Source organism: Mauremys mutica, chromosome 4, assembly GCF_020497125.1.
Source record: "Mauremys mutica isolate MM-2020 ecotype Southern chromosome 4, ASM2049712v1, whole genome shotgun sequence".
Lineage (NCBI taxonomy): Eukaryota > Metazoa > Chordata > Testudines > Geoemydidae > Mauremys > Mauremys mutica.
The window spans coordinates 155,567,020-155,700,240 of record NC_059075.1 but is presented as its reverse complement, the minus strand read 5'-3'; the positions used below and the strand labels follow the sequence as shown (position 1 = coordinate 155,700,240).

Here is a 133,221-nt window from a genome sequence, read left to right as displayed (position 1 = left end):
CGGGACAGTTTCCTGGGGGAGGAGATGGGTCACGGGGAGGTGGGGCCGGGTGGCCCCCGTTGTGCCCAGGTTCATGTCAAGCCCGGCTGCCCCCCAGCTCTGCCCGCTGCCCCCATCCCTGCTGCCCCCCAGCTCTGCCCCCCAGCTCTGCCCCCAGCTCTGCCCGCTGCCCCCCAGCTCTGCCTGCTGCCCCCATCCCCGCTGCCCCCCAGCTCTGCCCGCTGCCCCCATCCCTGCTGCCCCCCAGCTCTGCCCGCTGCCCCCCAGCTCTGCCTGCTGCCCCCATCCCCGCTGCCCCCCAGCTCTGCCCGCTGCCCCCATCCCCGCTGCCCCCATCCCCGCCCCCGGCTGCCCCCCGGCGCGGGCTCACATGCGGCTGGCGCGGTCGCGGGCGCCCACGCGGCTCAGGCTCTGGATACACTGCGCCCGGTAGTTCTCGTAGTGAATCTCCTGGGTCACCTCCTTCAGGTCCTGCATGTGCGTCCGCACCAGCATCGTGCGCAGCTTCAGGAAGTCGCAGTGCGCCGGGTTCTCCACTGGGGGGCGACAGAGTCGTGGGGCTGCTGCTCCCCCCTCGGCGTCCCCCTGGCGCCCCCCACTGACCCCCTCTGCCCCTGGCGCCCCCCACTGACCCCCCTCTGCCCCAGTGCCCCCCGACCCCCCCATCTGAGCCAATGACCCCAGCACCCCCTACTTATCCCCCCACCCCCGGTGCCCCCGCTGACCCCCAGCGCTCCCTAGCCCCCCGCTACACTCCCCCTGCCCCTCCGAGCCCCCCGGCGCCCCCTACCTTCCACCGCCCCCCAGGGGTACGTGCGGCCCCGGAAGGCCTTTTCCTTGGTCTCCCGGACGATGTCATTGGAGCCGACCACGGCGAAGGGGATGCTGCGCTGGGAGGGGGAGGAGGCAGAGGAGGGGGGTTATGGGGTGTCCAGGGCCCCCCCTTTCCTGTAGCTCCCCCAGAACTCTCCCCTCCCCCACCCGCGCTGGGCCCTTCTCACCTTCAGCTCCGTGTCCTGGGCCTTGAATTCCTCGTCCTCGTCCGAGTCGCAGTCGGGGAACTGGTAGATGCTGATGGCGTTTTCCTCCAGCTCCTGCCGGATCTGGGGGTGTTGGGGGGGAAGCGTCACCCCAAAACCCTCATGAGCAACACAGACCCATCCCCCACCCCTGTGGGAGAAGCAGGGGGCCTGGGGGGGTTCAGCAGGGATGGGGGGGTCACCAGGGGAATCAGGGTACAGGAAGATGTGGTTGGGGATCGGGGGAATTTGGGGTACAGGGTGATGTGGGCTGCGATTGGGAGAAAAGTGGGGTACATGGAGGGAAATTTGGGGTGCAGAGGGATGTGGGGGGTTGAGCAGCAAATTTGGGGTGTGGCTTCGAATTGGGAGGGATTTGGGGGTGCAGGGGGAGGGGCTTTCTGTTGAGGAGGGATATGGGGGTGCAGGGAAGGGGGTTGGGATTGGGAGGGATTTGGGGTGCAAGGAGAGGAAGCTGGGGCACCGGGGCAGGCTGTGAGGACGGGGGGAGGAATTTGGGGTGCAGGGGGCTGTGGCAATCCTGGGGAATTTGGGGTGCAGGAGGAGGGTTGGGGTTATGGGTTGGGATGGGGCACTATTTGGGGTGCAGGGGCTGGGGGAGCCTGCCCCCCTCTAGAAGCCCCCCCCAACTCTCACCTTCTCCTTCATGGCCCCCACCTCCCGGGGGGTCAGCGCGTCGGCTCGGCCGATCACCGGCACGATGTTCACCTTGTGCTGCACGGCCCGCAGGAACGCCACGTCCAGGGGGCGCAGCCTGGGGGGGCAGGGAGTGAGGTGCCCCCAAATAGCCTCTGTGCCCCCCACAGCCCTCAGCTCACCAAGGGCCCCTATATGCCCCCAGCACCCCCACGTCCCCAAGTGACCCCCAAATAATCCAGTGCCCCCCCTCAGTGCCCCAATGCACCCCAAAGCTCCCCTGCCTTGTCCCAGCCCCCCACCCCCTCGTGAGACCCCCCCGTACCCGTGGCCGAAGGGCGAGAGGAAGTAGAGGCAGCAGTGCACCCGCCCGTCCGTGATGTTCTTCCGGTTCAGCCCGCTCTCGTCCCGGAAGAACTGCTCGAACTGCTGGTCGATATAGTCCACTATGGACCCCCAGCTGGGACCGGCCCGGGGGAGCAGAGGAGGGGGCGGTTAGTGTGAGTGTCCCACAATGCACTGCTCCACCAGCCCCCCCCAGGCCCAAATCTCCCCTCTCCCCCCGCCCAGTCCCTGCTGGTCCATATAGGCCAGTATGGACCCCTCAGCTGGGGCTGCCCATTGTGACGGGTTAGAGCCTGTGTCCTACAAGGCACTGCTCTGACAGCCCCCCCTCCCTCCCCTAACTCCCCCCAGGATCCCTGCTGGTCCATATGGTCCAGTATCAGCCCCCAGCAGGGACCAGGCCTGGGGAGGGGTTAGAGCCTGTGTCCCACAATGCACTGCACTGACACACCCCACCCCCACTCTCCCAATTTCGGCCCCCCCCACGAATTTCCTCTCCCCCCTCCCAGGATCCCTACTGGTCAGTATAGTTCAGTATGGGCCCTCAGCTGAGACCAGCCCAGGGGAAGGGGGAGGTTGGTGAGGGGTTCCCACAATGCACTGCTCTGCCACCCCCTCGAAAGCTCCCCATTCCTGCCAGTCCATATAGTCCTCTATGGGCTCCCAACTGGGACTGGCCCGGGGGAGAGGAAGGGAGGGGGCTTCGTGAGCGTATCCCACAATGCACTGCTCCGCCCTCCCCCATCCCCCACCCGGTCAATATAGTCCACTATGGACCGGCCTGGGCAAGGGTGTCCCCCGCCCCCCCTCACCAGTCAGCGTTGTCCACGGCGTCCCCGAAGCCCGGGGTGTCCACGACGGTGAGTTTCACCCGGACGCCGCCCTCCTCCAGCTCCACAGCGCGACGCTCGATGGCCAGGGTCTGCGGGATGCGCGCTGGGGGGGACGGGGTCAGTGCCGGGGGGGACAGGGTGCCCCCACCCCGATAGGCCCCTGGGTCCCGCCCACCCCTGCCCTGATACGCCCCTGGGTCCCGCCCCACCCCGGCCCTGATACGCCCCTGGGTCCCGCCCTACCCCTGCTGTGCCCCCAGACTCACCCCCCAATTCACCCCCAGATCAGCCCCCAACTCCCCACCCCAGACCCCTCGCTCACCCCACCACACCCCCAGATCAGCCCCCAACTCCCCACCCCCAGCCCCCTCACTCACCCCACTACACCCCCAGATCACCCCCCAACTCCCCACCCCCCAGCCCCCTCACTCACCCCACCACACCCCCAGATCACCCAACTCCCCACCCCCCAGCCCCCTCACTCACCCCACTACACCCCCAGATCACCCCCCAACTCCCCACCCCCCAGCCCCCTCACTCACCCCACCACACCCCCAGATCACCCCCCAACTCCCCACCCCCCTCACTCACCCTACACCCCCAGATCACCCCCCAACTCCCCACCCCCCAGCCCCCTCACTCACCCCACTACACCCCCAGACCACCCCACCCAACTCCACAGCCCCAACACACCCCGGCCGCATCCCAGTACACCCCTGGCTCCTGCCCTACCCCTGCCGTGCCCCCAGACTCACCCCCAGGTCACCCCCCAACTCCCCACCCCCCATACCCCTCACTCACCCCACTACACCCCCAACTCCCCACCCCCCTCACTCACCCCCCAATACCCCCTGGGGTTCTGCCTCCCCCTCACACCCCTCCCCCACCCTCCCCCACCCCTGGGTCGTCCCCCCACCCCACTCACCCTGGGCGTCCAGCAGGGTCCGATCCTTGTACAGATCCGTCAGGAACAGGCTGTCGATCAGCGTCGACTTCCCCAGCCCAGACTCCCCTGCAGGGAGGGGCGGGGGTGAGCCAGGACTCCTGGGTTCTCTCCCCAGCTCTGGGAGGGGAGTGGGGGCTGGGAGCCAGGACTCCTGGGTTCTCTCCCCAGCTCTGGGAGGGGAGTGGGGGCTGGGAGCCAGGATTCCTGGGTTCTCTCCCCAGCTCTGGGATGGGAGTGAGGTCTAGTGGGTTAGAGCAGGGGGGGCTGGGAGCCAGGACTCCTGGGTTCTCTCCCAGGCTCTGGGAGGGCAGTGGGGGCTGGTGGTTAGAGCAGGGGGGGCTGGGAGCCAGGACTCCTGGGTTCTCTCCCAGGCTCTGGGAGGGGAGCAGGGGCTGGTGGTTAGAGCAGGGGGGGCTGGGAGCCAGGACTCCTGGGTTCTCTCCCAGCTCTGGGAGGGGAGTGGGGGCTGGTGGGTCACAGCAGTGGGGCTGGGAGCCAGGACTCCTGGGTTCTCTCTCTGGCTCTGGGAGGGGAGTGGGGGCTGATGGGTCAGACTGTGGGGGCTGTAGGGGTGCATGGGGTTTAACCCTTTACCTGCCACCATCAGAGTAAAGTCGAATCCCTTCTTCACAGATTTCCGATGCAGCTGGTTGGGGAGGGTGGCGAACCCGACGTATTCCTTATCCTGAGACAGAGAGAGCCTGGGTCTGGGGCCCTCAGGCCAGCAACACCACCCAGGAGTCCTGGCTCCCAGCCCCCCGGCTCTAACCACTCAGCCCCACTCCCCTCCCAGAGCCGGGGAGGGAACCCAGGAGTCCTGGCTCACAGTCCCCCTCGCTCTAACCACTCAGCCCCACTCCCCTCCCAGAGCTGGGGAGGGAACCCAGGAGTCCTGGCTCCCAGCCCCCCTGCTCTGACCCACCGCCCCCACTCCCCTCCCAGAGCCGGGGAGAGAACCCAGGAGTCCTGGCTCCCAGCCCCCCCCTGCTCTAACCCACTTGACCCCACCCCCCTCCCTGATCTGGGGATAGAACCCAGGAGTCCGAGCTTCCAGCCCAGCCCAGGAGGGGGCAGTGTGGGGAGGGGGCAGGGCGCTGTGGGGGTGCAGGCTGTGGGGGAAGCTCCCGGCTACCCCAGCCCTGGCCTCGCCCAGCAGGGGGCGCTGTGGGGAGTGGGGCCGGGGGGCCGGGGATACGCCGTGGGGTGCTCACCATGGCGGCGTCTGCGCTGCTTTGAGCTCTCGCTGCACCTGGCCGCGTCTGCTCTGCCCACTTCCTCTCGCACCAAGCAGCGAAAGGAAACCGTGACGCGCCCGCCGCCGCCCTCCCATTGGCCACCCCCCCGCGCTCCCCTGGCGGCAGGGCTGGCCCCTGTGGGGCAGTAGGGGGCGCTGTGCTGCAGGGAGCGAGGTGGGGGGCCCAGCAGGGGGCGCTCCCCCTCGACAGTCCTGGCTGGGCCTGGTGGGGCGCCGTGGGGCAGACACACACCGGGAGCCCTTTTCTCTCATCCTGTATTTATTGGCTTCCTGCCCAGAGCCCGGGCGCGACCCACGCCGAGCGCCCCACTCAGCCGGCGACGAAGGAAAGTCCCCCAGAGCCTTGCAGCGGGGTGCTGGCCTCAGAGCCCCAGGCTCTGAGCTGTCCCGGAGGGGCCCGGGCTTTGGGGGAACCGAGCTAGAGAGAAGGATCTGACCAGCAGCCCTGGGCCAGACCCATGGGCCCATCTAGCCCGGTATCCCGCCTCCTCCCTCAGACCATCCCCCGCTCAGACCCGTGGGCCCATCTAGCCCGGTATCACGCCTCCTCCCTCAGACCATCCCCCGCTCAGACCCGTGGGCCCATCTAGCCCGGTATCCCGCCTCCTCCCTCAGACCGTCCCCCGGCTCAGACCCGTGGGCCCATCTAGCCCGGTATCCCGCCTCCTCCCTCAGACCATCCCCCGGCTCAGACCCGTGGGCCCATCTAGCCCGGTATCCCGCCTCCTCCCTCAGACCATCCCCCGCTCAGACCCATGGGCCCATCTAGCCCGGTATCCCGCCTCCTCCCTCAGACCATCCCCCGCTCAGACCCGTGGGCCCATCTAGCCCGGTATCCCGCCTCCTCCCTCAGACCATCCCCCGGCTCAGACCCGTGGGCCCATCTAGCCCGGTATCCCGCCTCCTCCCTCAGACCATCCCCCGGCTCAGACCCGTGGGCCCATCTAGCCCGGTATCCCGCCTCCTCCCTCAGACCATCCCCCGGCTCAGACCCTTGGGCCCATCTAGCCCGGTATCCCGCCTCCTCCCTCAGACCATCCCCCGCTCAGACCCATGGGCCCATCTAGCCCGGTATCCCGCCTCCTCCCTCAGACCGTCCCCCGGCTCAGACCCATGGGCCCATCTAGCCCGGTATCCCGCCTCCTCCCTCAGACCATCCCCCGGCTCAGACCCATAGGCCCATCTAGCCCGGTATCCCGCCTCCTCCCTCAGACCATCCCCCGCTCAGACCCATGGGCCCATCTAGCCCGGTATCCCGCCTCCTCCCTCAGACCGTCCCCCGGCTCAGACCCATGGGCCCATCTAGCCCGGTATCCCGCCTCCTCCCTCAGACCATCCCCCGGCTCAGACCCGTGGGCCCATCTAGCCCGGTATCCCGCCTCCTCCCTCAGACCATCCCCCGCTCAGACCCGTGGGCCCATCTAGCCCGGTATCCCGCCTCCTCCCTCAGACCATCCCCCGGCTCAGACCCATGGGCCCATCTAGCCCGGTATCCCGCCTCCTCCCTCAGACCATCCCCCGCTCAGACCCGTGGGCCCATCTAGCCCGGTATCCCGCCTCCTCCCTCAGACCATCCCCCGCTCAGACCCATGGGCCCATCTAGCCCGGTATCCCGCCTCCTCCCTCAGACCGTCCCCCCGCTCAGACCCATGGGCCCATCCAGCCCGGTATCCCGCCTCCTCCCTCAGACCGTCCCCCGCTCAGACCCATGGGCCCATCTAGCCCGGTATCCTGCCTCCTCCCTCAGACCATCCCCCGCTCAGACCCATGGGCCCATCTAGCCCGGTATCCCGCCTCCTCCCTCAGACCATCCCCCGGCTCAGACCCATGGGCCCATATAGCCCGGTATCCCGCCTCCTCCCTCAGACCATCCCCTGCTCAGATCCATGGGCCCATCTAGCCCGGTATCCCGCCTCCTCCCTCAGACCATCCCCCGGCTCAGACCCGTGGGCCCATCTAGCCCGGTATCCCTCCTCCTCCCTCAGACCATCCCCCGCTCAGATCCATGGGCCCATCCAGCCCGGTATCCCGCCTCCTCCCTCAGACCATCCCCCGGCTCAGACCCGTGGGCCCATCTAGCCCGGTATCCCACCTCCTCCCTCAGACCATCCCCCGCTCAGACCCATGGGCCCATCTAGCCCGGTATCCCGCCTCCTCCCTCAGACCATCCCCTGGCTCAGACCCGTGGGCCCATCTAGCCCGGTATCCCGCCTCCTCCCTCAGACCGTCCCCCGGCTCAGACCCGTGGGCCCATCTAGCCCGGTATCCCACCTCCTCCCTCAGACCATCCCCCGCTCAGATCCATGGGCCCATCCAGCCCGGTATCCCGCCTCCTCCCTCAGACCATCCCCCGGCTCAGACCCGTGGGCCCATCTAGCCCGGTATCCCACCTCCTCCCTCAGACCATCCCCCGCTCAGACCCATGGGCCCATCTAGCCCGGTATCCCGCCTCCTCCCTCAGACCATCCCCTGGCTCAGACCCGTGGGCCCATCTAGCCCGGTATCCCGCCTCCTCCCTCAGACCGTCCCCCGGCTCAGACCCGTGGGCCCATCTAGCCCGGTATCCCGCCTCCTCCCTCAGACCATCCCCCAGCTCAGACCCATGGGCCCATCTAGCCCGGTATCCCACCTCCTCCCTCAGACCATCCCCCGCTCAGACCCGTGGGCCCATCTAGCCCGGTATCCCGCCTCCTCCCTCAGACCATCCCCCGGCTCAGACCCGTGGGCCCATCTAGCCCGGTATCCCGCCTCCTCCCTCAGACCATCCCCCGGCTCAGACCCATGGGCCCATCTAGCCCGGTATCCCGCCTCCTCCCTCAGACCGTCCCCCGGCTCAGACCCGTGGGCCCATCTAGCCCGGTATTCCACCTCCTCCCTCAGACCATCCCCCGCTCAGATCCATGGGTCCATCTAGCCCGGTATCCCGCCTCCTCCCTCAGACCATCCCCCGGCTCAGACCCATGGGCCCATCTAGCCCGGTATCCCGCCTCCTCCCTCAGACCATCCCCCCGCTCAGACCCATGGGCCCATCTAGCCCGGTATCCCGCCTCCTCCCTCAGACCATCCCCCGGCTCAGACCCATGGGCCCATCTAGCCCGGTATCCCGCCTCCTCCCTCAGACCATCCCCCGGCTCAGACCCATGGGCCCATCTAGCCCGGTATCCCGCCTCCTCCCTCAGACCATCCCCCGCTCAGACCCGTGGGCCCATCTAGCCCGGTATCCCGCCTCCTCCCTCAGACCATCCCCCGCTCAGACCCGTAGGCCCATCTAGCCCGGTATCCCGCCTCCTCCCTCAGACCATCCCCCGCTCAGACCCGTGGGCCCATCTAGCCCGGTATCCCGCCTCCTCCCTCAGACCATCCCCCGGCTCAGACCCGTGGGCCCATCTAGCCCGGTATCCCGCCTCCTCCCTCAGACCATCCCCCGCTCAGACCCGTGGGCCCATCTAGCCCGGTATCCCGCCTCCTCCCTCAGACCATCCCCCGGCTCAGACCCGTGGGCCCATCTAGCCCGGTATCCTGCCTCCTCCCTCAGACCATCCCCCGCTCAGACCCATGGGCCCATCTAGCCCGGTATCCCGCCTCCTCCCTCAGACCATCCCCCGCTCAGACCCGTGGGTCCATCTAGCCCGGTATCCCGCCTCCTCCCTCAGACCATCCCCCGCTCAGACCCGTGGGCCCAGCCAGTTTTAGGGGGCAGGGGGAGTGACTGAGGGGTTTGGGGGCGATTTGGGGGGCGTGGCTATGGGGCAGGGAATGGATGAGGGGACAGGGTGCAGCTGAGGGGGCTGGGAGGGGATTTGGGGGTACAGTGGGCAGATGGGGGGCTGGGGCTTAGGGAGGGGATGGGGGGAATTTGGGAGCTTGCCTCCACCCACCCCCATGGCAGAGACCCCACTTGACATCCGCATCCCCTTCCCAGCGCCCCGCCGAGTGTCTCCGTCCTTGGCCGAGTCGCTGCCGAGCCCCGAGCTTCCCCCGACGCTGGGCATTGCCTCTGTCCGGCCGGCACCGAGAGCCCCCTGGCTGGCACGTCCGTCGGGGGGTCTGTGCCGCGGGGCGTCTCCCATGTCCTAGGCTCCTTGTGGCCAAAACAGCCCAGCCGGCTCCCGGTGATGCACCTCGGGCAGCCCGGTGAGCTGCCCCACGGCTCCTGTGTCCTGGGCTGCCCCGCGCCAGAGTCTCTCAGGGGTCAGGTGGCCGGAGCTGTGGTAGCTGTCCCCATAGGCCGTCTTCTCCCGATCTCACCTCCCTCTGGCTCCTCTGCCCCATCTCCCTTCCCCCGGCTCATCCACCCCCACCTCACCCCCCCCGATCGCCCCCTCAGGGCTTGCCCCGGCTGTGGACCCGGCGGTGTTTGACCACGTGGGAGCGCTGGCTGAAGCCGCGCCCGCACTCCCCGCAGGTGTAGGGCTTCTCCCCGGTGTGGACGCGCCGGTGTTTGAGCAGGTCGGAGCTCTGCAGGAAGCTCTTGCCGCAGTCGGCGCAGCCGAAGGGCCGCTGGCCGGCGTGGACCCGCTGGTGCTGGAGCAGGCTGGAGCTGTGGCCGAAGCGCTTGCCGCAGTCGGCGCAGCCGAAGGGCCGCTCGCCGGAGTGGGTGGCCTGGTGCTTGAGCAGGTGGGAGCTGCGGCCGAAGCGCTTGCCGCACTGGGCGCAGCAGAAGGGGCGGGTGCCGGAGCTGGCGCGCCGGTGCTGGAGCAGGTTGGAGCTCTGGCTGAAGGCCCGGCCGCAGTCGGGGCAGCGGTAGGGGCGCTCGCCCGTGTGGACGCGCTGGTGCCGCACCAGGTCGGAGCTCTGGCTGAAGGCCCGGCCGCAGTCGGGGCAGCGGTAGGGGCGCTCGCCCGTGTGCGTGGTCTGGTGCTGGAGGAGGTGCGAGCTCTGCCGGAAGGATTTCCCGCACTCCGGGCACTGGTAGGAGCGGCCGGCCGGCTTGCGGCTGGGGGTCGGGGACGCGGCTGCCCCGGCACCTGTTGGAGAGAGAGAAAGGAGATTGGGGGGTGAACAGGGCAAACTGATCCCCCGGGACAGGAAGCGGCGCTTATGTACCTGTAACTGGAGGTTCTTCGAGGCAGTGGTCCCGATCTGTATTCCACGGAGGGCCGTGCGTCCAGAGCCACAGAACTCGAAAGGAGTGTCCGTTGCGACCGCATCTCCAGTTCCTTCCCCACCGCGAACCGAACAGCTCCATGGCAGAGGGGAAGGAGGGCGGAGCTGGAATCCAAATAGGGGACAACACATCTCCAAGGACCTCCTCTCCTCCGAGCGACGGTCTCTATCGCCTTCCACTCAGGGCCAATTCAGAGGAGGGTGTGAGGAAGAGGATGGAGGCCCGCCGAGACCTCCGTCGCAGAGCCTCGCACCAAGGCATGTGCCGAACTCCGCGTGGCCACCCGACTGTGACACTCTGTACCCCAAAGCAACACCCTGGCACCCCCATACTGACCGGGGCGATGGGATTACGATAGGGTTTGTGCAGTGCATGCCTTCTGAGGTGTCCCTTTAAAAGTCTTGATCTGTTGAACATTAACACCCTGTTGCATCGTGTGGTGGGAAGTTATGACGTTTTGCTCCGTGTGTGTGTGACTGAAATACGTTGTGAGGTTGGGAACACCCACAACCAGCCTTTCAGGTACAACAGTGGAGGAGCCAGACACGCTGGTGGCCCATTAAAGGAATCCACACTCCCAAGGACTGTCCTAGGGGCTGTATGCAATGGAGACCTCTCAGAGAGAGCACACGGACAGCGGAGGCCTCTCGGAGAGAGCACACGGACAGCGGAGGCCTCTCGGAGAGAGCACACGGACAGTGGAGGCCTCTCGGAGAGAGCACACGGACAGTGGAGGCCTCTCAGAGAGCGCACACGGACAGTGGAGGCCTCTCAGAGAGCGCACACGGACAGCGGAGGCCTCTCAGAGAGAGCACACGGACAGCGGAGGCCTCTCAGAGAGAGCACACGGACAGCGGAGGCCTCTCAGAGAGAGCACACGGACAGCGGAGGCCTCTCAGAGAGCGCACACGGGCAGTGGAGACCTCTCAGAGAGAGCACACGGACAGCGGAGGCCTCTCAGAGAGCGCACACGGGCAGTGGAGGCCTCTCGGAGAGCGCACACGGGCAGTGGAGGCCTCTCGGAGAGCGCACACGGGCAGTGGAGGCCTCTCGGAGAGAGCACACGGACAGTGGAGGCCTCTCAGAGAGCACACGGACAGTGGAGGCCTCTCAGAGAGAGCACACGGACAATGGAGGCTGCTTGACTCCCGCCGTAGCAAAGGCTCTTTCCAGCGAGCTGGAAGAGGGGAAGTGAGATCACCATTTGGCCTCACTCTCCACCTCCAACTGAACACGTGGAAACACGTCTGGAGAACAAAGTCTGAACAGGGGAGGTGGCCCAGGCTGGACAGGAGAATCCCAGCCTGTGTAGTAAGGAACTAGACCATCAGGGTAAGACACGGCTTGATTCAAATCCTGTCTAGTTCATAGAACTCAGATTGCGATTTTACCCTTATTTCTTAGGAAACCAACTTTGATCTTTATGCTTATTACTTATAATCACTTCAAACCTGTCTTAATAAACCGGTTTTATACTGTACCTAAAGCAGGGGGCTCTGCTTGACGTGCCTGGGAGATCTGCTCAGGAACAGGAGCTGGGGCGTGTCCTCGCCGCACTGCGGGAGGGGTGGACGGGGTTATACACGTACCCGGGTCAGGCTCCTGACTAGGGCAAGATGGTTCAGCCCTGGGGTCGTAGGCTGGGGCGCTGGGGGGGGGGGGGATTGGCTGGATCCCCTCTATTGACAGTTCATGAGTGGCTGGGAGATCAAATCACGTAACTCAGCTGGGTGTGTCCCTGGCTGGGTGAGTGCGGGACCTGGAGGGGTCTGCAGCTTGTCCCAGCATCCCCGTGTGAGAGGGAGCCCAGGTTGGTGGGTCAGAGGCTCAGTGGTGCCCCGGTTCCAGGCTGCACCCCAGGGAACCCGTCGCACCGACCTCTGGCCGAAAGCAGCAGGTCACGCAGGGCGGCTGCGGTTGGCACTCGTGCGCTTGAGGAAAAGGGCCCTCACCCCACGGGGTGGAGACCGTCCTGACACCCGATCGAGCCGAACGCCCCCAAATCCACCCCTCTGCGTAGGAGGTCCTGGAACTGGCAAAAGCCTCCAAATCCACTTAGAAACCCTCCGTGTGGAGCCTGTTTAGCGCCAGAACGGAAAGGATGACGGGGCGGGCAGTCTAGGGGACGTCCGGAAAGGTCTCGTGCTCTGCAGGCAGGAGGCCCGGTGGACGTCGAGGGAGGGGCGCTGCCGCTCCTCCGCCGAGGTGGGAGGCTTCAGAAAGAAGTGGATGGGCTGGTTGAGCTGAAACCGGGGGACGACCTTTGGGAGAAACTTGGGGTGCAGGCACCAGCAGGCTTTGGGCCCCCCCAGCCCCCCATTCACCGACCCGTCTCGCGGAAGGAATAGCTCCGAGGAAGGGCGATTTCATTCACGTCGCGCGAACGAGGTTGCGGTCCCGCAGGGGCGGGAAGGTTCGTAGCAGACCTGGCCGTCAATGGCTGCGTACGGACGGACAGACTGCGTGTCCACGCACAGAGAGGGCGGAAGCCGCTGAGAGCCGCTAGGTGGACGTGATGGGATGGAGAGCGAGTCCTGACGCAGCCAAGCACAGGAGCCCAAGGGAAGGGATATGATCATGTCGTCAGGGGGCAAGACTCCTCTGTCGGGCCCAGGAGGTGAAATGCTTCCACTTGTCCGGACGGGAGCCTGGTGGGCGCCTGCCTGCCGCTCGAAGGTCGTCTTGTGCTGCCGACGAACATTCCCGCACAACGCGGCCTATGACGCGCCCGAAGCGCCGGCATGTTGATAGACATCCTGGATTCCCAAGAGGTGAAGGTCCCTTGTGCCAGGGGCTCGCCCATGCGGGCACCTTGGCCGGCGAGCAATGCGCCCGTGACGAGCGTGTCCAGAGAGGGCGGGAGGAAAGGCATCATGTGCCTGGGGACCATCCACCACGGGAGCGAGGAGAGGACGTAGTGCAGGGGGGGGGGAGACGACAGAAAGCCCGTGGTCTATCGCAGGGGTGAACCAGCTCTCCGGAGCCACAGCTGAAGACAGCGAAGGCGGTGACTGGCGTACGTGTGGCCAAGGAGGGATAGGCAGGTCCTGACCGGAACAGAAGGACCATTGATTACTCAGGTGACGAGTTCCTGCAGGATCTGGAATCTGTCCCTCAGCAGGTTGGCCAGCGCCAAGACCACATCGATGGAGGCCCCTGTGACATCCAGGGACCACGTGGGAACCGAAGCTGATTTTTCGACACTGCGTCCCCAGATTGTGCCGCTAGCAGCCAGTCGTCGAGGGAGGGGAATCTAAAGACCCCGTGATGCTGGCGGTGGGCGGCTACGACAGAGGAAACTTTGTGGAAGACCCGTGGAGCAGGGGTGAGTCCAAAGGGTAGGACCCTGGATTGGAAGTGCCAAGGCCCACCGTGAATCTCAAGAGCTTTCTGGGGGTTGTCTACGTGAAAACAGGCATCTCGCACACTGAGAACCATGAACCATCCAGAGACGGGATGATGGCTGTCACGGTGACCATCCAAACCTTGGGCTTGTGGATGAAGCGACTGAGGAGACGGAGATCCAGGATTGGTCTCCACCTTCTTCTGGGGTACCAGGAAATACGTGGAACAGAACCCTGTGCCCTGAGAGTCTGGAGGAACGTGCACTATCGCCTCCCCTTTGTGGTAGGGAGCCGACGGCTAGAGCGAGGATGCTGTCCTGAGTGTGGTCCCTGAGGAGGGATCAGGGCGCGGGAACATGGCTGAGGTAGCGCTGTGAACTCCACCGTATAGCCATGTCGAACGGCAGCCGGGACCCGCTCGTCCGTTGTTACCGCACTCCAAGCTGGTACGAAGAGCACTAGGCCAACTCCCCCCAAGGCGTGTGGGCCGGGTGTTTGCCCCGTTCTTCCTCCGGTGGAATACGGAAGTCCCCCGCCGCCCTGCGTAGGAGGTCCTGGAACCGGCGAAAGCCATCTGGAGCCGAGGACACAGGTGTATCTGGAACGGTTCCTGTGGTGGAACTGAGCTGAGCGACTCACCCTCCAAAACCGGTTCTGAGCGCCTACTCGAGGGTGCCCGAAGCCATAGAATCATAGAATCATAGAATTCAAGATCAGAAGGGACCATTATGATCATCTAGTCTGACCTCCTGCAAGATGCAGGCCACATTAGCCGATCTACCCACTCTTTTAGCAAGCGACCCCTGCCCCATGCTTCGGAGGAAGGCGAAAAACCTCCAGGGACACTGCCAATCTGCCCTGGAGGAAAATTCCTTCCCGACCCCAAATATGGCGGTCAGCTGAACCCCGAGCATGCGGGCAAGACTCTCCAGCCATACCCTCTGAAAGAGGTTAAGAATATCATATTATTGACCCAATTTGACCCAATTAAGTACCAGTTTGGCACTCAATTGACCTATTGACTAAGCCCGTTATCCTATTATACCATCTCCTCCATAAACTTATCTAGCTTAATCTTAAAGTCATGGAGGTCCTTCGCCCCTACTGTTTCCCTCGGTAGGCTGTTCCAGTATTGCACTCCCCTGATGGTTAGAAACCTTCGTCTAATTTCAAGCCTAAATTTCCTGACTGACAATTTATATCCGTTTGTCCTTGTGTCTACATTAGCACTGAGCTGAAATAATTCCTCTCCTTCCCTGGTATTTATCCCTCTGATATATTTAAAGAGTGCAATCATATCTCCCCTTATCCTTCTTTTGGTTAAGGAAAACAAACCGAGCTCCTCAAGTCTCCTTTCATACGACAGGCCTTCCATTCCTCGGATCATTCTAGTGGCCCTTCTTTGTACCCGTTCCAGTTTTAACTCATCCTTCTTAAACATGGGAGACCAAAACTGCACACAATACTCCAAATGAGGTCTCACCAACGCCTTATATAACGGGACTAGCACTTCCTTATCCCTACTAGAAATACCCCGCCTAATGCAACCCAAGACCGCATTAGCTTTTTTAACGGCCACATCACATTGCCTACTCATAGTCATCCTACGATCAACCAGGACTCCCAGGTCCTTCTCCTCCTCCGTTACTTCCAACTGGTGCGTCCCTAGCTTATAACTAAAATTCTTGTTAGTCATCCCTAAATGCATAACCTTACACTTCTCACTATTGAATTTCATCCTGTTACTAATACTCCAGTTTACAAGGTCATCCAAATCTCCCTGGAGGATATCCCGATCCTTCTCCGAATTGGCAATACCTCCCAACTTGGTGTCGTCCGCAAACTTTATCAGCCCACTCCTACTCTTGGTTCCCAGGTCAGCAATAAATAGATTGAATAAAATAGGACCCAAAACCGAACCTTGAGGAACTCCACTGGTAACCCCCCTCCAACCCGACAGTTCCCCTTTCAGTACTACCCTCTGCAGTCTCCCCTTTAACCAACTCCTTATCCACCTCTGGATTTTCATTTCGATCCCCATCTTTTCCAATTTAACCAATAATTCCTCATGCGGTACCGTATCAAACGCCTTACTGAAATCCAGATATATTAGATCCACCGCATTTCCCTTGTCTAAAAAATCTGTTACTTTCTCAAAGAAGGAGATCAGATTGGTTTGGCACGATCTACCTTTCGTAAATCCATGCTGTAATCTATCCCAGTTGTCATCGGCCTCCTGCTCCTTAACCACTCTCTCTTTCAAAATTTTTTCCATTACTTTGCATACTACAGATGTTAAACTAACAGGCCTGTAGTTACCCGGGTCACTTTTTTTCCCCTTCTTGAATATAGGAACTACATTAGATAATCTCCAGTCCAACGGTACTATCCCCGAATTTAGAGATTTATTAAAAATCATCGCTAACGGGCTAGCAATATCACTCGCCAATTCCCTTAATATTCTAGGATGAAGATTATCCGGGCCCCCCGATTTACTTCCGTTAAGCCGTTCAAGTTTGGCCTCCACCTCAGATACCGTAATGTCTACCCCCATATCTTCATTCCCATCGGTCCCTCTATCACTATTCCTTAGCCCTTCATTAGCCTCATTAAAGACCGTGGCAAAATATTCATTCAGATATTGTGCCATTCCAAGATTATCCCTAATCTCCACTCCGTTTAAAGTTTTAAGCGGTCCCACTTCTTCCTTCTTGGTTTTCTTCCTATTTATATGGCTAAAAAACCTTTTGCGACTCCTCCGAGGCTGAAAACGCGGATCCCGGTTCCAACCGGAGCCGTATACACCCTAGGGGAACGGGGAGTGAGAGCACGACTGGCCTGAGGTTCGCCCTGGCCTGGAGCGAGTAAGGCGGCAGAGGGAGACGTGGAGAACTTGGCTCCCCAAGGGCGAAGACTTCACGTGGCTCCGGCACCATCCCTAACCTCCCCGGTGTGACTCTTTCGAAACCAACGGTTCCCTGGACTGAACGGGGGCCGGTAGGGAAGGTGTGTGCGGCTCGGGGCTTGTCCCAGCGGATCCCCTGGCCTACCCGATTTCTCGTCCTGCTCGAGAGCCTGGGAACACGCCATTTCTCCGGGGCGGGAACTCACGGAAGACGCATTGTCTCCTTAGGCCTGGAGGAAGACTTACTACCATGCTTAGGCGCCTGCGTCCTTGAGTCCCGGTGGTGCGGCCGGAACCAGATCCGATCTCTGCAGTCGGAGACACGCTCCTGGGTTTCTCAGGGGCTGCCCGGCCTGGATCCCACGGCGGCCTCATGGAACCCCCCAGGAGACGCTTGCTGAGGCCAAGAGCCCGGCCTTCCCGGGTACGGCTGGCAGGAGAGGCGGCCATCGCACCTGGATGCAATGTAGGCCTCCCACAAGCAGGAGAGGCAGCTTTGGTGCGAGAACGAACACGGCCCGGCGGCACAGACCTCGAACCCCGGCGTCTTCGGCACAATCCAGGATGCAGGCGCGGGTGCGGGGCCGGGGGGGGCTGGTAAACAGAGTCCCCAAAGTCTCTCATCTCCTAAGAACTACTGCTCAAGGCTCAATGACATGAAGAACAGCAGAAACTAGAATAAAACGAACTCTGGACAACTCTCCCACGGCTGTTTTTTAAAGGGCATCAGAGACGCGAGGAGAGTAGCGGCTCCGGCTCGGACCATGCGGCGGAGAAGGAACGGGAGGTGCGGTCGGTCCGCCCCGCCCTTTACGGCCTCGGACGACACCATGAGGCAAAGGAAGGGCACATGCGTGAACCAACGGACACTGGGCCAGACACCTGGCGGACACGTCAACCCTTAATGGATAACAATAGGGACCATCGCTCGAAGAAGAACTGAAAGTGAAGGTAGAACCCAGGAGTCCTGCTTCCCAGCCCCCACTTTACCGCTCCCCTTCCAGAGCCAGGGAGAGAACCCGGGAGTCCTGGCTCCCAGCCCCCACTGCTCTAACCCATCAGACCCCACTCCCCTCCCAGAGCTAGTGGGAGAATCCAGGAGTCCTGGCTCCCAGCCCCCTTTGCTCTAATGCACCAGACCCCACTCCCCTCCCACAGTTTGGAAGGGCTCCACTTATGACCTTCCCATTAGGGGTCTCCCTCATTCCTCACCTGTGTGGGTCTCACCGGGGGTCCCCCCAGCCTCGGGGGAGGGGAGATCAGGGCCCCACGGCTCTTCCCCTCGCTCCATCCACCTCACGTCGGTCTTGGGGAAAGGGAAGCCTGGAGAGAAAGATGGGGAGATGGTGGAGTCAATGGGGCCAGATCCCCTGCTGGGGTCAATGGGTCCTTGCTCCTTTGGAATCCATGGGGCAGAGGAGGATGGTGGGAATCCATTGGAAGGTCCTAGCCAGGGACGTGATGGATTCTCCATCTCTCAGAGGCCTGTCACCGGAGTGGGGTGTCTCTCTGAAAACTCGGGTCTAGCTCAGCCATCAGATATGGGCTGGATGGAGGAATCACCCAGTGGGACGTCTGGCCTGGGTTAGGTGGGAGGCCAAAGCAGATGGTCCCCACGGTCCCTAACAGGCTGGAAGTGTCTGAATGTGGGGCCATCACAGGGTTAAAGACCTTCTCGGTTCTCCAAGGCCCAAACGAGCCCGTCCCAGCTCGGCAGGTGGCCAGGACCCTAGGCAAGGCCAGACCAGCTCTGTAATTCGGCGGCATGGACCGGCATCACGCGCCTTCCCTTCGCCTGGAATGGCAGGCAGCCGGCGTGATGGGGGCCCCGATCTCGGACGGGGGGGTCTGTGCAGCGCCCAGTGCAACAGGCCCCAATCTCGGTCAGGAGTCTGAGACACTTAAGTAATTATTCTGATACGGTCTAATGTGGTAGCTAGAGGGAGCTGAGAGCAGAACCCAGCCCTGCCCCCATTGCATTCAGGGGTGACTCTGGATTCACCCCAGCGGAGCTGAGAGCAGAACCCAGCCCTGCCCCCATTGCACTCAGGGGTGACTCCAGATTGATCCCGGGGAGCTGAGAGCAGAACCCAGCCCTGCCCCCATTGCATTCAGGGGTGACTCTGGATTCACCCCAGCGGAGCTGAGAGCAGAACCCAGCCCTGCCCCCATTGCATTCAGGGGTGACTCTGGATTCACCCCAGCGGAGCTGAGAGCAGAACTCAGCCCTGCCCCCATTGCACTCAGGGGTGACTCTGGATTTACCCCAGCGGGGCTGAGAGCAGAACCCAGCCCTGCCCCCATTGCACTCAGGGGTGACTCTGGATTCACCCCAGCGGAGCTGAGAGCAGAACCCAGCCCTGCCCCCACTGCATTCAGGGGTGACTCCGGATTGATGGGGGGGGGATAACATCTGCCAGGCCCCCCCCCCCTTAGCTCCCAGCCTGGACTCACCGCTCCGCGGGGCGGGGGTGGCGCTGGCCCTTTAAGAGCGGCCCCGCAAAGCAGCCGGGGGGGGTCGAGATTCCCCCGCTCCTGGGCTCGCCCCCGCTGGGGGAGGGGAAGGGCCCTTCATTGTGACGTCACAGCCCCCAAGGAAGGACGCTGCTGAGCTCGATGGTTTTAACCCCTTTGTGTCCGGGGGGAACTCGCCCAGCGAGCCCGGACTCCTGGGTTCTCTCCCCGGCTCTGGGAGGGGAGTGGGGGCTGGTGGGTTAGAGCAGGGGGGCTGGGAGCCAGGACTCCTGGGTTCTCTCCCCAGCTCTGGGAGGGGAGTGGGGGCTGGTGGGTTAGAGCAGCGGGGGCTGGGAGCCAGGACTCCTGGGTTCTCTCCCCGGCTCTGGGAGGGGAGTGGGGTCTAGTGGGTTAGAGCAGGGGGGGCTGGGAGCCAGGACTCCTGGGTTCTCTCCCGGCTCTGGGAAGGGAGTGGGGGCTGGTGGGTTAGAGCAGGGGGGGGCTGGGAGCCAGGTAAGGTGACCAGACAGCAAATGTGAAAAACCGGGATGGGGGGGTGGGGGGGTAATTGGAGCCTATAAAAGAAAAAGCCCCAAATATCGGGACTGACCCTATAAAAGTGGGACATCTGGTCACCCTAGCCAGGACTCCTGGGTTCTAACCCAGGCAAGGGGTGGGGGGCTGGAGGGGCACATGGGGTTTAACCTTTTACCTGCCACCGTGAGAGTAAAGTCAAATCCCTTCTTCACACATTTCTGATGCAGCTGATTGGGGAGGTGGCGAACCCCATGGATTCCTTATCCTGAGACAGTGCCTGGGGCCCGCAGACCAGCAACAGGACCCAGGAGTCCTGGCTTGCAGCAGCAGGCGCTGGCTGTGGGGGGAAGCTCCTGGCTGCCTGGGACACTCTCCCCTGGCAGTCAGGGCTGGGCCTGAGCGGTGACAGAAAGCAGAGATGCCAGGGGTTGGCTGTCCCTCAGCCCCATAGAGTGAGACTTTCCACCGGTCGTCGCTTAAGACAGGGAGTTTGGGTCTCGGCGACCCCCAACAGTCCAGGTTTTTACCCCAGACCGTTTAACCAGATTTCCACAAGCACCGATGTTTAATAATGTGAAGACAAATAGCGAATGGGTTTTTCCGGATGGCAAGTTTGTGTCTATGTAACACTCTCTTTTAAAGGCATCAGCTTCCTTCATTAATCCATATTTAACCCTCATCAGGACACACTGAAAACTGTAACAAAAGCAGAAAACATTTTGGCCTCAATTTTGGCAGCGTATTTCACTTTCCAGAGGACGAGTTATGTCTTTTGCTCCTTGATGGCCACAGGACAGCTCCCGGCCACAGCATCCAATGAAAAAAGAAGTCTTCCCTGCCATCGGGACAATGCAGGGCCATGAATTTGTCCAGGGTGGTTTAAATTTTGAACTGTCTCTTGCAGAACCCACAAACTTTCGATTAAGTCCTGCTCGGTTTGGGGGCAAACTTGTATTTTTTGGATCGCCAAGAATTCACGCGCGCACAGACACCCCCGCCGCGGAGTGGATATCTGCGCAAGATCTGCAACTGGTCTTCGATTCTAAGCAGCAAGCACCTTTCCACGCTGCTCGCTGGCAACGCAACTCCAACCCGGACCCCTCCATCGCCTCCAAAGATCAACACCTCATGCACGTCACAAAATACTTCCCCACTTCCCCCACAGCCAACATAGACTCAACCCCTGTCGGCATCGAAATCCCTGTGATTCTGTCACAACGAATCCCACGGTGGAATCGGGCCAAAGCCAACTGGGACGGCTTTAGGGAATCTGTTGAAAACGTTCTGACACCGGCACGTTATCACCGGCTGGCTTATTACCGCCAAGAGCCTCTCCGGGGGCTTCCAGGAAGAAAACACCCTGCTGGACAGAAGAGACCCAGATCTGCTCCAGCAGTACAACCAGTCAGGCAGCCCACAGGGTACAAAGCCCCTGCTGGGGTCTCTAGACTCAGCCAGCTCAAGGACTGGACTTACACACTCAAGTCACCATGCCTGGGTCCTACTGTGACATCTCGGAGCCGCTCATTGGGCGGAATATCAAACCGCAAAAGTCCAGCCCAACTTCACAGCCTCCAACTTGGTGGAGAGCACCAAAACACCAAGCGAGAGATCCATCGTCAGCTACACCAGCCAGTGACCTCAGTCCCTCCACACGAAGTGTTGTTCTGTGTTTGTTACTGAAATATGTTGTGAGGGGGGGAGATGCCCACTGCCGGCCTTTCAGTAGGGACGAAGGAGCAACTAACACTGGCCAGACAGGCACTGATGCCCCATCAAGGAGAATGCACCCTCCCAAGTGGCCTTCCCAGAGACTACTCGGAGAGGGCAGGTACCCAATGGGGCTGCCGGACCCCCACGTCACAGCAAGGATCTTTCTAGCACCCGGAGAGAAAGTACAAATGAAGGTCGATGACGTCACCACCTGGCTTCTCACCTCCCCCATCTCAACACCTGGAAGATCAGCGGGAAGACAAAGACTCTGAACTGGGGAGCTTGGTCCCAGGCTGGGAAGGGAATCCAGCCTGTGTACTGAGAACTGGGAGCTGCCTGGAACATCCAGTGGGTTGAGAAAAGTTGTTTGATTCAACTCTTGCTTAGTCTGTTAAAGTTAATATAGACGCAGAGGTCAAGAAATCGAATTCAGACTGCGATTCTAACACTTATAATCACTTAACCTGTCTTTCTGTAGTTAATAAATCTGGTTTATGTTTTATCTAAAACAGGGTGGCTTGGGTTGAAGTGTTGAGAGACTCCCAGCTCAGGTTACCAAGGGCTGTTGCGTGACCGCTCCCTTTCTCGGAGAGGCAAACTAATTCATGAGCTTGCACTGTCCATGGAGACTTGAGCAGTGCAAGATGGTGTATTTCTGGGGTGCAAGGCTGTGGAGCTGGGGGGATTTGGCTGGTGCCTCTCTCTGTGTGATGTGTGAGTGGCTCAGGAAGAATTATGCAACTCAGCTGGGAGTGGAGCTCCACCTGCTGACGGCTGAGTGATCACAGCTCCTGGACGGGGTTGCTGCATGTCACTGGTACTGCACTGGGTGTGAGAGTCCAGGCTGGAGAGTTAAGGGGGCACGGTGCCCCACAGTTCCAGGGTGTACCCTGGGGGTTCCATCACACACTGGAACCCTCAAAGTCAACCTCTGATGAATAGGGCCAGTGTTCGCCGGATATTGCCACAGTTCTTCCAAAATTACTTTTGATTTCCAGAATCACCGATTCCTTTCGATTTTCCACCTTGTGCTTTGGCCGTTCGAGCCATTCCCTGCCAATGCCTAGCCTGGTTACGCCTGAGGAGAGAGTTCAAGAATTCGGCACCGACGTGCTCCATGGGAGCGGAGGGAAGTCACTGTACACAATTCGCACCAAAATCCTTGACCATGTTAAAAAGGGCCACACAGGTGACCACCTGAAAGGTCGTCACGTTCCAGCGCCAGAAAAAGAAAACGAAGGGCAGAGAGTGGAGACGTAACAGCCGCAAAGCCACAGCTCCCAGTTACTGGCACGTGTACACGAGGAAAATCAGAAATCCTGGGGAACGACAGTACTAGACTAGATGGAGGCCGGTGGCAGCGTAGATATCCCACTAGACAAACCAGACAATCCCCAAATGCGAGAATATGGACGAGTCCATATTCCCCGCGTCTTTGAACTACACAAGCACCAATGGAGCGCCGAATGGAAGGGTTCGCTCGTCGCTGTAACTGTGGGTGACCATCCAGGCAGCCTGCTCTGGCATGTTGCAAATATTCCAATACAGCGGATGCAGGTTTCAGAAGATTGCCCAGTTGCTGCCAAGCTCATAGAAACAGTGGAGTTCAAACATGTTCATTACGCCACAGTTGCGCATGCTGTTCTAAAGACCCTTGTACAACACAAAACTGACTTTTCCAGTGCAGTGGCTTATGTGACGGGTAATGCAACCGACATGCGGAAGTCATTCAAAGACAGTTTAAGCAACTGCATTCATGTGACCTGTGGGGGATGCATTACAGCTTCACTAGACGAGCGCTGACGCTGTCTCTATACAGAAGTGGACCGTCTGTGTGCAGTAATGAAAACGGCTACCCCCCAGTCAAATACACTGATTTCGGAGACTGCCTTATCAACCAGGGGGTTGAAAGCCTGTGATTACTGCTGGAACCGGTTGTAACAAGATGAACAACTTGGTTTAAAGCCATAGACAATCATGGGGAGTACTACAAGGGGGAAATTGACGTACACAACTGCCATTTGAGAGGAGCCAAGTGTTTTATTGCAGAGTGAATCGCTTGCGGCAGATTGAATTTTTATCCAAGCAGAAGCAACTCCACTTTTTCAGACACTACTTGAGTTTGAATCCCGGTCGACGTTCCCAACAGAAGTGTACAACCTTGGATCTGATCTGCTGGCAACACTTCAGTCCAAAGACAGAATGCCCTGGACAATCACGTGTCAAGTTTTTCAAACCTGTGCAGCGAAAGTGTAGGGGCTACTTAAATACAAACAGTCAGCATAGAGATTTTTTCACGATGTGAGACTCCTTGATTCGAAGCAAGGTCGTGTGCTCTCCCACGACGTGAGCGACTATGAACACAGTACAGTAACGCCTCGCTTAACGTTGCAGCTATGTTCCTGAAAAATGCTACTTTAAGAGAAACAACGTTAAGTGAATCCAATTTCCCCCAAAAGAATTAATGTAAATGGGGGGGGTTAGGTTCCAGAGAATTTATATATATATATATATATAAAGCTTTGAACAAACAGTTGAATACTGTACACAGCAATGATGATTGTGAAGCTGGGTTGAGGTGGAGGAGTCAGAGGGTGGGATATTTCCCAGGGATGCCTTACTGCTAAATGATGAACTAGCACTCGGCTGAGCCCTCAAGGGTTAACACATTGTTGTTAATGTCGCTTCACACTCTACAAGGCAGCACGAATGGAGGGAGAGGAGACAGCAGGGCAGACAGAGACACACCCCGTGTGTGTGAGAGATGCATTACCCCTGTAAGTACGCCAACCCCACTCTAAGGACACTGCCTTTTCACGTCGATCAGCAAGTTGAGACAGCAGCTGCTGCCAGCAAGCTCCCTCCGTCCTAAGCCCTGTCGTGTCCCCCCCTGCTCTATGGAGATGGGGTAAGCAGGGAGCAGGGGGGGACACCCTGACATTAGCACCCCTCTAGCCTGCACAGCAAGCAGAAGGCTCCTGGGAGCAGCTCCAAGGCAAAGGGCAGCTGAACTGCCAGCAACTGGTAGCCTGCTGGGTGGCTACCGCACAGGGAACTTAGGGGAGCGGGGAGCTGATAGGGGGCTGCCGGTGCACCCTGGTTCCAAGCCCCCCAGCTCGCTGCAACGGGCTGCTCCTTCTGCAAGCAGTGGACAAAGCAGGCAGCTGCCAAACAACGTTAGAAGGGAGCATTGCGCAACTTTAAACGAGCATGTTCCCTAATCGATCAGCAACGTTAACAACATTAACCGGGACGACCTTAAGTGAGGAGTTCCTGTATTCCGCTGCTGGGATCTGTACTGGGGCTGAGTGGGCCGTTTACCTGAACACTGTGAATGAACCTCCTCGTGCTAATGACATTTCTCTCTCCACTTTTCGGACAAATATTTGCCAAGACTTAGACAGATTCCTCATGTTCTTTTGGCGAGCGGCCGATGCTGAACGCAGTTTGGCCAAACTTGGACAAGAGCTAACCCTGCAACGTTACCGGATGTCATTGGAAAACGTGACGATGGATCCCCAAATGAGTTCTAAAGTGTCCTACACGGGGGTTAATGACTATTTGTATGCTGATATAGGTGATCTACCACTCACGAAAGAGATCTTGGAGTCATTGTGGAGAGCTCTCTGAAAACATCCACTCACCGTGCAGCGGCCGTCAAAAAAGCCAACAGCATGTTGGGAATCATTAAGAAAGGGATAGAGAATAAGACAGAAAATGTCATATTGCCTCTGTATAAATCCATGGGACGTCCACATCTTGAGTACTGTGTGCAGATGTGGTCGCCCCATCTCAAAAAAGATACATTGGAATTGGAAAAGGTTCAAAAAAGAGCAACAAAAATGATTAGGAGTCTGGAACAGCTTCTGTATGAGAGAGATTAATAAGACTGGGACTTTTCAGCTTGGAAAAGAGACAGCTAAGAGGAGATATGATTGAGGTCTATAAAATCACAATTGGTGCAGAGAAAGTAGATAAGGACGTGTTATTTACTCCTTCTCATAACACAAGAACTAGAGGTCACCAAATGAAATTAATAGGCAGCAGGTTTAAAACAAACCAAAGGAAGTATTTCTTCACACAACACACAGTCAATCTGTGGAACTCCTTGCCAGAGGATGTTGTGAAGGCCAAGACCACAACAGGGTTCAAAAAAGAACTAGGTAGATTCACGGAGGACAGGTCCATCAATGGCTATTAGCCAGGCTGGGCAGGGATGGTGTCCCTAGCCTCTGTTTGCCAGAAGCTGGGAACAGGCAACAGAGGATGGGTCACTGGATGATTCCCTGTTCTGTTCATTCCCTCTGGGGCACCTGGCACTGGCCACTGTCGGCAGACAGGACACTGGGCTAGATGGACCTTTGGTCTGACCCAGTAGGGCCGTTCTTATGTTCTTATATACAGATATTTAAAGTTTCCTTTAAGCACAAATGTAATTATTCCAAATTTTCCTGAGCTGTTACATCGTGGCAGAAAACAATAATCCAACTTTTATTTTAATTGCACAGTCTTGCATAGCAAGAATTGTGTTTTGTATTTATAGCGATGATCACTTCATACATTTCTTATGTTCTAAAACTGACAATTTTGGTTATAAAAAAAAAATGTCCAAGTGTCTGTCAACATTGTAATGTAGGCTACCGGATTTTCGTGCTGTAAAAGGGTTACACGTTGCTCATGTTTGCCGGTAAGTGTATTTTTGGTATTAAAATAATGCATGACCAACATTTCCAAACTACAAAGCTTCGCAAGTCCAAAATTAGTCTGTTTTCGGTGGCGGAAGACACGGGCCCTACCGATGAAGGGTGGACAGCCGAATGGAGTTCACACGACGTCACAAACAAACACCTCGCGAAAGAGCCGCTGGCTTCAATCTCCCGCCAAGTTCATGGGCAACCCCAAACCGCAGCTGCACAACCCAGGGCAGATGCAGATCCTTGCTGCACACACGGAAAATTCAAAGCTCTGCAGTGCGTGACTGTGGTCATAGGAAGAAGATCTGTCCCCATTTCTCCCCTTCAGGGCTTGCCCCGGCTGTGGACCCGGCGGTGTTTGACCACGTGGGAGCGCTGGCTGAAGCCGCGCCCGCACTCCCCGCAGGTGTAGGGCTTCTCCCCGGTGTGGACGTGCTGGTGTTTGAGCAGGTCGGAGCTCTGGAGGAAGCGTTTGCCGCAGTCGCCGCAGCCAAAGGGCCGCTCGCCAGCGTGGATACGCCGGTGTTTGAGCAGGTCGGAGCTCCGGAGGAAGCGCTCGCCACAGTCGGCGCAGCCGAAGGGCCGCTGGGCAGTGTGGCCGCGCCGGTGTTTGTGCAAGCTGGAGCTGTGGCCGAAGCGCTTGCCGCAGTCGGCGCAGCCGAAGGGCCGCTCGCCGGAGTGGGTGGCCTGGTGGTTGAGCAGGTGGGAGCTGCGGCCGAAGCGCTTGCCGCACTGGGCGCAGCAGAAGGGGCGGGTGCCGGAGCTGGCGCGCCGGTGCTGGAGCAGGTTGGAGCTCTGGCTGAAGGCCCGGCCGCAGTCGGGGCAGCGGTAGGGGCGCTCGCCCGTGTGGACGCGCTGGTGCCGCACCAGGTCGGAGCTCTGGCTGAAGGCCCGGCCGCAGTCGGGGCAGCAGTACGGCCCCTCGCCCGTGTGCGTGGTCTGGTGCTGGAGGAGGCGCGAGCTCTGCCGGAAGGATTTCCCGCACTCCGGGCACTGGTAGGAGCGGCCGGCCGGCTTGCAGCGGGGAGTTGGGGGTGTGGCTGCCCCGGCAGCTGCTGGAGAGAGACAGGAGGGAGGTCCGGGGGGCAAATTTATCCAACCAGGACTGGAACTGAAAGTGAGGGTAGAACCCAGGAGTCCTGGCTCCCAGCCCCCCCACTCCCCTCCCAGAGTCAGAGATAGAACCCAGGAGTCCTGGCTCCCAGCCCCCCCACTCCCCTCCCAGAGTCAGGGATAGAACCCAGGAGTCCTGGCTCCCAGCCCCCCCACTCCCCTCCCAGAGTCAGAGATAGAACCCAGGAGTCCTGGCTCCCAGCCCCCCCACTCCCCTCCCAGAGTCAGAGATAGAACCCAGGAGTCCTGGCTCCCAGCCCCCCCACTCCCCTCCCAGAGTCAGAGATAGAACCCAGGAGTCCTGGCTCCCAGCCCCCCCACTCCCCTCCAAGAGTCAGGGATAGTACCCAGGAGTCCTGGCTCCCAGCCCCCCCACTCCCCTCCCAGAGTCAGAGATAGAACCCAGGAGTCCTGGCTCCCAGCCCCCCCACTCCCCTCCCAGAGTCAGGGATAGAACCCAGGAGTCCTGGCTCCCAGCCCCCTGCTCTAAAACACTGGGGCCCCAATCCGGGCCAGGAGGAGTGGGGAAGGGCCAGGAGCTCTGGTGCTAAAGGTTGTAACGGCGAGTGTCAGGGGACACGGTTTGGAAGGGCCCCAATTCTGACCTTCCCCTTAGGGGTCTCCCTCATTCCTCACCTGCGTGGGTCTCACCGGGGGTCCCCCCAGCCTCGGGGGAGGGGAGATCGGGGCCCCACGGCTCTTCCCCTCGCTCCATCCACCTCACGTCGGCCTTGGGGAGGGGGAAGCCTGGAGAGAAAGATGGGGGGATGGTGGAGTCAGTGGGGCCAGAACCCAGCTGGGGTCAATGGGCCCTCGCTCCATTGGAGTCAGTGGGGCAGAGGAGGATGGTGGGAATCCATTGGAAGGCCCTAGCCAGGGACGTGATGGATTCTCCATCTCTCAGAGGCCTGTCACCGGGGTGGGGTGACCCTGAAAACTCGGGTCTAGCTCTGCCATGAGATATGGGCTGGATGGAGGAATCACCCAGCGGGAACTTCTGGCCTGGGTTAGGTGGGAGGCCAAAGCAGATGGTCCCCAGGAGCAGGTCCCTAGGCAAGGCCAGACCAGCTCTGTAATTCGGCGGCACGGCGTCCCGCGTCCACCGGCAGCACGCGCCTCCCCTTCGCCTGGAATGATCAAAGGCCCCTCCTTGAGCAGCTGGGCTCAGCCAGCACCCGGGCCACGGGGCCCCAATCTCAGTCAGGTGGGGAGAAGTCTGTGGAGGCACTAAGTAGCATTCATTAACTAATTAGTCTGACGGTCTAAGGTGGTACTTAGAACAAACAGAGATCAGAATCCAGCCCTGCTGCCATTGTAATCAGGAGTGACTCTGGATTGACCCCAGGGGGCTGAGATCAGAATCTAGCTCTGCCCTCATAATCGAGAGTGACTCCAGACTGACCCCAGGGGAAACTCAAATCAGAACCTGGCTCTGCTCCCATTGCAGTCAGCGAGTGACTCTGGCTTGACCCTAGGGAGCAGAGATCAGAATCCAGCCCTGCCCCCTTGGTAATAAGGAGCGACTCCGGATTCACCCGGGGGAAGCTGAAATCAGAACCCAGCCCTGCTCCCATTGCAGCTAGGGGTGACTCCAGATTGATCCCAGGAGAGCTGAGAGCAGAACCCAGCCCTGCCCACACTGCTGTCAGGGGTGACTCCGGATTGATCCCAGTGGAGCTGAGAGCAGAACCCAGCCCAGGCCCCATTGCATTCAGGAGTGACTCCGGATTCACCCGGGGGAAGCTGAAATCAGAACCCAGCCCTGCTCCATTGCACTCAGGGGTGACTCCGGATTGATGGGGGGGGATAACATCTGCCAGGCCCCCCCCCTTAGCTCCCAGCCCGGACTCACCGCTCCGCGGGGCGGGGGTGGCGCTGGCCCTTTAAGAGCGGCCCCGCAAAGCAGCCGGGGGGGGGGGTCGAGATTCCCCCGCTCGTGGGCTCGCCCCCGCTGGGGGAGGGGAAGGGCCCTTCATTGTGACGTCACAGCCCCCAAGGAAGGACGCTGCTGAGCTCGATGGTTTTAACCCCTTTGTGTCCGGTGGGAAATCGCCCAGCGAGCCCGGACTCCTGGGTTCTCTCCCGGCTCTGGGAAGGGAGTGGGGGCTGGTGGGTTAAAGCAGGAGGGCGGGGGGGCTGGGAGCCAGGACTCCTGGGTTCTCTCCCCGGCTCAGGGAGGGGCTGGTGGGTTAGAGCAGGGGGGCTGGGAGCCAGGACTCCTGGGTTCTCTCCCTGGCTCAGGGAGGGGCTGATGGGTTAGAGCAGGGGGGCTGGGCTCCTGGGTTCTCTCCTTGGCTGGGGGGGAGTGGGGTCTAGGGGTTAGAGCCAGATGCCCGTGGTGCTCCCACTGATTTACACCAGCTGGGGCCCTTTGACTCCCATGGTCACACTGGGCCTGGCTGCCTGGCACAGGAGACTGATGTACGTGGGATTGTGACAGCGACATAGTTCTGGGAAACACAAGAACAGATTTATGTGGGTGTCTATTATTTATTATCTGTATGAAATTGACAGCTACAGACCAAAATCAGGGCCTGTCGGGCCGAGCATTCCTCCCCTTCCCCCACCGAGATCAATGCCCCCGTCGGGCCGGACACTGACAGACCCCCGCCCCAAGCCGAGATGAGGGCCCCATCACGCTGGAGGCTGCAAAGATCTCTCCCTCTGACCAAAATCAATGCCCTTGTTGCACCAAGTGCGGCACAGACCCCCCCCCCCCATGAGATCAGGGGCCCTGTCACACTGGGCACGGCCCAGACAGCTTCCTGTCGAAAGCAGGATCCATCTCCCCCTTTCCCAGCTGGGCAAACTGAGGCCCAGCAGGCTGCAGTGCCGTGAGCCATGCAGGGAGCCAAGGGCAGAGCCAGAGAACAAAGCCGGTGTCTCCCCAGCAGCATTGGGGCGGGAGCTAATGGACCGGAGACGAGCTCCGCGTACGCTGCTGGGGGGAGGAGGGCCAATGCGATGCTTGGACGTATCCCGCTGCGGATTCCCCTTCACGGCCAGGAGCGCTGCCAGGGGTTTTGGCGCCCTAGGCGGGGGTCCTTCTGCGCTCCCGGTCGTTGGCGGCAATTCTGCAGCGGGGGGGGGGGGGGGGGGGAGTCCTTCCGCGCTCCCGGTCTTCCGGGCACTTCGGCCGCGGGTCCCGGAGCAAGTGAAGGACCCGCCGCAGAATTGCCACTGAAGACCCGGAGCGCGGAAGGATCCCCTGCCGCCGAATTGCCGCCCCCCCAAATCCTGGTGCCCTAGGAGACCGCCTAGGTCGCCTAAATGGAAGCACCGGCCCTGTTCACGGCTCTGAAACAGCATCGGAAAAAGTGGCCTTTGCTAGACATTCCCGGTGGAGCTTTTAACCGCGGGGGAGCCGAACCGTGGGCGCTAACTCATGGCAGACTCCGAGCGGGAGCAGGTCCAGGGAAACCTGAGGCCTGGTGCCCAGGCCCTGGCTAGGCAGCGGTGCCATAGCAGCTGCCCCCAGGTTAAAGATACTTCTTTTCCTAGCGTGGAGGCAGCCCTATTTTTCCACGCTAGACCCCAGGGACACGCCCCGTGCTTAGAGACCACGCTGCTCAGTCCGGTGGGTTACTGTAGGGTCGGCGGCAAATATTCGGAGACTGGATGGAGTAGGAGCAGCGAGGTTATTTTCCCTCGGCATTTGGCCGCTGGTGGAATCCTGTGTCCAGTTCTGGTGCCCACTATTCACAAAGGACGTTGATAAACTGGAGAGAGGTCAGAGAAGAGCCAGAGAATGATTGAAGGGTTAGAAACCTGCCTTACAGTGAGAGACTCCAGGAGCTCGAGCTGTTTAGCTTAACTGAGAGAAGGTTCAGGGGTGACTTGAGCCTCTCTACAAGGAGAAAAGCAATTGGATCATCGAACGTTCGTCCGTCTAGCAGACTGCTGGCATCCAGCCAGGCTCGGAGAAGGCTGGGATCTTTATGAGGACAGCAAAGCACTACGCATTTTGGGAAGGGCTATTAAACCTTCACGGTCTGAGGCAAGCTCTAGCTATGAAAGGTGAGGAGGAGACCAAATGCAGGTGAATTTTCCCAGAGCTGCGGGGTTCTCACACCTTTGTCTGAAGCTGGTGGATTTGGCCTGTTTTGGAGAGTGGGCTTAGCTGGACCTTGGTTCTGATTCCAGCTGGGAAAGCCCGAACTCACACGCAGAGCGGGACAGAGGACGGATTCTTTTCATTTGTCGGCCATCTGAAAAACCGGAGGGTGCGGGGGGAAATGGTTTCAGGTTGAACTGAACATTATTTGGTGAATCGACAAGTCCACAACAATCATCCCTGGGACCCAAAACGTATCAGTTTTCAGCCCTTTTTTCCTACTTTTTAAAAAACAAAACAAAAAAAACAGAAACAGAACATTCAAAAAAGTTGTTTCCAGGTCAAAAAATGGAAATGCTTTGGCTTGGGAAAAATGTTTCGATTCAATTTGGAGCACGTCTTTCTGTTTCTGGAAGGAAGGAAGGAAACTTTGAAAGAAAAAAGATGGAATTGAAAACTGGAAACATTTTATTTTGCAAAGGTCAGAAGGAAAACGTTTGTTTCAATTCCGTTTGTTTCAGCCTCCCTGGTGGTTCCCTCCTCCGCCCGGCCCCCACCCTGATGAGCAGTAAGTGTCCCTCGCAGGCTGCGTTTTAGGCTAAACAAGCCAAGCTCCTGGCTCTCCAGTCCCCTGATCCTCACAGCCGAGTCCTTCTCTGCACCTGGCCCTTCATGCTTCAACGTGGGGAACCCGAACTGGACACAGGATTCCAGATGAGGTGGGATCAACATTTCCTGATCTCAGCCGGGAATATCTCACCTCACCCATCCTAGGATCGCTTCGGCCTCTTTCCCGGCCGCATCCCACTGGTGGCTCATTGTTGTCCTGCAATCGACAAACACACCCACATCTCTCTCCTCCCGTGTCATTTCCAACCGAGGACCCCTCGCCCCCAATTTAGAGCAGCCTTTCTCAGTATTAGTTCCTAAGGCTACGACCTGGCATTTTGTCCTATTAAATGTCATCCTGTTTCTATTACTCCTGTCTCTCCAACTCGTCCTCCACCGTATGGATGATGCGCACTCCCTATTCGTGTGTCATCCACAAATTTCATTAGCGTATTCCTATGTCTTGTGCCAGGGTAATTAAAGTTCTGATCCAGGTCGGCCAATCTGATCTCCCATTCTGGTGCTGGCCATTGTTGGAGAAGAGAGAATGTTGGATGGCCCTTGGCCCAGCCTGGCCAATCCTATGTCCTGTTCGGTTCTGGCCATTGTGAGTGAGAGGAGGCTAGGCTCAATGGTCCTTGGTTCTGATCCAGCCTAAAACTGGACCTCTAAGAGACGTGCTCTAGCTAAACCACCAGATATGGTCTGGATGTGGGAGTCATTGGGTGCGGAGTCATCCAGCTGACATGGCCCCTGAGGCCGAGCTAGACGGGCCGCTCTAGGTGGCCCTCCATAATGACCTCCTTCAGGCTGTGTGGGTCCTGCGGTGCCTCACCAAGTGGGAGCTCTGCCCAAAGTTCTTGCCACACTCTGGGCAGCCGTAGGGGCGCTCGCCAGTGTGGGTGATTTGATGGCGCACCAGGTCGGAGCGCCAACGGAACTTCTTCCCACACTGGCTGCACCCGTAGGGCCGGTCCTTGCTGTGGGAGGCCCGGTGCCTGGCCAGCTCGGAGCTGTGGTAGAAACTCCGACTGCATTGGTGGCAGCGGTGGGATCTCTCTGCCCCGTGGATTCGCAGATGACGAGTGAGCTGGGAGCCCCGGGAGAAGCTCTTCCCGCACTGCGGGCACTGGTGAGGTTTCTCACCAGTGTGGGTCCGCTGGTGAGCCAGGAGGGCAGAACTCTGGCGGAAGCTCCGTCCACATTGGGGGCAGAGGTGAGGCCCCTGGATTGGGTGGGAACCAGACACGGCATCAGGGTCACGGGCATGCAGGGCGAGTTCCCTCGGCGGCTGGGGGACATCAGCCCTAGCCTGACTCCCAGGGCCCCTGTCCCCATTGGATTTTTGGGGGCAGATACTGGGCACTTTGCCCTCCTTTGGACATTCCTGCTGCGGATTCGCCTCCTCCATTATGGCTCCTGCTGAGGGATGAGGAATAGAGACCAAGAATGAGGGGACACGAGACAATGAGACAGTACCTCCTTGCCATACCCACAATCCCCTGCCCCGCGACACCTGCCGTCCTTACCCACAATCCCCTGCCCCGAGACGCCTGCCGTCCTTACCCACAATCCCCTGCCCCGCGACGCCTGCCGTCCTTACCCACAATCCCCTGCCCCGCGACGCCTGCCGTCCTTACCCACAATCCCCTGCCCCAAGACGCCTGCCGTCCTTACCCACAATCCCCTGCGCCGAGACACCTGCTGTCCTTACCCCACAATCCCCTGCCCTCTCTACCCACAGTCCCCTGGGGCTGGTGCTAACCCCCTTCATGTGGCTCTGTCCCCCTCAGCCAGCCCTCCCAATGCCCCCCATGTCTCCCACCACCCTCTGCATACTCACAGTGCCCCGCTGGCCCCCCAGCCCCTGTGGGACCCCTCCGCTCCCAGTGGTACTTTGTCCTGGAGGTGTTACCCCCAGCACCCCCATCCCCTTCATACCCGGGGGCGGTTGGGGCTCCTCCTTGGGGATGCAGGGTAGCTCGGGGCCAGGCCGGCTTAGTATCGCTCCCTCCTGGGGACGGGGTAGTGGGGGTGCAGGAGTTTCCCATGATGCTCCTGCACATGGTGTCTCCTCCATGCTGGGTTTTTCAACCTTCACCCGCACAGTGACCTGGGAAGGAAGGGAAGGTGTCATGGTAGAAACAGGGGGTGGGGGTAGGGGTGTGAATAATGGGCAGGGAGTGGGGGTGACAAGCGGAGACCCCTGCGCTCCACAGAATTACACAGCCATGGGGAACATGGACCATCACTCATTGCCTGGTGGCGCTGCAAAGGGTCATGGGAGTCACAGAACAATACCCTGGCTCTGCCACTCCCCTACCCACAATGCCCTGGGGGAGGCACCAGGCCTGACCTCCTGCTCTCCCTACCCACAATGCCCTGCGGGAAGCACTTGGCCTGACCCTCCTCTCTCCCTACCCACAATGCCCTGTGGGAAGCACCTGGCCTCACCCTCCTCTCTCCCTACCCACAATGCCCTGTGGGAAGCACCTGGCCTCACCCTCCTCTCTCCCTACCCACAATGCCCTGTGGGAAGCACCTGGCCTGACCTCCCGTTTTCCCTACCCACAATGCCCTGGGGGAGGCACCAGGCCTGACCTCCCGCTCTCCCTACCCACAATGCCCTGGGGGAAGCACCTGGCCTGACCTCCCGCTCTCCCTACCCACAGTGCCCTGGGGGAGGCACCAGGCCTGACCTCCCGCTCTTTCTACCCACAAACCCCCAGGGAAGAGATCAGACTTCACCTTTGCTGTCCCTACCCACAATCCACACTTGGGGTGATAACGGCGCCTCTCCTGCTACCCTTTCAACTCACCTCCCACCCCTTCTGTTGTCCCACCTGCCCCAGGGGCCACCCCCACCCCACCCATCTCCACTGCCTGGCGGCACCGGGCTTGTTGCACCATGGAGATGTCAACCCAGTAAGACGAAGTGCCATGGCCAACCACCACGGGGGGGGAGGTGTTTCTGATGCCCAGGGGGTTGGTGCCCCCAGGGCCTGGCTGGGCACATCGGGGAGGACAGGAGGAGGCCGGGCTGTTGCCTGTGGCCGCCCCAGATGGCTCAGTGTGGTCAGACGGTGCCAAATCACAGCCTGAGAAGAACCAGGCCACAGGTTAGATGCCCTCCCGGCCCCTGCACCTGCTGCTCCCACATCCCTGCCTCCGGCCGAGCCCGCTGGAAGCCCTCGGCCAGGGCCACGGCCTCGGCGCAGGTCTCGGGGCCTCGTTCCCAGACCCAGCTCTGCATCTCCCCCGGCAGGATGCTCAGGAACTGCTCCAGGACCAGCAGCTCCAGGATCTGCTCCTTGGTGCGACGCTGGGGCTCCAGCCAGCGGCGGGAGAGCTCCCGGAGCCGGGCCCAGGCCTCCCGCGGCCCACCAGCCTCCTGGTAGCTGAATCCTCGGAAGCACTGGCGCCACCTCTCTGCCGCAGCCTTGCCCACTCCCAAGATGGCTGCCTTGCCAACACCCAAGATGGCTGCTTTGCCATAATCTTTGGTGTCTCCGGCCTCTAGGCTGCGGTAGGCCTCGCCACTGAGGGTTGGCATGAATTGTGTCTGTTGCTCTTCCAAGATGGCCGCTTTGTCCACTCCCAAGATGACTGCCTTGTCCATTCCCAAGATGGCTGCCTTGTCTGCCCCCAGAATGGCAGCTTTCCCATAATCCTTGGCATCTCCAGCCTCTAGGCTACGGTAGGCCTCGCTGCTGAGGGCTGGCATGAATTGTGTCAACTGCTCTCCCATGATGACTGCCTTCTCATAACCCTTGGCATCTCTGGCCTCCAGGCTCCGGTAGACTTCACCAGTGAGTGTTGGCGTGAGATGCGTCAACTGCTCTCCTAAAATGGCCGCCTTGTCCATTCCCAAGATGGCCTCCTTGTCCACTCCCAAGATAGCTGCCCTATCTGCCCCCAAAATGGAAGCTTTCCCATAATCCTTGGCATCTCCTGTCCCCGGGCTGCGGTAGGCCTCACCGCTGAGGGTTGGTGTGAATCGTGTCAACTGCTCTCCCAACATGGCCATCTTGTCCACTCCTAAAATGGCAGCCCTATCCACCCCCAAAATGGCAGCCTTCCCATAATCTTTCGCATCTCCGGCCTCTAGGCTGCGATAGGCCTCACTGCTAAGGGTTGGCGTGATTCGCATCAACTGCTCTCCCAAGATGCCTGCTTTGTCCATTCCCAAAATGGCCGCCCTATCCACGCCCAAAAGGGCTGCCTTCCCGTATTCCTTAGCATCTCCACCCTCTAGGCTGCGATAGGCCTCGCTGCTGAGGGTTGGTGTGAGTCGCGGTAATGGCTCTCCCAGGATGGCTGCCTTGTCCACTCCCAAAATGGCTGCCCTGTCCACTCCCAAAATGGCAGCCTTCCCATAATCCTTGGCATCTCCAGCCTCTAGGTTGCGATAGGCCTCGCTGCTGAGGGTTGGCGTGAGTCGCGTTAACTGCTCTCCCAAGATGGCTGCCCTCTCCGCTCCCAAGATGGCCGCCTTCACCTTCCCATAGTCCTTGGCATCCCCTGCCCGTGGGCTGTTGAAGGCCTCGCTGCCGAGGGTTGGCGTGAGTCGTGCCAAGCGCTCCCCTCGGGGCCATGGGCAGGCGTCGGTTGCTTGCCCAAAGAGGGCGCTGTTGTCTGGTAGGGTGGGGCTCTCCCAGGGGGGGAGAACTTCCAGGGGTGACCGTTGCCCCCACCAGCATTGGGGTGTCTCCTCAGGCCGGGCCTGCTGAGGAGCCGCCCACCTCAGCAGCTCCCCAATGGTCCCAGCCTGCACCAACCACGGCGCCTTGCTGGCCGCCTCCCACTCCCAGCCTGGCTCTGGGCCTAACGGTTCGGGCTCCTCCATTTTCACCCGTGGTGCCATCGTCTCCTCCAGCGGATACAGGAAATGGAGGCCCAAGGCTGGGGGAGGCACCTCTTGAGTGGCGGCCATTTTCTTAGCTCAGCGGGGAGACGGCAGCTGACTCTCCACTCCGACTCTTGATCCCCAATGGTGACTCCCTGGTAGGCCTGTTGGGAACCTCCAGGCCACTGGCTTTCTCCCCACCGGGCCTGTGCTGAGGTCACTTGCTGTACAGCTGATCCCACTGCTGACACCAGCTGGGCCAGATAAGATGATTTGGGGTTCTAGGAGGAACACGCCAGCTCGTTCCTGCATTGTAAAGGAGGAACAAATGGCAATGAGCATAGAAATGAGACAGACAGGAGAAAAGGGGGTGGGGTCTTGTGATCAGAGCAGGGAGGGACTGGCACTGGGAGCCAGGACTCCTGGGTTCTATCCCCACCTCCCGGATTCCTGGGACTGTGAGAGATTCCCAGTTTCATTCAAAATTAAAATAAAAAAGTTTCTTGTAAAAACAGAGAAAAGGTTGAAAACCAGGAGCCCCAAAGGCCAAGAAAAAGCCCCAATGGCTGTTAGTGAGTTAAATAATATCGTGGCTTCGGAGCCAGTTCTCCAGTTCAGTGGGGATTAAATCATGATTTGGGACAAGCCGGATGAGCCAATGGCGCAGGACTGTGCTTGGTGCTGTGGCAGGGCCTAGGGAGCATGTGCTGGGACCTGAGCCGTCGCGTCTCGGGTGCTGTACAGATAAAGAAGGCAGTGCCGGACTCCAGCCCCCCAACCCATCAGACCCCACTTCCTTCCCAGAGAACCCAGGAGTCCTGGCTCCCAGTCCCCCCTGCTCTGACCCACCAGATCCCACCCCCCTCCCAGAGGCAGGGAGAGAACCCAGGAGTCCTGACTCCCAGCCCCCCTGCTCTAACCCACCAGCCCCCGCTTCCGTCCCCGAACTGGCAAGAGAACCCAGGAGTCCTGGCTCCCAGCCCCGCCCCCCCACTCTAACCCACCAGACCCCACCCCCCTCCCAGAGCCGAGGAGAGAACCCAGGAGTCCTGGCTCCCAGCGCCCCCTGCTCTAACCCACCAGCCCCGCCTCCCGTCCCCGAACTGGCAAGAGAACCCAGGAGTCCTGGCTCCCAGCCCCGCCCCCCCACTCTAACCCACCAGCCCCCACTCCCCTCCCAGAGCCAGGGGGAGAACCCAGGAGTCCTGGCTCCCAGCCCCCCCTCCTCTGACCCACCAGCCCCCCCCCCCCTCCCGTCCCCGAACTGGCAAGAGAACCCAGGAGTCCCGGCTCCCAGCCCCGCCCCCCCCACTCTAACCCACCAGCCCCCACTCCCCTCCCAGAGCTGGGGAGAGAACCCAGGAGTCCTGGCTCCCAGCCCCCCCTGCTCTGACCCACCAGCCCCCATCCCCCCTCCCAGAGCCGGGGGGAGAACCCAGGCGTCCGGGCTCCCCCCTCCCCCCGGCCCGGGGGCCGCCGTACCTGCGCCGCGGGGATGGAGCCGCAGAGACCCGGCGCGGGGGGCAGGGGGGCTTCCCGGGCTGGGGGGGAAATCGGGTCCTTCCCCCTGGCTCTCTCCGCGGCGACTGGCTGGGCGGGCTGTCAGTCAGGGCGGAGGAACGGGAAAGGAGTCTGGGATACCTGGTATCCCCTCCCCATGGCGGGGGGGCTGGTCCCCTCGGCGGGGGAGGGACCTGGGCTGGCTCCCCCCGCCCCCCGGCCGGTCCCTCGGCGGCTCCCCCGGGCCTGGGCTGGGCGAAGGGGCCTGCAGGCGGCTGGCTCTGGGGGGCTGCAGGGGCAGGGGCAGGGGCAGGGGCAGACAGGGAGTTGGGGAAACAGGAGAGAGGCAGATGGACAGACGGACACGAGGGGCCAGAGCTGGCCGGGCAGACCCAGGGACAGACAGACAAGGCAGAATTCACCCAGACGGACGGGGGGACGCGAGACGGACAGACCGACCCAGGGACAGACAGACAAGGCACAATTCACCCAGACGGACGGGGGGACGCGAGACGGACAGACCGACCCAGGGACAGACAGACAAGGCAGAATTCACCCAGACGGACGGGGGGACGCGAGATGGACAGACCGACCCAGGGACAGACAGACAAGGCACAATTCACCCAGATGGACGGGGGGACGCGAGACGGACAGACCGACCCAGGGACAGACAGACAAGGCAGAATTCACCCAGACGGACGGGGGGACGCGAGATGGACAGACCGACCCAGGGACAGACAGACAAGGCACAATTCACCCAGACGGACGGGGGGACGCGAGACGGACAGACCGACCCAGGGACAGACAGACGAGGCACAATTCACCCAGACGGACGGGGGGACGCGAGATGGACAGACCGACCCAGGGACAGACAGACAAGGCACAATTCACCCAGACGGGCGGGGGGAAGCGAGACGGACAGACCGACCCAGGGACAGACAGACAAGGCAGAATTCACCCAGACGGGCGGGGGGACGCGAGATGGACAGACCGACCCAGGGACAGACAGACAAGGCAGAATTCACCCAGACGGACGGGGGGACGCGAGACGGACAGACCGACCCAGGGACAGACAGACAAGGCAGAATTCACCCAGACGGACGGGGGGACGCGAGACGGACAGACCGACCCAGGGACAGACAGACAAGGCAGAATTCACCCAGACGGACGGGGGGACGCGAGACGGACAGACCGACCCAGGGACAGACAGACAAGGCACAATTCACCCAGACGGACGGGGGGACGCGAGATGGACAGACCGACCCAGGGACAGACAGACAAGGCACAATTCACCCAGACGGGCGGGGGGACGCGAGATGGACAGACCGACCCAGGGACAGACAGACAAGGCACAATTCACCCAGACGGGCGGGGGGACGCGAGATGGACAGACCGACCCAGGGACAGACAGACAAGGCACAATTCACCCAGACGGGCGGGGGGACGCGAGATGGACAGACCGACCCAGGGACAGACAGACAAGGCACAATTCACCCAGACGGACGGGGGGACGCGAGATGGACAGACCTACCCAGGGACAGACAGACAAGGCAGAATTCACCCAGACGGGCGGGGGGACGCGAGACGGACAGACCGACCCAGGGACAGACAGACAAGGCAGAATTCACCCAGACGGGCGGGGGGACGCGAGACGGACAGACCGACCCAGGGACAGACAGACAAGGCACAATTCACCCAGACGGACGGGGGGACGCGAGACGGACAGACCGACCCAGGGACAGACAGACAAGGCACAATTCACCCAGACGGTCGGGGGGACGCGAGCCGGACAGACCGACCCAGGGACAGACAGACAAGGCACAATTCACCCAGACGGACGGGGGGACGCGAGATGGACAGACCGACCCAGGGACAGACAGACAAGGCACAATTCACCCAGACGGGCGGGGGGACGCGAGATGGACAGACCGACCCAGGGACAGACAGACAAGGCACAATTCACCCAGACGGGCGGGGGGACGCGAGATGGACAGACCGACCCAGGGACAGACAGACAAGGCACAATTCACCCAGACGGACGGGGGGACGCGAGACGGACAGACCGACCCAGGGACAGACAGACAAGGCACAATTCACCCAGACGGACGGGGGGACGCGAGACGGACAGACCTACCCAGGGACAGACAGACAAGGCAGAATTCACCCAGACGGGCGGGGGGACGCGAGACGGACAGACCTACCCAGGGACAGACAGACAAGGCAGAATTCACCCAGACGGGCGGGGGGACGCGAGACGGACAGACCGACCCAGGGACAGACAGACAAGGCAGAATTCACCCAGACGGACGGGGGGACGCGAGACGGACAGACCGACCCAGGGACAGACAGACAAGGCACAATTCACCCAGACGGACGGGGGGACGCGAGACGGACAGACCGACCCAGGGACAGACAGACAAGGCAGAATTCACCCAGACGGACGGGGGGACGCGAGACGGACAGACCGACCCAGGGATGGCAGACGGACACCGCAGAGGGAAAGGGCCGTCGCAGTCTGGGCTGATCCAGTGACAGACAGACAGAGTCGGGACAGGCGGACGGATAAAACAGACGGGCCGAAATCTAGAGCGATCCAGCCCGTGACCGACCGGCGTTCTGCTCCAATGGAATAGAGACGCACCGGCACCACGGGGACGCGTGGACAGAGACAATCCGGCCAGACAGAAACAGCCCAGAGAGACGGATGATGGACAGACGCACGTTAGATGGACCGAAACCATCCAGCCAGACCTCGGGACGCGGCCTACACAGACGGACGGACAGACTAAGGAGAAAAACACGCAGCCTAGACAGACACACTATAGACAGGCAGCTACCACACAGACACACCCGAGACAGATGGACAGACACAACGTAGACAGAGGTACAGACACTGAGACACAAAACAGAGAGATGCACAGACACAACACGGACAGATACACCCTAGACCGGGGGTGGGCAAACTTTTTGGCCCGAGGGCCACATCTGGGTATGGAAATTGTATGTCAGGCCATGAATGCTCACGAAATCGGGGCTGGTGTGTGGGAGGGGGGCAGGCTCTGGGGTGGGGCCAGAAATGAGGAGTTCAGGGTGCAGGAGGGGGCTCTGGGCTGGGGCAGGGGAGTGGGGTGCAGTGAGGGCTCCAGCTGGGGTGGGTCAGGGGATGAGGGGTTTGGGGTGCAGGAGGGTGCTCCAGGCAGGGGATGGGGGGGTTTGGAGGGCGAGAGGGGGATCAGGGCTGGGGCAGGGGGTTGGGGTGCGGGAAGGGGTGCAGGCTCCGGCTGGGGGTGCGGGCTCTGGGGTGGGTCAGGGGATGAGGGGTTGGGGGTGCAGGAGGGTGCTCCGGGCTGGGATCGAGGGGTTTGGAGGGTAGGAGGGGGATCAGGGCTGGGGCAGGGGGTTGGGGTGCGGGAAGGGGTGCAGGCTCCGGCTGGGGGTTCGGGCTCTGGGGTGGGTCAGGGGATGAGGGGTTGGGGGTGCAGGAGGGTGCTCCGGGCAGGGGATGAAGGGGGTTTGGAGGGTAGGAGGGGGATCAGGGCTGGGGCAGGGGGTTGGGGTGTGGGGAGAGGCTCAGGGGTGCAGGCTCCGGGTGGGGCTTACCTCAGGCAGTTCCCGGAAGCAGCGGCACGTCCCCTCTCCGTTGGAGCGCCGGGGGGGGGGGCCATTGGAGCGCGTAGGAGCCAGAGCGGGGCCATGCCGCGGCTTCTGGGAGCCACATGGAGCGGCCCCCGACCCTGCTCCCCAGCTGGAGCGGGGCAAGCCCCAGACCCTGCTCCCCAGTGGGAGCTCGAGGGCCGGCTTAAAACAGCTGGCAGGCCGGATCCGGCCCATAGTTTGCCAACCCTTGACCTAGACAGACGGACACATCACAGACAGATGGACAGACAGAATATGGACAGACACACACAACCTAGACAGACGGACACAACACAGCCAGATGGACAGACACAACATGGACAGACACACACAACCTAGACAGACGGACACAACACAGCCAGATGGACAGACACAACATGGACAGACACACACAACCTAGACAGACGGAATGTCGGAATATGACGAACGAGGAACGGTCCTGACAGACGGGCAGACCGACCAATCCGGGATTCAAACACCACCACCACTCGCCGCCCCACTCCTCTGGTTGTTTCCCGGGTATTCCCACGCCAGGGCTGGCTAGCCAGGCAAACTCCTTCCCGCCTGTAGCTCTGGGCTCTCATCCCGCCAGCCCCTGGCTTTCTGTTCCATTTACCCATCAGTCTTTCTTTGGTTCCCAGCCCCGCTTCCGCTCAGCTGAGGTCACTGTCCTTTGCTACCTCCCACAGGTCTGTACCTATGCGCTGAGCTAGGAGCATGACGATCTGATGGGTAAAGACTCTGGACTGGGACTCAGGATGCCTGGGTTGTATCCTTGCTCAGCCACAGTTTCCATGTGTGACCTCAGGCAAGTCCCTTTCCTGGCCTCAGTTTCCTCATCTGTACAATGGGGCTAATGACACCAGCCATCTTTATAAACAGGCTTGGTGGAACTCGATTTTTACTTTTTATGTCGGAAAATATCAATGTTTGTTTTATTTTCACTTCTTCCCATTGAAATTTTCACAGGTGCGCAAAATTATGGGGTTTACATGTTTTCCCTCCATTTTTATCTATTTAAATTTTCACAGTTGCAGAGACTTATAGGGGAAGGATGAAATGATCATTATTTAACGACAGCGGGTGTTTGATTGAAAGCGTTAAAGCTTTATAAACATCAAAACAAATTGTCAGCATCCTAGGTCAACGTTTGCAAAGTAAATATCTTTAAATCAAACTCTAATCAGTCCAAACCCAGCGTTTTACTGATTTTGCCTAGCTGTGCATTTCGATTATTAGCGATGGGAATATTTGTTCATCAGTTGGTGCATGTTTGGTGAAACTGACATGTACCAGCATTCACTGATAAAAATGTCATATATGAAACATGTTGATTTTACTTTGAAACTTATTTCATTTGGGTGATTAAATTATAATAGCAAATTTTAACAGGGCCGCCCAGAGGATTCAGGCGGCCTGGGGCAAAGCAATTTCGGGAGCCCATTCCATAAAAATAAAGTTGCAATACTATAGAATACTGTATTCTCATGGGGGCCCCTACGGGGCCTGGGGCCTGGGGCCTGGGGAAAATTGCCCCACTTGCCCCCCCCGTCAGCCCTGAATTTTAAATAATCAAAATTGAAATGAAATGATTTTATGTAAATGAAACATTTTTGATTGACCTAAAATGAAATGTTCTAAAAAACTGCTTTTCATGGAAAATATATATATTTTTGTTTTTACTAATTTGGAATGGAAAATTTTTTGCAAAATTACAGAATTTTCCACAAAACAGATTATTCAGGTTCCCACACACATCATCGTAAACCTGCAGACCTCATTGCCAACAGAAATTGCCAATAACTAGAGTTTAATAGGCATCATAGGCAAAAAAAAAATCAAACTATCCAGAGTTAGGCAAGAAAGGGTTAAAATGACTGGCAGTGGTTTAACACTCATGCTTCAGAGCTCACAATAACCACTAGCTGAGGGTGGTCAGGAGCCAATTTTTCCTGGCATGTTATGCCACAGCTGTCCACTAGGGGGGGGCCCTTGTACATTCCTCTGAAGCAGCTGGGACTGGCTACTGTGAGAAACCAGATATGGGGCTAGATGGGCCCATGGGTCTGATCCTGGGGGACAGGGAGGAGGTGGGATACCGGCGTAAATGGCCCTTGGTTTTCTAGCCCATGAGAGTCACAACTGAAAGAAAGAAAGAAAGAAAGAAAGAAAGAAAGAAAGAAAGAAAGAAAGACATTTGGGGTGTCTGTTATGCATTGGGGGAACACGTGACAAAGTGGGAATTTTTGCCAGGGCTGGTCCAAAGAACTCGGTGTTTGCTATGAAAGGGTCGAAAGAAAGGCCAAAAAGGGGAGGGGGGGTCCACCCCCAAAATTTTAGAACAAAATGACAAAAACTAGGAGGTTTGCTGGGGAAAAAAAAGAGAGAGAGAGAGAGAGAGAGAGAAATGAACACATCAGATTTGCTTCCGGCAACATTTATAAAGAAAAGACAAAAGATGGACATTTCTCCCTCATTTTTTTTTTTATAAAGAATGACAAAAATTGGCCTTTCCCACAAAAAATTAGAAAAGATTGACAAAAACTGGTGTTTGTCCCCCAAATTTTATTTAGAAAGAAATAACAAAAAAATGGATATCCCCCTCCCCCCCCCAATGTGGTTAGAAAGAATGGCAAAAATCAATTTTTTTCCTGCAAAAAAAGAAGAAAAGAAATTAGCAAGCTTTTCACAAACATTTTTATAGAAGGAAATTAACAAAGTAGGTTTTGTTCCCGCCAAACTTTAGAAAGTGATGGTTTGTTTTTAGCCACCGGATGGCGCTATGACCGCATGCATTATGGGTGGGAGCCAACGTCCACTGAAGCCAGTGGGAATGCGCCTGCCGCTCGTCTGCCCCACCTACAGTCCCCTGGGTGAGGTGGCCTCTCACCCCAACCCCCAGTCGCCCAGCAGGAGGAAGATGGACTCACTGCTGAAGATTGGTGTGAATCGTGTCCACTTCTCTCCCAAGATGGCTTCCTTGTCCGTTCGCAATATGGCCGCCGTTGCCGTCTCATAGCCCTTACCAGCGCCGACCCCCAGGCCGCTATAAGCCTCGGTGCTCAAGGTTGGCGTGAGTGGCATCAACTGCTCTTCCAAGATGGTCGCCTTGCCTGTGCCCAAGATGTCCGCCTTTACCGTCCCATTACCCTGGACGTCTCCAGCCTCCCATAGGCCTTGGCGCTGAGGGTTGGCATGAGCCATCGCACATGGTCACTCAAGATGGCTGCCTTGCCCTCACCCAAGATGGCCGCCTTCGCCTTCCCATGATTCTTGTTGTGTCTGGCCTCCAGGCTGCTGTAGGCCTGGCCGCTGAGAGTCACATCAACTGCTCTCCCAAGATGGCCTCCTTCGCCTTCCCATAATGCTCAGCACGGCTGGCCTCCAGGCTGCTACAGGCCTTGGCGTGAGTCATGTCAAGCTCCCCTCAGGGTGAGGGGCAGGCGCGAGCCTGACGGGCCCTGGTGCTGTCTCCTGGCCGATGTCCCGTCTCCCCTCTCAGACTGGGCCTGTGGAACCTTCTGCCACTGGACCTCCCAGCACCGGGGCGTCTCCTCGGCTGGGCCTGCCGTGGGGCTGCCCAGGGCAGGCCCTCCGCCGCCGGCAGGGCCGGCCTATCCCATTCCCAGGGTTGGCGTCTCCGGCGCGGCACCCATCTTGTCATGTACCTCGGGAAGGTCCTTCCCAGCCCCTGGGGATTGCGGGTGACTCCCTGGAGGAGGAACTGGGGGACCCTGCAGCAGAAAGATGGGAGAGATTAGAGGGTTGTGGAAATGTGAGCAGGACGCCCCAGAATGAGCCCAGGCCCCACCCCGTTCCACAGCTTTTAGCCTCAGCCCCCTACCTCCATCCAGCCCCTCAGAACTGGGAAAGAACCCAGGAGTCCTGGCTGCCAGCCCCCCCAACCGCTAGACACTGCTCCCCTCCCAGAGGCAGAGAAAGAACCCAGGAGTCCTGGCTGCCAGCCCCGCCTGCCCCAAGGGCCACTCTGTTCACACTCTCTCATTACGCGCTGTCTCTCCGGTGCCAGCCCCACAGGGCGGAGTTGCCCAACCGGTTCCCGGTGCCGGCGGGGTGAGGGTGGGATCATCGAAAGCCCCCACACAACCTCTTCCCCCCACGCACTCTTCCCAGAGGCAGCCGGGCCCTGGCCCCACCCCCACACCAAATTCCAGCTCCCCTCCTGCTCCCAGAGCCGGGGAGAGAACCCAGGAGTCCTGGCTCCCAGCCCTCCCTGCTCTACCCACCAGCCCCCACTCCCCTCCCAGAGCCAGGGAGAGAACCCAGGAGTCCTGGCTCCCAGCCCCCCTGCTCTAACCCACCAGCCCCCACTCCCCTCCCAGAGCCAGGGAGAGAACCCAGGAGTCCTGGTCAGCACTGACTGCAAGGGGAGAGCACCCCCTCCCCTCCTGCGACCTCAGCCCTGGGTTCCCCCCAGCCTCAAGGAAATTGGGTTTGGGTCCCGGCCCCCCCGTACCCTGAAGAATTATCACCCTCATTTGTGAGGGGTACATGACACTTGTCACAGAGGCCGGCACCGCTGCCGGGCGGCTATTTGGTGTGACCCTGAGACGCCGGAGGCCGGTGACCCCCAGCGAAATTCCACCCAGAGTCAGACCCAGGAGCCAGACCAGGTCAGGGCGGTGGCTCCCTGCATCCTACAGGCCGACAAAGCCCGGCCCGGGCATGCCGAGAACCTACCGGGCCCGTCTCCCCGGCGAGCCGGGACCCTGGGGCTCGGTGCTCCCGGTGCTCGGCCTGCGGGGCTGCAGAACCGCCGTGTGGACGGGATCTCCGGAGCCCGGATGGCCACGGGGCAGTTCCGGAGCCCGGACGTGGCCCCCCAGGCTCGGGCACTCAGCGCCGTGTGGACGGGATCTCCGGAGCCCGGACGCGGCCCCCCAGGCTCGGGCACTCAGCGCCGTGTGGACGGGATCTCCGGAGCCCGGACGCGGCCCCCCAGGCTCGGGCACTCAGCGCCATGTGGACAGGATCTCCGGAGCCCGGATGGCCACGGGGCAGTTCCGGAGCCCGGACGTGGCCCCCCAGGCTCGGGCACTCAGTGCTGTGTGGACGGGATCTCGGGAGCCCGGACGTGGCCCCCCAGGCTCAGGCACTCAGTGCCGTGTGGACGGGATCTCCGGAGCCCGGACGCGGCCCCCCAGGCTCGGGCACTCAGCGCCGTGTGGACGGGATCTCCGGAGCCCGGACGCGGCCCCCCAGGCTCGGGCACTCAGCGCCGTGTGGACGGGATCTCCGGAGCCTGGACGTGGCCCCCCAGGCTCGGGCACTCAGCGCCGTGTGGACGGGATCTCCGGAGCCCGGACGCGGCCCCCAGGCTCGGGCACTCAGCGCCGTGTGGACGGGATCTCCGGAGCCCGGACGCGGCCCCCAGGCTCGGGCGCTCAGCGCCATGTGGACGGGATCTCCGGAGCCCGGACGCGGCCCCCAGGCTCGGGCGCTCAGCGCCGTGTGGACGGGATCTCCGGAGCCCGGACGCGGCCCCCAGGCTCGGGCACTCAGCGCCGTGTGGACGGGATCTCCGGAGCCCGGACACCACGGGGCAGTTCTGAAGCCCCGACGCGGCCCTGCAGCCCATCGGCACAAGACAAGGGAGCGGCGCCCAGCCGAGGGCCGCGCCTGGTTCCTCCCGAGCCCGAGGAGACGGGCACTGGCTGGGGGAACCTGACACCTTTCTGGGACTAGGACGGCCAGATCCCATCTTTGAGCCTGGTTATTTCTCAGCAGCTCCTGTACGTGTACGTGGGGTAACCGGTTAGATCCCCCCAGCAACCCGATCAAACAGCCCCCCCTCACGGCACTGCCTGGCGTGCGACGCCCCCGGGGGGGGGGGGTCACCCTTCCAGCTCCCAGAACCAGAGGGGAAAATGTCCCAGCTGGGGGTGTCTCTGGCAGCCTTGGGCCAGCCGCTGGCTTTGTGGCTCCTCAAGGCCTCGTGCTAATGCCCAGCCCCCCTGCTCTGACCCACCAGCCCCCACTCCCCTCTCAGAGCCGGGGAGAGAACCCAGGAGTCCTGGCTCCCAGCCCCCCCGCTCTGACCCAGACCCCACTCCCCTCCCATAGCTGGGGATAGAACCCAGGAGTCCTGGCTCCCAGCCCCCTCTGCTCTCACCCACCAGCCCCCACTCCCCTCCCAGAGTTGGGGAGAGAAACCAGGAGTCCGGGTCAGTACTGATTGCGAGGGGAGAGCACCCCCTGCTGGAGAGACACCCTCTCCCCTCCTGCACTGTGAGCTCTGGGGGTCCCCCCCCCCAGCCTCAGGGAGATGGGGTTTGGGTTGCAGTGTGGGGTGAGGGCCAGGGAGTGCTCGGAGGGGGGGTTATTTCCATAGTGGAGTTGGGGGGCCCGTTCCATGGTGCGACCACCTCTCTGGCGGAGCGTCCTGGTGTGATTCGAAGTGGGACAAGGCGCGTCTCCCACACGTCCCCCTCGTGGCCGGTTCTGTGGGATACGAGGCCTGGGAATTAAGTCGGCTCCATCGCTCGGGGGGGGGGGGTGAATCCCCGGCCCCCCCCCCCCCCCCGGGAGACGTGGATTTACCAGCCTGACCCCCGGTGCGGACGGCGCTCGGTGGACGGCAGGATCCTCCCGGGGCCCCCGCCGCAGCCTCTTGGGGAGGCGGATTCACTCCGCCGAGCGGCCCAGCCGGCCCAGCCCGTGTCTACACGGTGCTGGAGCGTTTCGGGTGTAGACAAGGCTGGCGGCGGATCGGAGCTGTTCGGGGGGCTGGCGTAGCAGGCATGGGGTGGGCCGGCCAGGCGGTGGGTGCCCGCGGCCGGCGGGGGGCAGCAGCAGGGAGGCTGGGGGGACGGCTGGGGGAGTGGGGTCTAGTGGTTAGAGCGGGGTGGGGGTGGGCTGGGAGCCAGGACTCCTGGGTTCTCTCCTTGGGGTTTGTGGTTGACTCTCCCTTCGTCGCTCTCCCAGCTCCCACCTGCAGCCCCCACCCCCCGCCCCGCCCCAGGGGATTCTGGGGCCTCCGTTCCCAGAACAGGTCCCCGCAGGCCCTGACGCCCAGCGGCTCTGTTCTCCCTGCGCGGAAACCCCCCGACGCCAGTCGCTCAGACAGGGACACCCCTGCCCCCCCGTCCCCCAACCGCCCAGCCCTGCCGGTGCCCCTCACCCCCAACCCGCAGCCCCTGCCAGCCCAGCCCTGCCCCCCCCTGCTCTGCCGGTGCCCCTCACTCCCGACCCACAGCCCCGGCCAGCCCAGCCCTGCCCCCCCCAGCTCTGCCGGTGCCCCTCACTCCCGACCCGCAGCCCCTGCCAGCCCAGCCCTGCCCCCCCCAGCTCTGCCGGTGCCCCTCACTCCCGACCCGCAGCCCCTGCCAGCCCAGCTCTGCCGGTGCCCCTCACTCCCGTCACACCGCCCCTGCCAGCCCAGCCCTGCCCCGCCCTGGTGTGCCGGTGCCCCTCACTCCCGACCCGCAGCCCCTGCCACCCCAGCCCTGCCCCCCCCCAGCCCTGCCGGTGCCCCTCACTCCCAACACGCAGCCCCTGCCAGCCCAGCCCTGCCCCCCCCCCAGCTCTGCCGGTGCCCCTCACTCCCGACCCGCAGCCCCTGCCAGCCCAGCCCTGGGCTCCCCCCAGTTCTGCCGGTGCCCCTCACTCCCGACCTGCAGCCCCCTGGCACTCAGACTGGATCCGACCAGGGTCTAGTGGGTCAGAGCAGGGGGGGCTGGGAGCCAGGACGCCTGTGTTCTCTCCCTGGCTGGGAGGGAAGTGGGGTCTAGTGGGTTGGGGGGGGCAGGACGCCTGGGTTCTCTCCCGGATCGGAGGGAAGTGGGGTCTAGTGGGTTAGCGCGGGGTGGGCCAGGACGCCTGGGTTCTCCCCCCGGGCTCGGGGGCGGGCGGATGGCTGCCGCTCCCAGCCGCCTGGCCGGCATCCCAGGCAGGGCTCGGATTTCAAGGGCTGCGGGAGATGTGAGGCGGCGTGGGCCCTCCCCGTGGGGGTGGAGGGGGGGAGCTGGGACGTCCCGGGGGGGCGGGGAGACTCCGTGTCCCAGGAGCGGGGCTGGAGACGGGGTAATGGAGCAGGCAGAGCCCAGCGGGGAGCTGCGCGCCCCTTGTGCGGGGCATCGGACCCTGCCAGCCCCCTAGCCCGGCTCTCGCCACCGCCCCCCCGGCGGGGCAGGGCAGGTGGGGCAGGGGGCTCCGGACCGGAGCCGGCTTCGGGGCAGATCGCAGCGCGGGGACCAGAACCGGATCGTGGGACCCAGGACGGGATCCGAGCCCCCGGGGGCTGAACCGGAGCGGACCCAGCACAGGATCCACTGGGAGTGGGATCCCGGGAGGGGACCCACTGGGATCCACTCATGAAAGGATCCACCTGGGACCGCAGCCCACGTTCCCTTCAGAACCCCCCCGGGGCTTGATCCGTCCAGTCACCGGATCCACTGGGACCGCAGCCTGGCCAGGACTCGGGATCCACTGGGATCCTGGATCTCCCAGGCCAACGGGACCCCGGGATCTACCCTGGGAATCTGCTTCCTCCCCCTCCCTGCGCTGACCTGGGAGAGGCTCCCCAGGGGTCACCGGATCAGTTGGGATCCCAGGAGCACTGGATCCACCTTGCCCCCGCCCTGGCGGCCCCTTGGGATAAGGGGGCAGATCCCTGCACTGGCTCCCCCTTCTGGCGGGGCCGCCTGGAGTCGAGATGTTCTGGATTCGTGGATTCCTCCTTCTGTTCCTGCGGAGCTCGGCTGCGCTCCAGGGAGAAGGTGAGTCCCTGCATCTGACCCCAGGACTCCTGGGTTCTCTCCCTGGCTCTGGGAGGGGAGTGGGGTCAGGTGGGTGAGAGCAGGGGGGGCTGGGAGCCAGGACTCCTGGGTTCTCTCCCCGGCTCTGGGAGGGCAGTGGGGCCTGGTGGTTAGAGGGGGGGAGGCTGGGAACCAGGACTCCTGGGTTCTGTCCCTGGAGATCTCTGTGCTTCAGTGTCCCATGCAGAGGCTGACCTGGGGGCGTATATGAAGGGCAGGGGGGCAGCATTATAGCCTGGAGGGGGCATTGGGAGGTGGGGTCCATAACCCCCAAAGTCCCCGCTCCCCAGAGATCCCCTCCTGCGTGGGTGCCCTGGAGGAGGAGGGCAGGGCCGGTCAGAGGGCTGTCAGCTGTGGAAGGCGCATCCCCGGCCTGCCCACCTCCCACCAGCCAGAGAGCTCCCCCCACGGCGGCCAGGCCCCCCAGAGGGGACAGGCCCCGGCCCCCTGAGCCAGCCAGTCCCTGCCTTGGGACCCGACGGGACCAGACAATACAGGCTCTGGAGAGGGTTTAGCCGAGGGCCAAGAAACAGGCTGAGCAGGGCTGGGTGGGGTTCCGGCTTGGCAGCCAGATGGGGTAATACACAGTGCTGTGGGGCTGGGAAGGGGGCGCCGTGCTGCAGGGGAACCATGCCCCCCCCAGCTCTCTGTGTGAGTGGCAGCTCCGGCCTGCCCAGTACCCCCAGCGAGTGGGGGGCTGCCAGCCCCTGGCAGGGTTCGGGGAGTCCCCACAAATCTATTTGTCAGGCAGCCCCGGGCAATGGAAACTCAGCTCCCATCCACCCGGGGAGAGGGCAGCCCAGATGCCGCATTTTATAACCCAGAACCAATGTCTGGAAACTGTGCCCAGTTTGGGGAATCTCTGCTTGGCACAGACCAGAGCTGGCTGCTCTAAACCATTAGCTGGGGAGAGAACCCAGGAGTCCTGCCTCCCAGCCCCCCTGCTCTAACCACTAGACCCCACTTCCCTCCCAGAGCCGGGGAGAGAACCCAGGAGTCCAGGCTCCCAGCCCCCTGCTCTAACCACTAGACCCCACTCCCAACCCAGAGCCAGGGAAGGAACCCAGGAGTCCTGGCTCCCAGCCCCCCCCCGCTCTAACCACTAGACCCCACTCCCCTCCCAGAGCCGGGAGAGAACCCAGGAGTCCAGGCTCCCAGCCCCCTGCTCTAACCACTAGACCCCACTCCCATCCCAGAGCCAGGGAAGGAACCCAGGAGTCCTGGCTCCCAGCCCCCCCCGCTCTAACCACTAGACCCCACTCCCCTCCCAGAGCCGGGAGAGAACCCAGGAGTCCAGGCTCCCAGCCCCCTGCTCTAACCACTAGACCCCACTCCCATCCCAGAGCCAGGGAAGGAACCCAGGAGTCCTGGCTCCCCCTTCCTCTTCCCCCCCCCCCCAGGGTGAACCCCGTTTCTTACCACCCCCCTGCTCCCTGCTGGGAGTTAAGGCTGCAGACAGCTGCATGGACCAGCTGCCAGGCGCCAGGAAACCTATCGCCTCCTGCGGCAGGCTCCGTGCCCGCCCCACAAAGCCCCTTGTGAGGGATCAGAGCCCCCCACGGCGCCACCCCCTCAGCCACCTGTCCAGCATAACACCGGCTATTTTCATGCATGACAACAGGTGGGGCCGGTCCCCAGAGCCCCGCGTGGGCTGCGGAGGCATTGAAACAGGGAGGTGTGTGTGTGGGGGGGCTGGTTACACAGCGGGGGAGGATGATCCGGCCCCGGAGGGGAGGAGGAATGGGCTAGATGGGCCCCGATGGGGCATCTCCATCTTTGCTGGGGAAAAGACTTGATAGAACCCAGGAGTCCTGGCTCCCAGCCCCCCACCTCCCCCTGCTCACACTCACTAGACCCTACTCCACTCCCAGAGCTGAGGACAGAATTCCCAGCTCTGGGAGGGGCAGGGGGGTCTAGTGGGTAGAGCGACTGGAGAGGCTGGGAGCCAGGACTCCTGGGTTCTCTCCGGGCTCTGGGAGGGGAGTGGGGGCTGGTGGGTGATAGCAGGGGGGCTGGGAGCCAGGACTCCTGGGTTCTCTCTGGGCTCTGGGAGGGGAGTGGGGTCTGGTGGGTGATAGCAGGGGGGCTGGGAGCCAGGACTCCTGGGTTCTCTCCCGGCTCTGGGAGGGGAGTGGGGGCTGGTGGTTAGAGCAGGGGGGGCTGGGAGCCAGGACTCCTGGGTTCTCTCCGGGCTCTGGGAGGGGAGGGGAGTGGGGTGTTCTTTACCCTGTGCTCGTAGGGGTGTCATGGCCCCACATCCTGTTTCCTGTGCTGTTGACGTGGTGTGTGGCAGGGCTGCCCGCCCCCACGCCCTCCCAGACCAGCATCTCTCGGAAGGGAGGCACTCCAGCTGTTCCAGCAGCAGCTGTCGCAGCCCTTCCAGATGTGGCAGGCCATGAAATGGGCCCGGATCCCTCCCTGCCTTGCCACAGCTCTGCTGTCAGGAATCTGGAACAGGCAGACACCTGCCCTGCTCTAGCCACTAGTCCCCACTCCCCTCCCAGAGCCAGAAATGGAACCCAGGAGTCCTGGCTCCCCCGACACTCTAACCCACTAGACCCCCCTCACTTGGCAGAGCTGGGCAGAGAACCCAGGAGTCCTGACTCCCAGCCCCCCTGCTCTAACCATTACCTTGTAATCACCTGCTGTTCATATGCTGATCTACCTGTTCGCTATCAGGACAGGGTCATCCAGACTGTCTGTTCTCCCAGCAGAGATGGAGCCACCCCATCACCCGGGGCTGGAGCCTCCCTGACAAACCGCTCTGTAATCCGGTCCCGTCACACCTAACTCCTCCACCGCCCTGCAGCTAGAGGCGTCTTCTGATTCATCTCGGGGCAAGCCGGAGCTCTGAGCCCTGGCTCTGCTGGGCAGCGTCGTCACGCCCAGTCGTTAATTATAACCGCCCCAGGAAGGGCCCCCCCCCAACTTCTCCTGCCTTTGAAGGGCTCCGGCGCTGATGGCCGGCCCTGGGCTGGGTTTTCCAGAAGCGCCGTCCAGAGGCGGGAGCACGTCTCCAGCTTGCCCGTCCCTCCACTCTCCAGACCTTTGAGGTGTCCTCTGAGTCTATGGGATGAACCTCTTCATCGATGGTCCATCCTTCCCTCCACCTTCTAACATCTTTCATCCTTCCAGCATCTCAGCATCTTCATCCCCTGCTCCATCCCTCCATCTTCCCCATTGTCCATTCTCCATGCAAACCGTCATCTTCCATTGATTTCAAACATCTTAAAGCCAGAAGGCACCATCTCATCTGACCTCCCAGATAACCCAGGCAGGAGACGTTCGCCCAGTGACCCTCTGTATTGAACCGAATAACGTGTGTGTTGACTAAAGTATCTTCCACCAGGAAGACCTCCAGTCTTGACGTGAAGCCACCAAGCAATGGAGAACCCACCATTTCCCTGGAGAGTTTCTCCTAATGGATAATCACCCGGGTGGTTAATTTCTAGTCTGAATTTGTCTGGCTTCAACATCCAGCCATTGGTTCTTTCTCTGCCTTCTGCCACTCGATCTGAAGAGCTTTTTAATAGATTTTAATGGATTTTCTCCCCGTGAAGGTGCTTTGTCCATCATGCTCAAGTCACCTCTTGATCTCTTCAAGATGCTCAACAGACCGAGCTTGTTAAGTCTCTCGCTGTCAGGCATTTTCTCCAGCCGTTGGATCATTTTCCTGGCTCTTCCCTGCTCCCTTTCCAGGCTTCCAACCTTCTCTATAAAATGTGCACCCCGGAAGAGGGTGCAATGTTCTGGTGCTGGCCTCACCACTGCTGTAAAGTCACCTCCCTGCTTCCACTCGCTACTGCCCAAGGGTCGCATGGCACCTGCTTGCCATCGGTGTCTTCTCAGATGCTTCATCTTTCCCTGTGCCCTTCATCTTCTCTGGTGCTCTCACCCAATGGGATCGTCTCCCTCCTTTGCTGGATCCCATGTGGGTGTAGGACAGTCTTGCAATTGTTGGTGGCTCCTCAAAGCTTGTTCCAAGAATGGCCATCCATTCGTCCTGGGGTCGGGAAGGAGACACGGCTGTTGACCCCATCCATCGCTCGACCCCTGGCTTTCTCCTCCAGCTGGAGTTGTCTGGGGTAGGAGACAGCGCTTGGTCCTTCGTTCCTCAAGGCTCCACGACCAAAATATTCCTCCAGCATCTTCCCCACTACATCGACTCACCTACTCCAACATCCCAGTGTGGAGCAACAAGCCAGAAGGCTTCCAGTTAAAGAACCCAGGAGTCCTGCAGTCCTCTGCTGGTGTAAACCAAAATAGCTCGGTTGGCTTCCAAATGGCAGGACTCCTGGGTTCTCTCCCCAGCTCTGGGAGCGGAGTGGGGGCTGGTGGGCTAGAACAGGGGCTGGGAGACAGGACTCCTGGGTTCTCTCCCCAGCTCTGGGAGGAGTGTGGTTAGAGTGGGAGGGCTGGGAGCCAGGACTCCTGGGTTCGCTAACCCTTCTCTTTTTCCTCCTCTAGCGCCCTCCGAGTGCTTCACAGTGAATGGCGCCGATTACCGGGGGGCCCAGAACCACACGTCCCCCGACGGCCGGGGCCAGCCCTGCCTCTACTGGAACCAGACCCAGAAACACGCCTACAACACGGCCAAGTTCCCCAACGGGGAGTGGGGCCTGGGCAGTCACAGCGCCTGCCGGAACCCGGACGGGGACGTCCAGCCCTGGTGCTACGTCCTTGAGACCGAGGAGGGGATCTACTGGAAATACTGCGACATCCCCAGCTGCCACAGTGAGCGCCGGGGGGCGCCGGGCCCTGCCGCGGCGGGGAGGGAATGGCAGGGGGCCGGGCTGCAGGGGGCGAGGGGGGGGCTCGTTACACCCTAACCCCGTCTCTCCTCCCCTCAGTGCCCGGGTACATCGGCTGCTTCCTGGACTCCGGCAACCCCCCGGCACTGAGTGGCAGCAGCGGCACCTCCAGCAAACTGACCGTCCAAGTCTGCATCCGATACTGCCGGAAGCGGGGGTACAAGGTAACCCCCCCTGACCCTCCCCGAGCCCGCCAGTCCCCTGCCCTGGGCGGCGGCCGGGCAGGTGGATTTAACCCTTCGTTCCCTGCAGTTCGCCGGCGTGGAGGCCGGATGCGCCTGCTTCTGCGGCAGCGAGGGGGACCTGCGGTGGGCCCAGCCCGTGGGGGCCGTGGAGTGCGACCAGGTCTGCTTCGGCAAGGCCAGCGAGCTGTGCGGGGGGGACGGCCGCATCGGGGTCTACGACGGTGAGCGGGGGCTGGGGAGAAGGGGGAAGGGGGGGAATCTAGGGAAGACGAGTATGGGGCTGCGCTGCAGGGAGTGGGGGCTCAGCAGGGGGCGCTCTCCCCTGGCAGCCTGGGCTGGCCCAATGCCCCAGTGCGGCACTAGGGGGCGCTGTGCTGCAGGGAGCAGGGTGAAGGCTCAGCAGGGGGCGCTCTCCCCTGGCAGCCTGGGCTGGCCCAATGCCCCAGTGCAGCACTAGGGGGCGCTGTGCTGCAGGGAGCGGGGTGGGCTCAGTAGGGGGCGCTCTCCCCTGGCAGTCAGGGCCGGCCCCAATGCCCCAGTGCAGCACTAGGGGGCGCTGTGCTGCAGGGAACAGGGGATCAGCAGGGGGCGCTCTCCCCTGGCAGCCAGGGCTGGTCCCGATGCCCCAGTGTGGCACTAGGGGGCGCTGTGCTGCAGCTCACCATCCTCCCAGATCATTAACCCTTTCTGCACCTCAGCCCAGTTGGCCTCCCCTCCGGGGCTCACCCCTGCTCTCCCCCCCTCCAGTGTCTGTGGGGGCCTGCCAGGGGAACTTCAGTGCCCCCTCCGGGGTCATCTACTCCCCGGATTTCCCGGACGACTACGGCCCCGACAGCAATTGTTCCTGGGTCCTGCGCCCCCCGGGCTCCAGCGCCGTGGAGCTCCGCTTCCAGATCTTCGAGATCCGGGACCCCAACGACCGGCTGGAGCTGCGGGATGGGCACAGCCGCCGCCTCCTGGCACAGTTTGACGGGCATCACCGCCCCGGCCCCGCCCTCCTCCTCCCCACCGACGTCCTTGTCCTCAGCTTCCGCTCCGACCAGCTCCTGCATGCCCAGGGGTTCGCCGTGGCCTACCGGGGTGAGCGATGCAGCTGAATCTGGGGGGCAGGGGCTGTTCCTACTGGGACCCCTCTCCCGGCGCTGAGACGCGGCCCCTCTGGGGAGGGGCGGCTGGGTAACGCCCACAGAGGGTTCGTAAGCTGTACCCACCTCAGGCTCAGGGCGAGGGGTGGGGGGCTGCCTTTGAACTCGGATCCTCAGCCCAGGTGCTGCTAATGATGCCCTGGGGGCTGGAGCCGGGGTCTGTAATTAGGTGCTTGAACACCTGCATGGGAAGGGGGGCTGGGGTGGGGATGTCACTCCTTGGCAGCAGGTATGCGGAGGGAGCTGGGAAAATTCCCTCCAGGGAATCCCCTCCCGTCTAATCCCCCCGCAGAGCGCCAGGGCGGGGGGGTCCCCAGGGGGCGCTCTCCCCTGGCGGTCAGGGCTGGCCCCGGTGCCTCAGTGCGGCACTAGGGTGCGCAGTGCGGCGGGGTGTGGGGCAGGGGGGCTCCCCAGGGGGCGCTCTCCCCTGGCCGTCAGGGCTGGCCCCGGTGCCTCAGTGCGGCGCTAGGGGGCGCAGTGCGGCGGGGTGTGGGGCAGGGGGGTCCCCAGGGGGCGCTCTCCCCTGGCGGTCAGGGCTGGCCCCGGTGCCTCAGTGCGGCGCTAGGGGGCGCAGTGCGGCGGGGTGTGGGGCAGGGGGGTCCCCAGGGGGCGCTCTCCCATGGCGGTCAGGGCTGGCCCCGGTGCCTCAGTGCGGCGCTAGGGGGCGCAGTGCAGCGGGGTGTGGGGCAGGGGGGTCCCCAGGGGGCGCTCTCCCCTGGCGGTCAGGGCTGGCCCCGGTGCCTCAGTGCGGCGCTAGGGGGCGCAGTGCGGCGGGGTGTGGGGCAGGGGGGCTCCCCAGGGGGCGCTCTCCCCTGGCGGGGACTGCTGGCCCCCGGGGCGGCGCTAGGGGCTCACGGCTGACTCTCTCGGTCCAGGGGTGAAGGGCCCCATGCTGGAGATCTCGGAGGGGGACTCCCAGACGTTGCCCAGTGACCTGCTGCATCCAACCTTCACGGACCAATTCAACGCCAGCTGGACCCGCAGCGCCGACGACGTAGCCATCGGGGCAGGAGGTGGGGAATGGGACACGGGGCCTCTTCCCTCCAGGGGGGGCTGGCTTCGATCCAGCCCCACAGCTGGAGACTGGCTGGGTCCGGGGGTGGGGAATGGGACACGGGGCCTCTCCCCTCCACTGACCCCAATTCTGGCCCTGCTGCACTTCCATACTCTGCCAGGGGTCTCCCCCCCCAGCTAGCATTCAACTGCCCATACTCACAAATACTGTGCTTTGTCAGCCATTTTTGTAGGTCCTACATAATCTCTACCTGTTCCTTCTCTCCCAGGCTGGATGATGTACACAGCTTCAGGGGCCTTCCTCCTCATGCTCCTCATCATCTCATACCACCTGCGGAAGAGGTGAGATGCTGGGACGGGCATGGTGGGTTAGAGCAGTGGGGGCTGGGAGCCAGGACTCCTGGGTTCTATCCCCAGTGCTGGGAGGGGAGTGGGGTCTAGTGGTTAGAGCAGAGGGGGCTGGGAGCCAGGACTCCTGGGTTCCATTCCCGGCTCTGGGAGGGGAGTGGGGACTGGTGGGTTAGAGCAGGGGGGGCTGGGAGCCAGGACGCCTGGTTTCTATCCCCAGCTATGGGAGGGGAGTGGGGGCTGATGGGTTAGAGCAGGGGGGGCTGGGAGCCAGGACTCCTGGGTTCTCTCCCCGGCTCTGGGAGGGGAGTGGGGGCTGGTGGGTTAGAGCAGGAGGGGCTGGGAGCCAGGACTCCTGGGTTCTCTCCCCGGCTCTGGGAGGGGAGTGGGGGCTGGTGGGTTAGAGCAGGAGGGGCTGGGAGCCAGGACTCCTGGGTTCTCTCCCAGCTCAGGGAGGGAAGTGGGGGCTGGTGGGTCAGAGCAGGGCGGGTGGGAGCCAGGACTCCTGGGTTCTCTCCCCAGCTCTGGGAGGAGAGTGGGGGCTGGTGCTTGATGCACTGCTCTCTTGTGGCTGCTGCCAGCACTGCAGCACGTGCTCCGGGTCTCTCTACGCAGGACCTGCCTGTTTGTGCAGAAGAAGAGCGGGGGGCTGCCCGGCTCCTTCTCCTCCGCCGTGGGCCCCCGGTGCCGATGCCAGTGCCTGGGGGGGGAGGCCTGGGCTGTGGCCTATCGGCACACAGGGGTGCTCATCTGCACCGGCCACAGCTCCCGGCACCCCCCTCCGCTCCCCGGCTCCGACGACGAGGCTGCCTCCGACTGCACCTGCCTGTGTCACAGCTACGAGAACCTGGCGCCCACCAGCCAGTCCTCCCTCAAGTCGCTCCTGTCCCCCAGCTGAGCTGGGGGGGCGGGCGGACCCCCGCAGGACTCCCCTCCAGAGCCAGGGGGCAACCCCAGAACGACTGCTTCGGAGGAGAGCTGGGGGGACCCCGGAAACGTGCATTCATGCCCCCAGTGTCTGCTGCCCCCTGCAGACCCCAGAACTGGGGGTTCATGCCCCTCCCGCTGTCTCTGAGCCCCACATTCCCCAGCGTCTCATGCTGCCCTGGAGCTCCACTGCCCTACAAATGGACCCCGCCCCCCAAAATGGGGCATCTGAAACAACCGCTGCAGCTTCGCCAAACCACCGGAGACGGCATCTGAGTTGGGATGGGTGGCCCTGTCTAATGCTCTGCCCCGGGCCCCCCCGATGTGCCCCCAAATGGGGTTTGTGCCCCCCCAGGGCCCAACGCTACGGCCACCCCTTGAGGATGATGGTGGTTTGACCCACTGGAAGAAGCGGCTCCGACCCAGCCCTCGGGCAGGGGACTGGCTGGCTCAGGGGGCGCGGGATGGGACACGGGGCCTTGCCCTCCAGCAGCTGGAGAAGTGCAGCTCCGTGCCATGGGGCACAGATGGACACATGTGGGGAGTAGGGATCTGTGGATGGGGCGTAGCTCCCCTGCAGGGGGTGCTGTGTCCCATGTGGGCTGCACGAATACCCCCCGGGGGACCCGCAGCGACATGCCCTGAACCAGGAAGAAAGATGATATGAGAATGATCCAGATTAAATTATTTTACATATGGGAATGTCTCTTCATTAGCATCGCGGGGAGCGGGCTGGGAGCCAGGATGCCTGGGTTCTCTCCTGGCTCTAGGAGGGGAGTAGGCGAGGGGCTGGGAGCCAGCTTGCCTGGGTTCTCTCCTGGCTCTAGGAGGGGAGTAGGTGAGGGGCTGGGAGCCAGGATGCCTGGGTTCTCTCCTGGCTCTAGGAGGGGAGTGGGCGAGGGGCTGGGAGCCAGGATGCCTGGGTTCTCTCCTGGCTCTAGAAGGGGAGTGGGTGCGTGGGCGGGGGGGGCTGGGAGCCAGAACTCCTGGGTCCCGACCCTGATGGCACATTGAGGGAGGTTTAGGTTGGGCACAATTCAGTGTGGGCCGAGTGGGGTCCAGGAGGCCTTATGCTAATGTGAACTGCTTTGTGTGAATATTTTATGCTAATGAGGTGACCAGAGGCCGTTGGTTGTATAATCTGCTCCTTCCACTGGGAGGTGCATTTATTATGCTGTCGAACCAGCTGTTAGATAAAAACGTAAGAGCGGCCAGACTGGGTCAGCCCAAAGGTCCATCCAGCCCAGTGTCCTGTCTGCCGACAATGGCCAGTGCCAGGTGCCCCAGAGGGAGTGAACAGACCAGGAAATCATCCAGTGATCCAACCTCTGCGCCCATTGCCAGGTTCTGGCAAACAGAGGCCGGGGTCACCATCCCTGCCCAGCCTGGCTAATACCGATTGATGGACCTATCCCCTATGAATTTAGCTATTTTTTTTAACCTTGTTATGGTCTTGGCCTTCACAACATTCCCTGGCAAGGAGTTCCACAGGTTCACTGTGTGTTGTGTGAAGAAATACGTTCTTTGGTTTGTTTTAAACCTGCTGCCTGTTAATTTCATCGGGTGGCCCCCTAGCTCTTGTGTTATGAGAAGGAGTAAACAACACGTCCTTAGCTACTTTCTCCACAACCGTCAGGATTTTATAGACCTCAATCACATCCCCCCTTTGTTGCCTCTTTTCCAAGCTGAAAAGTCCCAGTCTTATTAATCTCTCTCATACGGAAGCTGTTCCAGACCCCTCATCATTTTTGTTGCTCTTTTCTGAACCTTTTCCAATTCCAATGTATCTTTTTTGAGATGGGGCGACCACATCTGCACACAGTACTCAAGGTGTGGGTGTCCCATGGATTTATACAGAGGCAATATGACATTTTCTGTCTTATTCTCTATCCCTTTCTTAATGATTCCCAACATGCAGTTGGCTTTTTTGACGGCCGCTGCACGTTGAGTGGATGATTTCGGAGAACTACCCACAGTGACTCCGAGATCTTTCTTGAGTGGGAACAGCTCATTTAGACCCATCGTTTTAGATGCACCGTTGGGATCATGCTTTCCAATGTGCGTTGATCAATGCTGAATTGCATCTGCCATTGTGTTGCCTGGTCACCCCGTTTAATGAGATCCCCTTGTAGCTCTTCGCAGTCGGCCTGGGACTTAACTATCGTCAGCAGATTTCTATCAGCTGCAAAATCCCCGCCCCCCCCCCCCCACTGTTGACCCCTTTGCCGGCTCATTTATGAATATGTTGAATGGGACTGGGCCCAGTACAGACCCCTGGGGGACCCCGGTATCTACCGCTCCCCACTCTGAAAATGGACCATTTATTCCTCCCTGCCTGTTCCCAGCCCATGAGAGCAGCTTCCCTCTGACCCCGTGACACCTCCCTTTGCTTTAGCCCCTCCGGAGAGGGACCTTGTCAGAGGCTCTCCGAAGAGCTCAGGAGAGGCTATCGGTATATTTGCATACGGTATGCTAATAAGGGGCGGGGCCTGGCGCTGAAATGCAAAGGCCACCAAGTACCCGGGCGAGCAGGTTTTCTCCCGTGGGCGGCAGGCTGCAGAGTTCGCTGAGGAGGCTAATTAGGCCTATTTGCGGCCAGGTTCCGGGCTGCCTCTTGGGGCGTGGCCTATAGCATTATGCAAATGAGCGAACTCCTGAGCCACCCAATAGGCAACAAATGAAGCTAAGGAAGGACGTTCGGTTGAAGCTGTAGGCGTGGCCTGTATCGATTATGCAAATAATCGAACTATTGGTTTTGGGGGCCGGCATCCACTGAGGGGGCGGGGCATGTATTATGCTAATACAGGGGAATTCCGTCGCGCCCCGCGGAACTTAGTGGGCGTGGCCAGCAGGGCGCCGCTGTTGTCCAATAGGCAGGCTTTATGCTAATGAGGAAGGAGTCCATTTGGCCGGAAAGACCGTGGGGCAGAGGATGTGGGCGCGGCCTGCATATGTTACGCAAATAAGGGAACTCGGGGCCTTGACGGGCTGCGCGCGCGGCCACTTCCCTGCTACTCAGGAAGGCGGGGCGGGGCCTGTTTTATGGAAATGAGGGGGCGTGCATAAATATGTAAATGAGGAAACTCCCGGGAGTCCTTGCAGCCCGCGCGCGGCCACTTTCCCTGCCCCTGAACTGGGGTGGCCGAGGGGGGGGGGGAATCAATGCAACATATATGCAAATGAAGGGGCGGTGCAACACCATGCAAATGAGGGCTAGGCACGCCTCATGCAAATCAAGGCACCTTCGCGTCCCTGCCGCGAGGGGGCGGGGCGGCGGCATGGTAATGAGGGCGGTGGGCGGGGCGGAGTGAGCTCACAGCGGGCAGGCGGGGGCGGGGCGCGGCTGCCGCTGGCCGGGCGGGCGGGCGCAGGGAGGCGGCGGCGGCCCCGGGATGCGGCGGAGCTGACCGCGGGGGGGGGGCCCCGGGCCATGGCCTGTCTGGGGGGGCCGCGGCTGCTGGACTGGGCCAGCTCCCCCCCCCACCTGCAGTTCAACCGCTTCGTGCTGACGGGCTACCGGCCGGCGAGCTCGGGCTCGGGCTGCCTGCGGAGCCTCTTCTACCTGCACAACGAGCTGGGCAACATCTACACGCACGGTGAGCCCGGACCCCCCCGGGGCCCCTGCCGATCCCCCCCCCGGGGCCCCCCGCCGATCCCCCCCCGATCCCCCCCCCCGGGGCCCCCCGCCGATCCCCCCCCGATCCCCCCCCCCGGAGCCCCCGCCGATCCCCCCCCCCGGGCCCCCCGCCGATCCCCCCCCCGGGGCCCCTGCCGATCCCCCCCCGGGGCCCCCCGCCGATCCCCCCCATGGACCCCCGATCCCCCCGATCCCCCCCCAGGGCCCCTGCCGATCCCCCCATGGACCCCTGATCCCCCCCCCCCGGGCCTCTGATCCCCCCGGATCCCCTGCCAATCCCCCGATGTACCCCCGGGCCCCCTGCCGATCATTCCATGGACCCCCGATCCCCCCCCGGATCCCCGACCCCCATCGGGCCCCCTGCCGATCCCCCCGGGCCCCTGATCCCCCCCGGGCAGTGCCCGATCCCCCCGTGTATCCCAATTCCCTCCAGGGCACCGTGATCCTCCCGGACTCGGGTCCCCTGATCCCCCCCCCCCGGAGCACTGTGATCCCCCGATCCCCCCCAGGCAGTGCCTGATCCCCCTCTGGGCCCGATCCCCCCCCCGGGCACCGTGATCTCCCCAATCCCCCCCCAGGCACTGTGATCCCCCCAATCTCCCCCTGGGCCCCCCGATCCCCTTGGCACCCCGATCCCACCCCCTGATCCCCCCAGGGACTGCCCTCATGGCCTGATCCCCCCCCCCGCCCAACCCCCGCGACAGTGCTCCAATGCACCTTGATCCCCCTGGCCCTGGGCTCCCTGATCCCTCACGGCACCCCGATCCTGCCCCCTTATTCCCCACCCTGGGCCCAATCCCCCTGGGCAGTGCCCACATGGCCCGATTCCCCGAGCAGTGCTCTAATGCGTCCTGATCCCCCTGGCACCGGGCCCCCGATCCCTTCCCCGACCCTGGGCAGTGCCCGCGTGTCCTGATCCCCCTCAGCCTGACCCCCCTGGGCAGTGCCCCAATGCACCCCGATCCCCCTGGCCCTGGGCACCCCAATCCCTCCGGGCAGTGCCCTAATGCAGCCTGATCCCCCCAGCCTTGGCCACCCTATTCCCCCTGGCCCCGATCCCCCCGGCCCGATCCCCCCCATGTGCTGGCCTCCTCCTCCCCCCCCCCCGCACCCCGGTGCACTGACTCCATACTCACTCCCCGACCCGTTGAGCGTGCCACGGTCCTACATACACCAGCCCCTGAGCCCCATGGACTCAACCCCTATCGCCCAGCTCCTACAACCCGCAGCACCGGGACTCCCTGCCCGTGCACTGAGACCCCCCTGGACCCCTGCCCCCAATTTCCTGCTGATGCACCGGGCCCCTGCACTGATCGGTCCCCTCTCCGGGGCTCCCCCGCAGGCTGCCAATCCCCGCCCGCATCGGGCTCCCCTGCCCCCTGGGGATCTGGAGAGCGTGGGGTTTCCCGCACCAGCAGGAGAAGAACCCGGGAGATTGGCTAGGCTGGGGCTGGGAGCCAGGACTCCTGGGTTCTCTACCAGCTCCGGGATGGAAGTGGGGGGGTGGGCAGGGCCTCTCTGACGTGTGAGAAGGCCCTTGCCTGCAACCAGGCCAAGTGAGTCCCAAGTTCACGGGCAGAGCTGCTTCCTGGGTCCCCACCCAGCCTGCGCAGGAATGTGACACCTGGCTCCCCTGGGAGCCCCGCTGACGTCAGTTCCCCCTCGATCTGCTGAGCTGAGCACAAAATCACCCCCAAGGTGCCATTGGGATCCAGGAGGCCTGGCTCCTATCCAGCCCCCCGCGCTCTGCCCCACCAGACCCCACTCCCCTCCCAGAGGCAGGGATGGAACCCAGGAGTCCTGGCTCCCAGCCCCCGGGGAATGGGATGTGGGTGCGGCATCCCTGGTACTAGGAGACGGGTTTGGGCAGTTAGATCCTGTTACCCCGCAACCCCACCTAATGGTTGGTGGCAGAGGAATGCGCTGGGGATGCCCCAGATCAGCTACGGTTAATAGCTTCCTAGGACTCCTGGGTTCCATCTTTGCCTCGGGGAGGGGAGGGGAGGGGAGTGGGGTCTGGTGGGTTAGAGCAGGGGGGCACTGGGAGCCAGGACGCCTGGGTTCCATCTTTGCCTGGGGGAGGGGAGAGGAGTGGGGTCTGGTGGGTTAGAGCAGGGGGCACTGGGAGCCAGGACGCCTGGGTTCCATCTTTGCCTCGGGGAGGGGAGGGGAGTGGGGTCTGGTGGGTTAGAGCAGGGGGCACTGGAAGCCAGGACGCCTGGGTTCTCTCCCCAGCAGGGTCCCTCTGTTCCGCATCCCCTGGTGAGCTCACCCCTGGCCTTCAGGGACCTTGGTCTAGAGCCTGTGGGGCCGGGTGGGACCGTTGGCTGGGGCAGGAGTGACAGTGAATCCTTGTCCAGCTGTGACCTTCTCTGCCTCCTCCAGCGTCCCTGTGGCCCCCCCCTTCCTGGTGCCTGAGACATCTCCTGGGATTAGCTGGGATCAGATCAGCTCAGCTCAGGGGGCAGATTCACCTGAAGAGGCAGAGGCAGCCGGATGGTTTAGAGGTCAGATCAGGACGCCTGGGTTCTATCCCCAGTTCTGGGAGGGGAGTGGGGTCTAGTGGTTAGAACAGGAGAGCCAGGACTCCTAGGTTCTTTCCCTGGCTCTGGGAGGGGAGTGGGGTCTAGTGGTTAGAGCGGGGGGGCTGGGACTGTGTCTGAACGGGCATAGCTCATCCATTCTGCCCCCAGGAGGCTGGAGGATATGGGGGTCCCCATTCCCGAGTGAGCAGCTGGGGCTGTGTCATTGGCTGGTTGAATCCCCTGCTTAGATCCCTGCCTCGTTCATAGCCCTCAAGCCCTTTCCTCCAGAGTCAGGGCATGAACCCTGGTGTCCGGGCCAAACCCCAGCTCCCATCTGCATTCCTCAATCAGATTAAATTGGATCCAAGCTTCTCCTTCACTTCCTGTCCCATACGCTGTGGTGGTGTGTGCGGTTTTTACTAGTTGCCCTGCCCCAGAAGTGGCTGCATCTTCGGTTCAGGGATCCCTTCCCTGAAGGAGGTGGATGGCTCAAGGCCAGGAGCCAGTTCTCTGGCGCCAGCTCCTGCCATTGTTCTCCGCCTGGCAGTGCCAGGATCGATGCTTCCTGCCATGTGAGGGGCCGGGGAACTGCCCCCTGGACACAGAAGCTGGGGGGAGGGATGGATTGAGCCTGTTGGGGCGGGTGGGTCAGGGGAGTTGTGTTTTGGGAGAGAAGGGATATCGAGAGAGGGGGCTTGGAATGTGTGGGGCAGAGACCAGAGGATATGGGTTGCTGGTAATGTGGGGAGACATGGGGGGGATCAGAGGAAAGTGAGGGCTGGGGCTGTATGGAAGGGGCTGATAATTTGGGGGAGGGGGAACTGTGGGGGGCTGGAGATTTGGGGGGCTGGGGCCCCTGCGCAGGGATGTTGGTGGGGGAAGTGGGATCCTGCCTGGCGGAGACATGCAGGAGGGGATCGTGTGAACTGAGCTGATCTCTCGTCCCCGATGATTTTGAGAGCGGGAAGCCCAGTGGGGACACGTTTCCATGAGGAGAAATGGCCTCCCCTTCCCTGGTGCTGTGATGCGGCCCCCTCTGGGGTGGGCAGCGGGGGCTGGTTACACCAGGACCCCTTGCCTGGCACTTAGACACGGCTGTTCGTATGGGGACCCCGCGCTGAGATGCAGCCCCTCTGGGGTGGGGCACTCTGCAGCACCGCACCCCTTGGCCGATCCTCCCTCAGCTTTTAGCTCCCTGCTAATGATGATCTCGTTAAGGGCTCAGGGCTGACCGGGGGCCCTGACGTCAGAGGCCAGTGCCTGCCTCCCCCACTTGGCTCCCTGCCTAAGTGGCTTAGACCTGGGTGCCCTACAGGTGCCCCTGGCAGGACAGAGCCCATCCTGCATCACCCATGGGTGACACAAGCTGTGTGGTTCTCTGCGATGCTCCTAGGCAGACACCAGGGCTCAAGAGTCTTCCCAGTATCCTGGGTTCTCTCCCCGGCTCTGGGAGGGGAGTGGGGTCTAGTGGTTAGAGCAGGGGGGCCAGGACTCCTGGGTTCTCTCCCCAGCTCTGGGAGAAGTGGGGTCTAGGGGTTAGAGCAGGGGGGCTGGGAGCAGGATTCCTGGGTTCTGTGTGAAGTTGGCATTGGGAAATGTTCCTGGAGTGTAAATCACGATGATTTAACGTCTCACTTGGCCTCACATGCCGAGGTCGTTACCTGAGCTCGGGTGCCACTCATGAGAGAGCAGTGGGGATTCCTGGGTCCCTGCCCCAGAGCTGGCTGCCTCTAAGCACCAGGCAAGCCTCCCCCCCCGCGGCATTGTGTGTGGCTGTTCTCCAGCTGCCCTGCCCCAGAGCTGGCTGCATCTCTGCCGGTTCATATTCCCTCTGCAGCCGCTGGCAAGCTGGTGCCATGGGCTCGGTACTCCCAGCTGTCAGCAGAACAGCTCAGCGTCTGATTTCTTTGCTGATTCTGCTCCCGGTGCCCTTGGCGCTGGGGGGGGGGCGGTGTCACCTCTAGACATCTGGGCCTGGCACTGGCGGGTCGGATAGCCCTCTCCAGCAGGATGCCCTCAGACCCCTGCCCTCAGATCCGGGACGCCCCAGGCCCTTCAGAGAGGCTTAAAGCAGGGGTGTGGGGTTGAAGGGCTGGAAAATCTCAAGTGGGCTGTGAACTAGGGTGGGAATGTGTTAATCTATCGTTCTCTGCACTGGGCTTATCGATCGGAACTGTCCTGCCACGAGCAGGAGAGTGGGGGGCTAGTGGGTTGGAGCCGGGCCGGGGGGTGGGAAGTTGGGAGCCAGGACTCCTGGGTTCTCTCCCCGGCTCTGGGAGGGGAGTGGGGGCTGGTGGGTTAGAGCAGGGGGGGCTGGGAGCCAGGACTCCTGGGTTCTCCCCAGCGCTGGGAGGGGAGGGGGGGCTGGTGGGTTCGAGCAGGGGGTCAGGAGCCAGGACTGAGAGGCACCGGCAGAGCTGGGGGGCAGGGAGCTCTGGGCTGGGCCAGCAGGGGGCGATAGGTCAGGTCACCTCACTGTCCTTGGGGCTGTGCCTAGCATCCGGAGCAAAGAGCTGATGAAGTGATGCCAGGTGCAAATTTGCTCCTCCCTCTCTGACCTCCAAGGACTTTTTTTTTTGGGGGGGGGGGAGGGGGGAGCTGCCTGCAGCTCTTCCCATCTCTGCCTGTTGTAGAGCTGGGGATAAACCCAGGAGTCCTGGCTCCCAGCCCCCCCTGCTCTAACCCACCAGCCCCCACTCCCCTCCCAGAGCCGGGGAGAGAACCCAGGAGTCCTGGCTCCCAGCCTCCCCCGCCCCCCCCCGCTCTAACCACTAGACCCCACTCCCCCCTCGAGCTGTGATAGAACCCAGGGATACTAAGCCAATTAGGGTCATCCTGGGGGACCCTAAGATGCAGCCTGGGGGAGGGGTGCAGTGTCCACGCAGAGGGGGGTCTGGTTCTGGGGTGACTCCAGGGGAGGGAGCTAGCTTGTGGCACTCGGGGGGGGGGGGCTGCCTGGATTGAGCTGTCCGAAGGGAGTGGGGGGCCCCATGGCCGATCACTGCCGCTGAGCCTCCCCGTCTCGGTCTCAGGCATCCCCCTGCTGGGCTTCGTCTGCGTGCTGCCCCTGTCCATCCCGTGGGCGCGGATCTCGGTGGGCTGGCTGGCCGTGGTGCACTACCTGGCCTGCGTGGTGCCCCAGCTGGGCAGCGTGCTCTACCACCTCTTCATGAACCACGAGGGGGGGCCGGCCGTCTACCACACCCTGCTGACCCTCGACATGTGCGGGGTCTGCATGGTCAACACGCTGGGTGAGTGGGGGGCTGGGGAGCTGGGGGGGGCCGAGCTGGGAGGGACTGGTTGGGGGCAGAGCCAGCGGGTGTGTGGGGGGGGACAGGTTGGGGGTTATGGAGGGCAGTGCTGGGGCTAGGGCAGAGGATCCCAGGGGGGAGGGGAGGGGAGTGGCATTGTGGGGCAGTGCAGGGACCGGGTGGGCTGGATGGGGCTGAGAAAGGGACAGCTGCCCCCCACCTCTAACCCTTTGCTCCCTCCCCCCCCCCCGCAGGTGCCCTTCCCATCATCTACTGCACCCTGGCCTGCTCCCCGCTTCCCCGCAGCGCCGCCCTGCTGGCCTACACGGCGCTGTCCAGCTACGCCATCCTCTGCGCGGTGACGGCCCACTCCAACGTGCGGCGCCTGCGCTCCTTCGCCTGGCAGGCCCTCTTCCGCTTCTTCTTCTTCTACCTGCGCTGGGCGGGCCTGGGCACGGGCCACCCCTCCTCGCTGCGCTCGTACCTCATCATGGACGGCCTGGCCCTGCTGGGGGGCGTCATCAACATCTCCCGCGTGCCTGAGCGCTGGCAACCCGGCCGCTTCGACTACTGGTTCAACAGCCACCAGATCATGCACGTGCTGGTGGTGGTCAGCATCCTCTACCTCCACTGGGGGGTGGTGGCCGACTTGCTGTGGGTCACCAGTTATGCCTGCCCCCAGGACTGACCGGGCCCGCCAGCCAGCGGGGAATGGTGTGGTCTCGTGGCTGCATTCCTCCAGGTCACCACACAAGGGATTCCCGTTGGCCAAGGGGTCTTCTGGATCCACTCCCGTTTGCTGAGGGGTCTTCTGGGTGGCCGGTGATGGATTCTCATTGGCCAAAGTGTCCTCTTGATCCACTCCTGTTGACCAACAATGGATTCCCATTGATAAAGGCATCCTCTAGAGTCACTCCTGGTGGCCAACAATGGATCCCCATTGGCCAAGGGGTCTTCTGGATGGCCAGTGATGGATTGCTGGTGGTTTTGGGGACTTCTGGATCAACGCCCATTGGCTAAGGGGTTTTCTGGATCACCAGAGCAGGGCTCCCACTGGTTGAGAGTCATTGTGGGTTGGATTTCCATGGTCAAGAGCTCTTCTCTGTTGCCAGTAATGACTTCCATTGACTAGACTCCCTTTGGCTAATGAGGGTGCTTCTGGGTCACTAGCCACAGACTCCCTTTAACAAAGCTCGAGCCAGATGCCCACTGTTCGTGGGTCATTCTGGACCACCAGGGATGGATTTCTATTGTTTGCGGTCCTTTGGATCCTTCTGGATCACCAGCAGTGCTCGCCCATAGGGACTGGGGCAGGGTGGGGGGCTGCGAGGGGGCACTATTTTGAGGAGCTGGGAGGTGGAGCAGCCTCCCTCTCCCTTTAGACCTTTTATCCAGGTATCTTACAGACTTTGAGACACCATGCAATACTTTCTACTTTTTAAAGGGCTGACAAGGTGCCTGGATGCTGAGGTCTGCACTGACTAGGGGCTGGGGGGGAGGCAGCCCCAGAGAAGCTGTCTGTGTTGGGGGGGATAAGAGGGAGGTATCAGTGTCTTAGTTGACTCCCAACACTAATGAGCTGGCCTCAGGGGAGGGGAGGGGGGAGGCAGTGGAATCGAGGAGCTACAGCAGGACTCCTGGGTTATCTCCTCAGCTGTTGCCATCATCCTTGGGCCAAGCGGCTTCAGCTGCTTGTGCCTCAGTTTCCTGTTGCTCCCTGCTCTGAGGGTGGGTGGGGGTGTTTCCTGTTACTGAGCCCTGGTCTGCACTCCCTCCCCCTGCAGAGGGAGGAACAGGTATTCCCCTTTCTGCAGCAGTCCCGGCTCCTGGTGCGGTAACAGCCAGCGGGGGACTGTGTCCCCATCAGCCTGTTTTTATACGACACGTCCCATCTGCTGCTAACCCCATGGTGCTCACCGGGAGCCCGGGCGTTAAGAGTGCCAGGGCTCCCCTTCCACCCTCTGCTGGCATTGGGGTGTACCTACTGTTCCCCTTCCCCTTCCGTAACTTAGGGCCACTAAACAAAGGGGCAGCTCTGGATCATTGTTTTCCAATCCCTGTTCACTGGGCCCTGGATAGCTAATCTGGATCCTGAGCAGGGAGGTGTGTGTGTGAATGGAGCTAAACTGGATTCAGAAGCCACAGGTGTGGAAGTAGCTAAACTGGTTCTCAATCTGGATTCCAGTTGGCCACATGCAAACATAGCTAAACTCGTTCTCTGTCTGGATTCCTGTCCAGAGGCTGGGTGTGAATGTAGCTAAAATTGTTCTTAATCTGGATTCCAATTGCCCAAGTGTGAATGAAGCTACACTGGTTCTCAATTTGGATTCCAATTGCCCATGTGTAATGTAGCTAAACTCATTCTCACTCCTGATTCCAGTATTGAGGCTGCATGTGTGAATATAGCTAAACGGTTTCTCAATCAGGAGTCCAGGTGGGAGGCCATGTGTCAATATAGCCAAATTGAATTTTTAATCCAGTTTCTAATCTGGTTTTGCCAGGAAACATATATGGGGCCAAGCTGGTGCTTAAGGTGGAGGTCAACGTCCATGAGCAGTTCTTAAATTCCATCTTGTTCTCCAATTGTTTTGCTCAGTGTAAATGGCGCCCTCTCAACCTCATTCCTGGTGGGCAGCCACACTGGTTTAGAAACCAGTTCAGTATTAGAAACTTGCTTTGACTTGCCATGTAGACAAGCCTTTAAGGAAGCAGTACAAAGGGTAGTAGAGGTAGAGTAGGACCATGGGTGGACAAAATGGGCAATCGAGACAGCTGTGCTGTGCCAAGTCAAGGAGTCAGGCATCAAAGGGTAACCCACCACACAGCATGATGTGGATTACAGCAGGGAGAGATGGGAGCTAGGACTCCTGGGTTCTATCCCTGCTCTGGGAGGCGTGCAGGTTCTCATGGTTAGTGTTGGGGGCCTAGGACTCCTAGGTTCTGTTCCCAGCTCGAGGAAGGGGATAGGGTCTAATGGTTTGGGGACAGGAAAGATCAGGCCTTCCGGGTTCTGTGTCCCTGTTGTCCCACCCTGTAAATGAGGCCAAAAGGAAACCTAAGAAGTGGGTTGCAGGCTGTGCACTGTTCTCCCACGTTGAAGGGATGGCTGTATTTCTCTGGCCTCCCTCAAAGGGGTGCTGTTGGGTGGGTTCTGCTCCCCGCCCCCCTCACCAAAATCCAGTCTTGTCTCCGTTATCTCAGGGCACATGAACACAGGTAGTGTTCGGGGCTTCGTGCCGAAGCAACATATCTTTTTAAATTAAAAATGCAAAACTGAAAAGTAAGAGGCTAAAATCCACATTGTGCCGGGGTGGGGGGAGCAGGGGAATGGAGGTTCTTGCGGGCCACTGCCTCCCACCAGGGTCCTGTTGGATGGTAGCTCTAGGCTTCAATAAAGCAGAGATAGAGCTCATGTGTGTGTGGTTCTTAGTCCTCTGGCCACAGCTGGCTCCAGGACCTCCGTTTCCACTGGCAGAAGAGTCGCCTTGCTCCCTTGAAGGCTAGGAATCTGCTGCAGAGATGGTGGAACAGAGCTGAGACCTCTTGAGGAACAAGCAAGGATGGTGCTGCTGCGTGCTTCCACCCTGGGATCTCCGGCACCAGGTGGGTGGGGATCTTCAACCCTCCTCTGCCCCCCATGGGCATGAGTCTTCTCCACTAATGTCCCGTAGCGGAGGATCTTCAATGTTCTTCCACCCCATTTTCTCCAATGATGTCCCACCCCTCCCTAACTGTCACCCCACTAGAATTAAGAACTGGATTGTTCTGTGCTCCTCACGCCTTCCACTGCCTCCCCCATCCTCAACCCCAGGTCTCTAAAAGAACATTCTTTCCTCTGTTGACCATCCCCTCCTCCAACCATGAGGATTTGTCTGCATTCAGAGTCACTCCAGTTATGGAAACAAATTGAGAGGATGGCCCAGCCACTTGAGTGTTACCCTAGGACGTGAGAGGCCTGGGCCCAAGTCCCTACTCTACCACAAACTCCCTGAGCTCATACACTTAGTCTGTGCCTCAGTTTCCCCAGGTTTAAAATTAGTTAATAGCATTTTCCCTCCTTGCAGGGGTGTGTGAGGATAAGCACTGAGACTGTGAGGTGATCTGATACATGGATGATGGGGCCCAGATAAGTATCTTAGCTAGACAGACACACCAGTGCAGACTATCTTAATTCAAATTGAAGCCTAGTGTCTAGCTTTGTCTTAAGCAGATTCCTGGCCCCAAATTTAATGTGGATTAAGAGTGTCTACACTGATTTAACTAGATGTGGTTTTAAAGTCAGACTGGTTAAAATTGGGCAGCTTTGAAGACAGAGAGCAGCCTCTTATAATCTGTGTGGCACCAGCCCTGTGGAGCCTTAGTCACTGCTCACACCCCATTGGGCCAGGCCCTGTACAAACAGAACCAAGAGCAGGTCCCTGACCCAATAATTTCATTTTGGGCCCTTTGGTTTCAGCCCCAGCTCTGGAAGAGGAATGGGGTCCAGTGGGTTAGAGCAGGGGAGCTGGAAGCCAGGACTCCTGGGTTCTGTCCTAACTGTAATGTGTGTGCTCACAGCGCAGTTATTTCCCTTGCCTATGCCTCAGTTTACCGTGGAGGGAGGGGCAGTAGGGGAGTCAGCCCCCAAAGCACACCCAGACCTCTGCCTGCGAGAACCTGAGAAGAGCAGAGAAAGGTACATGCCGGCCCCTCCCAGTTCTTGTGTGGTAGGACACCCCACCTGCTGCATGTCCCATGGGGTGGCTGACAGGCCTTGTGCACCCCTGGTAGGTGTTACATCATCAGGGTCTGTAAGGTGCCCAGGAAATCCCAGCTCATCAGCCCTGCTGAGGAGGGAGTGAGTTAGTGGTGCTAGTGGTCAAGCTGGAGGTAGAATGGCACAGATCACCCCACACACCCAGGGGATCCCAGCTCCCTCCAGCCAGCGGCAGTGCTGCCCACCCCCCCGAGACAGGAGCGACCCTGACAATCTGTCCCCCCCGCGAGCTGTCCCTCAGCCTTGTGATCATTTCAAAGCACTTTTTATTTAACACTTTTCATAGTTGCTGCCTTCCCTTAAAAACAGAAAAAAACAAAAAAAGATCCACAAACCCCGGCGGGTCCTAGCCTGGGGCAGAGCCAGCGACCTCTGGTGGGAGGGGATGGCAGCACCTGTGTCCCTCCCACCATTTCATGAAGAGGTTAAAAAGCTTAAAAAAAAAAAGGTACATTGAGATTCAACCCCCAACTGCTCCTCCCAGCAGCCCCCCGCTGCCAGCAACAGAAGCAGCATCAAGGAAGGAGGGCTCTCTCCCCACCCCCCAGCAGTGTGGAGAACAGAGTGGGGGTGGCGAGGGCCCACGTAGCCTCAGCGGGGAGCATGTGGGGTCATCACCCCAGTGAGGGACACACCCTCCCCGCCCCAGGAACTATCAAGCTGAGGGCAGCTGATCTTCGGAGCCCAGTCACTTCTGCTCCGCCGTGGCATCCTCGAACATGCTCAGGAGGTTCCTGGGCTCGAAGGAGCCATGCTGGCCTGCACCCGGGGGGGCGCTCTCCCCCCGCTGCTCGTCGTCCTCCTCAAAGGCCAGGGTGCGGCGGAGGCTGCCCCCGCTGGGGGAGCCGGGGGGGGAATCTGGGCTGATGCGGCTCAGGTTGGGGCTGCCCTGGACAGCTGAGGACCTAGGAGGGGGGAACCAGAGTGGGATCAGGGCAGTAGGAGATGGAGACACCCCCAGGGGGCCCATCTAGACCATCCCCACCCAGGGCAGGATTGTCCCCGAGAGTCTGTCCTTCAGCCGAGATCCCTCCCAGAGCTAACTGGAGCGAGTAGGGTCGAGTGGGTTAGAACAGGGGGGGCTGGGAGGCAGAACTTCTGGGTTCTCTCTGAGGTTCTGGGAGGGGAGTGGGGTCTAGTGGGTTAAAACGGGGGGGGTTGGAAGCCAGGACTCCTGGGTTCTCAAGTGTGCGGAAGCAAGGGAAGAGACCCGCAGGACAGGCTGCAGCCCTGCCTGACACGCAGCGTCTCACCTCGTCCTCCTGCTGCCGGTCTCTGGTGGAGAGAGGTGGCGCGGGGTGGAAGTGCTGCCCACGGAGGGACGCAGGTTCAGCGGTGGGGAGCTCGGGGGCCTGCCAGGGAAGCAGAGGCGTGAGGGGAAGCCCTTGTGGGTTCAGGAGGGGCAGGCCCTGGGACCCAGCATTCCCATGCATCCCTCAGAGGAAGCTTGGAGAGTCCACCTCCCAACCACCATGTCCATCCCTCCCAACCGCCAAGGGGCCACCCCAGGAGCACCCCATCCCTTAGAGGGACCTCCATGCACCCCCTTGCTCAGGTAAGCTTGGGTTCTCTCCCACGCCCTATTACACCCCAAAGGGAGGAGAACCACATACTCCTGCCCCCATGCATCCCCTTTTGTCCACTTGCCCCCCATATGGATTACCCCATATTCCTAGCCCCTCAAGTGCCCCACCCCAGCTTCCTCCTGCATTCCTACCTGCCCCAGATACCGTCCCCTCAACTCCTCCACATCTCATATTTTGTTCCCCCACCTTCATACACTCCCAGTCCCCCCCACCCAAGTCCCTACCCCTCCGCAGTCCTAGATTCACCCCCATATCTTCCCTGCACCCCAGAAGTCCCTTCCTGCCCTGTGTGAGAGAGCACACCTGGGCAGTGCTGCCCTCTGCTGGAGTGGATCAGGACAGCAGTGCTGCCCCCTACTGGAGGGGACGGGGCCCACGGGTAGATGTGAGTGTGTTGTCCCCCCCCCCACTCACTTGTCCTGCAATAGCAGCTCCCCGGGGCATGTCCGGTTATGCCGCCCGCAGACTCCCGATACCTCGAACACATCCTCCCCCAGGCTCCCATCTTCCTCCTCCTCCTCCTCCTCGTCCCAGGAGAAGCTGCTATCCAGCAGGGTGGCAAGTAGCGGGGAGCAGGGCGGGGTAACGGGCACGCTGCGATGCCAGCTGGAGAGCCAGCGCGCCGGCAGGCACAGGGCAGCCCACAGCCAACGCACAAAACTCCCAACGCCCTGAGTGGGGGAGCGAGAAGAGAAAAGTTCAACCAACAAGACTGAAGGGCACCAGCAGAGCTGAGGGGAGGCCTGGGCTGGGCTGGGCTAGAGGTCGGGAGTGAGGGGGGGACCAGCAGAGCTGGGAGGGAGGGGAGCCCAGGGCTGGGCTAGCAGGGGCTGCGGGTCGGGAGTGAGGGGCACCGGCAGAGCTGGGCAGGGAGCCCAGGGCTGGGCTAGCAGGGGCTGCGGGTGGGGGGTGAGGGGCACCGGCAGAGCGGGGTGGGGGGGAGCCCAGGGCTGGGCTAGCAGGGGCTGCGGGTCGGGAGTGAGGGGCACCGGCAGAGCGGGGAGGGGGGTAGCCCAAAGCTGGGCAAGCAGGGGCTGCGGGTCGGGAGTGAGGGGCACCGGCAGAGCGGGGGGGGGGGGGAGCCCAGGGCTGGGCTAGCAGGGGCTGCAGGTTGGGAGTGAGGGGGGGACCAGCAGAGCTGGGAGGGAGGGGAGCCCAGGGCTGGGCTAGCAGGGGCTGCGGGTTGGGAGTGAGGGGCACCGGCAGAGCTGGAGGGGGGCAGGGCTGGGCTAGCAGGGGCTGCGGGTCGGGAGTGAGGGGCACAGGCAGAGCTGGGCAGGGAGCCCAGGGCTGGGCTAGCAGGGGCTGCGGGTTGGGAGTGAGGGGCACCGGCAGAGCTGGGCAGGGAGCCCAGGGCTGGGCTAGCAGGGGCTGCAGGTCGGGAGTGAGGGGCACCGGCAGAGCTGGGGGGGGAGCCCAGGGCTGGGCTAGCAGGGGCTGCGGGTCGGGAGTGAGGGGCACCGGCAGAGTTGGGGGCTGCGGGTAAGGACTGACGTGCTCCCCCCCGCCCAGAACTCACCTGGCACAAGGAGGCAGCTCTCAGGAGTCCGTCCTGCACCAGCAGCGTCAGCTTGCGCCACTTCTCTGTCTTGCGCATGATGCTGGAGTTGAGCAGCGCCTCCACCGAGGGCCGGAGCCGGGGATTGGGGTCCAGCATGGCAGCCAGCAGCGCCCGCAGCTCTGAGGAGAGACCTGGGCCAGGGAGAGATGTCAGCAGCGCCCCCTACTGAGCCCCACCCATCTCCCTGCAGCACAGTGCCCCCTAGTGCCCTTCACTTCCAGTCCTGCCTTCTTTAACCACTGCACCAGCGGTTCTCAACCAGGGGTATGCGTTCCCCTCGGGGTATGCACAGGTCTCCCAGGGCCAGGGGGTACATCAACTCATCCAGATAGTCACCGTGTTTTACAGCAGGCTACAGAAAAAGCACTAGCAAAGTCTGTCCAAACTAAAATTGCATCCAATGACTTGTTTATTCTGCTCTATATACTACACACTGAAATGCAAATACAATACTGATATTCCAGTTAGGGCTGTCGATTAATTGCAGTTAACTCAACTCAAAAAATTAATCACGCTTTTAATCGCACTGTTAAATAATTTAAATACCAATTTACATTTATTAAATTTTGACATTTTTCTACATTTTCAAATGTTGATTTCAACACAGAATACAAAGTGTACTGGGCTCACTTTATATTATTTTTATTACAAATATTTGCACTGTAAAAATGATTAACAAAGAAATCATATTTTTCAGTTCACCTCATACAAGTACTGTAGTGCAATTTCTTTATTGTGAAAGTGCAACTTACAAATGTAGATTTTTTACAAGTCCACTCAGGCCTACTTCTTGTTCAGCCAATCGCTCAAACAAGTTTGTTCACATTTACAGGAGATAATGCTGCTCACTTATTATTTACAATGTCACCTGAAAGTGAGAACAAGCATTCGCATGGCACTGTTGTAGCTGGCATCGCAAGATATTTACGTGCCAAATGCGCTAAAGATTCGTATGCCCCTTCATGCTTCAGCCACGATTCCAGAGGACATGTGTCCATGCTGATGACGCTCGTTAAAAAATAATAATAATTAAATTTGTGACTGAGAATTGGGGGAGAATTGTATGTCTCCTGCTTTGTTTTACCTGCATTTTGCCATATATTTCATGTTAAAGCACTCGCAGATGACGCAGCACATGTTGTTCATTTTAAGAACACTCACTTCAGATTTGACAAAATGCAAAGAAGGTACCAATGTGTGATTTCTAAAGATACCTACAGCACTCGACCCAAGGTTTAAGAATCTGAAGTGCCTTCCAAATCTGAGAGGGACGAGGTGTGGAACATGCTTTCAGAAATCTTAAAAGAGCAACACTCTGATGTGGAAACTACAGAACTGAACCTGTAAAAAAAAATCAACCTTCTTCTGGTGGCATCTGACTCAAATAATGAAAAGGAACATGTGTCGTTTGCACTGCTCTGGATTGTTATGGAGCAGAACCTGTCATCAGCATGGACGCATGTCCTCTGGAAGGCTGAAGCATGAACAGACATATGAATCTTTAGCGCATCTGGCACGTACGTATCTTGTGACATCGGCTATAACAGTGCCATGTGACCGCCTGTTCTCACTTTCAGGTGACATTGTAAATAAGAAGCAGGCAGCATTATCACCTGCAAATATAAACAAACTTGCTTGTCTGAGTGATGGGCTGAACAAGAAGTAGGACTGAGTAGGCTCTAAAGTTTGACATTGTTTTATTTTTGAGTGGAGTTATTTTTTGTACATATTTCTACATTTGTAAGTTCAGCTTTCATGATAAAGAGATTGCACTACATTATTTGTATTAGGTGAACTGAAAAATATGATTTCTTTTGTTTTTTACTGTGCAAATATGTGTAACAAAATAAAGTGAGCACTGTACACTTTGTATTGTGTGGTAATTGAAATCAATATATTTTAAAATGTAGAAAATATTTAAATAAATGGTATTCTACTATTCTTTACCAGTGCGATTACCACTATTAATTTTTTTTAAATCGAGTGACAGCCCTAATTCCAGTTGTTTTGTAACTATATGGTAAAATGAGAAAGTCAGCCATTTTTCAGTAATAGTGTGCTGTGACACTTGTGTGTTTTTATGTCTGATTTTGTAAGTAAGTCATTTTTAAGTGAGGTGAACCTTGGGGCTAGGCAAGACAAATCAGACTCCTGAAAGCGGGACAGGAGTCTGGAAACCTTGAGAGCCACTGCACTAGACCAGTGATACTGACCTCAGTGGTTCAGAAGCCAAATTAGGAATCAACATTATGCTGAAGAGCCACAGTTGTGTGAATTCGTTGTTTCATTTACTATAGATTCATTTTTAAACAGTGTGAAGGAAATATTTAGTTTTTATATACACACACCCGCTACCTCAGAGTTCCAAGGGAATGGAGGTTGTTCGTAATTCTGAACAAAACGTTATGGTTGTTCTTTTAAAAGTTTACAACTGAGCATTGACTTAATACAGTTTGAAACTTCACTATGCCGGAGAAATTTGCTACTTTCCCTTTTTAAAGTCGTTTACCCTTAACACAGTACTGTACTGAATTTACCTCCCCCCCGCCCATCTCTGCTGATGCCTGATTTGTACTTCCTGTTCCAAATGAGGTGTGTGGTTTACTGATCAGTTCATAACGCTGGTTTTCATAACTGAGATTTTACTGTATCTTAGTCTCACAGCAAAATGATTGATCAAGTATTATTTTATCGACTACAATCGGTTAATAACATTGTAAAAATCATCCTGATTGGTTAATAATTAAATCAGTGTTTTAATATCATGCGCTGCAAAGAGCCGCAAGGAGACACATTAAAGAGCCACTTGTTGCTTGTCAGTATCACGGCACTAGACAGACACTACTCTGTTGGGATGGAACCCAGGAGTCCTGCCTCCCAGCCCCCCTCCCCGCTCTGACCACCAGACTGAATGCCAATTCCAGCAGGTTTCCCTGTGTGAAGTAGGGTCCATGGCACACTGAGTAGCCATCAGCAGCTCCATCTGTGCCAGGACAGGAGACCCCCACTTACCGGCAGTGAATTCGGGAGGCAAGTAGCCCTGCCGGAGCTGCTGCCAGCCCTCCCCTCCATTGGGCAGCTCCATATTGCAGGCGATTTCCAGGATAGTCATGCCAAGGCTGGAAGAGAGAGGCGCACGCTGGGTCAGCCAGGAGCTGGCTTCCCAGAATCCTCTGCTCCCTGCCACACGCCAGGGTGCCTGGACTCAGAGCACACGGGGCAGCGAAGGGGTGGTGGTCCAGAAAGGGGGTGTGCAGACTGAAAGCCAGGGGATGGGTCTAGTGGATAGAGGGGTCGGGCTGGGAGTCAGGACTCCTGGGTTCTATCCGTGGCTCTAGCGGGCCCACCTGAAGACATCAGCCGCCTCACTGTACTCTCCCCGCAGCAGCTCCGGTGCCATGTAGCGCGGGTCGCCCTCCTGGGCGTCACTCAGGTCTCCACGGTCCAACTCCAGCACCAGGCCAAAGTCGCCCAGCTTGCAGACACGGCGCTCGGTGAGGAAGACGTTGGCCGGCTTGACGTCCATGTGCAGCAGCCCGCAGGCGTGCAGGTGGCGCAGCGCCTGCAGCAGGTCCCAGAGGCAGGCCCGCACCTGGCCCTCGGGCAGCGTCCCGCGCCCCTCGCAGTGCTGCAGCAGGCTGGCCGGGCACAGCTCTGTCTGGATGTACAGCTGACCCCGCTCCTCCCAGGCCCGCACGAAGCTCACGCAGTTGGGGTGGCGCCCCACCCGCTCGTGCTTCCGCACCTCGGCCAGCTTGCGCTGCCGGTCGCCGGCGCCCCGGAATGGCTCCACCGAGCGCTTCACTGCGTACAGCCGCCCGTCCTCCTTGCTGCGCACCTGTGGGGGACAGATCAGATGGGGAGGGTAGGGCCAGGACCCAGCTCCCCCGACAGATTCCCTCCTTCCTCACAACTCTGCCCCACAGAATAACTCCATACTCATCCTCCTTGCTGCACACAGATCAGCCACCAGTGGGGACAGGCTCAGGTTGAGAATCATGCTCATTCCCCAGCTGGGATCCCCCTAATCTACCCACCCTAGGCATCCCCCAAACCCCACCCCCAGCTGGGATCTCCCACCCCAGGTGTCCCCCCCCTTACCTTATACACCTCCCCGAAGGAGCCACGCCCCAGCCGGCCCAGCAGCTGGAAGCACTGGCTGAAGAAGGGCTCTCTGCGGGTGGGGTCGTAGAGGCGGCTGCGGGGGGCCAGCGCCCGGGCGTGGGAGCCGCCGAAGGAGACGCTGCGCGGCCGGGGCTGGCTCCAGGGCTGTGGTTGGCGGCCGGCGAAGACCCGGCTGACAGTCAAGGTGCCCTTGTGGCGCGGTCGGGGCGGGAGGGTGTAGCTGAGCGGGCGGCCTGGCCTCTTCGCCGAGAAGCTGCGCTCGGCCTCCTGGAAGAAGGCCGGCACAGGCACCGGCAGGGGCGTGCGGCTCAGCTGGGACTCGGCCCCCGCGCAGTCCAGGGGCAGCGGCATGGCCGGCTCTGCCAGAGGGAGGCGCTGCAGGAAAAGGGAAAAACAGCACCCGGGGTCAGCAGCATGGCCGGGCACCGCTGGGGAGAGCGCCCAGGGGCTGGGGATGGGGGGCTTGGGGTTTCCTGGTCAGCACCCGTTGGCATGGGGCTGGGGGGGGTCTCCAGGCCAGGGCCCCTTGGAATGAGTGTGGGTTGGGGTCACCCCGGCACAGCTTCCGCCTTGGCTTGAATGGGAGAGTTCACGTTGTGACCCCTCGTGGGGCAGAGGGATCAAGTAGGGGGTCCCTTGGGAGGGGGGAGGGTCTATGGGGGCCTTGGGGGGGCCACTGGCAGGGTCTGGTGGGGGGCACTGGCGTGGGGGGGAGGGGCTCGGCAGGGGGGCTGGCAGGGGTTGGGTGGGGTAGGGGGAGGGGAGCTTGATGTAGGGAGGGAGGGGTCCAGTGGGGGGAGCATTGGGGGGAGCATTGGGGGGCAGGGCTCGGCGGGGGTGGCTGGCAGGGGTTGGGTGGGGTAGGGTGAGGGGGGTCCAGTGGGGGAATATAGGGGGGCAGGGCTCAGCAGGGGGCTGATGGGGGCAGGGCTCAGCAGGGGGGCTGGCAGAGGTTGGGTGGTGGGAGGGGGGCTTGACATACGCAGGGAGGTCTCCAGTGGGGGGTATTGGGGGGCGGGGCTCAGCAGTGGGCTGATGGGGGCGGGGCTCGGCAGGGGGGTTGGCAGGGGTTGGGTGGTGTAGGGGGAGGGGAGCTTGACGTAGGGAGGGAGGGGTCCAGTGGGGGGTATTGGGGGGCGGGGCTCAGCAGGGGGCAGGGCTCAGGAGGGGGGTTGGCAGGGGTTGGGTGGTGTAGCGCGAGGGGGCCAAGACAAAGCGAGGGAGGTGTCCAGTGGGTGGTCTTGGGGGCGGGGCTCAGCAGGGGGCTGATGGGGGCGGGGCTCGGCAGGGGTTGGGTGGTGTAGGGGGAGGGGGGGTCCAGTGGGGGGGGTATTGGGGGCGGGCTCAGCAGGGGGCTGATGGGGGCGGGGCTCGGCAGGGGGGTTGGAAGGGGTTGGGTGGTGTAGGGGGAGGGGGGCTTGACGTAGGGAGGGAGGGGTCCAGTGGGGGGTATTGGGGGGCAGGGCACAGCAGGGGGGTTGGGTGGGGTAGGGGGAGGGGGGCTTGACGTAGGGAGGGAGGGGTCCAGTGGGGGGGTATTGGGGGGCGGGGCTCAGCAGGGGGGTTGGGTGGGGTAGGGGGAGGGGGGCTTGACGTAGGGAGGGAGGGGTCCAGTGGGGGGTATTGGGGGGCAGGGCTCAGCAGGGGGGGTGGGTGGGGTAGGGGGAGGGGGGTCCAGTGGGGGGGTATTGGGGGGCGGGGCTCGGCAGGGGGGTTGGGTGGGGTAGGGAGGGAGGGGTCCAGTGGGGGGTATTGGGGGCGGGGCTCAGCAGGGGGGTTGGGTGGGGTAGGGGGAGGGGGGCCTGACGTAGGGAGGGAGGGGTCCAGTGGGGGGGTATTGGGGGCGGGGCTCAGCAGGGGGGTTGGGTGGGGTAGGGGGAGGGGGGCCTGACGTAGGGAGGGAGGGGTCCAGTGGGGGGCATTGGGGGGCGGGGCTCAGCAGGGGCTGATGGGGGCGGGGCTCGGCAGGGGTTGGGTGGTGTAGGGTGAGGGGGGTCCAGTGGGGGGTATTGGGGGGCTGGGCTCAGCAGGGGGCGGATGGGGGCAGGGCTCGGCAGGGGGGTTGGAAGGGGTTGGGTGGTGTAGGGGGAGGGGGGCTTGACGTAGGGAGGGAGGGGTCCAGTGGGGGGGTATTGGGGGGCAGGGGGGCTGGCGGGGGTTGGGTGGTGGGAGGGGGGCTTGACGTAGGGAGGGAGGGAGGGGTCCAGTGGGGGGCGGGGCTCGGCAGGGGGGCTGGCGGGGGTTGGGTGGTGGGAGGGGGGCTTGACGTAGGGAGGGAGGGGTCCAGTGGGGGGGTATTGGGGGGCAGGGCTCAGCAGGGGGGTTGGGTGGGGTAGGGGGAGGGGGGCGTGACGAAGGGAGGGAGGGGTCCAGTGGGGGGTATTGGGGGGCAGGGCTCAGCAGGGGGGTTGGGTGGGGTAGGGGGAGGGGGGTCCAGTGGGGGGGTATTGGGGGGCGGGGCTCGGCAGGGGGGTTGGGTGGGGTAGGGAGGGGGGTCCAGTGGGGGGGTATTGGGGGGCAGGGCTCAGCAGGGGGGTTGGGTGGGGTAGGGGTAGGGGGGCCTGACGTAGGGAGGGAGGGGTCCAGTGGGGGGCATTGGGGGGCGGGGCTCAGCAGGGGCTGATGGGGGCGGGGCTCGGCAGGGGGGTTGGGTGGTGTAGGGGGAGGGGGGTCCAGTGGGGGGGTATTGGGGGGCGGGGCTCGGCGGGGGGAGGGGGCCCGGCGGGGGGGGTGGCCCCCCCTTGGCCTCAGCCGGGGGACCCCGCGCCCCGCCTGACGCGAGCGGGGCCCGTGGGCGGGGTGTGGCAGGGGGCGGGGCCAGCGGGGGCCCCTGGGGCCTCACCTCCTCCCCGGTCCCCGCGGGGCGGGGGCGCCGCGCTCGCTCCCCTCCAGGTACCCGGATGTGACGGGCTCCCCCGCAGCCCTTTCCCGCGCGCGCGCCCCGAGCCAGCCCAACCGCCGCTTTGTCCTGGCGCCAAAATCTCCCCCGGCGCGGCGCGAGCCGCCAACCGCCTCCCGCCAACACCTCGTTAGCCAATCAGAGGCGAGAGGCCGGCATGGCCCCGCCTCCCCTCTCGTTCGCCACGCCCACTCCAGCTCGGCCCTGCCGGGGGGAGCGCAGCCAAGTGACGTTCCCGCCCACAATGCACTGGGGCAACCAAAGTGTGGCCAACCCTTCCCCTGGCTCGCCCCCTCAGGCGCAGCCCCCCCCCATGGCAGCCCCCTCTGCCTTCCAACCCCCACCCCACAGGGAGGGGACAGCCTCCCAGGACAATGCCCCCTGGAAACCCCCAGCCCTCCACAGGCGCAGCCCCCCCCAACGGCAGCCCCCTCTGCCCTCCAACCCCCACCCCACAGGGAGGGGACATCCTCCCAGGACAATGCCCCCTGGAAACCCCCAGCCCTCCACAGGGGCAGCCCCCCCCATGTACAGGGGCAGCCCCAATAACTACCCTAGCCCCCACCCTTGGGTGGGGAGGGTCCAGAACTTCCCCAGGGTGTCCCATATCCAGTTCCCCCCACTGGGCAAGCCAGCAGCCTGGGGAGTGGGGAGACGACCTGCATGGATGGCTTGCACGTGGGGGGCTGAAAACCAAGGCCCCACATTTCATTCGGGGCGGGGGAGAAAACCCACCATCTCCCCTTTTCCGGGGTAGGTAGGACTAGCCATGGTTGCCTGGACAGCCCACCCTCCATTGTTTTCCAGAGACTCGGCTTTAATTTTTATTTGTAATTAAGACTCTAGCTGCTAGGATGGCAAAGGGACGCTTTCAAACGCGACTGGAGGAGAACCAACGTCTGCCTGACTCTTCCGAGACCCTGCGCCGATTGCTGGGAGAGGTGTGAACTGCCCCCAGTGTAACCGGGACGGCGTACAAAGATCTTGAGACTTCAGCTTTGTGCGGGATCTTTATTACAAACACTCCCACACCCCACCCTCTGGCTACAAACGAATATTCGCTGCCTATCCAGTGAAGGGGAGTTAACAACTGAGTCACCCCCTCTGTGCATCCCATATTCCTGGACTGACCTACCCTTAAAATCCTTCTCACCTCACTGGCCAAGACCAAAGAGGCAGGGAGGTTGGGTAGGGTGACCAGATGTCCCGATTTTATAGGGACAGTCCGGATATTTGGGTTTTTTCTTATATAGGTGCCAATTACCCCTCACCCCCGTCCCAATTTTTCACACTTGCTATCTGGTCACCCTAGTCAGGGGTCACCAGAAATGTTGCAGCCTCGCTTTCCAAAAACAAGTTAAATTGACAGTCACCATTTGTTTTTCCTTTAAAAAGACAGATCTCTAGCCATTAAAAATAAAGAGGAAAAAAAAGAGAAAGAGATGATAATTTATATCAGGAGAAATTCTTGTTTCTCTTAGCACCAGAAGCAGCCGGCTCGTGCCATCCTGTGGCGTGGAGTTCCCCAGGTGAAGGTCCGGCATTCAGCACTTCCCCGGAGGGCAGCGACCTGGAATAAAGAGAGACATGGGGTCAGAGCTTCAAGAGAGCGGCACATCGTCAAGGGTGAGTGGAGGCTGGTGCATCTCTAAGGGATGCCCACACACAGAGTGATAGGCGGCCAGTCCCTCCCGGAGCTCCTGCCTCCCCCCTTCACTAGACAACAGGGCATAGATTCTGCATGGGACATACCATCATATATCTTACCTGCTGCACCCCCGCTTCCCTGAAATAACCCCCCTGAAGTTCACACTGCTGTGATATTTGCAGCCACTTCCTGCCTCAAGCCCTTAGCCAAACTGCAGAGAGTCGGCTCCTTTAGCCTATGCCCTCCCCCCAGAAAACCGCCTGCAGGATTCACACCTCTCCCCCATCTCCGAGACTCACACCCCACCGATACACGTGCCTTCCCCAAGTCTTACCTCTGTATCCATTCCCCAGAAAGCCGTTCAGGCCATACTTGGCCTCCTTGCCTCCTAAAAGGGGATGAGAGCAGATGAGAACAGGTCACAGGCTGTCCTGGTCTCTGCTGCCCAAAGGAGAATCGTTCTCTGTGGACAGCACTAGAGGGCATAGGACACACACGCAAGAGCGGTTTCAGATACAATGTGGACTCTTCCCCCGCCCCCCCATACTGCTACCGTATACTGCTGGAGTTAGTCCATAGCCCCCGGGAGCTTGTCCTGCTGTGAGTGGCTTGTATCCCCCTGCAAGAGAGACAAGGGTTAGCCTGGGGCGCTGACGGGAGTGGGGCAGGAGCGCCAGCTGTGGGGGGAGCTCCCGCTACTCCAGTCCCAGACTCTCCCAGCAGGGGGCGCTGACGGGAGTGGGGCAGGAGCGCCGGCTGTGGGGGGAGCTCCCGCTACTCCAGTCCCAGACTCTCCCAGCACGGGGCGCTGACAGGAGTGGGGCAGGAACGCCGGCTGTGGGGGGAGCTCCCGCTACTCCAGTCCCAGACTCTCCCAGCAGGGGGCGCTGACGGGAGTGGGGCAGGAGCGCCGGCTGTGGGGGGAGCTCCCGCTACTCCAGTCCCAGACTCTCCCAGCAGGGGGCACTCAGAGGAGTGGGGCAGGAGCGCCGGCTGTGGGGGGAGCTCCCGCTACTCCAGTCCCAGACTCTCCCAGCAGGGGGCACTCAGAGGAGTGGGGCAGGAGCGCCGGCTGTGGGGGGAGCTCCCGCTACTCCAGTCCCAGACTCTCCCAGCAGGGGGCACTCAGAGGAGTGGGGCAGGAGCGCCGGCTGTGGGGGGAGCTCCCGCTACTCCAGTCCCAGACTCTCCCAGCAGGGGGCGCTGAGAGGAGTGGGGCAGGAGCGCCGGCTGTGGGGGGAGCTCCCGCTACTCCAGTCCCAGACTCTCCCAGCAGGGGGCGCTGACGGGAGTGGGGCAGGAGCGCCGGCTGTGGGGGGAGCTCCCGCTACTCCAGTCCCAGGAGGGGATGCTGGGGTCAGGAGGGCTCCTACCAGCAGCCAGTCCGTTAGCCTGCAGGTCCCCTCCGTTCGCATATCCTGGTCCGTTCCCGTTGCCTGCAGTGGTGGAAGGAGGAAATTAGCACAGGGAAGGGGCTTTGAGCCCCTGGGGATGGACACCCGTGTGTCCAGACGCGGGAGGAGAGCGGGCACCTCTCTGGGCAGCCCCTGAGCATTTCTTACCATCCAGGGCACTGGGCCCAGCCGGCTGAGCCCTGTACATCAGCTGCCCCGTGCCACCTGGAGGAGGAAACACAGTGGTGGTGGGAGATCAGCAGGGGAGTGGGAGATCCCACCAAGGGCTGGGAAGGAGAGTGGTGCTGAGGCCCCAGGAAGCTTTTCCTGGGACGCAGGGACCCCGGCGTCCGGGTGCCTTCATCCACTGGGGGCAGGGATGGGAATGGATATCCCAGCAGGGCTGCTGCACGGTTTCCTGTCTGCACCCAGCCCGGGGCGCTGAAGGCCATAGGGGAAATGCCCGGGATCTCCTGCGGGGTGGGGGGGTAAGGTTAGTTTAGGCAAGGCAGGGTTAGCGGGGGGCATCCCAGGCCCCCAGCCCACATCTCTGTGCAGGGTGCGGGGGCTAAGATATTGGGCGGCCTAGCACAGACCCCTGTGCCCCAAATAACCCCCCTGGAGGGGTGGCTGCCCCCTACAATCTCCTCTATAACAACCCTCTGGACAAGTTCCACCCCCCGTATGAGCCCAGTGCCCCTAGCCACACCTACCGTATTTCCCAGCGCCGTAGTCTCCCCCTAGACCCGTGGGCATGGCCTGTTGGGGCTGCCCATTGTATGGGAGCTGGCCCAGGCCTGCAACACAGACAGGGTGTCAGGATGGGGGGCGTGTCCCCCTTGAGCCAGCCACTTCCCCACACTGGGGCCGGATTGGAGCAAAAGGCCCCGGGTCCCATTTCCTATCCCCCCGAGCCGGGCAGAAGCACTCACCAAATTTAGCAGCTGAGAGATCTGTGCCAGGGCCAGCGAAACGCCCCAAGTATGCGGCCCGGGCACCTGGGGATGGGATAATACACGGCAGTTAGCTTGGCCAGTGCCCCTCACTCCCGACCCGCAGCCCCTGCTAGCCCAGCCCTGGGCTCCCCCCCCACAGCTCTGCCGGTGCCCCTCACTCCCGACCCGCAGCCCCTGCTAGCCCAGCCCTGGGCTCCCCCCCCCAGCTCTGCCGGTGCCCCTCACTCCCGCCCCGCAGCCCCTGCTAGCCCAGCCCTGGGCTCCCCCGCCAGCTCTGCTGGTGCCCCTCACTCCCGACCCGCAGCCCCTGCTAGCCCAGCCCTGGGCTCCCCCCCCCCAGCTCTGCCGGTGCCCCTCACTCCCGACCCGCAGCCCCTGCTAGCCCAGCCCTGGGCTCCCCCCCCAGCTCTGCCGGTGCCCCTCACTCCCGACCCGCAGCCCCTGCTAGCCCAGCCCTGGGCTCCCCCGCCAGCTCTGCCGGTGCCCCTCACTCCCGACCCGCAGCCCCTGCTAGCCCAGCCCTGGGCTCCCCCCCCAGCTCTGCCGGTGCCCCTCACTCCCGACCCGCAGCCCCTGCTAGCCCAGCCCTGGGCTCCCCCCCCAGCTCTGCCGGTGCCCCTCACTCCCGACCCGCAGCCCCTGCTAGCCCAGCCCTGGGCTCCCCCCCCCAGCTCTGCCGGTGCCCCTCACTCCCGACCTGCAGCCCCTGCTAGCCCAGCCCTGGGCTCCCCTCCCACAGCTCTGCCGGTGCCCCTCACTCCCGCCCCGCAGCCCCTGCTAGCCCAGCCCTGCCCCCCCCAAGCTCTGCCGGTGCCCCTCACTCCCGACCCGCAGCCCCTGCTAGCCCAGCCCTGGGCTCCCCCCCCAGCTCTGCCGGTGCCCCTCACTCCCGACCCGCATCCCCTGCAAGCCGAGCCCTGGGCTCCCCCCCCCCGAGCTCTGCCGGTGCCCCTCACTCCCGACCCGCAGCCCCTTCTAGCCCAGCCCTGGGCTCCCGCCCCAGCTCTGCCGGTGCCCCTCACTCCCGACCCGCAGCCCCTGCCAGCCCAGCACTGGGCTCCCTGCCCAGCTCTGCCGGTGCCCCTCACTCCTGACCCGCAGCCCCTGCCAGCCCGGCCCTGGGCTCACCCCCCAGCTCTGCCGGTGCCCCTCAGTCCTGACCCGCAGCCCCTGCCAGCCCAGCCCTGGGCTCACCCCCCAGCTCTGCCGGTGCCCCTCACTCCTGACCCGCAGCCCCTGCTAGCCCAGCCCTGGGCTCACCCCCCAGCTCTGCCAGTGCCCCTCGCTCCCGACCCGCAGCCCCTGCTAGCCCAGCCCTGGGCTCACGCCCCTCCCAGCTCTGCCGGTGCCCCTCACTCCCGACCTGCAGCCCCTGCTAGCCCAGCCCTGGGCTCCCCTCCCCTCAGCTCTGCCGGTGCCCCTCACTCCCAACCCGCAGCCCCTGCCAGCCCAGCCCTGCTCCCCCCCCAGCTCTGCCCGTGCCCCTCACTCCCGACCCCCAGCCCCAACCAGCCCCGCCCTGCTCCCCCCCCAGCTCTGCCAGTGCCCCTCACTCCCGACCCGCAGCCCCTGCTAGCCCGGCCCTGCCCCCCCCCAGCTCTGCCGGTGCCCCTCACTCCCGACCCGCAGCCCCTACCAGCCCAGCCCTGCTCCCCCCCCAGCTCTGCCAGTGCCCCTCACTCCCGACCTGCAGCCCCTGCTAGCCCAGCCCTGGGCTCCCCCCCCAGCTCTGCCAGTGCCCCTCACTCCCAACCCACAGCCTCTGCTAGCCCAGCCCTGCCCCCCCCCAGCTCTGCCAGTGCCCCTCACTCCCATCCCTCTGTCACTGGACACACCGTTGCCGTATCCTGACTGGAGTCCGGCCCCAGGGTGACTGTTCCCTCCTGCACCGTAGCCTAGAAGAGAGATGGGAGATCAGACAGGCTCAGCCTGGGTGTGTGGGGGAAGGGAATATAATTTGAGGTCCCCTTACCATGCCCGTAGCCAGGCTGTGCTCCATTGACTAGGTACCCACCGCCTACTCCAGGGTAGCCTACAGAGCCAAGAGAATCCAGATCAGCCACAAATTGGGGTGCAGTGCTCCAGTCCCGGCCTCTCCCAGCAGGGGGGCGCTGTGGGGAGTGGGGCAGGGCGCGGGCTGCGCGGGGGAGCTCCTCCCTATTCCAGCCCCGGCCCTAGCTTATGCCCCTTACCTTGTTGAGCTGTGGGGTAGCTGCCGGCTCTGGGTCCTGCCCCAAAACCTGTGGGGAGGAGAACCCAGAATGAAGCATCTGGCCTCCACACTGTGAGCTCTGGCATTTGGGGGTGGGATCATCGGGGGCGGAGAGGGATAGAGTAATGGTGGGGGATGGTTAGCAGGGGGTTGGGACCTGTGGGGGGGAGGGCTTTCAACTCCTTTAGGGCCCCCCCCCTGCTCAGTGAGCCTCTCTCCCCCCAGGGAGCTGGAGGGGGCTCTCCTCAAGGTGCCATTGCTGTGAGAGGTGGGCTCTCCAGCGAGACAGTGAAGAAGCAGGTGGCGGGGGATGGGGAAGAGGACACCGGATGGGGCGCACATCAAGAGGGATGGGGACACTGATGGGGGGTGCATGGGAGGGAGGCCTATTGGGGAGGAAAAGCAGAGGGGTCAGGGTGCGGGGGGAGGGCCAGGCACTGATCTCCCTGAGAAGGGGCAGTTGGAGGGGCACAGTAGTATGGGAATATAAGGGGCAGTGGGGTCTGACTCACCTCCCAGGGGCAGCGCAGCATGGAAGTACCCTGAAATAGACACACAGGGGGGCCTCAATCTTGACCCACAGCTACCTGCTAGCCCAGCCCTGCCCCCCCAGCTCTGCCGGTGTCCCTCAGTGCTGACCCACAGCCCCCTGCTAGCCCAGCCCTGCCCCCACAGCTCTGCCGGTGTCCCTCAGTGCTGACCCACAGCCCCCTGCTAGCCCGGCCCTGCCTCCACCCAGCTCTGCCGGTGCCCCTCACTCCCGACCCGCAGCCCCTGCCAGGCCAGTCCTGCCCCCCCCCAGCTCTGCCGGTGCCCCTCACTCCCAACCCGCAGCCCCTGCCAGCCCAGCCCTGCCCCGCACAGCTCTGCCGGTGCCCCTCACTCCCGACCCGCAGCCCCTGCCAGCCCAGCCCTGCCCCGCACAGCTCTGCCGGTGCCCCTCACTCCCGACCCGCAGCCCCTGCCAGCCCAGCCCTGCCCCCCCCAGCCCTGCCGGTGCCCCTCACTCCCGACCCGCAGCCCCTGCCAGCCCAGCCCTGCCCCCCCCAGCTCTGCCGGTGCCCCTCACTCCCGACCCGCAGCCCCTGCCAGCCCAGCCCTGCCCCCCCCAGCTCTGCTGGTGCCCCTCACTCCCGACCCGCAGCCCCTGCTAGCCCAGCCCTGCCCCCCCAGCCCTGCCGGTGTCCCTCAGTGCTGACCCACAGCCTCCTGCCAGCCCAGCCCCACACAGTTCTGCCGGTGCCCCTCACTCCCGACCCACAGCCCCTGCCAGCCCAGCCCTGCCTCCCCCAGCACTGCCAGTGCCCCTCACTCCCGACCCGCAGCCCCTGGTAGCCCAGCCCTGCCCCCCCCAGCTCTGCCGGTGCCCCTCACTCCCGACCCGCAGCCCCTGCTAGCCCAGCCCTGCCCCGCACAGCTCTGCCGGTGCCCCTCACTCCCGACCCGCAGCCCCTGCTAGCCCAGCCCTGCCCCCACAGCTCTGCCGGTGTCCCTCAGTGCTGACCCACAGCCTCCTGCCAGCCCAGCCCCACACAGCTGTGCTGGTGCCCCTCACTCCCGACCCACAGCCCCTGCTAGCCCAGCCCTGCCCCCACAGCTCTGCCGGTGTCTGTCAGTGCTGACCCACAGCCCCCTGCCAGCCCAGCCTTGCCCCACACAGCTCTGCCGGTGTCCGTCAGTGCTGACCCACAGCCCCCTGCCAGCCCAGCCTTGCCCCACACAGCTCTGCTGGTGTCCGTCCGTCAGTGCTGACCCACAGCCCCCTGCTAGCCCAGCCCTGCCCCCGCAGCTCTGCCGGTGTCCGTCAGTGCTGACCCACAGCCCCCTGCCAGCCCAGCCTTGCCCCACACAGCTCTGCCGGTGTCCGTCAGTGCTGACCCACAGCCCCTGCTAGCCCAGCCCTGCCTCCCCCAGCACTGCCAGTGCCCCTCACTCCCGACCCGCAGCCCCTGCTAGCCCAGCCCTGCCCCGCACAGCTCTGCCGGTGCCCCTCACTCCCGACCCGCAGCCACTTTGTTTACACTCACCTGGCTTTTGTTTTGCACCCTGGGAATACCCACCTAATCCTGGAAAAAGGATAATGGGAATCTATGAGGACGCTGGGAGGGGAGTGGGGTCTTATGGGTTAGAGCCGGGGGCTGGGAGCTAGGACTCCTGGGTTCTCTCCCCAGCTCTGGGAGGGGAGTGGAGTCTAGTGGGTTTAGCCGAAGGGTAGCACCATGGATACCCACGGCCCATTTTTGTGGCTGGCAGCTGGGCTGTGGACACAGATGTTGTGCCCGCGCTCTGCACCCAGCCCTCGGGCTCCGATTCCCGCCCCGCTCTCTCCACCCTGCAGCAAGGGCATGTGGCCCCAGCCCACAGAGCATTCTGGGGGTTGTAGTCCCCAGCTGGCTCGGCCCGAGGGGAGTGCACCATGCGCTATTTTGAACAAGGCGCGGTGAGCAGGGTACGTCCTGGCGGGTCTGTGCATGGGTGTGGGGGTGTCCCAGCACTCGGGAGGACGGCGCTGCACGCCAGGGCCCCGGAAGGGAGGCAGCCCCCAGCTCAGAGTGGGTCAGGACGTGCACGGGGCAGGGCAGGTGGGGGGTCTGTGGGAGGCTGAGGCTTGACACCGCCCTGTCGCTGCTGTGTGGTGGCTTGTGAAGCTGTTCACGTCCGCTCAGGGCTCAGCAGTCCTGGATGTCAGGACTCCTGGGTTTTATACCTTGCCAAGCCTCAGCCCCGTGCCTCAGTTTCCCCCTCCATACTCGAGGCTCACTATGGCCATCCCCTCGCCAACAGCCAGATGGGGGCAGTCTAGGGGCGGACGAGGTTCCCCCCATCCGCGATGCCCTGGGATGTCTCTAGTCGTGCGATCGCACAAGGGAGCAGGCTCCCCCAGCTCTGCGGGGAAAGCCGGGACCCCTGTGTCCAGCCTGCACCAAATTGCCGTGCTTTGGATTCTGCTCAGCCGGTGGGAGAGAGCCAGGAGCTCTCCCACACGCCAGAACCCCAGCCCTTTGTCTCCCCGGTTTGGGAGTCGGGGCAGTGAGGACTGCAAAGGGGAGATGGGGGTGCTCCTACCTGCACCATAACCAGCGGGGACCCCGTAGCCTGTGCAGAAAGGAGAGAGGGGTTAGAGCCAGACGTGTTTGTGGGAGAGTGCACAGCGCTGCCCACTGCTGGAGGGGATCGGGACTGTGTGTTTGTGTCAGGTGCCCTATATTGCTCCGAGCTAACAGGGATTCTCCTTTAGCGCCACACTCCCCAGAGAGAACTCCAGTATTTCTATGCTGAGTGGGTCAGGGATTCACCCTGCCAAGGTGGGCAGAGAAAGGAGCCTTTGTCCTCAGTGGGGCAGTTGATCTCCACTCACCTGCTTTGCCTGGCTTCACCCGTACACCTGGTGCCACTCCAAACCCGTTCTGAGCTCCTGCCGGGAACAGAGAGGAAAGGGATTAGCAGGGAGGAGCAGGGGACGAGATGGGCTCCATCTCTGCCGGGGGAACAGTCCCTCTCAGACGGAGCTGGCCAGGCCTCTGGAAGGGACGGAGCTGGAAGGATGTCAGGGTGTGGGGGCTCAAGGCTGGAGGACACGTCTTCTGGAATCCCACCACCCAACTGTCCCTGCTCCCGGCCAGCACAGTTTGGGAAAGAGCTGAGACCAGACATCATGAGCACCATGGGCAACCCCCAAAGCACCCAGCAACTTCCGCCCCAGCCCCCCCACACCCCACCCGCCCCACGCCCAGGGCTCACCCGGTCCCGGCTGCAGTCCTTGGGGTTCATAGCCGGTGTATGGTCCTGGGAGGAAGGAGCAGACACTAGGGTTGAAGGTTGCAGCAAACGCACCATCACAGTTCACTACAGGGGAGTGGGGTCTAGTGGGTTAGAGCAGGGGGGCTGGGAGCCAGGACTCCTGGGTTCTCTCCACGGCTCTGGAAGGGAAGTGGGGTCTGGGGTAGGGACTGGGAGTCACCCACCTGCCTTGGCTCCAGCTGGTCCCAGCCCAGCTTCAGGGTGAACTCCCCCTGCACCTGCAACCCATATAGCACATGGGGTGAGCCAGCCCCCTGTGCCCCCCCCCGCTCTCCTGCTGGGAGACCATCCCCCCTCCCCTGAGAATGCTGGGTCCAGCTAGCCAGGGACCCCCTGGGCAGCCCTGCCCCCTTTCCCTCAGCCCCCCTCTATATCCTTCATCCAGCCTCATACCCACCCCTTCCCTCTCTCTCCATCCACGCCCGGTGCCCCCCTCTTCCCGCTAACATCCCGCTCTGCTCGCTCAGGAACACCTCCCCCTGTGCCCAGCTGGGGGCGCCACTTACCCCGGGTCAGCGACGGGCGGTAGAGACGCCCGAGGGCTCCGTTTGCCTGCGGTTTCACTCCTGGGAGGGGGGCACAGGGGAGCTGTCAGAGATGGGGTACCCCTAGAGAAGCGCTGGGGTACAGGGTGGTCAGGGGACACCAAGGGGCGATATGAGGGGACTGTGGGTTGAGGGTCCCTGCAAGAGTGGGGTGGGGAGTTGGTGTCCCTGGCAGAGGTGGGCACTGAGGATGGTGGCGCTTTGGGGCAGGGACCCATGGGAAGGGGGGCTGGGAGCAACTCCAGAGCAACAGGTAGAACCTAGGAGTCCTGGGCAAGGACAAGGGTGGCTGGTGGCACCTCAACGGGGACTTTGTGAACCAACCCAGGACTCCTGGGTTCTCTCCCGGCTCTGGGAGGGGAGTGGGATCTGGTGGGTTAGAGCAGGGGGCTGGGAGCCAGGACTCCTGGGTTCTCTCCCGGCTCTGGGAGGGGAGTGGGGCTGGTGGGTGAGAGCAGAGGGGGCTGGGAGCCAGGACTCCTGGGTTCTCTCCCAGCTCTGGGAGGGGAGTGGGGGCTGGTGGGTGAGAGCAGAGGGGTCTGGGAGCCCGGACTCCTGGGTTCTCTCCCAGCTCTGGGAGGGGAATCAATCTAATCTCATCCTTAATTCAACCCCATCTCAGTTTCTCTCCCCACTGAACTGCAGAGCTGCCCCAAGTGTCCCCTTTGCCCCCCGGGACCTGCAGCACCCCACAGGGGCAGTGCCATTGTATGAGGCAGCCCTGGCCCCCACCACTATCCTGTCCCAGCCCAGCCCCCCAAGCCCCAGCCCCCCTGCCCTGCTCACCCCCCTGCAGGCTGCCCCTGGCCAGGCACAGCAGCAGCAAAAGCAGCCCAGCGTGCAGGGTCCCCAGCCCCATGGCGATGTGAGCTCCCCCTCAAGCCCTGGGCCCCCTATATACCCATGGCCCCACCCCCCAGGGAATGGCTCTGCCCCTGGCCCCGCCCCCACTGCCGGGAGGGGGCAAGGGAAACACCCGCACACCAATAGACACACTCCATTGCTCGCAGTGATACACACAGAGATACACACACAGAGATACACTCACAATGTTACACACACACACACTTCTGATACACTTGCAGTGATACACAGACACTGATATCCACATATATACAGATGCACATATAGACGTACACACTGTTACACACCTTGAATCACACACAGATCTACAGATACACACTTGTGCTGATCCACACACACATATACAGCCCCATAGACACACATACTGATACACCCCCCCACACACACTGGTACAACCATTGATAGACACCCATCCCCACACACAAACATTTATACCCCCGCACACATACACCGATACATGCAGACACAACCAGAGACACACACTGATCCACACAGACTCACACACCATCCACCCACACAAACACAGACACACACTGATACCCCAACACACACTGCTGCATACACCCCACATTGTGCACACACCATACACGGATACACTAACACACACACTCACATCCCACAGGCACGCAGACAGTTGCAAACAATCACACAACGCAGCTACGTGCGCACACAGAGCAGAGGTCAACAGCCCAAGCAGGAGGTGGCACTAGGGACGTCCCCCCCCCCCTCCAAACTTTGTTAACTGCAGCTTGTCAAAACAGGGTGTATGATTATGTAATTGTGTCTCACTTCTGACTCTGCAGTGTGGGAGTGGGGCTGCGGGTCGGGAGTGAGGGGCACCGGCAGAGCTGGGGGGGGGCAGGGCTGGGCTGGCAGGGGCTGCGGATCGGGAGTGAGGGGCACCGGCAGAGCTGGGGGGGGCAAGGCTGGGCTAGCAGGGGCTGCGGGTCGGGAGTGAGGGGCACCGGCAGAGCTGGGGGGGGCAGGGCTGGGCTAGCAGGGGCTGCGGGTCGGGAGTGAGGGGCACCGGCAGAGCTGGGGGGGGCAAGGCTGGGCTGGCAGGAGCTGCGGGTCGGGAGTGAGGGGCGCCGGCAGAGCTGGGGGGGGGGCAGGGCTGGGCTGGCAGGGGCTGCGGGTCGGGAGTGAGGAGCACCGGCAGGGCTGGGCTAGCAGGGGCTGCGGGTCGGGAGTGAGGGGCACCGGCAGAGCTGGGGGGGGCAGGGCTGGCAGGGGCTGCGGGTCGGGAGTGAGGGGCACCGGCAGAGCTGGGGGGGGCAGGGCTGGCAGGGGCTGCGGGTCGGGAGTGAGGAGCACCGGCAGGGCTGGGGGGGGGGCAGGGCTGGGCTGGCAGGGGCTGCGGATAGGGAGTGAGGGGCACCGGCAGAGCTGGGGGGGGCAAGGCTGGGCTAGCAGGGGCTGCGGGTCGGGAGTGAGGAGCACCGGCAGGGCTGGGGGGGGCAGGGCTGGGCTAGCCTCAGCCTCTTGCTATACAGAGTTGTTCAGGGCCTGTGGTGCTGTGGGCTTCCTCCCAGCAGTGCCCCGGCGGCCGTGCTGGACGCTAGCGCCGGCGCGCTCCCCGCTGCGGAAGCCATAACGCCGCAGGGTCATTCGCTCTGTCTGTTGTCACCAGCCAAGGTAAACGCAGGGCCCCCGGCCCGGCTGGTAAAACACGGCTCCCTGCGGTCGGCAAACAGCCCGACCTGGCTGTGTCTGGAGAGTCTGGAGGCGTGGGGGGATCGTGTGTCGGGGGGACCGATCCCCAGATCCTGCCCTATGGGGGGACCTCTGTTAGGATGGGGGGAAATGGAAGGGGCAGGGGGAGAATTGGTGTGTACGTGAGCTGCACTGCCCCCTGCTGGAGGGACCATGTATAGCACAGCGCCCCCTAGCACCAGGCTGGGACATGGGGCAGGGACCCCTGGGGGCATGCGCCCCCTAGCACCAGGCTGGGATATGGGGCAGGGACCCCTGGGGGCACGGCGCCCCCTAGCACCAGGCTGGGATATGGGGCAGGGACCCCTGGGGGCACGGCGCCCCCTAGCACCAGGCTGGGACATGGGGCAGGGACCCCTGGGGGCACGACGCCCCCTAGCGCCAGGCTGGGATATGTGGCAGGGACCCCTGGGGGCATGTGCCCCCTAGCACCAGGCTGGGCTATGGGGCGGGGACCCCTGGGGGCACGGCGCCCCCTAGCACCAGGCTGGGATATGGGGCAGGGACCCCTGGGGGCACGGTGCCCCCTAGGACCAGGCTGGGCTATGGGGCAGGGACCCCTGGGGGCACGGCGCCCCCTAGCACCAGGCTGGGCTATGGGGCAGGGACCCCTGGGGGCATGTGCCCCCTAGCGCCAGGCTGGGATATGGGGCAGGGACCCCTGGGGGCACGGTGCCCCCTAGCACCAGGCTGGGATATGGGGCAGGGACCCCTGGGGGCACGGCACCCCCTAGCACCAGGCTGGGATATGGGGCAGGGACCCCTGGGGGCACGGCGCCCCCTAGCACCAGGCTGGGATATGGGGCAGGGACCCCTGGGGGCACGGTGCCTGCTGGGTAGATCTTTGGGGCTCTCACCGTCCTCGGCACATTTCAGGTGCAAGATCCATTCCCCACCTCTGCAGGATCGTGGCGGGGGGCGCTATGGGGCTCAGACGTGGAATGTCACATGGGGAGCGGGACGGCGGGACTGAGAGCAGAGCCTCCCTACCTGGGCGAGGGGGCGAATGCCCCACTGTCCCCCCCCGTCCCCCTCCGGCCCGGCAGAGCCCAGCAGCGCCGTCCTGCCACCGGGGGCCGTGTCTGCCCCTTTCTCCCCAGCACACACAAGCTGGAAACTGACTCTGGAGAGCTGCCCGGGGAACAGGCTGAGACTGAGGGACCCAGGAGTCCTGGTTCCCAGCCCCCCCTGCTCTAACCACTAGACTCCCCTCCCCTCCCGGAGCCAGGGAGAGAACCCAGGAGTCCTGGCTCCCCACCCTGCCTCACACTATTCTCTCTTTCTTTCCTTCTCCTGACACATTCCTCCCGTCTGCCCCCTGACCCCCCCTTCCTATCCCCCAACTGACCCCCTGCCCCAGACATCACGGCCCCCTGCCAAATTCTCCCCACCCAGCCACTATTTGCCTTTCCCATCAGCCTCTCCGGCTGTCTGTGAGGGGGGAGCCAAGGGGGGGTGACCCCAGGTGACCCCTGCCCCATGATTCACAGCCCCTCCTTTGAAACACGGCCCTGCAGTATTTTACACGGGGAGGATACGGGGAGTGGCAGCTGGAGAGAACCCAGGAGTCCTGGCTCCCAGCCCTCCCGCTGTAACCCACCAGACCCCACTCCCCTCCCCGCGAACCCAGGAGTCCGGATCCAGCCCGTTCCCACGTCCCTGCTGTCTGGAAGGACGGATCGGGCCCATCCAGGATTCAGGAACCTGGGGGGCTGGGGGGGGCAATGTGCTGAAGGGAGAGGAAGTGTCCCTGGGCCGGCGGCTCCGCCACCGCACCCGGTCTGGCAACAGAGCCCTGCCCGCCGGCCGGCTGTGCTGTGCTGTGCTGCCGAGGGCTGGGCCCCCCAGCTGTGCCGGAGCCCCCTCCCCACCCGCAGCCCCTGCCCCCCCAGCTCTGCCGGAGCCCCCTCCCCACCCGCAGCCCCTGCCCCCCCAGCTCTGCCGGAGCCCCCTCCCCACCCGCAGCCTCTGCCCCCCCCAGCTCTGCCGGAGCCCCCTCCCCTCCCGCAGCCCCTGCCCCCCCCGCTCTGCCGGAGCCCCCTCCTCACCCGCAGCCCCTGCCCCCCCCAGCTCTGCCGGAGCCCCCTCCCCACCCGCAGCCCCTGCCGGCCCAGCCCTGCCCCCCCAGCTCTGCCGGAGCCCCCTCCCCCCCCGCAGCCCCTGCCGGCCCAGCCCTGCCCCCCCCAGCTCTGCCGGAGCCCCCTCCCCACCCGCTGACCGTGCCGGCCCTGCCTTGCCCCCCCAGCTCTGCCGGAGCCCCCTCCCCACCCGCAGCCCCTGCCCCCCCAGCTCTGCCAGAGCCCCCTCCCCACCTGCAGCCCCTGCCGGCCCAGCCCTGCCCCCCCAGCTCTGCTGGAGCCCCCTCCCCACCCGCAGCCCCTGCCGGCCCAGCCCTGCCCCCCCCAGCTCTGCCGGAGCCCCCTCCCCACCCGCAGCCCCTGCCGGCCCAGCCCTGCCCCCCCAGCTCTGCCGGAGCCCCCTCCCCACCCGCAGCCCCTGCCCCCCCAGCTCTGCCAGAGCCCCCTCCCCACCTGCAGCCCCTGCCGGCCCAGCCCTGCCCCCCCAGCTCTGCTGGAGCCCCCTCCCCACCCGCAGCCCCTGCCCCCCCCAGCTCTGCCGGAGCCCCCTCCCCACCTGCAGCCCCTGCCGGCCCAGCCCTGCCCCCCCCAGCTCTGCTGGAGCCCCCTCCCCACCTGCAGCCCCTGCCCCCCCCAGCTCTGCCAGAGCCCCCTCCCCACCTGCAGCCCCTGCCGGCCCAGCCCTGCCCCCCCCAGCTCTGCTGGAGCCCCCTCCCCACCCGCAGCCCCTGCCAGCCCAGTCCAGCCCCCCCAGCTCTGCCGGTGCCCCTCACTCCCGACCCGCAGCCCCCCAACGGGTTAAGATCTCCCGGCTGATCGCGGCCCCTCCCCAGCTCTGAACCCCGCCGGGTGATATTGCCTTTGGGTGGTTCTTGGCTTGGTCTCCTGGCTCCGTGACCGGCCCTGGGGGGACAAAGCTGCGCTGGGCCGTTTGCTTGAGGGTGGGGGGTGCAAGTCGGAGGAGGAATCTGGGGGCTGGAAGCGTGACGGGAACGTCTCTGAGCCCCTTTGTTCTCCTGCCAGGGGCTTGGGCGTCGGGGGGTGGGAGGGAAGGAAGAGCTCCCCCAGGTGCAGGCCAGACGGCAGGAAGGGTTTGGGGTGTTGGCGCTGTGGGGGGCGCTGTGCTGCTGCTGGGGTGTGGGTCCTGCCTCCTGGCGCTGCCGGGGGGCTGGCTCATCCCCTCCTGGGAGTCCTGGGTCTAATCCCAGCATCAGCTAAACCGAATCCTTGGGCAGAGACACGGAGTGCGGTGGGTAGAAACATTGAGGGGTGCAAATGGGGGGGGAGAGGGAGACAGCCACAACCACTGACTCCAACCACTAGACCCCACTCCCCTCCCAGAGCCGGGGAGAGAACCCAGGAGTCCTGACCCCCCTGTTCTAACCACTAGACCCCGCTCCCCTCCCAGAGCCGGGGAGAGAACCCAGAAGTCCTGACCCCCCCTGTTCTAACCACTAGACCCCACTCCCCTCCCAGAGCCGGGGAGAGAACCCAGGAGTCCTGGCTCCCCGCCCCCCTGCTCTAACCCATCAGCCCCCACTCCTCTCCCAGAGCCGGGGAGAGAACCCAGGAGCCCTGGCTCCCAGCCCCCCTGCTCTACCCACCGGCCCCCACTCCCCTCCCAGAGCCGGGGAGAGAACCCAGGAGTCCTGACCCCCCCTGCTCTCACCCACCAGCCCCCACTCGCCTCCCAGAGCCGGGAGAGAACCCAGGAGTCCTGGCTCCCAGCCCCCCTGCTCTAACCCACCAGCCCCCACTCGCCTCCCAGAGCTGGGGAGAGAACCCAGGAGTCCTGGCTCCCAGCCCCCCCTGCTCTACCCACCGGCCCCCACTCCCCTCCCAGAGCCGGGGAGAGAACCCAGGAGTCCTGGCTCCCAGCCCCCCTGCTCTAACCCACCAGCCCCCACTCCCCTCCCAGAGCCGGGGAGAGAACCCAGGAGTCCTGACCCCCCCTGCTCTCACCCACCAGCCCCCACTCGCCTCCCAGAGCCGGGAGAGAACCCAGAGTCCTGGTTCCCAGCCCCCCCTGCTCTAACCCACCAGCCCCCACTCCCCTCCCAGAGCCGGAGAGAGAACCCAGGAGTCCTGGCTCCCAGCCCCCCCTGCTCTACCCACCGGCCCCCACTCCCCTCCCAGAGCCGGAGAGAGAACCCAGGAGTCCTGGCCCCCCGCCCCCCTGCTCTAACCACCAGCCCCCACTCCCCTCCCAGAGCCGGGAGAGAACCCAGGAGTCCTGGCTCCCAGCCCCCCTGCTCTAACCCACCAGCCCCCACTCCCCTCCCAGAGCCGGAGAGAGAACCCAGGAGTCCTGGCTCCCAGCCCCCCCTGCTCTACCCACCGGCCCCCACTCCCCTCCCAGAGCCGGAGAGAGAACCCAGGAGTCCTGGCTCCCAGCCCCCCTGCTCTAACCACCAGCCCCCACTCCCCTCCCAGAGCCGGGAGAGAACCCAGGAGTCCTGGCTCCCAGCCCATCCTAAGCAAAACAGGAGCTAGAGTTTTACTCTCTCTCTCTCTCTCTCTCTCTCTCTCTCTCAGGCCAGGCACCATAACTGCCCCTTCGGGGGCCAGGCTCCACAGCCGGATTCCCCTGGCCTGGCTGACCCCGACAGGGCCGGCTCCAGGGGTTTTGCCGCCCCAAGCGGCGGGGGGGCGGGGGAAAGCTGCGCTGGCGATGGGCGGCAGCTCCAGCACGTCGCCGCCGTCTCTGGCGGCAATTCAGCCGCAGGGCCCCAAGGGCCCCGCCAGCGAAAGCCCAACGTGCCGCCGCTTCCCCTGCTTGCTGAGCTGGTGCCGGGAGCCGGCCCCGGACCCCGAGGACAATGTCATCCCCTCCCAGGGCTTTATCCCCACCTGGGGCTGGGGGAGAGGAGGGGGGTGAGAAGGGAGGATCCAGCATTGTGGGGGGCTCCTGTGCCCTGGTATCCTGCCCCCCCCCGTTCACACCCACGGGCCTGTATCCTCCCTCCCCTTAGTACTTGGACGTCAGGATACAGGAGAATTGGAGCCTTCGTTTCGGGTCCCCTGCAGCTGGGCTGATCGCGCAGCAGGCCGTGCTCGTGTCACCGCGTGCCTGCCCCACACGAGCGGTGGAAGGGTTCACGGGGGCCGGGGTAGCTGCAGAGGAGTCCGGGGGGGGCAGGGGTGAAAGGGGCTGCGGGACGCTATCCGCGCACCCCCTTTGCTGCAGGAGAGCAGAGGAGTTTGACCCCTGGCCGGGGTGGGAGAGGGTCGCTGGAGCTTCCTGGGTGACGGCTGCTATCCTGGGCGGGGGGTGGTGGTGAATTCAGACAGTCCCGTAAGGTGGGACCACCCGAGCTGCTGTCAGCAGGGGGCGCTAGACGGGAGACAGCTGCTGTGCCGGGCCCAGCCATGGGGGTGCCAGCGGTGTTACCCTTCTACAGTTATTCAATGTGGGGGGGGGGGGCTGCGGGTCGGGAGTGAGGGGCACCGGCAGAGCTCGGAGGGGGGGGGGCAGGGCTGGGCTGGCAGGGGCTGCGGGTCGGGAGTGAGGGGCACCAGCAGAGCTGGGGGGGCAGGGCTGGGCTGGCAGGGGCTGCGGGTCGGGAGTGAGGGGCACCGGCAGAGCTGGGCTGGGGGGGGCTGCGGGTCGGGAGTGAGGGGCACCGGCAGAGCTCGGAGGGGGGGGGCAGGGCTGGGCTGGCAGGGGCTGCGGGTCGGGAGTGAGGGGCACCAGCAGAGCTGGGGGGGGCAGGGCTGGGCTGGCAGGGGCTGCGGGTCGGGAGTGAGGGGCACCGGCAGAGCTGGGCTGGGGGGGGCTGCGGGTCGGGAGTGAGGGGCACCGGCAGGGCTGGGCTGGCAAGGGCTGTGGGTCGGGAGTGAGGGGCACCGGCAGAGCTGGGGGGGGCAGGGCTGGGCTGGGGGCTCCCCGGCGTTGATGCTGCCCCAGGCCGGGGAGTCCCGCCCAGTTCTGTGCTGTGAGGGGGAGGGAGCTGGACGATGGACGTGTGTGTTGTGGGGGGGGGGGAGCCTGCTCCCTGCTGTGTGTCATGGCCCCTGCACTGCTAAAAGCCCAGGAGACTCCCCCCGCATACAGAGCCTGTTCCCCACCCCTCCTATCTGCGCATTGCCTGGGAATGGCCAGGAGAGGGCGCCAGACACCAAACGAACAACATGCAGCTCCACGGAGTCTGCCGGTGCCCCTCACTCCCGACCCGCAGCCCCTGCCAGCCCAGCCCTACCCCCCCCCAGCTCTGCCGGTGCCCCTCACTCCCGACCCGCAGCCCCTGCCAGCCCAGCCCTACCCCCCCCCAGCTCTGCCGGTGCCCCTCACTCCCGACCCGCAGCCCCTGCCAGCCCAGCCCTGCACCCCCTGCTCTGCCGGTGCCCCTCACTCCCGACCCGCAGCCCCTGCCAGCCCAGCCCTGCCCCCCCCGGTTCTGCCGGTGCCCCTCACTCCCGACCCGCAGCCCCTGCCAGCCCAGCCCTGCCCCCCCCCAGCCCGGCCGGTGCCCCTCACTCCCGACCCGCAGCCCCTGCCAGCCCAGGCCTGCCCGCCCCAGCCCTGCCGGTGCCCCTCACTCCCGACCCGCAGCCCCTGCCAGCCCAGCCCTGCCCCCCCCCGGTTCTGCCGGTGCCCCTCACTCCCGACCCGCAGCCCCTGTCCTTCTCAGAGGTTTAGGCCTATTAACAGGCGGCTCCAGCGGCCTTGCTCCCCAGGCAAGTGGGAGGCCTCAGGATTCCTGCATAACATCTGCACAATGCCAGCGACCCACAGAGACAGGGAATGGTGGTGGGGAGCCCAGGTTTGGGCTGGGGGTCAGGATTGAGGGGCACTGGCAGAGTTGGCGGGTCCCAGGGCACCGATAGCAGGGGGCTGCGGGTCGGGAGTGAGGGGCACCGGCATTGCTGGGGGGGGGCAGGGCTGGGCTGGCAGGGGCTGCGGGTGGGGAGTGAGGAGCACCGGCAGAGCTGGGGGGGGGCTGGCAGGGGCTGCGGGTCGGGAGTGAGGGGCACCGGCAGAGCTGGGGGGGGGCTGGCAGGGGGTGCGGGTCGGGAGTGAGGGGCACCGGCAGGGCTGGGCTGGCAGGGGCTGGGGGTCGGGAGTGAGGGGCACCGGCAGGGCTGGGGGGGGCAGGGCGGGGCTGGCAGGTGCTGTGGGTCGGGAGTGAGGGGCACCGGCAGGGCTAGGCTGGCAGGGGCTGCGGGTCGGGAGTGAGGGGCACTGGCAGGGCTGGGCTGGCGGGGGCTGCGGGTCGGGAGTGAGGGGCACCGGCAGGGCTGGGCTGGCAGGGGCTGCGGGTCGGGAGTGAGGGGCACCGGCAGGGCTGGGCTGGCAGGGGCTGGGGGTCGGGAGTGAGGGGCACCGGCAGGGCTGGGGGGGCAGGGCGGGCCTGGCAGGTGCTGTGGGTCGGGAGTGAGGGGCACTGGCAGGGCTAGGCTGGCAGGGGCTGCGGGTCGGGAGTGAGGGGCACCGGCAGAGCGGGGGGAGGCAGGGCTGGGCTGGCAGGGGCTGCGGGTCGGGAGTGAGGGGCACCGGCAGGGGGGGGGTGGGGGGGGCTGCTGTTGGGGAGTGAGGGGCACCGGCAGGGCTGGGGGGGGCAGGGCTGGGCTGGCAGGGGGCTGTGGGTCAGCACTGAGGGACACTGGCAGAGCTGTGGGGGCAGGGCTGGGCTGGCAGGGGCTGCGGGTCGGGAGTGAGGGGCACCGGCAGAGCTGGGGGGGGCAGGGCTGGGCTGGCAGGGGCTGCGGGTCGGGAGTGAGGGGCCCTGGCAGAGCTGGGGGGGGCAGGGCGGGGCTGGCAGGGGCTGCGGGTCGGGAGTGAGGGGCACCGGCAGGGCTGGGGGGGCAGGGCCGGGCTGGCAGGGGCTGCGGGTCGGGAGTGAGGGGCACCGGCAGAGCTGGGGGGGGCAGGGCTGGGCTGGGGGGGGCTGCGGGTCGGGAGTGAGGGGCACCGGCAGGGCTGGGGGGGGGCTGGCAGGGGCTGTGGGTCGGGAGTGAGGGGCACCGGCAGGGCTGGGCTGGGGGGGGCTGCGGGTCGGGAGTGAGGGGCACCGGCAGGGCTGGGCTGGCAGGGGCTGCGGGTCGGGAGTGAGGGGCACCGGCTGGGCTGGGGGGGGCTGCGGGTCGGGAGTGAGGGGCACCGGCAGAGCTGGGGGGGGCAGGGCTGGGCTGGCAGGGGCTGCGGGTCGGGAGTGAGGGGCACCGGCAGGGCTGGGGGGGGCAGGGCCGGGCTGGCAGGGGCTGCGGGTCGGGAGTGAGGGGCACCGGCAGAGCTGGGGGGGGCAGGGCTGGGCTGGGGGGGGCTGCGGGTCGGGAGTGAGGGGCACCGGCAGGGCTGGGGGGGGCTGCGGGTCGGGAGTGAGGGGCACCGGCAGGGCTGGGGGGGGCAGGGGCTGCGGGTCGGGAGTGAGGGGCACCGGCAGGGCTGGGGGGGGCAGGGGCTGCGGGTCGGGAGTGAGGGGCACCGGCAGGGCTGTGGGGGGGGCTGGCAGGGGCTGTGGGTCGGGAGTGAGGGGCACCGGCAGGGCTGTGGGGGGGGCTGGCAGGGGCTGTGGGTCGGGAGTGAGGGGCACCGGCAGCGCTGGGCGGTGAGATGGGCTGGGCTAGCTGAGGGCCCCATTGGATGCAGTTCCCCATACTGGCCACAGGGCGGCAGTGCTGCGTACCTGCAGGTGTGCTGCGGGAGGCGGTGGGATACCTGATACCAGGTGAGAGCCCAGAGCGCCAGATTCGGCTCAGTGACTGCTCTGTTCCCAGGTGCCCCCCCCCCCCGGTCTCCCAGCCAACTGTTCCCCTGGCAACGGGCTCCTATCTCCCAGCTGAATCGGCCTGGGCCATGGTCACACATAGCAACGACCTAGAAAAGCAGCCACCAGTGGTGGTTTCCCTTTTCCCGCCCATGCCTGAGTTTGGCAGTTTCAAGTTACCCCCTGAGCCAGCCAGTCCCTGCGCTGGGGCTGGATTGGAGCCAGCGCCCCATAGCGGGGAAAAGCCCCGTGTCCCGTTCCCTGCCCCCTTGAGCCAGCCAGTCCCTGCGCTGGGGCTGGATTGGAGCCAGTGCCCCATAGCGGGGAGAGGCCCCATGTCCCGTTCCCTGCCCCCCTGAGCCAGCCAGTCCCTGCGCTGGGGCTGGATTGGAGTCAGCGCCCCATAGCGGGGAAAAGCCCCGTGTCCCGTTCCCTGCCCCCCTGAGCCAGCCAGTCCCTGCGCTGGGGCTGGATTGGAGCCAGCGCCCCATAGCGGGGAAAAGACCCATGTCCCGTTCCCTGCCCCCCTGAGCCAGCCAGTCCCCGCCCTGGGGCTGGATTGGAGCCAGCGCCCCATAGCGGGGAGAGGCCCCGTGTCCCATTCTCCGCCCCGAGCCAGCCAGCCCGTGTCCCCCGGGCCCCTGGGTGGAGTCACAGGCTGTTTGCTCGGGGGGGTTAATTTCTTATCAGCAGATCTGAGCCGTGTGTGCCCAGCTCCCCCCTTATCAGCCCAGGGACCTGACCGGTTGCTAAAGGGACACAGGAATCCCGTTAGCCGGCCTCCCCTCTGACCCCAGGGCCCCAGCGTGGGGCTGGGGGTGCTGTGCTGTAGGGACTGTCACCGGTCCCCAGCTGCCCTGCCCCAGAGCCACCCCCCGCAGCAGCCTTGGGAAGGGGGAGTCGGGGCAGCCAGACGTGTGTTCATTGTAATCTCTGTTTTCCCAGGGCCTGGAGGAACAAGTCGCTGGTGATTCGCCCCCTGCGGAGCCCACCTCCTCCCCCCTCCAGCGTGGGGGCGGGCAGTGTCCAGGCACAAGCTAACAAAATAATTGTTCATTCACCAGCACCCCTCGTGCCCTGGTCTCCATAGAGAGCCCAGTGCCCTCCCACGCCTCCCCCGTCCCGCCCACTCACCTGTGGAGGCCTCATATACCCCCCCCCCGCCTCCCCAGCTCACAGGATCAGTCCAGGGAGAGGTGGTGACACAGGGAGAGTGAGCCCTGGTGTTAAACAAGAGCCTTGTCCTCTCCGGGCTGGAAGTGCTTCAGACCTGCCTCCCCAGCCATTCTCGTCAGGATCCCTCTCCCGGACGGGTCTCCCCGGACGCTTCCATCCGAATCTGTCCCCTGGATGCTTCTCCCTGGCTGGTTCCTTTAGGCTCCGTCTCTCACATGCGAGATCCGTCTCCCCTGTGGTTCCATCGGGATCCGCCTCTCAGACACGTCTCTCTGGTTCCACCAGGATCCCTCTCCCAGACACGTCTTCCTGGCTGGTTCCTTTAGGCTCCGTCTCTCAGGCGCGTCCCTGGCCGGTCCCATCGGGATCCGTCTCCCAGAGCCAGATCCTTCAGAGGGAACTATCTGGATCTCATATTCACACACCTCCCATAGGGCTCTGTTTTCTGGACTCGTGGCCCCAGCTGATCCCACAAAGAACTGTCTTCTGGCCTTGTCTCTCCACTACGACCTTCCTTGCCTTGGTGTCTCCAGCCGATCCCCACCCAGAATTATTTCCTGGGCTCCTCTCTCTGCTCCGACGCCCTCGCGTCCCCACTAAGATCCCTGCTTCGCTCCCGTTGGCCTCCTCCTCCTCCAGCAATGGCTTCTGCAGGGCTGGAGCTCTTGGGCATGGGGCTATGCATCTTTGGCTGGCTGGGCTCCATCATCTCCTGCGCCCTGCCCATGTGGAAGGTGACGGCCTTCATCGGCAACAACATCGTGGTGGCGCAGATCATCTGGGAGGGGCTGTGGATGAACTGCATCGTGCAGAGCACGGGCCAGATGCAGTGTAAGGTCTATGACTCTATGCTGGCTCTGCCCCAGGACCTGCAGGCCGCCCGCGCCCTCATGGTCATCTCGGTGCTGCTGGCCGTGCTGGCCTTGCTGGTGAGCGTGGTGGGCGCCAAGTGCACCAACTGCGTGGAGGATGAAGGCGCCAAGGCGCGGATCATGATCGTCTCCGGCGCCGTCTTCGTGGTCGCCGGCGTCCTCTGCCTCATCCCCGTGTGCTGGTCGGCCAACACCATCATCCGGGACTTCTACAACCCGCTGGTGTCCGAAGCCCTGAAGCGGGAGCTGGGGGCGGCGCTATATGTGGGGTGGGCAGCCGCCGCCCTGCTGGTTCTGGGGGGGGCTCTGCTTTGCTGCTCCTGCCCCCCCCGCTCCGAGAGGTACCCACCCCGGGTCGGGTACATGGCGGCTGCCAGGTCTGGGGTGGGCAGCGGGGTGGACAAGAGGGACTATGTCTGAGGGGAGTGGAGGAGGGGATAGAGGGATGAGCATGTGGGTGAACAGATGAATGAGTGAAGAGTGAGGGAATGAACGAGGGAGTGAATGGATGAAGGTGTGAAGAGGTGAACGAGGGAGTGAATGGATGAAGGTGTGAAGAGGTGAACGAGGGAGTGAATGGATGAAGGTGTGAAGAGGTGAATGAGGGAGTGAATGGATGAAGGTGTGAAGAGGTGAATGAGGAGTGAATGGATGAAGGTGTGAAGAGGTGAATGAGGGAGTGAATGGATGAAGGTGTGAAGAGGTGAATGAGGGAGTGAATGGATGAAGGTGTGAAGAGGTGAATGAGGAGTGACTGGATGAAGGTGTGAAGAGGTGAATGAGGGAGAATGGATGAAGGTGTGAAGAGGTGAACGAGGGAGTGAATGGATGAAGGTGTGAAGAGGTGAACGAGGGAGTGACTGGATGAAGGTGTGAAGAGGTGAATGAGGGAGAATGGATGAAGGTGTGAAGAGGTGAACGAGGGAGTGAATGGATGAAGGTGTGAAGAGGTGAACGAGGGAGTGAATGGATGAAGGTGTGAAGAGGTGAATGAGGGAGTGAATGGATGAATGAGGGAATCAGCTAATGGCTGAGGGAATGACTAAACTGGTGAAGGAGAGCGAGAATGCGTGAAGGTGGAAGGAGATGAATGAATGAGGGAATGGAGAAGTGGATGGATGAACAAAGGGACTAATAGATCACGAGTAAAGGAAAAACAAGTGAACAAAAGCATGGCTGCAGGAAGGAAAGAACGAGTGAGTGAAGGAACGAAGAAGGGTGCAAACAAATGAACAAGCGGGCAAATGAGCGAAGGGAGGAGCAACGAAGAGAGCGAATGGACGCGGGAACAAGCAAGTGAATGAGACAACGGACAAATGAAAAAGTGAGGGAAGGAAGGAACGAAATGAACTAAATAAAAGAGGGGGATGGGCAGAGCAAACACGTGGGGGCCACCAAGGAAAGGAGCGAAAGGTGGAGGCGGTGAAGGGCTGAACAAAGGGCGGATGGACAAAGGAGAGCTGGAGACACCCTGCCAGGGAAGGACGGGAGACGCGGCCGATCCCCAGCCCCTGAACAGCTCGGGGGGCTGCGGGGGAGAGCCGGAGACAGCCTGCCAGGGAAGGACGGGAGACGCGGCCGATCCCCAGCCACTGAACAGCTCGGGGGGCTGCGGGGCAGAGCCGGAGACACCCTGCCAGGGAAGGACGGGAGACGCGGCCGATCCCCAGCCCCTGAACAGCTCGGGGGGCTGCGGGGCAGAGCCGGAGACACCCTGCCAGGGAAGGACGGGAGACGCGGCCGATCCCCAGCCCCTGAACAGCTCGGGGGGCTGCGGGGCAGAGCCGGAGACACCCTGCCAGGGAAGGACGGGAGACGCGGCCGATCCCCAGCCACTGAACAGCTCGGGGGGCTGCGGGGCAGAGCCGGAGACACCCTGCCAGGGAAGGACGGGAGACGCGGCCAATCCCCAGCCCCTGAACAGCTCGGGGGGCTGCGGGGCAGAGCCGGAGACACCCTGCCAGGGAAGGACGGGAGACGCGGCCAATCCCCAGCCCCTGAACAGCTCGGGGGGCTGCGGGGCAGAGCCGGAGACACCCTGCCAGGGAAGGACGGGAGACGCGGCCGATCCCCAGCCCCTGAACAGCTCGGGGGGCTGCGGGGGAGAGCCGGAGACACCCTGCCAGGGAAGGACGGGAGACGCGGCCGATCCCCAGCCCCTGAACAGCTCGGGGGGCTGCGGGGGAGAGCCGGAGACACCCTGCCAGGGAAGGACGGGAGACACGGCCGATCCCCAGCCACTGAACAGCTCGGGGGGCTGCGGGGCAGAGCCGGAGACACCCTGCCAGGGAAGGACGGGAGACGCGGCCAATCCCCAGCCACTGAACAGCTCGGGGGGCTGTGGGGCAGAGCCGGAGACACCCTGCCAGGGAAGGACGGGAGACGCGGCCAATCCCCAGCCCCTGAACAGCTCGGGGGGCTGCGGGGCAGAGCCGGAGACACCCTGCCAGGGAAGGACGGGAGACGCGGCCGATCCCCAGCCCCTGAACAGCTCGGGGGGCTGCGGGGGAGAGCCGGAGACACCCTGCCAGGGAAGGACGGGAGACGCGGCCGATCCCCAGCCACTGAACAGCTCGGGGGGCTGCGGGGCAGAGCCGGAGACACCCTGCCAGGGAAGGACGGGAGACGCGGCCGATCCCCAGCCCCTGAACAGCTCGGGGGGCTTGGCCAGGGAGCCCTGACCCCATGGAGTCCGGCTGGACCTCACCCCGGCTTTGTTTGCTCGACGGTTAATAATTGTCCGTCCCAGCGCCCTGGACTGAGACCTGCTGAGCCACCCCCTGAACGTGGGGACTGCCCGAAACCCTCGAGCCAAATCCAGGGGCTCCAGATTTTGGGGGTCTCACCCCCCACTGGGGATAGATCCAGGGCTTATTGGGTCATCACTGAGTGGGATTTGGGGGGTTCAGAGGGAGTGGGTCTGGTGAGCCCTGGCTGTGGTTCTTTTGGGAGGACACTGAACCCGTTTCCTGACCCATCCAGGGAGGGGGCTCGGCCCACATCCCTGGGGGTGTTATGGAGATAAAAGAACCAGACTAGCACCCGCCACCCTCGCCTCCTGCTTCTCATTTTGGGGCCTGGCTGGGGAGAGGTGCAGCTGATGGGAGGAAAGAGAATTGGGGGCTTGGTTTATGAGGGGGCAAATCGGGGCAAGCAGAGGGGGGGTGTTGCTTGTGGGAGGAGGAGACTGCTACCAGTCACCCCACAGAGAGAAGAGCTGAGGTGGGGGGGGGGGCAGGGTACGGGTTGGGGGGGGGATGGGGGATGCTGTACGTGTCCCTCCTCTCCCCAATCTCTGTCCATCCCTGTTCCCCAGACGAGATTGGGGGATTCCCAGCCCATCTCCCCACCCCGCAACAACGGGAATGAAAAACACCCAGCTACGTTCCCAGAATTCCCCTCACCGTCACCCAGCCCCACCTGGCTGGCTCAGGGGATGGGAAACGGGACCTTTCCCCTCCAGGGGCGCCAGCTCCGACCAGCCCTGGGGCAGGGACTGGCTGGCTCCGGGGATGGGGCCTTTCCCCTCCAGGGGGCGCTGGCCCCGACCAGCCGTGGGGCAGGGACTGGCTGGCTCCAGGGATGGGGCCTTTCCCCTCCAGGGGGCGCTGGCTCCGACCAGCCCTGGGGCAGGGACTGGCTGGCTCCAGGGATGGGGGCTTTCCCCTCCAGGGGGCACTGGCCCCAACCAGCCGTGGGGCAGGGACTGGCTGGCTCTGGGGATGGGGCCTTTCCCCTCCAGGGGGCGCCGGCTCCGACCAGCCCTGGGGCAGGGACTGGCTGGCTCCGGGGATGGGGCCTTTCCCCTCCAGGGGGCACTGGCCCCGACCAGCCGTGGGGCAGGGACTGGCTGGCTCCGGGGATGGGGCCTTTCCCCTCCAGGGGGCGCTGGATCTGACCAGCCGTGGGGCAGGGACTGGCTGGCTCCGGGGATGGGGCCTTTCCCCTCCAGGGGCGCCAGCTCCGACCAGCCCTGGGGCAGGGACTGGCTGGCTCCGGGGATGGGGCCTTTCCCCTCCAGGGGGCGCTGGCCCCGACCAGCCGTGGGGCAGGGACTGGCTGGCTCCAGGGATGGGGCCTTTCCCCTCCAGGGGGCGCTGGCCCCGACCAGCCGTGGGGCAGGGACTGGCTGGCTCCAGGGATGGGGGCTTTCCCCTCCAGGGGGCACTGGCCCCAACCAGCCGTGGGGCAGGGACTGGCTGGCTCCGGGGATGGGGCCTTTCCCCTCCAGGGGGCACTGGCCCCGACCAGCCGTGGGGCAGGGACTGGCTGGCTCCGGGGATGGGGCCTTTCCCCTCCAGGGGGCGCTGGCTCTGACCAGCCCTGGGGCAGGGACTGGCTGGCTCCAGGGATGGGGGCTTTCCCCTCCAGGGGGCGCTGGCTCTGACCAGCCCTGGGGCAGGGACTGGCTGGCTCCAGGGATGGGGCCTTTCCCCTCCAGGGGGCGCTGGCTCCGACCAGCCCTGGGGCAGGGACTGGCTGGCTCCAGGGATGGGGGCTTTCCCCTCCAGGGGGCACTGGCCCCAACCAGCCGTGGGGCAGGGACTGGCTGGCTCTGGGGATGGGGCCTTTCCCCTCCAGGGGGCGCTGGCTCCGACCAGCCCTGGGGCAGGGACTGGCTGGCTCTGGGGATGGGGCCTTTCCCCTCCAGGGGGCGCCGGCTCCGACCAGCCCTGGGGCAGGGACTGGCTGGCTCCGGGGATGGGGCCTTTCCCCTCCAGGGGGCGCTGGTCCCGACCAGCCGTGGGGCAGGGACTGGCTGGCTCCGGGGATGGGGCCTTTCCCCTCCAGGGGGCGCTGGATCTGACCAGCCGTGGGGCAGGGACTGGCTGGCTCCGGGGATGGGGCCTTTCCCCTCCAGGGGCGCCAGCTCCGACCAGCCCTGGGGCAGGGACTGGCTGGCTCCGGGGATGGGGCCTTTCCCCTCCAGGGGGCGCTGGCCCCGACCAGCCGTGGGGCAGGGACTGGCTGGCTCCAGGGATGGGGGCTTTCCCCTCCAGGGGGCGCTGGCTCTGACCAGCCCTGGGGCAGGGACTGGCTGGCTCCAGGGATGGGGGCTTTCCCCTCCAGGGGGCGCTGGCTCTGACCAGCCCTGGGGCAGGGACTGGCTGGCTCCGGGGATGGGGCCTTTCCCCTCCAGGGGGCGCTGGCTCCGACCAGCCCTGGGGCAGGGACTGGCTGGCTCCAGGGATGGGGCCTTTCCCCTCCAGGGGGCGCTGGCTCCGACCAGCCCTGGGGCAGGGACTGGCTGGCTCCAGGGATGGGGGCTTTCCCCTCCAGGGGGCGCTGGCCCCAACCAGCCGTGGGGCAGGGACTGGCTGGCTCTGGGGATGGGGCCTTTCCCCTCCAGGGGGCGCTGGCTCCGACCAGCCGTGGGGCAGGGACTGGCTGGCTCCGGGGATGGGGCCTTTCCCCTCCAGGGGGCGCCGGCTCCGACCAGCCGTGGGGCAGGGACTGGCTGGCTCCGGGGATGGGGCCTTTCCCCTCCAGGGGGCGCCGGCTCCGACCAGCCGTGGGGCAGGGACTGGCTGGCTCCGGGGATGGGGCCTTTCCCCTCCAGGGGGCGCCGGCTCTGACCAGCCGTGGGGCAGGGACTGGCTGGCTCCGGGGATGGGGCCTTTCCCCTCCAGGGGGCGCCGGCTCCGACCAGCCGTGGGGCAGGGACTGGCTGGCTCCGGGGATGGGGCCTCTCCCCTCCAGGGGGCGCTGGCTCTGACCAGCCCTGGGGCAGGGACTGGCTGGCTCCAGGACATGGGGCTTTTCCCCTCCAGGGGGCGCTGGCTCCGACCAGCCCTGGGGCAGGGACTGGCTGGCTCCGGGGATGGGGCCTTTCCCCTCCAGGGGGCGCTGGCCCCCACCTGCCCGTTTCGGCTTCGCTGTTTCCCTGGATCCCAGCCCGCCCAGCGTCTCTCCCACGAGCTGGACGGGCACCAGCACATTCCTGTGCCAGTGGAGCTTTCCCTGGAGCTGGGGGCGGCTGGCACCAGGAGAGAAATCTCACGTCCTCCCTCCCAGGGGCCATGCTGTGTGCGGGGGGGCATTCATCAGGGAGGGAGGGGTCACCACAGCCCAAAAGCCAGGCACACAGACCCCCCCCCACACTCTAGGCCTGGCTCATACACCAAGCCTCTTGTTCCCACTCCTGGGAGGGGGCTCTAACCACTAGACCCCACTCCCCTCTGAGCTGCTGCCCTCCACCCCACAGGCTGTTCCCCATGCAAAGCTCTGCCCCCGGCCCCGCACAGGGGAGGGATTCCTCACCACCAGGCAGCCTTGCAGTGGAGCAGGGAAAGAGATACCAAATCGCACCCCCTCCCGCTCAGAAATAAACCCACTTCTCTGCTGCTGAGATGCAGCCACCTCTGGGGCAGGGCAGGCACATAACACTGTGTGGGCACAGCACCCCCTATGAGCTCCCCACCACCATGCAGCACAGGGCCCCGCCCTGCAGCAGGGGAGAGTGGCCCCCTGTCGCTCTCCACCCAGCCTGGTCACCCTTGGCCCATTCAGACCCCGCCAATGCCGCCCTCTAACAGCATGGAATTGGTTTGACACTCTGCCCGGGGAACCTGTGGAACTGCCTGCCACATGATCCTGCGGTTAAAACCCAAGCAGGGGACTGGAGAGCCACAACTCCCAGGTTTCGTTCCTGGACCCCACTCCCCTCCCAGAACCAGAGGGTTAGAGCTGCGGGGCTGGGAGCCCGGACTCCTGGGTTCTCTCCCAGCTCTAGGAGGGGAGTGGGGGCTGGTGGGTGAGAGCAGGGGGGAGGGGAGGAGCCGCTACTTCCCAGGGCTGCTCTCCCACTCGAGCACAGTCCAGAAGCAGCAGCAACAACCCCTAGAAGGCAGGACGTGGAGCAGATCGAGAGATGAATTTTACAGCACAAGGGCTGAGGATGAGGGGGTGAAGGGAGCGGACAAAGCAGCCTTCGCTCGTCTTACCCCCGCGGCGGGCTGGAGACAGAGCCCCACGCCAGGGAGCACAGAAGGCCATTGCTCCATACAAAAAACTCAGATATTTTATTCGTCATATATAAAAACCAAGCAGATGCTATGAAAAATATCTAAGGACTATGTAGGACACATGCAAAGGTTAAAACTAGGCCCCCCAACTCCCCCTCTCCTCTAGAGAGGCCAGGCTTGGGGTGCTCTATTGACCTCCCCCCCGATAACCCTCTAATTTTCAGCGATCAGCGCTGGACCACGTGGGCCGAGGACCATTGCAGCGTGGTGGGGTCCAGAAGCCAAGGTGAAGCCACCAGCAGTGGCGGATACCATGGGTCTGCGGCTTAGCTTCTGTATTCCCTCCAGGCTGCAGATGCACCCCCAGCACCGACCGGCTCGCTTTGCCCCCGGGGGGCTCATGCGGAGATGGGGCCCTGCCCGCCGAGAGGCCCCAGGCTGCCTGCCCCTCAGACGTAGTTCTTGCTGGGGTAGTCACTGCGGGGCTGCGAGACGGCGGCGGTGTAACGGGCGCTGTAGTTGGTGTTCCTCTTGGGACAGGTGCAGCAGAGGAGGCCGCCCCCCAGAACCAGCAGGGCGGCGGCAGCCCAGCCGATGTAGAGGGAAGCCCCCAGCTCCCGCTTCTGGGCTTCGGACACCAGCGGGTTGTAGAAGTCCCGGATGATGGTGTTGGCCGACCAGCACACGGGGATGAGGCAGAGGACGCCGGCGACCACGAAGACGGCGCCGGAGACGATCATGATCCGCGCCTTGGCGCCTTCGTCCTCCACGCAGTTGGTGCACTTGGCGCCCACCACGCTCACCAGCAAGGCCAGCACGGCCAGCAGCACCGAGATGACCATGAGGGCGCGGGCGGCCTGCAGGTCCTGGGGCAGAGCCAGCATAGAGTCATAGACCTTACACTGCATCTGGCCCGTGCTCTGCACGATGCAGTTCATCCACAGCCCCTCCCAGATGATCTGCGCCACCACGATGTTGTTGCCGATGAAGGCCGTCACCTTCCACATGGGCAGGGCGCAGGAGATGATGCAGCCCAGCCAGCCCACCACCGAGAGAGCCATGCCCAAGATCTGGAGACCTGCCGAGGCCATGATTGGGTGGGAAGGCGCCTGCAGAGAGAGAGATGGGGAGAAGGTGAGAAGGACTCAGCACCCAGGAACCCCTGGATAAGAGGCGAGGATGGGGAGGGGTCCCACCAGGGCTGTTGTCCTGCTCTGACACCGCACAGCCATATGCGCAGGGCACCAATGGGATTCAAGTGACCCTGGGTCTTCGGGCAGGGCCCTGGTGTGATGGACACTAAAGGACCTTCAGATGGACCAGCCAGGAAGAGCAGCCGCCGCCCAAGTGCTGAAGGTGCCTCGCCTAACACCAGGGGCAGCTCCAGACCCCAGCACACATGCTTGGGGCGGCACGCGGGGGGGCGCGACTGGCAGGCAGGGCTCTGGTGGTCCTCCCGATGCCTGTGGAGGGTCTGCTGGCTGCGGAGCCACGGTGACCGGCGGAGCGCCTCCCATGGCATGCCGCCCCAAGGGCAGCAAAATGTCTAGAGCCGCCCCTGCCTAACACGCCCCCACCTTGGGCAGGATCACCCCAACGCTGCCCTCACCCCACCCCCATGTCCCCCCCTGCAATGGCTGCACTGTGGTGACCCCAAAACGGGGCCTGGGGGGTGGTAAGGGGGTGGGGGGAGGTCTCCGGCCCACCCCTGCCACTACTCCAGTTCTCCGTCCCCTCCTCGGTGAGTCACCGCCTGGCCTGACTCCCACCGCCGGCCGCAGGTGGCCGCTTCCCTCCGGAGCTCGGAGCGCGGCTCCTACAACCCAACTGGCGCCGGCTCTGCTGGGGGGCCGGCCGGGGGGACCGTGCTGCCCCGGGGGGACGGGACATCCCGGGGCTCCCCGCTCCCAGCCAGCCCCAGCCCCCACCCCCAGAGCCAAGCGGGGCGAGCGCCCCAGTGCCCGGGGCCGGCCGCGCCCGGCAGGTGTGGGGCGCGAAGGGGACGCGCTTAGACGTGACCCCAGGGCGGGGATGCAGCTGGGGGGCGGGGAGATGGGGCAGCCCCAGCTCGGACCCACCGAGTTCGCTTCGGCAGAAACGCGCCCAGCCCCGCGCCTGCCCTGGCGCGGCGGGAGGGGGGAGCGGGCCCAGGGACGCCCCCACCCGAGCCCCGCCCTGGGCTGGCTGGGTTAGTGCCTGGGTACCCGGGGGGCAGGGGGGACAAGCCCCCCCCCCCCGCCATGGTGCAGAGCTGGGGAGCGGCTCCCGCAAGGGGGCGGCGTGAGGGGTCCCAGGACCCCCTCAGCAGGGCTTCCACAAGCACCCGGACGCCTGGGTTCCATCCCGGCTCCAGGAGGGGACTGGACGGGAGTCGGGTGGGGCTGGGAGCCAGGACTCCTGGGTTCTCCCCCCAGCTCTGGGGCTGGGAGCCAGGACTCCTGGGTTCTCCCCCCAGCTCTGGGGCTAGAGGGGGGGGGGGGCTGGGAGCCAGGACTCCTGGGTTCTCCCACATTCGTTCCAGGCTGGTTCTCCCCCCACAGCCCCTCGCCAGGCTCCTTTCCAACTCCCCCCCCGCCCCGTCCCGGCAGCAGCCCAGGGGCCGAGGAACAGGTTAAAATCCCAGAGCCAGGTGGCGGGGAACAAATCAGCTCCTGGCCGCCCCCCAGTGACCACCCCTCCCCCGCCCGGGGCTCGGCCGGCCCCAGGACAAAGACCCTCCCCTGTTCTCACCTCAGCCCCATTGTCCGCAGGTTTCTGTGAAACTCCCCACCCCCCCGCCGGGCGGGCAGTTTCAGATGAAACGGGGGAGGGGGGAGGGGAGCAGCGCCATCCCAGCCGGCCCCGGCCCCGGCCCCCTCCCCCGAGAGCGGCCCCTTTGTCCCACAGCCGCACACGTGGGGCTGGCTGGGGGGCGGCGGGGGGGGGGGCACTGCCAGCCCAGCGGGTCTCTGTGCCCACAGCCACAAACAGCAGCTCAGCCTCCAGCCCCGGTGGGGGCGGGGGGGGGGAGAATTTGGTCCTATTTTAGGTAGGGGAAACTGAGGCACGGGAGCCTAGGGCGCACACAGGTCGGAGTAGAACCCAGGAGTCCTGATGCCGCCTTCCCCCCACGGTCCCACAAACACACACTGCTCTACCTGAGTCTGAAATAGTCCTGGCTCCCACCCCCCCCAACCCAATAGCCCCCACTCCCCTCCCAGAGCCGGGGAGAGGACCCAGGAGTCCTGGCTCCCAGCCCCCCCTGCTCTAACCCACCAGCCCCCACTCCCCTACCAGAGCCGGGGAGAGAACCCAGGAGTCCTGGCTCCCAGCCCCCCTGCTCTAACCACTAGATCCCACTCCCCTCCCAGAGCCGGGGAGAGGACCCAGGAGTCCTGGCTCCCAGCCCCCACAATCACTCACCTGTCTCTCCGCAGTAACTCTCGCCAGCCCACCAGCTCCGAGTCGTAGTCCCGCAAATTGCAATAATACGCAGCGGGCAGGCTCCTCCCTGGGGGGTTAAATACCGACACCCCCCCCCCCGCCGCCCATTCCCCTCCCCGTGACATCACCCCCAGGTGAAACTCCGTCCACTTAGCGCTGGCCGGAGAATTCCCCCCGCCCCCGTAAACAAAGACCCAGCCCCTCTCCCTGCAACCGGCTCAAACTAACCACAGCCCTGGGCTACAGCTTGGGGGAGGGGAGCCCGGACTCCTGGGTTCTCTCCCTGACTCTGGGAGGGGAGTGGGGGCTAGTGGTCAGAGCCAGGGGGGGCTGGGAGCCAGGACTCCTGGGTTCTCTCCCTGGCTTTGGGAGGGGAGTGGGGGCTAGTGGTCAGAGCAGGGGGGCTGGGAGCCAGGACTCCTGGGTTCTCTCCCAGCTCTGACAAGGGAGTGGGGGCTAGTGGTCAGAGCCAGGGGGGCTGGGAGCCAGGACTCCTGGATTCTCTCCCAGCTCTGAGAAGGGAGTGGGGGCTAGTGGTCAGAGCAGGGGGGCTGGGAGCCAGGACTCCTGGGTTCTCTCCCAGCTCTGAGAAGGGAGTGGGGGCTAGTGGTCAGAGCAGGGGGGCTGGGAGCCAGGACTCCTGGGTTCTCTCCCGGCTCTGGGAGGGGAGGGGAGGCGGGGCTAGTGGTCAGAGCAGGGGGGCTGGGAGCCAGGATTCCTGGGTTCTATCCCTGGCTCTGGGAGGGGAGTGGTGGCTAGTGGTCTGAGCCAGGGGGGCTGGGAGCCAGGACTCCTGGGTTCTCTGCCCAGCTCTGGGAGGGGAGGGGGGGCTGAGGGGTTAGAGCAGGGGGGCTGGGAGCCAGGACTCCTGGGTTCTCTCCAGGCTCTGAGAAGGGAGTGGGGGCTAGTGGTCAGAGCCAGGGGGGCTGGGAGCCAGGACTCCTGGGTTCTCTCCCCGGCTCGGGGAGGGGAGGGGGGGCTAGTGGTTAGAGCCTGGGGGCTGCGAGCCAGGACTCCAGGATTGTAAGTTCTCTCACTTCCCTCCGCCCCCCCCCCCCCCGCAGGTTGAGTCATGGTCTGGCCAGTTTCACTTCAGTTTCTGGTGAATTTCATCAGGCCTCTTCCATGCACCATCCTCTGCCATAAGCCGGAGCTCAGGAGTATCACAGCAGGGGCTCCTCCCTGCTAATGGAGGAAGGGACCGTGGTTCATCCCAGGAGGGGGGTAGAACCCGGGCATCCCCGCCCCGCCCCCACCCACTAAAGCCCCCCTTCCCTCGCTGAGGAGAGAACCCAGGAGTCCTGACTCCCAGCCCCCCTGCTCTGACCCACCAGCCCCCACTCCTTTCCCAGAGCTGGGAGAGAACCCAGGAGTCCTGGCTCCCAGCCCCCACCTGCTCTGATGCAATAAATCCCACTCCCCTCCCAGAGCTGGGAGAAAACCCAGGAGTCCTGGCTCCCCAGCCCCCACACTCTCACCCACTAGACCCCACTCCTCAAGAAGAGTCAGGGATAGAACCCAGGAGTCCTGGCTCCTGGCCCCTCCTTCTCAATGTACCAGCCAGGGTGTGTTCTATGGGAGACCCAAGACTACAGCACCCCTCTGTGGCCGGAAGGAGAATTGATATCGGGGCAGTGGGGTGTAGGGTACAGGGGTGGGGTGTCACAGCAGCCTGAGCTCCCCTACTCCCACAGTGATCCTATAATACCAGGCCTGGAGTGAGCCCAGGAGAACAGGGGCTGTGGTGGATGCTCCACGACTGTCAGGTTTGATCTCAAGATGGGCTGTTTTTCTGGACGCCCTGCTCTGGTTTAGGGTGACCAGATAGCAAGTCTAAAAAATCGGAATGGGCGTGGGGGGGTAATAGGCGCCTAGCCCCCCAAATTGGGACTGTCCCTATAAAATTGGGACATCTGGTCACCCTACTCTGGTTCAAGCAGGGATTAACTCAGGGCAGCCCTGCATCATGCAGGTGCCATCAGCGGATCTGGGGTGGGGTCCCCCCTAAACTGAGAATCTCTGACTCTAGGTGATTTGGGTTCCGAATGCCTTTGCCTTTCTGTGCACCCTGAGTTCCTGTACGTTTATTTTTTTAAAATCCCCAAACATTTCAAGAGACTGGGAACTGGGAAAAAAATCACCTCCGGGTTTCTGTTCAAACCTCCCTTTTGGTTCCAAAGGGCCTGTGATTTTATCTGGAAAAAATCCCAACCCATCAGGAATCAGAACAAAACAATTCCGTTTTGAGTTCCAAATGACTTTATGGTTCACAATTTCCCATCATTGTAGCTACAAAAAATCAAATCCGTTTTCAAAATATCAGTCCATCAAAATGATTATTTTTTGTTTGCAACCATTTGTTCATGTCGAACTTTCCTTTAACTTTACCGAAAGCGATTCAAAAACATGTGCGAAATCCCCATGCAAAGGAAACATTTTGATTTTTTTGGTTTTTGTTGGTTTGCAACCACTTTTTTATGTAAAAATTTCCTATCATTTTATTTTAAAACCCTTCAGAAACGTTTTTAAACGTTCCCTTTTGATGGGTTTTTATTTTAGATTTTGATTCAATGTGACTTTTCAGATCAATATTTCCTTTTATTTTAGTTCGGAAAAAAAAATCCCAAACCGTTTGGAAAAACTCAGAATCAACAGAAAACGTTTCATTTAACCCTGAATGAATCCTTTTTGATTTGCTGAACATTTCCATTTACGGCACCACGTGAAACAGTTTTGTTCCCGATATTTCAAAATTGCCAGTGAACCAAAATATCCCTGATTCTCCCTGGCACTTGGTAGCTCAGTGATCTCTCAGGCCCAGCTCCTCCGAGGTGTTTAGCTGATCTAGACCTCAGTGTGTCCAATCATTGCAAGAGCTCGGATTTATTCTGTACCCAGCCTGGACTCTTCGGCTGGGAAGCTCAGCCCTTAAAGGCACAATCTTCACCACAGCAACATGAGAAGATATGGAGTCTAGTTGGGGCCAATGGGTTCTTTGGGCGAATGGAAGGAGAGGGTGGTTGGGTGGGTGAGATTCCAGGTTTTCACCCAGAGTGTTTTCCTCCCAGCTGTTCGCCAGGCATCTGAGTCCAATGTGGGGTTGCCAGAAGTGGGAGGGGAAGCTGAAAGAATCCAACAGCAACTGGGTTTCACGTTCAAAGAGAGTCATGGGCAAAGGACAGCTGCTCCTGGCTGCAGAAGGAAATCTGTGCAGCCGCAGGGGGCTCCTGGACTACAGCTCCCACAGTGCTACAGGCTCCAGCCCAGGGCATGCTGGGAAATGTAGTTCCTACACTATCCCCCTCTACCTGCACCCCAGGACTCTGTATTTCCAGTGAGCTCATGGGCCAGGTGACCTACAACTCCTGTCATGCTCCTGTAGGGCAGTAGTTTCCAAACGGCAGGTCGTGACCCAGTACTGGGTCGCGGAATGGAAGGCCGTGGGTCGCGGCGGCGCTGGTCAGCAGTGCCGACCAGGCCGTTAAAAGTCCCGTGGGCCGTGCTGCCCGGCAAAGGCAGGCGAGTCCCTACCTGTCCTGGCTCCGCGCTGCGCCCCAGAAGCGGCCAGCAGCAGGTCTGGCTCCTAGGCGGGGGACCATGGGGCTCTGGGCGCTGCCACCACCTCAGGCACCAGCTCCGCACTCCCATTGGCCGGTTCCCAGCCAATGGGAGCTGGAGGAGGCGGCGCCGGTGGGCGAGAGCCACGTGGAGCCACTTGCGTGCCTCCGCCTAGGAGCTGGACCTGCTGCTGGCCACTTCCGGGCACAGCGCGATCCGCGGTGCCAGGACAGGCAGGAAGCCTCCCTCTGCACCCCTGCTGTGCCGCTGACCGGGAGCCGCCTGAGGTAATCCTCACCCCAATCCCCTGCCCCAGCCCTGAGCTCCCCCCAAACCTGGAGCACCCCAAACCCCTCATCCCCAGCCCCACTCCAGAGCCTGCACCCCCAGCCCAGAGCCCTGGCCCTCTCCCACACCCTGAACCCCTCATCCCTGCACCCCAACCCTCTGCTCAGCCCTGAGCCCCCCCCACCCCAAACCCCTCATCGCCAGCTCCGCTGGGACACGGGCATCAACAATTTTCTTCAACTGGGTTGCCAGAAAAAAAGTTTGAGAACCACTGGGTGACAAGCCAGAATTCTGCTGGCAACAGAGCTTGTGTATACATCCAGCTGTGTTCATCATCAGATCCTTTCATGCTCTGCCAGGTCTGGCCGGGTTCGTTTATATGAAGTATTTTACACACCGGCCCCCTAGCGACCGAACGGTAAAACACACTGTGGTGTGCGGAGTTGTTGTAGCTGTGTTGGTCCCAGGACATTAGAGAAACCGGGTGGCTGAAGTGCCTGGCCCGCATTATCCATATAATGGTTTAACATTCCATTCCGTCGCCCCCTTTCAGTTCTGCATTCCTGCCGCTGACAATATTTATACCATGTTAAGCGTCTCTCAATCGTATCGGTTTGCTAATCCCATGACCAGAACGCATAACGCCACTGGCTGCTGGCCGTGGTTAGTTTGGAATCCTCGAGTCTTCTCCTTGTTCTGCATCCACCATCTGTAGAGTTTGCTCTGGTGATTGTTCTTTCTGAGGAACAAACTGTAGATGTCAATGGTTAAAACAAACAAAAGGAAGTATTTCTTCACACAACGCATAGTCAACCTGTGGAACTCCTTGCCAGAGGATGTTGTGAAGGCCAAGACCACGACAGGGTTCAGAAAAAGAACTAGATACGTTCATGGAGGATAGGTTCATGAATGGCCATTAGCTAGGATGGGCAAGGATGCTGCCCCTAGCCTCAGTTTGCCAGAAGCTGGAATGGGTGGCAAGGGATGGATCACATGATGATTCCCTGCTCTGTTCATTCCCTCTGGGGCACCTGGCATTGCCACTGTCGGAAGACAGGATACTGGGCTAGATGGACCTTTGGTCTGACCCAGTATGGGTGTTCTTATGTTTCCGTTGAACTTTCTGCTGTTGGTCTTGATCGCATCCGATCTGGGTGCTGAACGATTTTTCTTCACAACAGCTGGAGCTGTCCATCCTTTTTCTCCACCCAGTTTGCACGAACAGGGTCACAAGTTTCTAGACTCGGCCACGCTCTGAGTGACGTCTGTTGTAAAAGTGTCCTTAAGCTGTATTAGCCTTTCTCTCTGATTTGGCTACTCTCTCTTCATGTCTGGCTACTTTGGAGACAGATTCTTTTCCAAAGTTGGGCCATTTCTTCTGAATCTGATTGGTCTTCTCATCAGGAGTTGTGCTGGACTATAACCAGTAGCCTCTCTTTGTGATGGTCTGGAATTCAAAAGAGCAAGGACTGGATCCTCCTAGGTAACCCTGATAAAGCACCGGAATGGGTTCCCTAGGGAGGGGGTGGAATCTCCTTCCTTAGAGGTTTTTAAGGTCAGGCTGGACAAAGCCCTGGCTGGGATGATTTAGTTGGGTTTGGTCCTGCTTTGAGCAGGAGGTTGGACTAGATACCTCCTGAGGTCCCTTCCAACCCTGAGAGTCTCTGATTCTATGATTCCCGCTGTAGGATTTTCTTGGCTGTCTGTACGGCTCTCTCAGCTATTCCATTCGCGTGCGGGTCATGTGAGCTGAAGCAGTATGAGCAAAATCCTATTTCATTTCATTCGGCTGCGGTGAATTGTTGCCCGTTCCCCACCACTAGTTGTTCTGAAATACCAAAGTGAGCTTCAGTGTCTCAATCACACTGGGACGCCTCTTGGTTCTCAAGTCCACGATTTCTATGTATCTTGATGAACAGTCCACAGCCACCAGGTAGTGATGTCCTCTGAATTCACATACATCTGCAGCTAATCTCTCTGAAGGTCTTAGTGAGACAAGCTGGATGAGGTAATATTTGTTAATAGACCAACTTCTGTTGGTGGAAGAGACAAGCTTTCAAGCTACACCGGGCTGGGAGAGGTACCAGGGCCTCACAGCTAAACACACAGTGAAACAGATTGTTTAGCATAAGGAGTTAACACATATTGTATGGGACCATTCCAGGTAGAGTGGCCTGTTAACACCTCTGCAGTCATGGCACAAAGGAGGGAGTTAGTGGATTGCAGATTGTTGCAAGAAGCCATGAACCCAGTGTCTCTGTCAAGACTGTGATTTTTAGTGTCTATGAATTTAAGTTCCCAGGCGCGTCTTTTGAAGGTGTTGGTTCAGTTTCCTTTCAGGACAAGGCCTGACAGGTCAGCTATGGAGCGATCGTTTTGTTTGCCCACGCGTGACAGTGTGTTTTTGTCTTTTACCGTTTTCCTGGGTGAGTTCATTCAAGAGCATAGTGACTGTCCGGTTTCACCCCGACATCGTTGCTATTGGGGCATTTAGCGCACTGGATGAGGTACCCCACAGGTTGTGATGGGCATGTCTTGAAAGGTGCATTGGCGGGTGCTGATTATCATAGCAGTGGTGATATATCTGCAGGGTTTGCAGCTGTTGTTCTGGCAGGGTCTGGTGCCGTTTTGAGTTGGTGGGTCCTGGCCGATGGAGACCTTGCTTCTGATGATGAGTTTGGCCAGGCTGAAAAGTTGTTTCATGGCCAGCACAGGAGGTTCGCAAAAGATTCCTTTCCGGACAGGGTCCCCATTGAGAATGGATTGTAGTTGTCTGATGATACTCCGTATGGGTAGGTGACAACTAGGGGCTTGCGGTCAGAGCGGGTTTTATTTCCATATTGAAGCAGGGTATCTCAGTGTATTTGGGTGGCCTGCTCCATGATGCGATCTACTTCTCTCATGGAGTGTCCTTGTTTGGTGAAGGCGCTTTCAAGCATGTTAAGGTGGGTGTCCTGGGCTTTCTCCTTGGAATATATTCTGTGGTATCCAGGGGCGGCTCTAGAAATCAGGCTGCCCCAAGCAGCGCGGTGCGCTGCGCCGCCCTTCCCCGGTCCTGCGGCGGGTCCCCTCTTCCCGCGGCTCCGGTTAAGCTCCCGCAGGCATGACTGCGGCAGGTCAACCGGAGCCCGGGACGAGCGGACCTGCCGCAGGCATGACTGCGGCGGGTGCCGTGGTCCCGCGGCTCCGGTTGACCTGCCGCAGTCATGCCTGCGGGAGGTCCAGCCGAGCCGCGGGACGAGCGCCCCCTCCGCAGTCATGCCTGCGGCAGGTCCACTCGTCCCGGGGCTCCGGTGGACCTCCCGCAGGCATGACTGCGGCAGGTCTGCCAGCCCAGCCTCCTGCCCTCCCCGGCGGCAGGGGACGCCCCCTACATTTTGCCGCCCTAGGCACCAGCTTGTTTTGCTGGTGCCTAGAGCCGCCCCTGGTGGTATCTGAGGCCTTGGCTGTCGAGAACAGATTTCTAGGTGTGTTTGGGGTAGTTACTGGATCTATGAAGGTAGGTGTTGGGATTTGTGGGTTTCTTCTATACAGTTAGTTGGCCAGTCGAGTTCCATGGCTGAAGCTGAGTGTGGTGCCCAGGAAGTTGATGCTGGTGTGGGAGTGTCACACAGCGAGTTGAATGGACGGGTGGGGGTTGTTCATATTGTGGTGGAAATCTACGGGGGAGTTTAGGTCGTCTGTGCAGAGTAGGACAATATCATCGATGTATCTCAGGTGTATCATTGGTTTTGTGATTGCACTGGTCCAGAAATTCATCTTCAAGGTGGCCCACGAAGAGTTTGGCATATTGGGGAGCCGTCCTAGTAGCCACGGCTGCTCCCACGGTTTGGACAAAGTGTTCCGGGTTTGTCGATGTTCTCGGGTGGAGATCTGAGGGCTGTCCCATTGTCTTGTAGATATTTGAGGCAGGTGGCGATGCCGTCATTCTGAGGGGGGTTGGTGTGTAAGGAAGTGACAGCCATGGTGTTCTTCTGAGGGAAGCTGCTGTTGCTGCAGAGTTTGTGGAGGAAGTCAGCTGTGTCCTGGAGGAAGCCGTCCCTTTCTGTGGTGAGTGGTTTGAGGATGGTTTCGATGACTCCCGATATTCCTTCTGTAAGAGTGCCATGGGCTGATACGATGGGTCTGCCTGGGTTCCCTTGTTTGTGTATCTTGGGAAGCAGGTAGATGGTCCCTGGGGTGGGTTCTTGGGAGCTGAGCTTGTAGTGGTTTGGGGAAGGATTGGATGATACCCTTACATTCCTGGGTGAATTGTGGTGTGGGGCCTTCTTTGAGTTCTTTGTAGTAGATGGTGTCGGAGAGTTTGTCATTTGGCCTTGTTGATTGACTCATCACAGTGGAGGACTACGATGGTGCCCACTTTGTCAGCAGGTTTGATCACTATCTGGCGACTGGATTACAGGGACTGCACAGCTGCCCTCTTGGGGCTGGAGAGATTGTGCTGGATGTGATCTCTGTTAAGGATCTCACAGTCAATTGTTTCCCTGAAGCAAAGGTGTCCCGTCAGACCATTCTTTTTGCTTATGACTGTTGGTGGGGACGTGGTAGTTGGGGGTTGTGTCCTCACTGTTGTGAAAGAAGAACTGATGGTCTCAGGGTGTCTTTTAGTGGCACTGTGGTGGGTCCTGGTGCCATGGTCTCTCCCAGAGGTTGTGTTCTGTGGGTTGGAGTTGGCTCCATGTTTTGTTTTTGTGTTGGATGGCTGTTGTCAGGGGGTTTTTTTTTATAGTTGTTTTGGGTTTCTTGCATGATTTTCAGGTAAGTTTCCTGCTTGTTTTCTATTCCAGTGCATGGGAGCATGGGCTGACTTTTTGTTTGAGGTGGGACAGTCCCTTCTGGAGTATGAGGGGTGCAGTAAGTGGTTCCTCAGTTTTTCTGCCTTTGCTCAGGAAGCAGCTGTTGCAGCGTGGTAGAGCTGTGGTTACTGAAGGTTCTTTGCATCGTGTTGGTCTGTTAGTTCTGCAACGTTCACATGCGACTTTATGTCCCTGCTGGTGCCTGGCCCGCCACACTGACTGCTTGGCTTATTCAAAGCATTTCGTTAATCTTGGATGAGGTTTAGGATTTCTCCTCTCGTTTTGTTTGGAATTATGATGCAATTGCCTTTAACCATGAGTCTATTTGACTTGCTTAACTGTCCACACACCACAAGGTAGTCTCTGGTCACTTCTTTAGTGGCCTTTAGACACTTGGGCCAGCCACCCCATGTAAATTAGAACTTTCTAAAGTTGCATGTCGGTCAGTGTTGCTTTTCGTAGCTGGAGTAGTTTCTTTCCTCACACTGGTCTGGAGGTGTCCAGAGCATCCACATATGCCTGTATGTCATCTTTGAGCTCACGGGTAGTTGAGTGCAATGCTGGGCTCCGTGACGGGGTGTGAGTTACCACCAGATTTTTCTGAGGAACATATTTAACAATTGGGTTAAATCACATTAAGCTTACCAGTAGACGCTGGCATCTCAGCTATGCTTGATCCAGAGCTTTTCCATTGACTGGTTTATGGCCTGTTATCAGTGTAAACACATTTAGTCCACACAGCTATCTGTAGAAGTTCTCACGTGCCCAAATGCTTCCCACGCACGCCTTCTCTACCTGTGCATATCGTTTTTCTGCTTCTGTGAGCAAAACGCAAGTGGCTTCCACTCCGAGTCATTTTAGTGCAACGATACCCACTTAGGCCACAGCTGATTCCATCTTTCTTTGTCTGCCCCCAAAGCTCAATTGAGGGTAGGCAGAAAACACATTTTTCCTTGTTTAGCCTGAGTCCAGAGCGACTGATTAGGGTTAGGACTTCGTTGAGGGTTTTGTTGCGTTCCTCCAACGAAGGTCCATATCTCAGTATATTGTCCATGCAAACGACAACTCCGTGTGTGCAGTTTGGCAAATGTCAGGTGCCCTAGTACTCCCAAAAGATCATCTTCAAAAGCAGAATCTCCCCGAGGGTGCGATAAATGTAGCCAGTTTAGCTCTTTCATTGGCCACAGCAGGGGGGTCTCAAACTGGAGGTCAGGACCCCTCCGAGGGTTGCGAGGTTATTACATGGGGGGGTCGTGAGCTGTCAGCCTCCACCCCAAACCCCGCTTTGCCTCCAGCATTTAGAATGGTGTTAAATTTATAAAAAAGTGTTTTTAATTGATAAGGGTGGGGGGGGGTCGCACTCGGAGGCTTGCTGTGTAAAAGGGGTCACCAGTACAAAAGTTTGAGAGCCGCTGGGCTACAGAAATTTGCCCGAATCCACGCGAGGCGTCCAGCTTGGGGAACGCTGTAGCTCCTTTCACTTTGGGGAGGGAATCATCCGCTGTTGGGAGGATAGAGTTTTCTCTCACAACTGCTTCATTAGGTCTTCGAAGAGCCACACAGATTCGTATTTGTCTTTATCTCTGGTACCCGGGGGCTTGCTGCCGGCTCAGAGATCTCTTCGATGAAGCCAGGCCGCTCCATGCTCTCTAATTCTGGCTCCACTTTACGCAGTAACGGGATAGGGATCCTGTGCGCTGGATGTACACGGTACGGATCAGCATTGTCTCCTAGGTGATTTGTACGGGGTCTCCTTTCAAAAGTCTAGTCTCACCGACAACGTTCCCGCTAATTTTTCCCACCCATGTGCGGAATTAATTTTATTATGTGCACCAATATGGAGGTGATGTGTGACACACGAGCTCCATATTGGTGCACATAAGACATTCCGGTGGCGGGGGTGGGGCCGAGAGGTTTGGAGTGAGGGAGGGGGCTCAGGGCTGAGATGTGAGGGGGGTGAAGGCTCTGGCTGGGAGTGTGGGCTCTGGGGTGGGGCCAGGGACGAGGGGCTTGGGGTGCAGTGGGGCTCCCCGGGGCTACGGTGGGGAGAGAGGGGTCCCCCCAGCTCTCTCTGGGCGCCTGTCCGAGCCGTGGCAGGTTCAGGGCTGGGTCGGGGCTGGGGGAATGGCACCGCGGCAGGTCCGGAGCTGGGGGAGAGGCATCTCTCCTCGCTGCAACCCTGCGCGCTCGCACGGCACTTAATAGGCAGCTGCACAGCCACACGGCTTAGAGGGATATTCCATTGAGGTCTTCCACGTTTCTCACTAGGCCCATGGTGGCTGGCAGGCTGCGGCTGAGAAGCCTGTTGGCCGGTGGTCCTTTGATCCCACGTCTTTGTAAGTTGTTTCTGTGGTGAACTGGCCCATGCAGTTCACCGTATCTCCAGGGCTAGTCACAGCTGTGACAGGTGATTTCAGCTCTGGGAGGGGTTGAAGGCGAGTCCTCCTGCATCAGCTCCTGAGTCAATTTTAACGCCACGAATATTCAGGTTCACTCTCCAGGCAGGCTCTGTCGCCTCGCAGGGGATAGATCTCACAGACAATGGCTTTTGATTGTCTGTAATATGAGTCAACCCCCTTACAACTTTGCTGCAGCAATCAGCTGCAAAATGTCCATATTTCGTGCATGTATCACACCGTGCGCCTCTGGCTGGACATGCATCATCTCCTGGGATCTGACTTTTTCCAAACCTTGTGCATGTAGGCTGGAATGTGTCCCTCTTTAGCCTTGGTGGTTTCTCTCCTTGCCTCGGGGGGTGTCTCGTGATACTGACTTTCAGCACTCAAGTGTCTGTTTACGTTTCTGAGCAAGTTTCAGGTTTGTCAGGTTTGTCCGATTGCTCTACGTTGTTGATAAATTCTACAGTCGTTTGCCTGATCACACTTTGGTTCAGTACGAAATACACCTAAGAGACCAAATAACCAGCATCAGGTAGGTTTCTTAATACGGTGCTGGGAAAAAGGGTCTACACAGCACCAGTCTCTGGAGATCAGTCCCACGCATTCCAGGTGCCGACGCAGCCTCTCTTTGTTTTCAGTACCTACATCCCAGGTACTAAGGGGGAGGAAGGCATCTCCTGACCGTACGGCCAACGCCTTTCCTGCTGTTATGAATAACCACCTGCCTGATACTGACAGTTTTCCTGTCTGTTCAAGACAAGGCTTCCTTCAACTGATGCAAGGTATTATGGGATATTTAGCATAAGTGTTCAGGAACACAGTAAAGGTGCAGGCCAATCTAGGCTATAGAGCTGCTAGGATCGTGCTTAATATGTACACGTGAACGCTTAAAATACGTGTTTTGAAGGTAGTCATCAGCATAATATACATATACCAGCCAGCGTATGTTAGTCAGTAAATTTTAGCTATTTGATTAGCTGTGGCTAGGGATAATCTCTCTTCAGCAGTTGCTGTTTTTATCTGTTATCCCAATAACCAGCCTGTCTCGGATATTTTCATGTGTTACAGTCTCATACTCAGAGTTTTCAGCTCTCATAAAACGCTCAACATTTCCCCTCGTTCTTGGATTCTCGGGGGGCGGGGGGAGAGGTGAAAATAAGCCGGTCCAGTCCGGTGTACCGGCAAGAGCCAGTACTCCATGCTGCACGGCACCAGCTTCCGCGGCCGGGATTGAAAGGGCTCTGGGCTGCCCGCTGCAGTGGGCAGCCCAGAGCCCATTGAATCCCGGCCGCGGCTGAGATTTAAAGGGCTCAGAGCTCCCTGCCGCAGCAGGCAGTCCAGAGCCCTTTCAATCCTGGCCGCGGCTGAGATTTAAAGGGCTCAGAGCTCCCCGCCGCAGCAGGCAGCCCAGAGCCCATTGAATCCCGGCTGCGGCTGAGATTTAAAGGGCTCAGAGCTCCCTGCCGCAGTGGGCAGCCCAGAGCCCATTGAATCCCGGCTGCGGCTGAGATTTAAAGGGCTCAGAGCTCCCTGCCGCAGCGGGCAGCCCAGAGCCCATTGAATCCCGACTGCGGCTGAGATTTAAAGGGCTCAGAGCTCCCTGCCGCAGCGGGCAGCCCAGAGCCCATTGAATCCCGGCCGCGGCTGAGATTTAAAGGGCTCAGAGCTCCCTGCCGCAGCAGGCAGTCCAGAGCCCTTTCAATCCTGGCCGCGGCTGAGATTTAAAGGGCTCAGAGCTCCCCGCCGCAGCAGGCAGCCCAGAGCCCATTGAATCCCGGCTGCGGCTGAGATTTAAAGGGCTCAGAGCTCCCTGCCGCAGCGGGCAGCCCAGAGCCCATTGAATCCCGACTGCGGCTGAGATTTAAAGGGCTCAGAGCTCCCTGCCGCAGCGGGCAGCCCAGAGCCCATTGAATCCCGACTGCGGCTGAGATTTAAAGGGCTCAGAGCTCCCTGCCGCAGCGGGCAGCCCAGAGCCCATTGAATCCCGACTGCGGCTGAGATTTAAAGGGCTCAGAGCTCCCTGCCGCAGCGGGCAGCCCAGAGCCCATTGAATCCCGGCTGCGGCTGAGATTTAAAGGGCTCAGAGCTCCCTGCCGCAGCGGGCAGCCCAGAGCCCATTGAATCCGGCTGCGGCTGAGATTTAAAGGGCTCAGAGCTCCCTGCCGCAGCGGGCAGCCCAGAGCCCATTGAATCCGGCTGCGGCTGGGATTTAAAGGGCTCAGAGCTCCCCGCCGCAGCAGGCAGCCCAGAGCCCATTGAATCCCGGCCGCGGCTCCGGTGGCCGGGCAGGGGCCGGGATTTAAAGGGCTTGGGGCTCCCCTCAGCGGCAGGAGCTCTGGGCCCTTTAAATCCCGGCCCCAGCCCCGCAAAGCTCGGGGTTCCCCCCGGCGGCCGGAGCCCTGGGCCCTTTAATCTGCCCCTGAGCCCCAGGGGGCTCCCAGCCGCCTCTTCCGGATGAGGCCCCGCCCCGCTCAGGACTCCGGCAGTAAGTCCTGTAAGTTACGTTCACACCCGGGGGGGGGGGGGAGATGCTCTTTTGTAAACCCCGTTTTCTCCGAGGTATAAAGTATGCATCAAACCCAGGCCAGTCCCTTTCAGAGTCATCGTTGTGAGTGTCTGCAGACTGAAAGCGATGCTCCGCTTGCTTCCCCGTAGCAGGAATTAAAGAAGACACCTGGATATTTCCAGTTTCTTTCTGGAGTGTGTTTGCAATTCAAAATCTTGTTTCCAGGCTGTCGGTTTGTCAAAGCTGACGCTCTCTGGGGCACCGAAGAGGGGCGCATTGAGAGGATCCTGTAATCTTTGTTGCTTTGTTCCTGTATTTCTGTTCTTAGGTTGCTCCTGACCCCAGGCCATGGTCTTCTGTACCAGAGCTGGACTGGCTCATACATAGAGCCCTGCGAGGATACACAATTTATATCTGCGGGTTTGGATGTCTGTCGATAGAAAGCAGGCGACCAGGCACACCGGCAGCTGTCCCTGGTCATGCTGGTGCGTATGCAAGCAGCTTGCACGCTCCCGGACAGAGTCCCATCCGTGCACAGCTGCCGGTGAGCCCGGTGCCTGCTCCAGTGGGCAGGGCTGAGGGCGTCACAGCCACGCTAAATTGTGTAGCCGCGCAGGGCTCTACTGAGTCACATCACACGTGTTTAGCATTTATAAGTAGGACCCTGCCCAATTCACGGGCCATTTTGGTCAATTTCATGGTCATAGGATTTTATCAGCTATTTAAGTCTGAAATGTCACAGTGTTGGAATTGTAGGGGTCCTGACCCAAAAGGAGGTGTGTGTGTGTGTGTGTGGGGGGGGGTTTGCAGTACTGCTACCCTTACTCCTGCGCCGCTGCTGGTGGCGGCGCTGCCGTCAGAGCCGGGTGGCTGGGGGGCGGCGGCTGCTGGCCGGGATCCCAGCTCTGAAGGCAGAGCTGCCGCCAGCAGCAGCGCAGAAGGAAGGATGGCAGGTGTGGTATTGCCATTCCTACTCCTGCGCTGCTGCTGCTGGTGGCGGCGCTGCCGTCAGAGCCGGGTGGCTGGAGGGCGGTGGCTGCTGGCTGGGATCCCAGCTCTGAAGGCAGAGCCGCCGCCAGCAGCAGCGCAGAAGGAAGGATGGCAGGTGTGGTATTGCCACTCGTACTCCTGCGCGGCTGCTGGTGGCGGCGCTGCCGTCAGAGCCGGGTGGCTGGAGGGAGGCGGCTGCTGGCCGGGATCCCAGCTTGGAAGGCAGAGCCGCCGCCAGCAGCAGCGCAGAAGGAAGGATGGCAGGTGTGGTATTGCCACTCATACTCCTGCGCTGCTGCTGGTGGCGGCGCTGCCGTCAGAGCCGGGTGGCTGGGGGGCGGCGGCTGCTGGCTGGGAGCCCAGCTTGGAAGGCAGAGCCGCCGCCAGCAGCAGCGCAGAAGGAAGGATGGCAGGTGTGGTATTGCCACTCGTACTCCTGCGCCGCTGCTGGTGGCGGCGCTGCCGTCAGAGCCGGGTGGCTGGAGGGAGGCGGCTGCTGGCTGGGATCCCAGCTTGGAAGGCAGAGCCGCCGCCAGCAGCAGCGCAGAAGGAAGGATGGCAGGTGTGGTATTGCCACTCGTACTCCTGCGCGGCTGCTGGCGGGGCGCTGCTTTCAGAGCTGGGCACATGGCCGACAGCCGCCGCTCTCCAGCCACCCAGCTGTGACGGCAGCGCAGAAGTAAGGGTGCCAATAGTACAACCCCCCCCAATAACCGTGGTTCTCCCCTGCAACTCCCTGTTGGATCAGGACCCCCAGTTTGGGAAATGCTGGTCTCCCCCAGGAAATCTGGTCTTTTACACCGTGCAGATTTCACGGGGGAGACCAGATTTCATTGCCTGTGATGTGGTTTTCATGGCCGTGAATTTGCTAGGGCCCTGTTTAGAAGATCCGCAGGTATGGCTGAGGTTAGTTTGAATAAGGTATTTAACACGCAGCTCCACCTTGTGGCTGAACGGTATAATACAGGTTAACATGCCACTGCAACTCCCACAATGCAACAGGCTCCAGCCCGTGCATGCTGGGAAATGTAGTCCATGCCCCCCCCCCCCCAGGGACTCAGTTGAAATTCCTGGGGTGCCTAGCGTAGCCAAGGATAAAAGGTATCAGGTGTATTTAGGCCCTAGAGATGGATATAGGTAATGATTCGTGTTGAACGCCGGGCCTACGGGCCTGAGGCTGGTGAGATATTTAGCTCGGCCAAATCAGGCTTCAGGA

The 133,221-nt window shown here is 62.1% G+C and overlaps 9 protein-coding genes across 12 annotated transcripts in view; 4 read left to right on the top strand and 5 right to left on the bottom strand.

Annotated features, from left to right (window-relative positions):
• Positions 1-5,632, bottom strand: part of LOC123370088 (septin-1-like) — a 6,203-nt gene extending 571 nt beyond the window's left edge. Inside the window, exons 1-10 of the mRNA XM_045016326.1 lie at positions 5,012-5,632; positions 4,395-4,485; positions 3,780-3,866; positions 2,834-2,957; positions 2,002-2,136; positions 1,677-1,794; positions 1,002-1,103; positions 791-890; positions 371-536; positions 1-12 (exon numbers count right to left, since the gene is read on the bottom strand). The exon at positions 1-12 is cut by the window's left edge and continues 70 nt beyond it. Of these exons, the coding sequence (XP_044872261.1) occupies positions 1-12; positions 371-536; positions 791-890; positions 1,002-1,103; positions 1,677-1,794; positions 2,002-2,136; positions 2,834-2,957; positions 3,780-3,866; positions 4,395-4,485; positions 5,012-5,014 (938 nt within the window). The 5' untranslated portion in view covers positions 5,015-5,632. The remainder of the gene's footprint in view (positions 13-370; positions 537-790; positions 891-1,001; positions 1,104-1,676; positions 1,795-2,001; positions 2,137-2,833; positions 2,958-3,779; positions 3,867-4,394; positions 4,486-5,011) is intronic.
• A 3,056-nt stretch (positions 5,633-8,688) lies between these two features.
• Positions 8,689-45,301, bottom strand: LOC123369149 (zinc finger protein 287-like). The gene is made up of 7 exons (XM_045014510.1): positions 44,498-45,301; positions 34,731-36,737; positions 33,527-33,698; positions 32,421-33,004; positions 27,559-27,703; positions 26,158-26,864; positions 8,689-9,915 (listed from the first exon to the last, which is right to left on the bottom strand). Exons 2-7 carry the CDS (start codon positions 36,516-36,518, stop codon positions 9,379-9,381), a joined length of 3,933 nt encoding a protein of 1,310 aa, XP_044870445.1. The 5' UTR covers positions 36,519-36,737; positions 44,498-45,301; the 3' UTR covers positions 8,689-9,378.
• A 4,296-nt stretch (positions 45,302-49,597) lies between these two features.
• On the top strand, positions 49,598-59,448 carry KREMEN2 (kringle containing transmembrane protein 2). The gene is made up of 8 exons (XM_045016320.1): positions 49,598-50,305; positions 54,812-55,078; positions 55,195-55,319; positions 55,408-55,561; positions 56,088-56,420; positions 57,361-57,498; positions 57,769-57,841; positions 58,463-59,448. Exons 1-8 carry the CDS (start codon positions 50,242-50,244, stop codon positions 58,743-58,745), a joined length of 1,437 nt encoding a protein of 478 aa, XP_044872255.1. The 5' UTR covers positions 49,598-50,241; the 3' UTR covers positions 58,746-59,448.
• A 2,698-nt stretch (positions 59,449-62,146) lies between these two features.
• Positions 62,147-72,065, top strand: PAQR4 (progestin and adipoQ receptor family member 4). Its single transcript, XM_045016328.1, has 3 exons — positions 62,147-62,370; positions 67,969-68,187; positions 68,442-72,065. Exons 1-3 carry the CDS (start codon positions 62,205-62,207, stop codon positions 68,873-68,875), a joined length of 819 nt encoding a protein of 272 aa, XP_044872263.1. The 5' UTR covers positions 62,147-62,204; the 3' UTR covers positions 68,876-72,065.
• A 1,127-nt stretch (positions 72,066-73,192) lies between these two features.
• PKMYT1 (protein kinase, membrane associated tyrosine/threonine 1) lies at positions 73,193-83,218 on the bottom strand. 2 transcript variants are annotated; one of them, XM_045016319.1, is made up of 8 exons: positions 83,112-83,218; positions 80,192-80,590; positions 79,438-79,928; positions 79,103-79,209; positions 76,049-76,221; positions 74,944-75,200; positions 74,197-74,295; positions 73,193-73,848 (listed from the first exon to the last, which is right to left on the bottom strand). In XM_045016319.1, the coding sequence occupies exons 2-8, from the start codon at positions 80,564-80,566 to the stop codon at positions 73,632-73,634; spliced, it is 1,719 nt and encodes a 572-aa protein (XP_044872254.1). In that variant the 5' UTR covers positions 80,567-80,590; positions 83,112-83,218; the 3' UTR covers positions 73,193-73,631. The 2 variants fall into 2 exon arrangements, with proteins under 2 accessions (XP_044872254.1, XP_044872253.1); XM_045016318.1 differs by having other exon boundaries at positions 83,058-83,196.
• A 184-nt stretch (positions 83,219-83,402) lies between these two features.
• Positions 83,403-107,835, top strand: LOC123370091 (claudin-9-like). Of its 2 annotated transcripts, XM_045016331.1 has the most exons (4): positions 83,403-83,867; positions 83,954-84,055; positions 84,596-84,740; positions 105,978-107,835. In XM_045016331.1, the coding sequence occupies exon 4, from the start codon at positions 106,850-106,852 to the stop codon at positions 107,498-107,500; it is 651 nt and encodes a 216-aa protein (XP_044872266.1). In that variant the 5' UTR covers positions 83,403-83,867; positions 83,954-84,055; positions 84,596-84,740; positions 105,978-106,849; the 3' UTR covers positions 107,501-107,835. The 2 variants fall into 2 exon arrangements, with proteins under 2 accessions (XP_044872266.1, XP_044872265.1); XM_045016330.1 differs by having other exon boundaries at positions 83,403-84,055.
• LOC123369148 (glycine-rich cell wall structural protein 1.0-like) lies at positions 84,024-106,570 on the bottom strand. The gene is made up of 19 exons (XM_045014509.1): positions 106,424-106,570; positions 104,952-105,093; positions 93,632-93,691; positions 93,290-93,343; positions 93,066-93,110; positions 92,683-92,739; positions 92,391-92,420; positions 91,352-91,390; positions 89,837-89,866; positions 89,305-89,352; positions 89,085-89,144; positions 88,948-89,007; positions 87,089-87,154; positions 86,870-86,953; positions 86,325-86,381; positions 86,136-86,198; positions 85,316-85,381; positions 85,097-85,150; positions 84,024-84,684 (listed from the first exon to the last, which is right to left on the bottom strand). Exons 1-19 carry the CDS (start codon positions 106,568-106,570, stop codon positions 84,659-84,661), a joined length of 1,188 nt encoding a protein of 395 aa, XP_044870444.1. The 3' UTR covers positions 84,024-84,658.
• Positions 107,836-107,895: 60 nt separating the features above from the next.
• On the top strand, positions 107,896-110,128 carry LOC123370085 (collagen alpha-1(VI) chain-like). 2 transcript variants are annotated; one of them, XM_045016321.1, is made up of 2 exons: positions 107,896-107,914; positions 107,985-110,128. In XM_045016321.1, exon 2 carries the CDS (start codon positions 108,448-108,450, stop codon positions 109,759-109,761), a length of 1,314 nt encoding a protein of 437 aa, XP_044872256.1. In that variant the 5' UTR covers positions 107,896-107,914; positions 107,985-108,447; the 3' UTR covers positions 109,762-110,128. The 2 variants fall into 2 exon arrangements, with proteins under 2 accessions (XP_044872256.1, XP_044872257.1); XM_045016322.1 differs by lacking the exon at positions 107,896-107,914 and having other exon boundaries at positions 107,921-109,644; positions 109,726-110,128.
• A 3,658-nt stretch (positions 110,129-113,786) lies between these two features.
• LOC123370092 (claudin-4-like) lies at positions 113,787-117,553 on the bottom strand. Its single transcript, XM_045016332.1, has 2 exons — positions 117,448-117,553; positions 113,787-115,154 (listed from the first exon to the last, which is right to left on the bottom strand). Exon 2 carries the CDS (start codon positions 115,134-115,136, stop codon positions 114,495-114,497), a length of 642 nt encoding a protein of 213 aa, XP_044872267.1. The 5' UTR covers positions 115,137-115,154; positions 117,448-117,553; the 3' UTR covers positions 113,787-114,494.
• Between the last annotated feature and the right edge of the window lie 15,668 nt (positions 117,554-133,221).

Bases quoted from the DNA above. Each gene is read 5' to 3' on its own strand.
- LOC123369148 (XM_045014509.1), bottom strand. From the start codon at position 106,570: ATGGGACCGGCCAGGGACGCGCCTGAGAGACGGAGCCTAAAGGAACCA. The intron at 91,391-92,390 runs GTAGGAGCACCC...TCCTTTTTCCAG, and splicing joins CCCCGCTGGTTATGGTGCAG to GATTAGGTGGGTATTCCCAG. The intron at 89,008-89,084 runs GTAAGGGGACCT...TCTCTCTTCTAG, and splicing joins ACAGCCTGGCTACGGGCATG to GCTACGGTGCAGGAGGGAAC.
- LOC123370085 (XM_045016321.1), top strand. From the start codon at position 108,448: ATGGGCAGAGCAAACACGTGGGGGCCACCAAGGAAAGGAGCGAAAGGT.
- PAQR4 (XM_045016328.1), top strand. From the start codon at position 62,205: ATGGCCTGTCTGGGGGGGCCGCGGCTGCTGGACTGGGCCAGCTCCCCC. The intron at 62,371-67,968 runs GTGAGCCCGGAC...TCTCGGTCTCAG, and splicing joins GGGCAACATCTACACGCACG to GCATCCCCCTGCTGGGCTTC. The intron at 68,188-68,441 runs GTGAGTGGGGGG...CCCCCCCCGCAG, and splicing joins CTGCATGGTCAACACGCTGG to GTGCCCTTCCCATCATCTAC.
- PKMYT1 (XM_045016319.1), bottom strand. From the start codon at position 80,566: ATGCCGCTGCCCCTGGACTGCGCGGGGGCCGAGTCCCAGCTGAGCCGC. The intron at 79,929-80,191 runs GTAAGGGGGGGG...TGTCCCCCACAG, and splicing joins CCTTCGGGGAGGTGTATAAG to GTGCGCAGCAAGGAGGACGG. The intron at 75,201-76,048 runs GTGAGTTCTGGG...TCCCCCACTCAG, and splicing joins GAGCTGCCTCCTTGTGCCAG to GGCGTTGGGAGTTTTGTGCG.
- LOC123369149 (XM_045014510.1), bottom strand. From the start codon at position 36,518: ATGGCCGCCACTCAAGAGGTGCCTCCCCCAGCCTTGGGCCTCCATTTC. The intron at 27,704-32,420 runs GTGAGGCACCGC...GGTTCTGGCCCC, and splicing joins TTGGGCAGAGCTCCCACTTG to ACTGACTCCACCATCCCCCC. The intron at 26,865-27,558 runs GTGAGGAATGAG...GTCTCTCTCCAG, and splicing joins CCCCGGTGAGACCCACGCAG to CAGCTGCCGGGGCAGCCACA.
- LOC123370091 (XM_045016331.1), top strand. From the start codon at position 106,850: ATGGCTTCTGCAGGGCTGGAGCTCTTGGGCATGGGGCTATGCATCTTT.
- LOC123370092 (XM_045016332.1), bottom strand. From the start codon at position 115,136: ATGGCCTCGGCAGGTCTCCAGATCTTGGGCATGGCTCTCTCGGTGGTG.
- KREMEN2 (XM_045016320.1), top strand. From the start codon at position 50,242: ATGTTCTGGATTCGTGGATTCCTCCTTCTGTTCCTGCGGAGCTCGGCT. The intron at 55,320-55,407 runs GTAACCCCCCCT...CGTTCCCTGCAG, and splicing joins GCCGGAAGCGGGGGTACAAG to TTCGCCGGCGTGGAGGCCGG. The intron at 56,421-57,360 runs GTGAGCGATGCA...CTCTCGGTCCAG, and splicing joins GTTCGCCGTGGCCTACCGGG to GGGTGAAGGGCCCCATGCTG.